The sequence below is a fragment of the Marmota flaviventris genome, chromosome 13, assembly GCF_047511675.1.
Source record: "Marmota flaviventris isolate mMarFla1 chromosome 13, mMarFla1.hap1, whole genome shotgun sequence".
Classification (NCBI taxonomy): Eukaryota; Metazoa; Chordata; class Mammalia; order Rodentia; family Sciuridae; genus Marmota; species Marmota flaviventris.
In genome coordinates, this window is record NC_092510.1 from 60,950,744 (window position 1) to 61,094,922 (window position 144,179).

The 144,179-nt window shown below is 38.9% G+C and overlaps 1 protein-coding gene and 2 pseudogenes across 2 annotated transcripts; 1 reads left to right on the forward strand and 2 right to left on the reverse strand.

The window, feature by feature from the left end:
• The first annotated feature begins 7,898 nt into the window (after positions 1–7,898).
• Positions 7,899–117,640, forward strand: Tek (TEK receptor tyrosine kinase). 2 transcript variants are annotated; one of them, XM_027930966.3, is made up of 23 exons: positions 7,899–8,321; positions 50,019–50,330; positions 57,980–58,090; positions 58,468–58,620; positions 63,024–63,155; positions 63,636–63,776; positions 67,203–67,331; positions 71,001–71,152; positions 82,098–82,242; positions 85,248–85,409; positions 87,154–87,288; positions 91,265–91,552; positions 96,390–96,689; positions 98,412–98,566; positions 100,038–100,248; positions 102,995–103,105; positions 106,175–106,365; positions 106,907–107,020; positions 111,496–111,566; positions 113,111–113,151; positions 113,853–113,949; positions 115,754–115,853; positions 116,635–117,640. In XM_027930966.3, exons 1-23 carry the CDS (start codon positions 8,270–8,272, stop codon positions 116,707–116,709), a joined length of 3,378 nt encoding a protein of 1,125 aa, XP_027786767.2. In that variant the 5' UTR covers positions 7,899–8,269; the 3' UTR covers positions 116,710–117,640. The 2 variants fall into 2 exon arrangements, with proteins under 2 accessions (XP_027786767.2, XP_027786768.2); XM_027930967.3 differs by having other exon boundaries at positions 98,412–98,563.
• LOC114089108 (cytochrome b-c1 complex subunit 7 pseudogene) lies at positions 113,962–115,385 on the reverse strand (annotated as a pseudogene).
• Positions 117,641–138,763: 21,123 nt separating the features above from the next.
• LOC114089142 (equatorin-like) overlaps positions 138,764–144,179 on the reverse strand; it is a 9,997-nt pseudogene continuing 4,581 nt past the window's right edge.

Sequence of the window (144,179 nt, forward strand, 5' to 3'; positions counted from 1 at the left end):
ATTAATGGACAAATGAGTAATCTTGAGAGCATATCCACTATTAAAGCCAGCTTATATAAGTTCTCTCGCATGCTCCCTATCTCTCACCATATGATACTCTGTGTGTCCTCAGGACTTTTCTGGAAAATGTCCATCATCAGATGTGGACTCTTGTCTTTGGATCAGAACTTTGATTCAAAATAGACCTCTTTTCTTTATAATTTACCCTGGCTGTGGAATCATATTATTAACAATAGAAAATTAACTAAGATACAAGTCATACATACAAATACGTAATTGTATCAAATGAATTTAACTAAATGAAGGGAAACAGATTCAAAACCTATATACTATATGCTGCTTTTACATGACATTACAGAAAAGTCAAAACTATGAGAGCACAAAACAGATCAGGAATTGCCTAGGGCTATTGTTAGGGAGAGATTTACTACACAGTGGGGCCCAGGGAAACTTTTGGGGTGGTGAAAATTGGAGTGATTAAAGATTTGATTTACTAAGGCATAAGTTTGCCAAAAGTAATAAAACTGTATGAAGAATCCTAGAGGTAAAATTTCACCTCATACCCACCATCAAAAAAACAAAAACGAAATCAGAAACTAACAAATGTTGAAGAGAATGTGGAGAAACTGGAATTCTTAGGCATTGTTAGAGAGAACATAAAATGTTGTATCACTCTGGAAAACAGTAAAGGAGTTCCTTCAAAAATTAAAAACAGAATTATTTTGTGATCCAACAATCACACTTTAGGGTAGATATCCAAAAGAATCTAAAGCAGGATGTTGAAGAAATGTTTGCACAGTATTATTTACAACTGTCAAGAGATGGAAGCAACTCAAACGTCCATGGACCAATGAGTGGATAAGGAAAATGTGGTATATAATAAATATCATGGCATATTATTCAGTCTTAAAAGGAAGGAAATCTTGTCACATGCTACAACTTGGGTGAACCATATGGACATTATGCTAAGAGAAATAAACCAAGTTGCAAAAAGACAAATACTGCATGACTCACTTCCATGAGGTATCTAAGGTAGTCAAACTAAGAGAACCACAAGTAGAATTGTGCTTGACAAAGTTTGAAGGGAAGGGAAAATGTGAATTAAGAGTTTCAGTTTTGCAAGATGAATCCCTTGTAGAGATCTGCTGCACAATAGTGCAAGCATGGTTAACACCGCTGACTTGTATACTTAAAATACTTATGATGGCAAATTTTAAGGTATACAGTTTTTTTTTTTAACCACAATCTCTTGAGGTATAATTTCTTTCTGTATCTAAATTAAATCCCAACAAACCTGACTTTTAAAAATGATCCACATTCTTTCTTTTATTCTTGCCTTTTGCATTATGACTTTATGACTCCATGAAAAGGTGGCACCTATTTTTCCACCCCGGACATAGTCTTAGCCTTGTGACTTGGTCAGTAGAATGTGTCAGAAATAATGATGTGCCAATTCTAAGCCGGGGCTTTGACAAAACTGGCATATTTCCATTCATTTTATTGGATTTTGGGGGCCTGCCATAGTACAAAGGCAGGTTAACTTATTAAAGGATGAGATTTGTGGCCTGTCAACCCAGGTGCCATATAGTCAGTCCACTCCTGAAGCTGAACTACCACGATGACAAGCATTTGAGTGGACACATGGGATCAGAATGGTCCAGGGGAACATGAGCGGTTGCCCAGAGTCATGAAACACATAATTGATTGTAGTGTTAAGCTCATAAGTAATAAGTGGTTTATTAGGTATTTAACAACTACCTACAGAGAGGTTTTGTGGAGGAGACAATATTTGAACTGTACTTTGAAAGATGAATAGGGATTTCTTTTTTTCTTATGATTTACAAAATGAGTTTATAAAGCTTATTTTATGTTTTTGTCCCGTAGTGATTGTAGAGGCATCCTCGCAAACAATGCAAGATCATCTGAAATAAAATCCAAGCTCTTGCCCTCAGAGGGGCTTACAGTTGATCTGGAGGGATGCTACCTGTGCCAAGGAAGTGCCAGGAGAAGGAAAAGAGGTATGGCCTGAAGGAGACCAAAGCCAAGAACCACTAAGACTTTTACTGCCTGCCCTACCCTTGGGTATTTGACCGCCCGATGCCTGATTTGGTTATTTAACTCTTCCTGTTTTGATGCATTGTTGCTCGGCTTGTGTAACTATAAGCTTCAAAAGCAGAAAACACATCTATTTTTGTGTTTCTTCCTCTGACAACTAGCACAGTGCTAGTTTTGATGCTAAAAGAGAAAGAAAGAAAACAGAGAAGGGGAGAGCAGGAAAGGAAAACTTCTGCAATAGCTTGGACTTTAGAGTAAATGGGGTTCAGAGAGGGTCAGGTATTTTCCACAACCATACTCCAGACCAGAGTGGGTGTTGCCACTTTAACTGTGGTGTCCTGGCTGCAGGCCAAGACTTAATTGTTGATGACCCTTCCTTTTCTGCTAGCCACTCTTAAGAACAACGGGTTCACAAAAACGTTCATCCAAGTCCTTAAGTCAGAGAGATGCGATAGTCTGGAGGCTCCGTGTCTACAGTCCAGCAAAAGGCAGGATGCCCAGGCCGGCCACACCTGATCTGTTTGATCAACTCCTGTAGGGGGAGGTGCTTTTGGATTTGGTTTCTTTTTTTGTCAGTGGGGGCTTTAAAGTACATACTGTTGACCTGGATCAACTGTTTCAAGGATTTCCTCTCTGTCTTCTTCATTTGTATGTATATGCTTATTATTTTGAAAAATGTTAGGTATATAGAAGACTATAAAGAAGAAAACAAAAATTTTAACAACTCAGAAGTAGTCACTTTGAATATTTTGATATATGTTGGCACAGACACTGGTGTATGTTTGAGTGTGTGTATCCTGTCCAAATTGTTTTTTCCCCTCCAATCAAGAGTATACCATAAGAAGATACCATACCATCTTCACATCTCCATGTTAATATGATACCATACCATACCATCTTCACATCTCCATGTTAATATGCTTTTACCACAATTTTTAATATTTGTATGGTACCTTATTATGTTCCAGGATTTATATAAAAATCCATATTTGTTGGCTATTCAGATTGTTTCCTGGTTTTGATTATTACCAACAATGCTTCTATAATATTTGTAAACATACATTTTGGAGCACCTCTTTGATTTTGGCTTTGTGTATATCATGAAAGTGAATTTCTGTGTGGAAGGATGTGACTATAAGGCTTTTGCTACAAATCTGTGATACTGCCCTCTAGACATACAGTGCCAGTTATAGTAGCATTGGTAAGTTATTTTCCATAGACTTTCACAAAAGTTGTTTTGTTATCTGTTTATATTTTTGCTGATCTATCTCTTTAAGACTTTTAATGTTGTCTATAGATGTTTTTAATCTGTTGAGTAAAAAAGGCAGAAAACGAAAATGAAAATATTAGCCCCAAGTACCTTGTTTGTTTGGATCAATTTGGTTTTCTTTCTTGTTCTGCTGTGTTTGGAAATTCCAAATTAAACTGATTTGGTATGGACTCATGAGGGAATACCCTTTGGCTTTCCTGGAGCAAGGCAGTGGGCACCCATAGATCCCAATGTTAGTTATTACTATTTGGAAGCATGCTGAGAACTGTGTTTTCAGTGTCACCAGACTTTTTCATTACTTGTCAGAGTTTCATTTCAAAAGCTTTCCTAAATTTATGAACTACTCTCTCAGTGATTTCTCTTGATCTTTTTTTTTTTTGCATATTGTGGTTTATGAAGTGAACTATGAAAAAAAATGCACATATACTAAACTTGCAAAAATCAGAGGCCAATAGATCAGAATTATGATACTGCTTCTTTACCAATAACCAAGCAAGCTACTTGGCCTGTGTGGGACTTCATTTCCTCATTGCAAATAGCTGTTTAACAGTCCAAGGGGGTGGTGATTGTGGGTAAAGCAGGAAGCCTCAAGTACTCTTATTCAGTATGTATTTGTGCCTGATGTTGTAGATCTTACTAATTTGTTATGATTATTATTATTTTGCGGGGGAGGTTACCAGGGATTGAACTCGGGGGCACTCAATCACAGAGCCACATCCCCAGCCCTATTTGTATTTTATTTAGAACTGAGTCTCACTGAATTGCTTGGTGCCTCACTGCTGCTGAGGCTGGGTTTGAACTCATGCTCTTCCTGTCTCAGCCTCCTGAGCGGCTGGGATTACAGGTATGTATTATGGTCCCTTGCCTAACTTGTTATTGTTTCCCCTCCATTTTAGTAATGAGAAACTTGAAGTTCAGAGATCTGACTTCACTTGCCGAGGTCACACAGAGAGTAAATTATAGATACAGCAGATGCAGCCTGATTCCAAAGCCCATTTCTTGACATGTGCATATGAGTAACAATGGAAGTATTTTCATTTTATTCATTCATTAAGCATTTGTTTAAGGTCTAACCGAACACAATGGCACAGACCTGTAATCCCAGCGACTGGGGAGGATGAGATAGGATTATATGGACAGTCTCAGCAATTTAGCAAAACCTTGTCTCAAAAATAAGAACTAAAAGGGGATGGGGGTATAGTCAGAGGTAAAGCACCCCTGGGTTCAATCCCCAGTACCAAACAAACAAATAACAAAAACCCCACTGTACTCAGATCAAGGAATTAATGGTGAATAATAAAGGTATAAAGGTATATATAGTCCCAGTCTCATGAGACTGCAGTCAAGTAGGGGGCAGTGGAAAACATTTAAAACACAAAATCTTGTCAGGCCTGGTGGCATGCACACGTAATTTCCAAACTCAGGAGGTTAAGGGAGGAGTCCAGGTTAGAGACCAGCCTGCCCAACATAGGGAGATGCTGTCTAAATAAATAAATAAAATAAAATAAAGGCACAAATGTGTAATTAACAATTATGATTAATACCCGAAAAGAACAGACTATAAGACAATAGGGGAGATCTTTCTGAGGCTGAGCTCTCAAAGAGATTTTCAACTTCTCTAGAGGGATGGAGCACCTGAGAAGTGAAGGTTGTCTCGCCTTCTCCTCAAGGGGACGCTTCAGAGAATGAAGATGCTCTAATGGCCACTACTGGTTTTCTGGAGAAGGGTTGTGACCATGTCCAGCTTATTTCCTTAATATGTTATGTATTGGGAAAAATCCTGTCCAGACATGGAAGTGGCCTCGCCCTTCCCTTGGAAATCCTGCCGTGCCATCCAGTTTTGCAACTTCCCAACCTGTTGCCAATCAGCTCTGCAAACTATTGGTCCCCAAATGTTTGGTGAAGCTCATACTGCCTCTTCATAAATTCTCCATGTTCTAAGATCCATGGGCAGAAATCTGGAGTTTCTGGAATGTTTATTTATTTTGTGGTACTGGGAATTGAACCTGAGGTACTCTACTCCTAAGATATATCCTCAGCTTTCTCTGTTTTTATTTTTTATTATATTTTTTATTTTGAGGCAGGGTCTTATATATTGCTGAGGCTGTCCTCAAACTTGGAATCCTCCCATCTTAGTCTCTGAAATCTGGGATTACAAGCATCTATCACCACACTTTGTTGTCCGTCAATTTTCATGCACAAGTTACCTTCACTTGACGCCTGGAAATTTTTCTCTATGCTGAAGATTCTGACATCCCAGAGAAAAGCTGCTTAGCTTTTTGCCTAGTTTATAGATGCATAGGCTTTGGAAACCTAGCAGCCTTTATTAAACTGAGCCACTCTTGTGGATAATAATGGAAAGAAATGGGATAATCTTTATGGATCCTGGAAGGTAAAATTAAACCACTTCACTCTTCTGGGTAAGAGGGAATTAAACTGAAACATCTGGAATGTAGAGAGAAGAATGAAGGTGGGTCAACCATTCTGGTTAATGGAGAGAGGAAGAACTTGAACAACATCTTTGGGTAACAGTGCATTTTCCTGGATAATGGGAAAAGGATGAAAATAAGCTGCTTTTCTGAATAACAGGAAGTCAGCCTAGAAAAGACAGCAAGGTAGCACCTTCAGCCCACAAGAAATAGACAACAGGTGAGGCTTTAGGCAATGATTACTTCCGGGCATAGTTTTCAAAAACAAACAGGAAGCTTGTGCCTGGGGAGGTAGGTGCCCAGGGGCTTGTTTCCAAGGCCCTTCATTACTGCCCCACAAAGTGGGCCAGTGGATCTCAGGAAATCGTAGCTGTTATGTTTTCAAAACAACACATGTGTGACCCTCCCAGGTTTTCACAGTGACACAGATACAAATCCAGCATCTTCTCACAACTGCTCAGATTAAAGGATCTAGGAGAGCAACCTGGGGTGCTGAGAGTAGAACCATTTACTAAGTCATTTTAGACTTCTGAGATGATTGAACCTGAAGAGAAATTGGTCACATCCAGTCTAAATATTTCATTTTGCAATTGAGGAATCAGGACTAGAGGTGGGAAACTTGCTTGAGGTCTCACAGGCAGATCATGGCAGAGGTGACATTAGAGCCCACAATGCCAGACTCCTGGTCCTTTACAATGCCAAACTTAAAAGCCATTTCACAGGAATAGAGAGTAGCTTTTTGGCAGAAGCTCTTCGGACCTAAATAAAAAACAGAATGGAGATATGAGAAGAAATAAACATATTAACATCTAATGAAAACCTTTGATGAACTAGGTATGGTACTTAGTATTTATACGTATTTTTAAACCTCACTTAATCTTCTCAAAAAACAACTCACAAAGGAGTTATTATTATCATTTTACATTTGCTGAAACTAAAACCCATGTTGTTAACTTGTCTCAAATACATGTGGCCGAGTCGGCATTGGATCCCAGGTGTGCTTGAAGACAGAGCATCAAGTTTGCCCTCCCCGCAGGCTGGAAATATCATTTGGTTCTTATGATCATCTCTAATGTGATAAAACCTGGATCAGGAACTACTCAAGATTGGTAGCATCTGCCTTTTCCCATAATGAGTGGGAAATGGGGTAGAAATTTTTTTTTTTACTAAGGAGGGAAGACAGTGAGGAGCGGAATGCCTACTCTATCCTAAAATTATAATTCATACTGTGAAGAAATGATCACTGGATAAGAATATGGTCTCTGAGCTTGTGTTAGATATCATTATTCCAATGGCACCTTTATTTTGGCCCATGGATTCTCACTGCCCTGAAGTATATTATTTCTCTCCTAGGTTAGAGGGAATTTGTTTTGATTTTTACTTTTTAAAAATATGTATATAACTTACTTCTGAAACACTGTTGGTTAATAACTGTGAAATTCTTCCCATTATAAAAATCTTTGTTTTGTTTTTGATACTGGGTATTGGACCCAGGGGTGCTTTATCACTGAGCTACACCCCCAGCCTTTTTTTTTTTTTTAAATTTCTAACAGGCTCTCACTAAATTGCCCAGGCTGGACTTGAACTTGTCATCTTCCTGCCTCAGCCTCTGGAGTAGCTGAGATTATTGGCATGCACCACTGTGCCTTACTCATTATTAAAATCGTACTATGCCAAGTGCTTCACGAAATTAGATCACCTTTTTAGATGAAATGTTAATAAAAATTAAAGCCATAGCTAGTAGCATGCCTGTGTTTGGGCTCCTGGCCAGCAAATAGGCCATCTGTGTGAAAGAAAACAGACTAACAATTTTGGACTCTGTTCTCTCTTGGTTACGCTGAGAACTGACCTCACCGGTGCTTTCTCAAATTAATCGCCTTCCAGGTTGTGTTTTCTCGCCACAGGAAACTTTTTTCCCCCCCAATGCAAACCATGTGGGTTAAACTGAGAATACAAAAGCAAAAGCTCCCCACGCCCACAAGACCCTTCTGGAGCTGGGAGAGCTGTTAGAGGTCCCCCCCCCCGCCAGGCCTGATCTTCATCACATACCATACATAGGTGGAGAGCTTGTTATTCCCAGGTCTCCGCCTATGAGAGGATACCCCCATTGTTTCTGAAAATGCTGACCAGGACTCATAACTTTCAACAAAAATTCCTCTACTCCTACAACAGCAGCACAGGCAGAAGCAGGAGCAACAGATAAGTGTTTTGATGAATTGCAAGATGGACAGGGCTTGCAGTGCCCCCAGCCCTGCTGATACCAAATGCCTTTAAGATACAGCCTTTCCCATCCTAATCTACAAAGGAAACAGGAAAAAGGAACTTAAAACTCCCTGTGCTCAGACAGAAATGAGACTGTTACAGCCTGCTTCTGTGCTGTTCCTTCTTGCCTCGAACTTGTAAACAAGAGCTAGCAGAACATGCAAGTGGAAAGTCACAAAGCTCTGGGTTTTTGAAAGGATCCTTGGGACCTCATGCACATCTGTGGACGCTGGATGGAGAGATTTGGGAAAGCATGGACTCTTTAGCCGGCCTCGTGCTCTATGGAGTCAGCCTGCTCCTTTCTGGTAAGGTTTGGCTTTATTTTATTTTTATTTCATGTTTTTAAAAATAGTGACTTTCTGGGCTCTCTCACCAAATCTTAGTGCTGGTTAACCAGGGGTGGCTGTAGCATCCGCACCGTTTCTCTAGGACTCTCCAGTTAATATATGTACTCAAAGCCCTTGTGGCAAAAGCTGATTTTTCTAGAGCTCTTTTGGGTGATTGCCTCCTCTGTTGCCATAAACTCTCTGTGGACTGATTAAGTCACCTGATTTAGAAAGCTCTGTTTATTACTGTGCACTGTTTTCTTACTCCTCATTCTGGAGTGCTTCCTTATTAATAAACCAGAATAAAACTTGGTTTTACCTGCTTCAAAGAAAACCTTCAAGTTTAAAAAAATAGTATTCATGTCAAGTATTATGGGGACCCACTTAAGACAATGTGCAGACTGTTATTGTCAAACAAGAACAAAAATATTTTTCTGTAAAGATTTCATATTCCCATCCTATTTTAATGAAAGCAGCCAACGTCTGGGCTTTGTAGTACATAATCTTTATTTCACTTTAAACAATATTTGGCATATAGCAATTCATAGTGCTTATTGGTCCAGTGAAGCTAAAGCTTAGACAGTTACCCAGATCACTGGGCACAGGAGAGTACCGAGACCTGGTGTGGCATTAAGAAGTGGTTGGCCAGAATGTGTTGGGACTTAGTGTACTTGTTGCACGGATTCTTTCAATAGTGGTGTGCCCCAGTAGCTTTCTCCACCTGTGTGACACAGGCTGAGCAGCATTGAGACCTGAGTGGCAGATCACACATACATTATCATTGCCATCAGTCTCTTACCTCTGGCTTGAAAATGTTGTAATTATTATAATGGAAATTAAATTGATATTGGAAATGAATTTGGGGAAATTTACTTAGCAGTGCAGTTTATATTCTTATTTTTCTTTGTTTGAAATATTAAGTATTTAAAAATTCAATAAGATAACCGAATCACATACAGTTTGTTCTATATCACTTTCAAAAATAAATGTATTGGAGGGGCTGGGGTTGTTGCTCAATGGTGGAGTGCTTGCCTAGAACATGTGAGGCACTGGGTTCGATTCTCAGAACCACATGGAAGTGGGTGAATAAAATAAAGGTATTATATCCATCTATAACTAAAAAAAAATCTTTAAATAAAAAAATGTATTGGAAATTTGATTTGATTTTTTTTTTTTTTTTTTTTTGTACTGGGGATTGAACCCAGGGCGCTTAACCCCAGCCCCTTTTTTATTTAGAAACAAGATCTTGCTGAGTTGCTTAGGGCCTTGCTAAATTGCTGAGGCTGGTTTTGAATTTGCAATCCTCTGTGGCCTCAGCCTCCCATGCCAGTGGGATTATAGGCATATGCCAGTGCACCTGGCAAAATTAAGTATTTTAAAGAGTTAGAATGTTTAAAACAAATTACGAAAAATGAAAGATTCTCTTAGATGGTTTCAGTATATAGATTGTTTTTATTAATGCAAAATGTTGATTTCTCTATAATCACCTTTAAATAATTATGAGTCCCAATTTTGGGTTTGCTTTCTTTCCTGGACTCAGGGTTTGCTTTCTTTCCAATTGTCATATTTATTAGTGATACAAAATCTGAAACCAGTTCTACATTAGGGATTAAAGGAATGCAAATTCCAGGTGCCTTCAGTTTTTCTTTTCTTTTAGGTTAAATAATACACAGAGCTGTTTTAATTCACTTTTCCCCATAAATGACCATGTTGTATCACTTCGCAATTAGAAGCTTAGAAACATTGTCACAAAATTAAACAAAAAAAAATTTATGTGGCCAAAAGAGTTACTATGTGTCTGACTTTAGTACCTTGAAGAAGGGGGTGGGGAGAAAGAGCCCCCCCGCCCCAGCACTGACTTCCAGAGAATAAGCAGAGGGCAGGGAGGAGGTCATGTTCTTGTGAGACAGAAAGGGGGACCCTCACAATGTTAATTTCTCGGGTAGGTCTGTTGTGTGGAGTCCTATCTTGTGTTCTCAGTTTTAGCTTCTGTGAACATGAATGCTCAAGGCTTGGCTGTTGAGCAAAAGCAATCTAGCTTGCTCGTGTCCATAGCTGTAGGAACCCATTCAAGCCAGACTCCACTGCAAGACTAGAGCAGTAGGGCAAGCGACGTACAGCTTATAGGTTTCTCTCTTGTCCAATGGGTAGTTTCATACTCCTTTTTTTCTTGAACCAAGAGAATTGGAAAAAATACAGTCCATTTGCCTCAATAAAAGTGACTCTGGTTGGTGAAGATGCTGACCCATAAGAGGTTGGAAGAGATACGTAGCTGTCAGAAACCTTCCCACAAATTCTTACATTCTTATATTTGCCTTTCCCAGTTAAGAATCATTGCCAACTTCAGCTTACAAACAAGTTCTAATAAACATATTACCTTTTCCTTACTCTCCCATCCTCAAACTAGGTAGTTCTCTCTGAAGAGTTGAATATATTTTCCCCTCCTGCACCAAAATTACTCTTTGTGCTTTATTATGGAATGTGCTATGTGATCAACGCTGATGCAAAGGGAAAGTCTCTGGTTGCATGTCTTCATATCTCTTTCCTGTCTCATTTGACATTTTAAACAGTGAATGAATTCAGAGATGGCAGAGATCTTCTCTGGGGTGGCAGAGGAAATGCAGTTATTGGGTAAGGAAAGTGGGCCCAGGTGGAGCCTCTTTCTTAGCAAAGATCTTGGGCGACTAGAGTCAAGGTGGAGTAGACAAGGGTGGAAGTCTAGAAGCTGGGATCAAAGACACACCTTGGGATTATTCTCAAAGGAGAGAGGTTTTACTTCCTTCACAGATGTCCCCTTTATGCATCCTCTTTGTAGGGAGGTCTTAGCACTCCCCTTTCAGCCCTGTCCTGGGAGAACCTCCTGGAAGAGTCTAGTCCTTTTAAGAATCTCTCCAGAAGGGAAGGAGCCTTCCAAGTCCATCTCAAAAGACTGTATGTGCTCTGAGGGATTTAGATTAATGAGCTCTCAATTCTTCTGAAATTATCAGTGTCTCCTAAGGCTGTACTCATTAAAAGATATGTATGTGTGTATGTGTGTGGTTGTGTGTGTGAGTGAGTGAGTGTGTGTGTGTGTGTGTGTGTGTGTGAGAGAGAGAGAGAGAGAGAGAGAGAGAGAGAGAGACAGAGAGAGAGAGACAGAGAGAGATTGTGTTATGTGCCTGTGCCTGTTTGTTGTGGAGGACTTACTTGTTAGCACACAGAATTGGGATTCAAATAGATTTCTCTAGGCTACAAGGGTTTACTAAAATCAAAAGATACCATTTCAAAATAGATAAATGCAAAATTGTGTTTGGATTTAGTATGTTCAATGTAGGATAGAACTGGCTTGTTGAAAGTTTCTTATGACACCCAGGATTTTGGTAATACATAACTTTCATGGGAGCTAACACATGCTCGACTTGCTAAAAGATAATGCAGAAAGTATATGTTGCATTAGCAGAAATAAAAGGCCCAAATCAGAAACAGTAATCGTTTCACTCCAATCCACAGCTTAGAACACAGCCATTAAACACTGATGACCCCAAGAAACTTGACAACAGACCTAGTGGGAAAGTCGAGGGATTGAAAGCATGAAGTCACAGATGTGAGATGATAATGTCAAAGCCCCAATGGGATATTATCCTCATCCTTTATGGATGAGACTATCCTTTTCTCAGGGTTGATAATAAAGATCGAAGGTGATACTGCATGTAAAGTGCTGAACCAGTAAGAATTCTCTTAATAAGTGAAGCCAATATAGTCAGAGGAGAAGTGTTGCTGTGAGGACCACCATGCTAGTCAATACTGATGTCATCTTTCCCAGGATGCAGGCAAGTCTCTCACTATTCAGTGTCCTCCTACAAGAGCTCAACAGTATCCAGTCCCTCAAATCATGCACTGGCCACTCCTCGCTCAATAAGCCAGCTCACTTCACCCACTATTCAATGTCTCCCCTACCCATTCATCCTGCTCATGGCCCTTCTGCTTCAACCAGGCCAATCTCCACAATCTACACATTTTCTTCTTGGCTCTTGTTCATGCTGTTCCATCCATTTGGAAGTAGCATTTTTCATCTTCATTCTCCAAACAGTTCAGCTCTGCCTGCCTGGGCCAAACCTGTCCCTTGCTGTTGTTCTTCCCTTAGTTCTGTACAGCCCTTGGAGGCTGTGTCTTTGAGCTCTGGGCACATGAATTTAGCCCAATAAGGCTCTAAAATATTTGAGAACAGATGTCATTTCTTTTCTATCCTCGTATTCCATGTATTTAATGTCTAATAATTTTTATTGAATAAAATTAAAGGTGGTAAACAACCGTTGATACTCCACGACAGATCTGAAAGAAAAAGGAAATGTTGTAGAAAAGGTTTCAGCCAGGAGGAAATAGTAGTAATAAATAGTTATAATCAGTTTTTGTATTTGTTGTAAGTAGTATTCACTCGTATCCTAAAAGTTTAGCTTATGTTAAATATTTCCTGTCAACAAAGTGAAAAGAAAACTTCCTTCTTCCCTTTGTTGATACATGATACATTCATAAAGGCATGTTTAAGCAGGTCTTTACTTGATATTTGATATTTCTTGATTTGGACCTTATAGTTCTGCAAGTAAACATAGTACAAATGCTAATAAAACATTTTTTAATTCTTGAAAATCTCAGATTTTGTAAATACCTCTATTTTGAATAATACCTCTAACATATTAACACAAAATTTATCTCATATGCCTACAATTCATCTTGAGCTTTTCAAGGACTACAAAAATTTTCTTTGATGCAATGAAGCCTCAACATCCAAATGAAGCATGAATATTTGTTTGCTTTTTACAGTGCTGAGGAGTGAACCCAAGGCCTCACACACAGTAGGCAAGCACTCTGCCACAGAACTATACCTTCAACCCTTAAACATAAATATTTAATTGAATGTCTAAAAACACAATGTCAACTTAATTAAACTTAATATAAAGAAAATGAATGATATTTGAAAACAATTTTAGCTTGAAATTTTCTCACTTTCCAAGAATTACTAAATAGACATGAATATTGCCAAAAAGCACAGCCAATATTAGTTATGAGTTATGAGTAGCCAAATAATTTTAAAATCAAGACAAAAAGGAAAAAAGAAAGAACTTCTCATCAGAGAGAGCAATCTATAAGGAGGTAGGTAGGGGTGTGAAATATCAGGGCAAACTTAAGGAAGGAAGTTGAGTAAATTTGGGGTATAAGATGGAAGTAGTTTTTAAAACTTTTAAAAATTCTTTTTAGTTATGCATGACAGTAGAATGTATTTTGACATCTACATGTGTGGAGTATAACTTCCCATTCTTCCTACTGTACATGTTGTGGAATTAAATTGGTCATATATTCGTATATGAACATAGGAAAGTAATGTCCGATTCATTCTACTATCTTTCTTATTCCCATTTCCCCTCCCTTACCTTCTTTCATTCCCCTTTGTCTTATTCAAAGTACTTCCATTCTTCCCTAACCGCCCCCACCCCAAGTAGGATAAGGTTGGGGTCAGATCAGAAAGGGCCTTAATAAACTTTGGGGTCATATCGGGAAGGGCCCTGTAGGTCATTGGAAATAGTTTGTGCCTCACTCTATATGTTGAAGTTTAGCAGAGTGCTTGTCCTATCATATCATATCTGATTTATGCCTTGGAAAATTCACTCCAATAATAGTGTGGAGGATGGATTAAGATGGCAGGGACTGTGGGCTAGGACCAATTTGGGTTTTCATCATTTCAGGAAGGAAGGTTATAGGAATGAACTGGGGTTTGAGTGGGCCTTAGGTTACGGTTGCCTGTGGGAGGTGGACTGAGGGAGGAGAGTCATCAAACTTCTGCATTCTTACTTGGATAATGTGGTACCATTCATTATGTTGGGAAACATGGCAGAAGGAACTGATTGGATTTGGAGCAAATAATGCTTTTGAGGTTACTACATGTAAAGGGAGATAATTAGCAAAAAGTTGGCTCTCTAGATCTGAAGCTCAAAAGAAGGGAACTGGGCAAGAAATTAAGACAAAGAAATCTGTAGTTTATGGTAAGTAGAGTCAGGGGCGTGGGTATAAACCAAGACTTGAGGGAAGAGAAAGAGAAGATGGCCAAGGATTTGATGAAGGAGCAGCAGTCAGGGAGTTGGTAGGAAAAGAAAAACCAATTAGATTTCTTTTCCTGGGATTTTAGAGAATTGGAATTTCAGTCACAACAGAAGGAGCATTTTAAGAAGGGGATCAGTAAGACAGGGACAGCAGGGTGACAGTCTCCATGCTTGGCACTGGGCATGGGTCTGCAAATGTGTTATTTTACAGGGAGCCAGCTGCATTGGCAGCAGTGCTGGAGCAGGGCTGGGAGGGGTGTCAGAAGATCAGCTGGCGTCTCTCCCGGCCTTCAGGAAAGGGAATGTCTAAAGTTGCCTCCCTTATTTCTGGAATTTTAACTGATAACCCAGTTCCCACCAGTCTGGCCAGACTATTCCTTAACTCTCCACATTACACGTGCAGAATGATTTTTTAGATGGAGCCAGGCCTGCTTCCTCCCACCCACACACCCCCACCCTCATCTCTTTCTGTCCCTTCAGGAATCTGACCATCTTTTTTCCCTAAGTGTCTGCCAAAAAGGAGGAGTACCTTCCCATTACTTCAGAGTTGTGTCTAACATAGTGTGGGGGTGACAAAGACAGGGAGAAAATATAAGGACTAGTCAGAGCTTGTGGCCGGGTGTTGTGGGTGGCTGCTGTTTTCTCCCTGCTTGTCACAGCCTCTGTGACAAGCAGGGAGCACTGGCCCGACCAGTGAGGTGTGTGTGGTGGCCACACCCATCTCGGCAGATCTGTCAGCTTTCCCGCTTTTGTTAGAGGGTGATATCATGCTTCCTGGGGGGAGCTCTGGAAGACAATGCTCAGCCACTTTCCTCTAGATACAATAGGCGGAGCCAGGAAGGCAGTATTGACATTGCTGGGGCCAGGAGGCACTCAACTGCTCTGTGGCAGTCTAACGGTGAACCAGCTTAACCTTGGCACACACAGCCTGGGTTGTGCAAGGCGTCAGGCTGCAGGGCCAAAGAGGACACCGCCCTGGGGCCAGGAGTGCTTTATGAGGATCTGGAGATCTGGGATGGACTTCAACTTCCCATCCCATGTCTAAACAATCACAAAACAATAACAGTACCAATAATAACAACAACAACAACAGAAAGACTACCATAAAGTGACTGCTTCTATGTGTCAAGTGTTTAATATGACTTTTAATATCTCACAACAACTTTGCACAACAGGTACTATTGTTTTTTTTTTTTTTTTTAATAGATGGAGTAACAAAGGCTTTCACAGGTTAAATGACTTGCCCGAAATTAAAATGTAGTAGGCATACATTATTTTGAACTGCTCAACATTCCTACTTTTCAAGAACTGCCTTACTTTCTCTCTGTGATTCTGATGGGACTACCAATCATTGATCACAGAATGTTCCATCTGTTTAACAACTGATTCAAATGAAGAATGCAGGACCCAATAGAGTTATTTAGACTCCTTCCCTGGGATTTATGAGGACTTTGAAAGCAAAGCTCTTTTTTCACTGAGGATACTATTTAGAGTTAGCTACTGCCCTGATCACCTGAAGGACGCTGGTCTTTCCTGGGAGCAAATGAGGCCCATAACACAGAACAGAACCAAGACAGGCATTATGATACCATTTGATCCCTGGGTCTATTGTTTGGAATCAGAGACCCATCCCTACGTCTTCTGGTTATGTAGACCAGTTTCTTTTAGTTGCTTGAGCTATTTTGAGTTGGTTTCTCTATCTTGAAAGTGAATCGTCCTGAATGACCTTGTCTCATCAGAAATGATGGAGACAAGAGTTAAATTGAATGACGTAAACCCAAGTTATGAGCTCTTTAAACTGCTTCACTGTGCTGTCTTCTAACTAGTGTTTCAGGGTCACCTCAGGCTGGTTCCTGGAAGATGAGGCTAATAGGGCCTATTCCTGTGGTTTCAGGGAAGATTATTTAAAAAAAAAAAAACTATTTAAAAGTACTTTTACAGTGTTGGTACATAGTAAGCCCTCAATAGAAACCAGATTTTCTTGATTGTTTGCTTATACACAAAGCTGCAGCCTCTCAAGCTTCCATTCTCTGGTGCATGCAATTCATCCTCTGGAGGAGACTCCCTGGCTTCTCTTCAGGCCTTAAGCCTGGTTTGCACCAGGGACGAGAAAGAGGTGCTTAGAGCTATGAGTTCTTGGGCTTTTGCTAAGTATCTGAATTGTCAGGTGGGGGATTTCCTTCTGTGGCTCAACCAGCTGACAAGATGGGGTTCTCCTCTTTTTCCCTGCTGGCCTACAATTTCCTCTCTTCTCTGGGTCTTGACGGAACAGAGGCTCTAGAATGATTTGTCATCTATAGATCCCCATCTTATTTATCCTGAACCTGTTACTTTCTAGTTATTGACAATTTACTGAATTCAAGTGGTCTCTGCCTTGCTTTGGATTAAACTTGTTATTGAATTTTTTGGAACCAGCTTGCAGAGAGAGTCTGTGAGTCTGTGTTTGCAGGTGGCGGGGCAGGCAGCTCTGCCTCACTTCACTGCATCTTCTAATTCTTCCTTCCCTTGCCCTCAAATCTTAGTGTCCATACCCCTGGCATCTTGAAAAACACTTGTCTTCTAGGGTTGATTTAAACATCCACCTATTTTGCTCTTCATGGCTCCTCTTTCAGAACCTAAGAAGAGGCTGGTGGTATTGGTTAGTTATTGCCAGTGACTTTTCAGGGCCAGCCTTTGCCTACTGTACCAACCTCTTGCGACTCTCCATCCCTCATGGTGTGTTACAGTTGTGTTCCTTTCATGCCGGGCTCTTTGCAGTTCCCAAATATTTCTTTTCAAGCCTTCATGTCGTTTTGTTTCTTCTGCCCAGAACACCTTCTTCACTTTCTCTTCACCCGCCCTACATACCCATGATTAAGAGGGTAGCTCAGGTGTCACCCCTTTAAAGACAGACCTCCTTACATGAATTAGGGCCCTGCTTTTGCCTGGGGCCAAAACTTGTGCCCTGAGGCAGGTCTACACCTATAGGCCGGTTACCTAGAAGGTCATTCCAGGGAAGAGAAGTGAGAGATTCCAGGTGAGAGACCAGGGTAATGGAACTGCATCAGGATGCAGTTCTGAGAAGTTTTTGAGAAGTTCTACAAGATGACATGCAGAATTAAGAATGAAATGGAGTGACATTTATCCATTGCTGTCCACCCCTTCTATTGAGGGTGATGTGGTAATTCAGTGGGCTGCTGCTAGTGAGAATGTGAGCTACAGTTAGATGGGCTCTGGGTGAACTACTTGGAGATTGCACCTGCTCAGAGCTCAGAAAGTGCCTCTGCAGGAGCAACTAGAACAAGAGCTGGGATGGGGGCTTACACTGGTGCCCAAGAAGGGTCAGACAGAGGTACCCTGTGTTTGCCTCTGTCATAGTACTTAGAACATTAAATTGCAGTTTACAATTTACTTGTTGTTTTTGTCCGCTGGACTTTGAGCTGTGCTTGATATTTCAATATTTTAGCACCAGGCATACATAGTACACTAGTGCCAGCAGAGAACTGATTCAATAAATAACTTTGCTTTAGATTCAATTTTCTGAACTAGTGCATCTCTAAATTGTCATATATACTATTGCTAGCTTGCTAGATGATTTTATGTGGTACTCAGAATAATATTTTAAGTTGTAATATTTCTTTGTGTGTGTGTATATATATATATATATATATATATATATATATATATATATATATAAATTTCTACCTATCTATAGATAGATGTGTATGTATCATAACCATGATGTGATTTTATGAAGATGGCGCAATATGAGGTTAATAAACTTGAATTAATTTTAAAAATGGTTATGGAATAAATTATAGAGGTAGCATGCAGACCCAGTAAGAACCACAAAAGCAATATGTGAATGAATGCAGGTTGGGAGATTTGCTCTAACCAATCTTGTCCTTTAATCTCATCCTTTTTAGAACTATGTATGTACATGTGAGTTCAAATAAACATATTAAAGCAACTTAAGTGACAGGAATAAAGTGAAAGGGTCTCATGGAAATCAGTATGTCTCAAAGGACTGCCTTGGGCTTTAATCTTGCTTCTCCCAGGAATCCTGGAGAGTTGGCATTCTTAGTCAAGACATACTTTATGCTTTGGATACAGGAAAGGTCAGGCAGTTAGGCAGAAAGCCTTTCCTATCAATGGAGAAAAGGGTAGGTCAGTTTTATTCATTCATTCATTCAAGCTAACATTTATTAAGTTCTTCCTTCGTCCTGGAAATCTGCTAGGCATTGGCCCAAACATAGTGAAGAGAAGAGCCCTAGCTCAATCAGCTTGCAATCTGGTGGGTGAGAAGCCCTACTCTAAGATAGGCAGACAGAAGCATGGCAGCTGGGGCAAATAATCCCAGGAGACAACTGGGGTCTCACCAAGAGGTGACATTTGAGAAGGATGGCTAGGATTAAGCCTCATGGATATTCAGTTATGGAAGTGAGTAAAATCATTCTAGGCAGAGGGAAAATCATGAAAAAATGCAGGATAAAACATTTAAGAACTTATGAAGTGGTTCTGTGTGGCTATACTGTCAGGTACATTGAAGGAGGTGGCAAGGAAGAAGTCGAGGAAAATGGGCTGAGAAGAAGGTAATTTGGCTTGAGATGGGCTGAATGGCAGGGACAAAGACATGTGGGAGCCTTCAGGATATAGCAGGAACTATGCAAAGGGGCGAGATGGCACGGGGCCTGTCCAGAGAAGAGGATAGCATGCAGGTTTGGGAATACTTACATCAAGGGGTAATGTGGAGAAAGGAAGAGGAAACACAGGGTCTTGAAAGGTTAAGCCAAGGGAGGAGGGAGTTTCAACTACGTCAAAAATTGTGGAATCCATCCCTAGCACTACAAAAGGAAAAATAATTATGGAGGCAGGAGCAGGGGACACAGACTGGAAATGTTGGCTACTTATTGCTGTTGCAAAGCCTTTTTAGTGACTGTGAGGGGCTTGGGTTTAGGAGTAAGTAGGAGGTGGGGAAATAGGGCAGGTAAGCAGAGATTGCTTTCTGAGAGATGGCTCATGACCTGACAGGTTCCATGCGCTTTACTGTAAGTTTGATTAGAGAGCAGGCTGGTAGAAAGGAGGTCAGCTCCTTCTCTCTGTCAGCATTAGCTCTAGATTTTAGGCAGGATATACAGGGGTTTGAAGAAGGAGGGAGAGAACTGTTCCTTTCCAGACACACTCAATTTCCCCTGAATGTCATCCCCAAATTACCTGAAGTAAGCAATTATTTTACATGGTATTTAGGAACCACCCAGGGGGTGGATGTTTTTGAGGAGCCACACAGTTACCTAGAATAACAGAATAATAGAACGGTCAGATTTAAAAGATTATCTGTCCCAGTACTTCTGCAGTATCTTTATAGAATACCAATTCCCAGAAGATCATAGAATCCTTTTAAAATTTTTGTTTAATTATGATTATTATTTTTTAGAGATGAGGTCTCATCATGTTGTCTAGGCTGGCCCCCAACCCCAGGGCTCAAGAGATCCTCCTGCCTCAGCCTCCCAAGTAGCTGGGACTACAGGTGTGCATGCACCTCCACACCCAACAAATCCATTTTTTTTTCTTCTACTAGTTATCATGTGGAGCTAATGTTCTGTGCCTGTGTAAATCAGATATACTGATCTACATTAACTGGCTCATTTTACAGGTTCTTTGCTCAAATTCACTCAGCTCATTAGAACCTAAGTTCCTTCACTTTCACCAAGTGTGGAAGGTGATACAAATTAGAGCTTAAAGAGGGTATTGTGTGGCACAATGCCTGAGCTTGCATCCAACTTTGTTATGGTTTAGTTATGAAGTGTTCCCCAAGAGATCATGTGTGAGAAAATGCAAGCAAATTTAGAGGTGAAATGATTGGGTTATGAGATTTTTAACCTAATAAATGCATTAATCCCATAATAGGGATTAACTATGTGGTAACTGTAGTGTATAGCTGGAGAAGGTGCATAATTTGGGATGTGCCTTTTGGGATATATATTTTGTTTGTAGTGAAGGGAGTTATCTCTCTCTGCTTCCTGATTGCCATGTCTTAAACTATTTTCCTCCTCCACACCCTTCTGCCATGATTTCTGCCTCATCTTGAGCCCAGAGCAATGGAGTTGGCTGTCTATAGATTGAGACCCCTGAAACTGTGAGCCCCCAAATAAAATTTTCTTCCTCTAAAATTGTTCTTGTCAGGTCTTTTGGTCACAGCAGTGAAAAACTGATTAAAACAAACTTTATTCTTGTATGGGTTAGTTTTTCTGGTGTAACAAACTACTTCCAAAACTTGATGACTAAACCAATACTTGATTGGTCATGTGCTTTGGGTTCTTTGAGGTTTGACTCATCTACGGGTGGCCTGGGATGAGTGTTTTTGCCTTAGGGTGAAGTGGCTGGGGCAGCTCTGCTTCTTGCTGCAGGTATGTGGGTTGTCTGGGTGGCTCTGCTACTATGTCCTCCCTCTTGGATCAGCAGGAACCCAGGCTAGTTGTTTTCTTGGTGATATTAGAAACACAAGAGGGCTTCATAGAAACAAGTGAGGTTTCTTAAGGCCTGGGCTTAGAACTAGCACACTATCACTCTCAAATTGATATACCAAGCCTACTCTCAAGGGCTGGAAAGTACACTTGGTCCCAGAGCAGGTATGCAGAAGGAGAGTTAAAAGAGTTGGAGCCAATAATTCAACCACCTACAACCACTACCAGCTTGTATCATGGTGCAAGTTACTTGGCTTTATCTGTAAAATATGCATCACAATAGTCCCAAACTTGAGGGGTTTTAGTGAAAGAATAAGTGAGTTAATTCATAAATCATTTTTAGAGCAATGCTTATATTTAGAAAACACAAAGTAAATATTAGTATTAGCACCAATTTTATCCATCTAATTATCACTATCCCTGCATGTGGAAGATTCACCCCTAGAGTGAATATGGAAAGGTTTCCTTCACAAATTGGCCTAGTGTTAGTGCATTCTGTATCAGCAAAAGGACTCAAAGGAGTGATCTTCTGAAGAGTCCCCAAATCATGCATTTATAATCTCCCTTTTTCTGTGTATAAGTGCTTCATAGCATAGACTTCAGGCTCCTGGCAGCATGAGCCTGCTTTGCACTGCCTGGCCTGCCCAGCCCCCTTCATCCTGTGCATCTCACACCCAGGGTCAGCAATGCTTTCCACACAAGCCACCTGCCAAGAGGTGTAGAACTGGAGCCAGAAACACATGACAGCTGCAGAAGCTCAGCCACATTCAGAGGCCTGTAGTAATCTCCAGGCCTAGACACAACCCTGACCACAGAGTGACTCTAAAGTACGTCAGCCATCAGTGAAGTATGATTCCACCGTGAGTAATACATGAGTCCTGCCAGCTGCTTCTGGAATCAAACAAAAGGCACTGTCATTGCCAGCTAGGGGGAAAAATCACTGTTGACTACATCATTGTTCACCCATTAATGCTGAGGAGAGCCAATGATGGGCTGGCTTCTATTAGGAGCCTTATTATTATTATTATTATTATATCTTGTGGGTCACTCTCTGATAAAACTCATAGATTGTGACTCCTACCAAGTTCATCTTTTTCTCCTTATGACCAGATGGTTTAGAGCACCTATTTATCTATGCATAGATAAATCTGGACAGGAGCCCATTCAACAATGTGATAGCTGGGTGACCTTGAATAAGTCATTCCTCCTTTGTGAAATGAAGATAATGATATTTCCCACTGGAAAGAGTTGTGAGAATAATACAATATGGAGCTTGTCAAATGCTTCATAAAATACAGGTTTATAACAAATGCTCAATGGACACTGACTGTCATTATTATTTTCTATGTCTCACTATACAGTGAGGATAATTGCTTCTAGGAGGACCCTGACTCCAAGAATCTGTACAGTAATCTCCCCATCTGTAGTCTAGCTTTTGACACTTTGTTATGTGTGGTTAACCTTAAGCCAAAAATATTACATGACAAAGTCAAGAAATAAATGTAAGGTTTTTTTTTTACTTTTTTCAAGTGATTTTATTATTATTATTATTATTATTATTATTATTATTATTATTATTATTATTTCAAACCCAGGGACCTCATGTGTTCTATCACTGATCTACACTCCCAAACCCCTACTAGTTGGAAATAGTTAATTCTGTTTATATATATAACTAGAAGTTGTTTAGTTTTTCTTTGTAAATTTTTTTCCCTCTTCCATTCTAGGGATTAAACCTAGGGTCTCACATATGTGAGGCAAATGCTCTTATCACTCAACTACATTTCCAGCGCTTTTGATTTATTTTTAAAATCAGTTAATTTGTTTTTGTACTGGGGATTAAACCCGGGGGTGCTTAACCACTGAACCACATCCCCATCCCTTTTTATTTTGAGATAGGGCCTTGCTAAGTTTCTTAGGACCTACTAAGTTGCTGATGCTGTTCTTGAACTCGTGATCCTACTGTCTTGGCTTATGGAGCCACTGGGATTACTGATGTGAGCCATCACGCCTGGCTTTACAATTCAAAGGTTTTTAATTGCTCACCATTCTGGCATGGCATGAAATCTGTTTCTACTCCACCACTTTGCCCTTTCTAAGACATGAATCATCCCTTTGTCCAGCATATCCATTGCTGTATATGCTACCTGCTCATTAGCTAGGGACCATCTTAGGTGCTAGATCGACTACCATGTAGTACAGTACTTATTATGTTTAAGTAACACTTAGCTTAATATTAGTTACAGTAGCAATGCTGGCAGTTTGTATAGGCCAAAGGGAACCCGAAAATGACAAAATGTAAGTTCTTAATAAGGAAGGAAAAAACATTGTATGCTTAGGTTGCTAAGATCTATGGTAAGAAGGAATCTTCTGTCTGTAAACCTGGAAGAAAAAAATATTATGCTAGTTTCGCTATTGTACCTCAAATGGCAAAAGTTATGGCTTCAATGTGTTATAAGTGCTTAGTTAAAATAGAAAAGGCATTACGTTTGTCAATGTATTTATGGAAAAAATACATCTCATAGGATTTGTTATATTCCACAGTTTCAGGCACCCACTGAGGAACTTCGAATCCTCCATGGTCGTAAAGGTTATTGCATTCCATCAGGTCCCTTCTCAACATAACTTACTGACTCTCAACCCTTCCTATTCTGTATTTTATAAGCCCCCAGTCTGCACGTTGTACCATCAGACACTTTTCAGGTAGAAATGTAAATAAATCACAGACCTGGCTGTTAAGGAGTTTGCTGCTGGGGTGTGAGTTGCAGCTAGACATTTGGAAGATTCTTGTCATTCATGGTAGTCATGTTTTGTCAACCATGAACGCAGGACTGGGTTTCTATAAGCCTCTGTTTACATTTTTGTCAACAGATTGTATATAACCCCGTTCAAGTATGTTTTAGTTTAAAGACAAATCATTTAAAATTTGTGGTTGATTCCTAAATGCTGAACTCATGGCCAATAGCACTCCTGTCTGGACAAAGCTTATCTAACACATATTTCTCCTATAGCACATCACTGGCTTCTTGAGCTCAGGAATGCTAGATAGCACTTCAGCCCTATGCTTGAGGACCACAGAAAATGGTGAAATTGCCAACAAAATGTACAAAAAATGCAAAAGTGACACTAAATCTATCATGAAGAGGACACTTGTTTATTGTAGGTGAGCTAAGAAGGAAGCCTGGTCCGCCTCAGCTGGGAACCTGTACATCAAGGACTAGGCACATGCCTTCAAATGCCTGGGAAACATTCACTGCCAGTATTCACTTTGAAGTTACAAATAAATTTTAGTTAGCAGGCAAATCCAAAGACTCAGAACCATAAATAATGAGGATAGACAGTGTATTGCAGTCTGAGTTATTTAGTTATCACGTTTTCACAAGGAGTACAGAGCAAGCGCAGAGCAAGGCAGCACAGGTGAGAGAAATCGATTCAGGCTCCACTGACTGAAATCATAGGATGTTTCTGATAGGACACACTAGCGACAAACATATGCAGGAATGAAAGCAGGTGGCTAGATGTAGACACATTACCCAGATTGAGGTTAGTGGGTGGAGGGGCTTCTGCCTCCACTACTGTACAGTGTAACCAGACGTGACTGCATCCCTTGAGATAGGCCCTTCTCACCCACAGTCATTATAAATGGGACTCAACCCCTTGAGATGTCAAACCAACATAAAACAGATCCAACTCCATAGGCTAGTATCTTGGAATTTTTGGTGGGTTGAAGATTTGTACAGTGTACAAAACTTAAGATTCACAAATAGACACATTTCCATTCTTATGACTAAACTCCTCTCCAACTCCCACTTGATCCTTTCTCTTTCTTCCACTGCCTCTACTACTATTCCAGACAATCTCCCCCACCCACCACCAACACACTGCAAATAAGAGCCAAGTAGTTATCCAACCTCATCTCCTTTGGAAATCTCAGCAGGAGCCCTGGACTGTTATGCAAACGGGGCTTTCAGTTTTCACTCCATCCTTCATTGAGTGACTTATCCAAATATCCACCCAATAAAATATTTGTTCCAGGTTTTGGCACAAGCAGTAAAGAAGTTCAAGGTCCCTGCTGAGTTACCACTCTCTATCACAGACCTCTGCCAGTTATTCCTGACAGATAAATATTTTCTCATCTTAGAAGAATGATCTCTGGTTTCTACAGTTTGAGGAGCCTCGCCTAAGCCCTAGCCACACTGGATATTCAGTAAATGATTATATTTCCACTAAACTGATGACTTTGGGGAAAGAGACATCTTTACAATATTTCCTTGCATAAACTCAGTGGTGCAGCATATGATTAGCATGCTCAAGGTCCTGGGTTCAGTTCCCAGTATGTGGACACACACGCACTCTCACACACAAACAAACTGATGTAATCTTAGATGTTGGTTTCCTATATATTCACACAAACTTTTATAATTTTCATCCTATATATCCTAAACATTGCTTGCTATTAATTCCCCAAAGATATGGTCTGAAAATTAAAAAAAAATTTTATCTGGAAAAATAAAGTTATAATCTTTAGTGAGAAAAATAACAGAAAATTCTGCAAAAGAAGAGTGATTTAAATATCTCTGCTAGGTCTTAAAGTGGAGTAAATTCTATGATGACAGTAGACAGATCAACAGAGTAGAAAGGCCAGAACCAGACCTGCATTTATATAACATTTTAATATCTTAATAAAGGACACAAGTCAGTGGAGAAAGAAATAATAGCTCTAGGAAAATTGGTTTTCTGTTAGTTTTTTAAAAACAACTTTTTTTCCCCCTATCTCTCACTATCACTAGGGCAGGAGTCCCAAGGAGGTCTTACAAAAGGGAGGTGGAACTCAACTGGGCCATGAGGGTTCTTGATGTCACCAGAAAGGAATTTAAGGATGGGTTAAAATGAGGCATAGGCCTTGCCAGGTGGTGCACTTCTGTAATTCCAGGAGCTTGGAGAATTGCAAGTTCAAAGCCAGCCTCAGCAATTTAACAAGACCCTGTCTCTAAATAAAATAAAGAGCTGGGGATGTGGCTCAGTGATTGAGAGCCCTGATACTTAAAAAAAAAAACAAAAAAAAAAAAGCACAGATGTATTTTATGTGTGTGTGTGTGTGTGTGTGTGTGTGTGAGATACACACACACACTTTTTTTTCTCTCTTTTTTTTGAGGGAGAAATAGAATAGAGCATGGGCTTTGGAGAGGAACACATAAGCTACGTCTTAGCTAGGCATATTTATACATGTTAAGATTAATAGCCCAGAGACTTGACCTTACAGGGTGTTTTTAGCCCTCCTTTGTGTTAATGCCTGGGCATGTTGACCATTACCTCCTAGAGGCCAAGTCTTTTTTTAATCTATTTAAAAATTTTTTTTTTTAGTTGTAGGTGGATACAATACCTCTATTTTATTTATTTATATGTGGTACTGAGGATCGAATCCAGTGCCTCACATGTGCTAAGCAAGCACTTTACCACTGAGCCACAACCCCAACCCTCTTTTCTATTTTTGATTAAAAAAAACTCTAATAATTTTCCCATCAGATGCTTTCCTGTTCTGCTTTGGGAACTTAAATAGTACTATGTTAATGTGACTTTGATGGAGAGTATGATGTATGGATGAAGTAATCAGGTCTTAAAAATATAAATCACAGAAATATCTTTTTGTTAAAAACAGGCATTCTCCGACCTGCTCTTTGGTCCAGGTCAGGAAAGAAGTTACTTTTAGATCTGTGGATAAAGTCTAATAACTGATTTAATAGTGCTCTTTCTGATTAAAGTATGCAAAAGTGATAATTAAATGTGGCCTTTAATCCATGCGAGAGTGGACTTTAACTATGGACTGCACATCATGGCCACTCTTGGCCTGCTTGTCTCCTTCCTACCTAATGCTATCTGTCCTGCCTCACTACCACACATTAAAATAAATTCCAAGTGCATTAAATGTCAAAAACCCTATCCAGGGGCTAGGGTTATGGCTCAGCAGCAGAGCGCTTGCCTCGCACATGTGATACACTGGGTTCGATCCTCAGCACCACATAAAACAAATAAATAAACAAAGGTATTTTAAGAAAGAAATATAATACATTAAAAAATAAACAAACAAACAAACAAAAAAACCCCACCAAAACCCTAGCCATCACAAGAAGACAGAAGTGAGTCTATGGTGAATTTCCATACAGAAAAAGACTTAAGTTTAAAAACAACGGAAGCAACCATAAAAATAAACAAATTGGCTACATAAATACCCAAACTGTTGCTCTAACAATAAGCAAATTTAAAGGCAAAAAATTTAGAAAAACAACAAATAGAGCAAATAAAAGATTAAACTTTTTATTAAAAGGCTCATCAAAATTGATAGACTAAAAATGTTTAAATTGATAGAGAAACAAATAATTCACAAAAGGAGAAAATACAAATGGCTAATGAGCCTGTGAAAAAATTCACAAGACAAAATCAAACCAAAACAAGATATCATTTTTCTACGTCCAACTAGGAAAGATTAAAAGCCAGTGAGATACTCAATAACACAGTGTAGGGCTGGTGAAATGTTCCTTCTCATACTATAGTTTTTAGAAAAAAACTTGGCAAAGTACAGCAAGAGCTTTTAAAATGTTATGATAAGATTAAATAAACATTCAGAATATGAAACTGTATTTGATTTCAACCTAGAAATAACTATATATGTTGATTTCTTCAGTTTCTCCCTGTATCTATTCTAGGAGAAAAAAAATGAAGGCTGTACATCAAAATGTATGCAAAAGGTAGAATGTTTCTCTCTAACAATTTCTCCTGTGTTTGGATAAACCCAATTTAATGTTTAAAAAAGGATTTACATTAAGGATATGTATTTTTTTAAAAATTGGAATGCTCTAAAATACCACTAAATACATTATTGTTTGTGATTTTACAAATTCAGATTATTTTTATTCCAAAATCAGTATCATCTAATAGGCTAAGAATAATTATAAAAGGACCTATATTTATCAGGATTGCTGTATATTTTGAGTCCATAAAATGTTCCTGACTTTCATGGAGTTCATTAATGCAGTGTTTTTTAGAGATTGAGATTTCAGAGGTGATCTCTTCCCTGCACATTTTTATTGGGATATTCAGATGACCAACTGAAATAAGACAAAAAGAGACAGAAATGTCTTTCATAGTTAGTTTTCAGTTGATTTAGAAGTTTAGGGGATAAAAGCTATGAAAACGGGAACTCCAGGTAGTTATTACAGACTATAGCATTTGTGTGTTTTAGATTCATTAAAATGGACACTGTTCTGATTAAAAATCCTGTTCATGTAGAAACATTTGGAGACGCAGAAAAACATTTTAAAAAATCTAGCTGCTAGAGTTAATCAGATGTTGTTGTTGTTCTTCTTCTACTTCTTCTTCTTTTATTTTTTTTTACAAAGTAGTTTGTTTTATTGTAATTTTTCCATATTTTTATTGATGCATATAATTATACAGAATGGTAGGATTTGTTGTTACATATTTATTCATGTACCCAATATAATAATGAAGTTTGGCCAATATCATTCCCCAGTATTTCCCCTTCCCCTCTAAGTAGTTTGTTATAAATTGATATATTACTTAAGAAAAGTTAAATCTCCTATCAATAATCCAGTTCAAACAGGCAGCAATATCCTTTCTTGCTCTTTCATCTGAAATATCCATGTAAATTTTCTTCTGATCTTGAATTTATTTCTTCATTACATCTTGCCTATAGAGATAAAAACTTAAAAAAGGCAATTAGAGTCGGTATAGTTGAAATTAATATGGAAACATATGTATGCCATCCAGGAAAATAAATCTGGTCCTTTTGAGATCTTGAAGACTATTCATGTAACACCTAATTTGAAAATATTGCAGGCAACAGGGTTAGCACACTTAGATTCAAAAATAAATATAATCTTAATAATAAATACTAACAATCAAAAACAAATCTTGAGTAACTGAAGACTTCTGTTTCTGGCAAGGATGGCATAACTGGGTAATGGGATCCAAATCCCCTAGAATTAGAGAAATTTATTTAAGAGAGTTTAAGTTTTGTTTTTGAGGTCTTTGAGAAAAATAATTCTAAAGTTCATCTGAAAAAGATAAAAAGGCTTGCAGGTATTGTCAAGTTAATGATAAAAGATTCCCTATAAAATAGAATGTATAAGCATGCCTCTAGCAACAGTATTTAAAATACAAAAGCACAAGCCTGTAATCTCAGTGACTCAGGAGGCTGAGGCAAGAGGATTGCAACTTCCAGCTCAGCCTGAGCAACTTAGTGAGAACCTGTTTCAAAATTAAACCAACAAACAAAAACAAAAACATGAACGATGGGAATGTAGCTCAGTAGTGAAGCATCCCTGGTTCAATCCCCAGTACCCACCCCCTCCCCCCCCCCCAAAAAAAAAAGAAAAGCAAAAGCAAAACAAAAAATAATGTGGCAGATAAATGTGGCAGAATAGAAAGCCTCCAAAGAGACTGTAATTATACATGAAAGCAACATTGGAAAAGGGAAGCATCATAAATCAATAGGTAAAAGGTGAACAGTTTTTTAAATGCTTTGACCAGATGTGCTTCTTAATGATACAAGAAGATACCTATGTCTATATAGAGGGAGGGAGAGAGTGAGAGATAGCTTTGATTGTTTAGGTTAAACATCAGTTAACTAAAACCTTTAAAGAGAAACACAGTCGTGTGTGCTCTGCTATATTGCAGGAGCCCAGAGAGAAAAACAGAGGTCTTAACTATAGGACCATAAACCAGAAGGGATCACATGGAGAGTGCAGTCACAGAGCTAATACAGGTTTTCTTTGCTGCATGTTATTGCTGAGTAAAGCCTGAAACAAATCCTGCCACCTAGATAAACCTGAAGTGGAGTGAGGAAGGGGGAAGTGTGAAAGTGAACACCAAAACTTGGATGAGAGGGTCACCTGTACATTATTAACTTAATGCTGTATAGGTTGTAGTTTATTAGATCATGAGGTAGCTGGTAATGTCCAGAAATTTCCACCATCAGAAAGGAATGTCATATGCTCTGTGTCTTTTGCTTTTCACCCTCTCATAAACTTTAGGAGGCACTGTCAGTTGACTTGGAGTAAGGTGAAGAATGTATCCCGCCACTGCCCTCCAGGATCTTCCCCTGGCTCCCTTTGTCATTACAATGCTATGTGGCACAAGTCCTCACTTTCTTTGTTCCCTACAACTCTCCCATTAGACAGCAGGCCTGTGGCTTCATTCTTGCTTAATAGAGCTCTAGTAGCTCCAAGGAAGGACCTAAGGGGCTAGCACAGCTGGCATGGGTGTGACCCAGGCCTGGTCCTGGGCCTCACCCTTTTATTTAACATAATATTTTACTTGGTAAAACAATGCCTCTACTTCAGTAAGAACACACTGGGGAATGACTGATATGAGCTGTGGGGATTTGCTCTGGCAACGACAGCTGGAGCTAGAATGACCGCTGAGTAGCCTGCGTGAATAGTTATAGACTATTGGACCAGGAGTTAGAAGTACAGTTTGAATCTGGACTGTGAAGCATGGAAAGTTGATTTGTATCTTCTCTTTGCTTTAAGCTGGAAATCAGATAAGCATACCTGTATGAAAAGGCTGGTAAGACTTGGGGCTTTTGACTGAATGTTCTGGCTGAGGGAATGTATTTAAAGTCATGAACATGATGAGTTTGATTCTTGTCAGTGGAGTAGCAAAACATGTTTGTTAAAAAGAAGAATTTGGGGTATATGAACTGTCATTATATTAGTATTGATATAGTGTATAATTGGATTAGAGAGCTAACATCATCTCATTTACTCTGAGATTCATTGCCCACAAACTTGAAGTCCTTTAGGACCTTGGGGACTCTATTGAATGTGTACAGTTACATCCTTCTCAGCAACATTTCAGTGTTTCTCCCTTTTAAACATTAAAATTTTGAAATTAGCCACACAGACCTCAGCCAAGCTTGAATTTTAATTGCACACAACAGAGAAAAATTCTGGCTTTCTTTGATTCTTTGATCACATTCTATATTCCACAATCTAAGCACTATAATCAATTTAACCTAGTTTTTAATGCCTTTAGGAACCCAAATTAGGAGAATCAGATTATATTTGATACCTAGGACTCTGGGCTGATTAGTCATATTTTAAAATTCTGAATCCAGGGATTTTAAATTTCATTCTTAGAACCCATGTAAATCTTGTTTTCCAGTTGTAATCCTCCACTGTAAATGTGTGTCATCCTTGGATGTCATTCTCAGATTTCACCACTGAATAGTCCACAAATTGAAACTTGTTTTCATAATCTCCTTCTAGAGCAAGATCCATCTAATGATTTGATAAATAGAGAATGGAAGTTTTAGCAATGCAGCTCAGGAGGCCAGGACTTGGAAGGAATACAGATCTGAGTTTTCAGAAGCATAAGTGCCAACTGTGGCTCATTTCTTGTATTGTTTCTTTGGGCTGTTATGACACGAGAAAAAAGGACAAAATGGGCATTAAGAAACGATTTTTGTCTTTATATATCATTATCAGCTTATTCTCTGTACCTTATTTTCTCTAGCTATAAGGTGAAAATGCTATCACAAACATTAACTTTTCCCCATGATAGACTCTGATGGCAGGATGTCAGCTCAATGGGGTCTGGTTTTGATGATTTTGCAGGGGACCAGACCCATTTTCTCTTCATTGGTCTTACAGCTTCTGTAATCACTGATTGCTATCACCTTTATCTTCATAATCATTATTGGAATTATTTATTGACTATTCTATGTGCCACAAACTTTTTAATTGACATATAGGCTGCATATATTTATGGAGTGCCATGTGATGTCTTGATATATTATATAATGTTCAAATCAGGGTAAATATAGCTATTGTTTAAATGTTTATCATTTTTATAGTACCAAATTCAAAATCCTTTTTCTAACTTTTTCAAAATATACAGAACATTGTGGTTATCAATAGTCACCCTCCTGTGAATAGAATATCCAAACTTTTTTCTCCGTAGTATCTGTTTATCAGCCTTTCCCTATCCCTCTCTTCCCCTACTCTCCCTATCCAGTCTTGCCGTACATTTACTATAGCTTCCATAAAATTTATAAAACATTTTATTACATCTGCATATGTTTATCCATCCACAGGGAAATGCTAGTGTATTACCTCCATTTTTATAGATGACCACTCTGAGGCATAGATGCTCAATAGCTTGCTTACGGTACTATGTGACCTATGCGAACAGTGGCAGATTTAGAATTCAAACTCGGGATGACTTGTTGCCTAGCCTCTGACCACATACTGGTGGCTCTCATGATCAGCAGTATTAATCTGGGCCCTGCACCTTTATACCACCTGCACTCTGAGACAGGCATGGCCCTGCACAGGCATCAGGAGGCAGAAGATAATGTAGGCATGCCACCATGGTGAAGGCACTGATATAAATCCAAGGCTTAGTGGGTTGACCACAAGTAGCTTGCTTGCTTTCTGATGAATTCAATTCTTAAAATATTTATCTTTTCATTTTCTATGTACAATACCACCATCCAGCGACACTATCAACATTTTCTAGATAAGATAAAATTTTATACCCCTCTCTGTGGAATTCCGATGCCTCTACAAGTTTTCCCTTGTGAATGCCCAGGGCTCTTACCTTTTCATGGGTTCCTCTAACACTGCCTGGGTTTCAGTTTTGATTTAGTTGAATTCATACACCCTCTTGTTTACTCCTGCCTGTGCTTCTCTGTTCAGCTGCATGTCCATCTAGATGTGCAACTCAGCCTTTCACCTCATTTAAAAATAAGAACAGCAACAATTTCTACACACACACACACACACACTGGGACAGAGACACACTCATAAACACAGACAATGCATTTGTGAGTGTAACTCACTGAACTGAATAATTGAAACAAAGAGGTAAATTATACTGGGACAGTAGAAGCAACTTCATATTAAGTACAAAACAACTGTATTTGTCAAATCCTTCAGCTACCCATTGTATTGCTTGGCATTTCTTTTTGTGTCCTCTTTCCTTTTGTGCCACCTGTTGGATTTTTGATTGGGATTACATTAAATTTATTTTTTAATTTAGAGTTTTTGTCTTTCCAAAATGCTGCCTTTCCACTTAACATAAAACATCTCCTTGTCTTTAAACCTTTTTTTTTTTTTATATTTTGGTAAAATCTCATATAGAACCTTTCATGTAATGTTATTAGGTCATATTTTAACATACTTGTGGTATATTAAAACATTCTTGCCTTTTGGGGATGAATCCATAGTACTATGGAAGACAGATCATTTAATAAATGTGTTGAACTCCTTTGCTAATATTAGGGATTTTTGCTTTTCAGTGAGAGATGTAGTATTTTTTTAAAATTATTTTTTAGCTTTATTTTAACAGCACTATATCAGCTTAAATGGATTGGTAGCCTTGCTTTCTACTTTCAAGAAATATTCTCATATTATATAAACTCATCAGCAATATTTTCATATTATATAAACTCACCAGCTGGCCCTGTGAATTTTGGGTGATATAGTTGAGGCTTTTACTTTTTTTTTTTTTTTTGTACCAGGGATTGAACCCAGGGGCACTTAAACACTGATCCACATTCCCCACCCCTTTTTTATATTTTATCTAGAGACAGGGTCTCACTAAGTTGCTTTAAGGCCTCACTAAATTGGTCAGACTGGCTTTGAACTTGTGATCTTCATGCCTTGGCCTCCTGAACAGCTGGGATTGCAAGCATAAACCAACATGCTCGGTGAGGTTTTTTCTTATTGAGTTTAACTTTACAAATTTGTATTTCCTAATAAATCATCTTATGTGTATTTTAAGATTTATTAGCTGAGAATTATACATGAGATTTTCTTGTGATTTAAAGTATTTTCTCAACATTTTACTCTCAATGTTTTACTTCAAAATAGATGTCTGAGGCTTGGTATTATGAATTGTATCCACATAAAGGATCATCTCAGAATTCTCATTTTCCCCCTTTTTAGTTTTTTTTTTCTCTCTCTGCCTTTTTTGAGTCTTAGTTGTTTTAAAATGGTTTCCTAAGTGGAGTTATTGTTTTGTTTACAATAGGCAAATATTTAAAACAATGTCTTTGAAAGCAATTTTGGACTTATAGCAATTTTGAAAGTAGAGTTCTTATTTTTCTAGAAAATCTATTTTTTTTTAACATTTGAACTTTTCTGAGAATCATTAGAAGACTGTTGTATGATTTTTAAGATGTTAGTTTGCTTCCATTTTCGTTCCCAAATTTATTGTTAAACTTGATTTATTGTGGTATAGGGTAATTTTGTTGTTTCAGGAATATTTCCTGGGCAATTTCCCTTTGTTAGACTTCATTAATTTGTGTATGTGTGGCATAATAGGAGTTAGAAAAGGGCTGAAGTTCCACTGTCATACACTGGTTCTCTGTACTAGCTCTAAGGAGTGAAATAGTTCTCTACCATTTGGTAAATAACTGCTGTTAGGTCTCCTGAGTTCCCCTGTCCTGCTACCTTGGCTTCCTGGGCACTCCTTTAGGATCTCTAGACTACCCATGACTCAGCAACAAAAAAGTTAATGTCTTGGCTCATCAGAATTTCTCAGGTTCCTTTTCTGATGCTCAAATGTGTGTCTATTTTCAATGGTTGGTCTGCGTCATTAGATTATTTTGAATACCACCTTCAAGATATATCAAGTTTATTAGGCAAATTCAAGCATATATTCTTGGTCTAAAAGATGTACAAAACAAATATAAATAATGCAAGTGATTTCCACATGCTCTTCACTTCAAGGGCATATACCCCAAACCAAGCTTAGTATCAATTATTTGGTTCCTGAAGTTCCCATTGTGACCACCATGTGTGAATGCTGCCTAGTTCTTGAACGCCAGCCAACTACTTATATCTGATTCTCACCAAGGAAATGTTGATCTACTCCAGTGCTGGAGGAAAGCCTGGTTGTTATATCCGTGAATAAATGATGTATGTCTACATTATCCTTCATGGCTTATTTAAAGAATTGTCAAGAGTACTTTTGTCTCTACATAATTTTTTACCCACTGATCTTGAGAACCCTGAATCCTGGGCTGGGGATGTAGTTTAGTGGTAGACTGCTTTCCTAGCAAGCATGAAGCCCTGGGTTTAACCCCCAGTACCTTAAAAACAAAAACAAAAACAAAAAAAAAACAAACTCTGTCTCTTAATAATATGTTGCTCTGTGGGGCACAATCACTTTGATAAGTATGGCATGAAGGTTTTCGGGGAAAAAATAAGGGGAATTTTCTGATTTAAGGTGTAGAGTTATAAATACCTGAAAAAATTACATACAATTATGAAATTATTTTATATCTTCAAGTTTTATCTTTGATTTTTAATCTACTTCACCTGCCAGAATTTGAGAGAATTAAGATATTATCTTCAAAAACTCCTGCGCTTTTCTTGCATTCTTTTTGCTTTTATCAGTTTTTTTTTTCTTTATATTGATTCTCTGATTCAAGGCACAAAGACATATAACCTCTACGCTTCCCTTATGGGCTTTACTTTTCCAACAACATAAAAAAGTTAGGCTTTGTTCTAGTTCATGCCTTCTACCTTAAATTCTACATTTTCTGAAATGCATATTACTACCTTTGCTTTATTTTCCTTTATTTTTTGGCCTTTTTCTTTTAATTTCTTGATAAATCCTTTGCCCATCTCTTTGATTTTAAGATTTTGTGATTTTTGTGCTAAGTGTGTCTCCTATTAGCATCATCTTGGAAGATTTAAATTTTTCCATAGTGTCAGAGTATTTGTCTTCCTATATGCTAACTTAAACATCTATCTTTAAATCATCGATACTACTTAATCTTAACTTCTGATGTACTGACTTAAGCTTTGTTTTGTTTTACACTTTCCTGCTGTTCCTTTTTGGTGTTTTTTCCCCTCTTTTTGCTTATTTGGCTTAGACTTTGTTTACATTGATCTTCCCTAGTCATTTGTGATGTATACATCCTGTTTGTAAAATTTTATTATTTGTTACCTTTAAGTTTTCAAAAGCACTCCTTAGTCCACACTTCTCTATTTCTAATAATAAATAAGGAAAACATATTTTGAGACTTACATATTAGTGAGGAACTGTGCACACGTTCATCCTTTTCCTTTCCAAGTCTTTCCTAACTTACTATGAAACTTGAGATTCAATTTGCTTTCTATAGTATATAATTTCAATTTTGAGGGGAATAATTGACATTAAAATAGTTCAATGATAAAAATACTCTTTTCAGTCTCATTCCATTGGTCTTTGTGGTTTCTAGATGTGACAGTAGGTTGACTGTAGGTGCCCTTCATTTTTCTCCTGTCTTTAGTGGGAAGCTGGGAGAGGCTATAGGTTGCCAGGCAAATGACATTTTAAATCTGAAAGTCAGACTTAAGTATGTGGATATATTTCCATTATATGAAATTAAGTAGATGCAATCTCAGATTTTTTAAATCTTCAAATCCTCTTTATTTTCTGTAATTCAAGAAACAGATGTGATAGGTTTGGATTTTCTGTTATGACAGTGTTTTAGTCAGCTTTTTTTTTTTTTTTTTTTTTTTTTGGTGCTGTGACTAAAGGATCTGACCAGAACAACTATAGAGGAGAAAAACTTTAGTCAGGGGCTCACAGTTTCAGAGGTCTTAGTCCACAGAAGGCTGGCTCCATGCCTCAGGGCTTGAGGTGAGGCTGAACATCATGGAGAGTGTGGCAGAGGGAAGCAGCTCACATCATGGTGACCAGGAAGCAGACAGAAAGACTTCACTCTCCAGATACAAATAAACACCCCAAAGCCATATCCCAATTTTCACCTCCTCCAGCCACACCTGACCAGTTCAGTTACCAAGTCAGTCCCTATAGGGGATTAAATCACTGATTGGGTTAAGACTCTTACAACCCAATCATTTCTCCTCTGAACCTTCTTGCATTGTCATACATTGTGAGCATTTGGGGGACACCTTCCATCCAAATCATAACAGACAATCTGTACATGAACTTTGTATTTTAAGTTGTGAAAAATATATGGAACACAAATCCCTATTACCAATGAGGTTTGAGTAGCACCTTGGAAGAGATTAGACCTCAGCAGATAAATATATATAAGGGAGGGTGTCTTTAGTAGAAGAAACAATGTCAGCAATGGCCAGGAAAGGGAAGGCTGGAGGGGGTCTAAAAGACCACTGATACTAAAATTTTGCAGTTGCTCATGTGAGAGAGAACAAGGGGTTGCATATGAGAGACTGTACTGAGCTAGAATGGACAGACCAGGGGACTGATGAGGGGCAGAGAATTGTTGACAAGAACTTGGAGTTTGCAAGCACTTGTGATTGAAAAGGTTAGACTTTTACAAATAAAGAAGTAAGAGAGGGAAAGTATATATATGCTGAGTTCATTCTGCACATACTGCACTTTAATTGACTATGTAGGATCCAGCAGGCGTTATTATAATGTATTTACAGTGGGGAAGAGGTTAGACTGAAATACCTAGATTTGGAACAGGTGGTAACTGAAACTCTGGGAGTTGATGAGCTCACTAAGAAAGCAGAAGTGGTGTCTTCCATAGTACTGATCAGGCCATAATCTCTGCACTAAGGCCAGAGCCAATTGCTGAGTTTGGGCAAGGAGAATGAAAGGGAAACAAGATCCAAGGGAAACCTGCTATTTTAGATTCAAAGTCTTACACAAGGTCTGCAGAGTGCTCATGTGGAATGAAGAAAGAACTGCGACAATGGATAATCAATGAAATAGTGCATATGGAGAACCCACCCTGCCAAGCTCTGTCAGAGCAAAGGTAGGGCTGTGAACACTAATCCCATGTTTTACATTTGAGGTCTCATTTAGTCATCACCGATCCTTATTTTGTCTAAGCCAGTTTCCTTTTCTGCACTATGAAGATGCAATGTCCAATTCACATGTTGTTGTAAGCATAAAGTAAACAATGCATTTAAAAAATCTGAAATGTGGTAGGTACTTAATAACTTATGGCTATTATGTTATTAAAATACTTCTAGCAGTCAGTCATGTATAATTGAAACAGTCCTTGAAAAACAGAACTAGCAAATACTTGATAGTGGGGATTTGCAAACTGTGTTTCTTAAAGAAATAGCAGCTCATGGGAGGTATCCAAGGGACTGCTTTGAGGCTGGGGGAATAGATACACGGATGGGCATCTATCTCCCTCCTGCCAGTCTAGAGAAAATTTGGTTTTATTTATTTGTGAGTGTTGCTTAGAATGAGTGTAGACCAAATGTGCAAAAGGAAGGAGCAGTTTTTGAACCTAGAGAGAGCAGACTGGCTGTCCATAAGAACTGTGGCTTCTGCAGAAGGCTTACTAGGGAGGGAGCTGGGAGAGTACTTACTCTGGCTAACTCTCCTTCTGTACTGGTGCTACCCATGAGCTTTACTCAATCTGAGACAGGCAGTTTCTGCAGCCCCAGAGGTGGGTGTAGAAGGCTAGAGAGCAGCTGGTGAGGTGAATTATAGCCTGGTCTTAGCAAATGAGACTCTTACAGGATGAAGTCCAAATGTGTATACTAGAACCAGCATGAAGGTACACACCTGTAGTCCCAGCTACTTGAGAGGCTGAGACAAGAGGATCCCTTGAGCCTGGGTAGCATAGTAAGACCCCATCTCAAGAAAAAAAGGGGTAGCATAGCAAGACCCCATCTCAAGAAAAAAGGGGGAAGGAGTAAATAAATCTTTATGCTAAATGGACCCAGCCATACCCAGAATATCCAACTGGAACAATGAATGAAATTGCCCTTTTGGCTTTTATATTTTTGGATGGTTTCATATTTTCATATTTTTGTGTGGTTTTCCCCCAAGAGACTGCACAGATAGATAGCCCTGTCTCCTTGCTGCCAGAGCTGCTTGATCTTATGTTGTCTACTTAGGAAGATAAAAGAAGAGTTCTCCTATGTCATTAGTGTGATGAGATGCATGGCAGGTGCTAATGTAAGATCAAGGCCTGTCACACTGCTGTGCCTGCTAGGTACCAAGTCAGCCTAGTTAGTAAGACAGAGCCTCCACTCTGTGGAATCTGTCAGGCTTTCCTGTGTAGGTGAGTGCATGAGACAAATCCGGGGAACCAAGCAGGAATCAGCCAGTTGACTGTGGATGGAGGAGGCTTTATTGGAGGAGGGCAATGCAGACAGGCAGTGTAGCTCATGTGAAGATTCCAGGTGTGATTCCTAAAGAGCTCCCAATTTGTTTGAAATTATTCTACTGTTGTTGGAAGAAATGTGGGGCTTGAATTAAGAATACAAGTAATAATAAAGGTTGGTGAGGATGTGGGGGGAAAGGTACACTCATGCATTGCTGGTGAGATTGCAAATTGGTGCTGGAAAACAGTATGGTGATTCCTTGGAAAATTTGGCATGGAACCACCATTTGACCCAATTATCCTACTCCTCAGCATATACCCAAAGGACTTAAAATCAAAATACTCAGTGACACAGCCATATCAATGTTTATAGCAGCTCAATTCACAGTTGGATATAAACTCTGGAACCAACCTAGGTGCCCTTATTATGGCATTTGCTGGTAAATGGATAGAACTGAAGATTATCATGCTAAGTGAAATGAGCCGATCCCCCCAAACCAAAGGCCAAATGTTCTCTCTGATATGTGGATGCTAACTCGTGCTAAGGAGGAGGGGGTGGGGAGAATAGAAATTCATTGGATTATACAAAGGAGAGTGAAGGGAAAGGAGGGGAGATGGGAATAGGAAAGACAGTAGAATAAATAGGACATAACTTTCCTATGTTCATTATGAATACAAGACCAGTGTAGCTCCACATCATGAGCAACCACATACCATACCTATACTCCATGTAGGTCTATGTATAATATGTTGGGCCTGATGGGGGCTCAAGAGGATTAGTGTAAATATGGCCATATCTAGGATGTTTTAAGAGCCCTCTCAATGAGGAACCTCCTCTTAATATTTCATGAGACATTTAGGCCTGAGTTTAAGAGGGGAATAGGTAATGTAGTATCCAGTTGGAATTCCATCTGGCAAAAGTGTCTGTAGTTTGGAAGTGTACAGAATTTTTTTTTTTTGGATGGAGGAAAGGGAACATGGTCAGACAGGCTGCTTTTCAAATAGATGGCAATCAGTCATAGAAATAATTCACATTAAGCCTGAAGAACAAGAGATTCCTGTAATAAAGGAATTCCTAAATCAAATGATATAAACCTAGAGGGCCCCTTTACCCTCTTCATGAGGTGAAGTTCATGACCCTGTTAGTGAGCCAGCAGAGTTGATGATTCAGAATCCAGAGCTAGTGTCCTGCTCCAGAGGGAAGAAAAGCAAAGTACCATAAACGGGAGGGAAGACCCACTGGGCAAAAGATGAGAAAATTACCTCTCATTGTCAGGTTCTCTATTTACTCATGAAATGATTTAGGACAAACATCAGGTTTTCTGTTGTTTTAGAATATCAAGCAAGTGACTTGGCCTTTTCCTAGGAAATAGTTTTGTGCTATACAGGCACTTCCCCATAAAAGATCTCTTTAGTCGCGGGGGCACAACATTCTTATTAGGATATTTTGACCACCACTTTAAAGCTAAAGCATGGGTTGAAAGACAGATTCAGTTGAATTTTAAAGCCAAAGAACATTCCACAAAAGTGTTGGTAGGAGCAGAATATTAACTGTTCACAGACTGATTTTTAAAGACAAAGAAGAAAATGTAAGGGAGTGTTTTCAGGCCCAGAGATACACAGGAGGACTTTGTGATAGGTCAGGTAAGCAGTCTCCTGAGGCTCAGTGCTAAGGCCCATGGGCAGCTGCTCAGATTCTTCAAGTAGCCTCCTTGCCCTATCCCTCCAGGCTGCCAAAACCTCTCAGCTGGATGCAAAACTGCTTTTCCGGAATTACTTGCCTGTGAAGAGAATTGGTCTCCTGTTTGAAAGCAAAGAGTAAGAATCAAAAGACTTTTGAAGGAAGCAGAGAGCACCTTCCTTGGCTCTTGTTTCCTGTCAGCATGGTTTTGAAGTATGAGGGAAGGTAGGCAGGACACAAAGCCATTTTCAGTCCTTTGTTGGGGGTCGACACAGACCACAGTTTTATACAGATTTACTTGATCAAACTGGCTTTGTACCATGCTGATAAAAATGTCCCTTTATGCAAGCATCAATGATTTCAAAGCTATGCTCCTATTTTACAAATGAGGAGACAGAATTTAAGACCAAAGCTCTTATAGCTACTTTACTGTCCCAGGAATAGTTGACTGTACCAGGCGATTAGCAATTCACAAAATAGTTACCTGGGTTTTAGGCATAGTACTTTCCCTTCCTGTTGGAATTCTTTTGATTCGACTCAAACATATTCAATAGAGGTACAATCTGTCAATTAGCGCATGGTGCTGGGGAGTTGAAGGTCAATAAAGTAGAATTCTGTGCTTCAGGGAGTCACTATCTAAAGCAGGAGAGAAACAATGTAATGACTAATTAGAATGCTGCCATTAAAGTGATTAATTATTGCATGTGCCTTTTTAAAATTTTTTATTTTTTATTTGATCTAATTAGTTATACATGACAGTATAATTGCATGTGCCTTTTTATAAATAAAATCTTTTAAAATTACAAAAGAAATATAATACTAAATATTCTAACTAGCTCTTGATTTTTTTTATTCAAATAAGTGTGTAGTGGCATGTTGTTATGGTTTTAATTAGCTTTGTGCTAATGGCTAATGATATTGAACATTTTTTTTGTGCTCATTGCTATCATGTATTGTTTTAGGTGAAATGTGTTAAATTTTTTGCTTATTTATTTACTTTTTAAAAATTGGATTGTTTGTTTTCTTACTGTTGAGTTTAGAGCTTCTTATACATTCTTATACAATCTTAGGCCAAGGAAGGTGCTCTCTGCTTCCTTCAAAAGTCTTTTGATTCTTACTCTTTTCTTTCAAGGTTGACCTTAACAGGAGACCAATTCTCTTCACTTGCAAGTAATTCTGGAAAAGCAGTTTTGCATCCAGCTGAGAGGTTTGGCAGCCTGGGGGGATAGGGCAAGGAGGCTACTTGAAGAACCTGAGCATGGGCCTTTGCACTGAACCTCAGGAGACTGCTTACCTGACCTAACACAAAGTCCTCCTGTGTATCTCTGGGCCTGAAAACACTCCCTTGCATTTTCTTCTTTGTCTTTAAAAATGTTTTCGGGTAGGTGATTTGCAAATAATTTGTCTTTATTTTCTTAACCATGTCTTTCATAGACTAAAGATTTAAATTTTGATAGAGTCTAATTGGTTGGTTTCTTTTTCTGTATCAAAATTTTGGTGTCATAGCTAATAATTCACTCTCTGCCTATCTCCAACATCATGAATATTTTTCTCCTATATCCCCCCTGAAAGTTTTTATTTTAACATTTTACACAATCAATTTTTAGTTAATTTTTGTATAAGAGAAAGGGGACCGGGGGAAAGAAGGGAGGGAGAGGGGAGGTTCTGGGGATTGAAATGGAGCAAATTATGTTATATTCATTTATGAATATGTCAAAATGAACACTATTATGAATAACTTTAATGAACTAAAAAAATCATTTGTAAAGTGAGAATTTAACTGGATAGTATTTGTAAAGTACCTAACACAGTGTTTCTTATATAGTATATAATAAAAAAGTTTTAGCATTCTTCCCTACATGGTAAAATCTTAGGCCTGCTCGGAGGGCTTCACTTCTTTTGTCAATCTTAATTTAGAACAATTATAATTCTGAATTGCTTTCCTTATAGACTCATTTCTTTGGCTTGCTCCTTTAACTGTTCTCAATGGAATGGATTGGCTTTCTTTCTTTCTTTCTTTTTAATCCTTGGTTACTCTCTTTTTGGTGCAGTCAAGTTAAATAACTTTCTCTTTGGGGAGCTGGAGAACAGGGCCCTGAGAAGCTAAAGAGTTTTGTTCAATGATGTCTTAGACAATAGAGGTATTTGATTCTGAGTATGTGCAATGTGGGTTTTATCCTAGGGCAGCATAGGGGAGAGGTAGATGATTGAATAAGAAGAGTACAGAAAGAGAAAGTGGCTTGGGTACAAAGACAGAATCCTTCCATACCAGATTTTTTGGTGCTGGATGGAAGTGGTCCAATTATAGAGCATCCCTTTCTCTTTCTCAGGGCAAAGTAAATAGGAAAGATGATTGTCAGGATTAGGGATGTCTGTGATATTCATTCCTTGGTACTTCTATTCCCTCTGTTCTGTACGGTTTCCAAATTTTTCACCACTTATCTCTAGTGTCTTTCCTCCTATCCTAATTACTACCAAGCTCCAGGATTCTCCAGGTGGCATCCTACCAGATTTGTAAATGTTCTAAAGTCTGTCTCACTAAAGATTTGGCCATTTACACTGCAACCCTGGGGTGACAGAAAGGGCCTTAGAAAATCACAATTCAAGAGTTGGCTTTACTACTCCTTTGTATGACAACCAACCGATGTCTTGTCTAGGCCCTTAGTCTCTTTCCTATTGCTCATTGTTATGGTTTAGATATGAGTTGTGCTCTAAATTCAAGTGTTAGATAAGGTGAGAAAGTTTAGAGGTGAAATCATGGAGTTATGATATCCTTAACCTAATCAGTGCCTTAATACAGTTGAATGGATTAACTGGGTGCTAACTATGGGCAGGCAGGATATGGCTGGAGGAGGCAGGTCACTGGGGATGTGCCTTTGGGGAATGTATTTTGTCCCTGGTAAGTGGAGGAGCCCCCTACCTCTTTCTGCTTCCTGGTGGTCATATCCTGAGCTGCTTTCCTCTACTACACACTTCCTCCATGATGTGTGGCCTCATCAAGAGCCCAGAGCAATGGAGCCAGCTGACTATGGACTGAGACCTCTGAAATCCTTAGTGCTAAACAAACTTTCCCTCCTCTGAACTTGTTCTTGACAGGGCCTTAGATCACAGCAGCAACAAAACTTTCTAAAACACCCCTTATAAAGCATAAGGCTTGCACTGGACAATCTCTAAAGTTTCTTTCCAGTTTAAAAATATCCTTGACCCTATTTCCTCCACCCTCGTACCTCCCAGAATGGATTTGCATGTAGATGTACACATGTACAAGACATTCAATAAAGTCTCACTCTGTGGATGCTGCCTATTTCTTGGAAATAAAAAGTTGACCACCAGTTGACTGATTCTAATTCTAATTAAAACCTGTGTTATTCAGTCTTGATGGAAATTTTCTGGCATTTGAAGGTGGGGAGAAGATACTACTCTCTCCAACAGACAGACAAGGTCCCCATTTGGCTGGGAAACAGAGACAGGAAGTGGGCATGCCCTTAGGGGAGGCTGGTTTGGCACAACTCCTAGGTGAAAATACTTTGTTTGAAAGACACAGCCCAGCCACATCCAGGATGCCTTGTCTAACTCTAAACTCCCAGGTATACAATAAAAAGTTAGTGACTTCCTTTAGTTATTTCCAGTCTTGTGCATTTCGGTATCATCTTGTTAATTGCCTAATGTTTTCTTGGAAGGAACCTTGAGGATGGAGTATGGCTCAGATTTACTAATACATAAAAGGATAATGGAGAACAACAACAGAAAAGATTAAAGTGTTGGAAGCATGCCTGGGAACTGTATTTCTTCAGGGGAGACAAGAAGTCAGAGAAGATACTAAAAATACTTTAACATAGTGTTGACACGGAGAAATGGCGCCAGTAGGTCTTAGAACCCCAAAACAGAAATTAATGCCAGTGTTAGGACAGATTTAAGAAGTGAATCCTATTAAATATTTATTCATTCTTTAAAACCCTGCCTAGTAGTTATCCTTTTGGGGAAGACTTTTCTATCTTCTCCTATCTGCCTTGCTCTGTCTCAGTAATTCCAATATTCTTTTAGACTAAATGTTGCCAAACCTTTCCTTCCCAAGTCAGGTCTGATTAAGTTCACCATTGTTCTGTCCATAGTATCTTGTTACTCCCTCTCATAGTTTCTAGCATGGTACCAACCTTGTATTTATTAGTGTAATTCATTTTCCATGTCTTTGTCCCCCATTTTCTTGTGAAAACCTATAGGGATGGGCTGAGAACATACCTGTTTTACTCTTTGTTGTGTCTCTAGGGCCTAGTGCAGTGAACACATCAAAGGTACTCAGTACATTTGTTTAGTAAATGAATAAATGGACACATAAATGACTTGAGTACATTTGAAGAGACTATTCCTTTACTAGATAGTTTAAACAATACCTAATATTCAAGCCATTCCACAAAGTACCCTGGATGGTTTTGGGATTGTCTTTGCTTCTTGGGCTCATTGCCAACGGGTCTTGATTCCAGAAATGCTTTGGGCTAAGGCCTTTTCAGTTCATTGCCAATCCCCTGATCTCTGAAGTGCTTTTGGCCAGAGTAGTCCTGACTGTCATTTCAAATATTCAGAAATATTTAAAATACCTATAAAATGACCACAAACAACTTCAAAAAATTGTAAACATAGCTAATATGTTTAAACTTTTAAGAACCATACAGAAGGTTGTTCTGAAGATGTGGTACATATTCCAAACACGTTAATGAAACTCCACCCCCCCAAAAATTCTGAGGTAATGCACAAGGGAATGGACTCACTGTGCAAACATTTAACCTGGTTTTTCCTTTTGGCCTGCCAATGCTTCCAGATCATTGAGCTAGGTTAATCAGCACTTGACTATGTGCAGCTGTGCTGAACTGGAATAGAGGAGGGTATGCTAATTGGAGCAAGCATGTGGTGCTGTAACAGAATGTTTTATTGACATTCATGTTTAAACATTCATTTTCTTCATCTGTTAAAAAGGAGTTAAAATGGGTGACCTCTGAGGTTTTATGATTTTAATTAAGCAGAATCATTTTTCCCCAAATGAAATCTGATGTGGATCCCAAATGTAAACAAAAAACATTGAGCAGCTTGCTGAGAGTGCATGTGTGTGGGTGTCTGGAATTCATTCTGTTGCTTTGACCTCTCCTACTCTCTGAAACTTCAGGAACACCTTTTTTGAAAATGAGAAGTAATTATTCCTTGAGATTTAGTTTGAAAAAACGTGGCACTGCCTCTAATTTCTCATTCAATTTAGTTCGATTACATGGGAGTTGTGATTCAAGTCCAAAATCACTTCTCTACTTCTTCTTTAAATTCTTTTTAGTTATACATGACAGTAGAATCTCTGGCTATTTTTGAAGAAAAATATTTTCATGTCTTAGTTAAGGGCTCATTTTTCAAAACAATATTGAATATAACAAAATCCAAATGCAAAACAAGAGTTAGACATTTGAATTCACCATGATGAGGTTTGGTGAGAAAATGCATCTGTGAAAGATCAGATGCTGCTGAGTAGAGTTCACAGCAAATTCAGTGAGCAAGACATTTGAGAGTAGGATTAGGTTTTCAGTGTGCTGATCAATGATTCACTTGGAAATTAACAATCGTCTTGCCACAAGGCAAGTTTTTTTTTTTTTTTTGCCAAGAACACAATTATGTAAACACTGTAAAGTGCTTAAGAAATCTTTGCTATGAAAAAATAGTATTGCACTCAAAAAGATAAGATGTGTGGATTTCAATGTACATTGTACTTATGGAAGATTCTTGGCCTTGTTGATAAAATATAAATGGAATTAATCAGTAAATTTGATCAGAGCCCCTCAGGCTGTAGGTATGATGAAAAAACTCAATATTAGTCCCCAATATTGAGTTAAAAAGGAGTTAAAATGGATGACTTGGAGAGGATTGCTGTAATGTAAGGAAAAGAGTTAGGCATGGGAACTGATATTGGCATGAGTCCATGTGGGATCTGTCTTTCCATAGTTATTCTCAGGACAGTGTCCCTAGTAACCAGTTCCTTGGGTGATGCCAGCTGTGCTGTTCAGTAATGCCTCTCAAGGTGTCAGCAGTAGAATCCTTTCAAGAAGCCACAGGCCAGAGTTGTACCAATTGTAGTGGGGTGGGCCTCTGCTCTATTCTCTTTGAAAGGCCCAGTGTAGCCACCTTTCTCCTTTTAAATTTTATTTTAACCCCATTTTTCAGCATTGTAGAGTGACATCACATTCCTTAATAGTCCAAAGAAGAGAGTGAGTGAAAATGCATTATTTGAATGCAATCCAAGATTAAGAGTGGCTATAGGGATAGGTGGTAAGAGACATGTATTTTTATGGCCATTGATTCCCTTCCAATAATCCATTTTATAAGGGAAGACCAATAACATTTACTTTTATTACATTTAATTTTTGTACATGGGTAATATTCAAATCATTTAAAAGCTATACATATGCATATGGCAAAAGTCCTTTCCCTGTTGTTTTTCACTGAATACTCAGTTCTCCCCTAATAGGTCACATGTGTTCTTAGTTCTGTATGTCACTTTCTAGAAATTCTTTAGACATATGCAAGTAAATAAAGATTCTTATTTTAATAAAACTAGGCAAATGATCCAGCTCAGGATAGGTTATCTCCTCTTATATATAAAACTCACATGTACAATCCTTCTGTTTTGATTGTAGTTGGTATTACAAAGGACAGAGCTCACCGATGGAAGAAAGCTTCCTGTAACTGTCATGTTAAATAAGGTGGCAAAATGTAATCAAGTCCGGACTCTCAGAGTACATACAATTTCCCTTTTCATTATTGAAAGAAGAGGGAGATAACTGGAAGAACAAGAGGAAAAAAGTCTCTAGATCCATACCTAGAAACTATTTACAGCTGAAGCTTGGTTGTCTTTTCAAATCATCTGCTTTTTCTATTATTTCCTACAGTCATTAAATAAACCTCAGCCAGTGCCAGTGGTGTTAATTTAGAGCAGAACCCATGGTTTTGGCAAATCACTCAACTGGCCCTAGAAATAGGGTTGGATCTAACTGGAGCTGAAAGAGTGACAGTTTCCTTCCTCTCGATGACCCCTTCTGGAACATGCCTGGAATGATGAGCGCAGGAGATATGGTGGTGTTCGCTTGGAAGCAGTGCTAGTTTGGGTGTGCACATAAAGAGGGAGGTGTGTACTGGTGCTATTTTGGGGGCTGTAATTCCACTGCTAGGGTTCCTCACTCATCCTCTTTTGCAACACTTTTAAAAAGTCCTAACCTTTGTCCCCTTTCCTGAGATTTTAAAAGTTATCCACAAGGTTCGATGTAAGATAGATCCTTCCATTTGTGGTCAGATTGGGAAACCCATTATAGGAGAGGGTTTTTTTTTTTTGTCCTTCAATCCCCTATATACGATGCTTATATTGACTTTGAAATTCTTCTTCCTAAATAACTAGATAAAGATTTAACTCCAAGTAAGGGAATTCTCGAAATCGAATTTCATACCAGGCACAATGCTTGGCCTAAGTAGATTATCAAATAATGTCTGATAAATGAATGCCAATTGACTGCAGATGCTCAGGAACTACTGATCACCTATCTATGGTATTTTGTAAAAACAATAACATTTGTTTTTGCCTCCTAAAAACTCAGTTATCAAACAATCTGTTGATGATGGAAAGGAGATCAGTTTAGATTCATGGGAGTGCTTTCATTTTTAAGTTAGTTATTATAAAATTAGGAGCATGGTAAGTGGATAGACTTGGATCAGACAGACCTGGAGTAGGAATAGGAATAGGAATAGACCTGGAATAGAGTTTTGGCATCACTCCACCCACCCAACAAACACTTAAGTTCTGTATGTGTCAAAATTAGGCAGAGTATTTCTATATAAATCAATTCCTAAGTTCCCATTCCTATGCAGAATAGCTCATGGAACTTACCATTGAGGGGAATAGAATAAATAAAGTAATCACAAATTATGGTGATATTTATGAAATAAACTGGAGGCTGAGGTAGAAGAAAATGGGATGAGAATGTGTAGGTAAACTCTATGAGAAAGTGGCGTTTAAGCTGAGACCCAACAAATGAACAGAAGTTAGTTCAATGGTGAAGAAGAGTCTTACAGGCAGAGTGTATGGCAAATAGATAGACTTTAAGTATGTAAAGGGTGTGGTGTATTTGAGGACTAACGGATGAGTGAGCATTTAAACCCCAGCTCTGCCTTACATAGCTCTGAAAGATCAAACAAGCTACTCAATCTTTTGAGCCTTCAGCTCTTCATATTTAAAATTGAGATAAAAAAAGCATGCTACAGAGGGTTGTTGGGAGAATTTAATGGATATTAAATTAAACAGAGTGTAACTTGCCTGAATAACTTTATATCTACATAGAGGTCTTTGAGTTTCCGGTTGGGTCCTCATCATCCAATGAATGTGCTTGATCTTTCTATTCTGCTGATCATGTTGTGTAAACTTGGGGTCAACCATCACCAGAGCTAGAAAATATTTTTCATCCCTGATATTTCCACATTTATAAAGGAGAGAATAGACAGATTCCATTTATTCAAGTTAGAAACTTTAGAAATCAATAGAGAAGAAGAATGTGGTAGATTTGGGGGGTTGTAGGTGGGTGGAGAGAGAAATAACAAGAAAGTAAAACAAAGTTTTTTTTTAAAGTGTGCTTTATCATTTATGGAATACATTTATAGAACGAATGTTAAAGGTCAGGCATGGTTTTGTTTTTATGCTTGGAAAGGGGGTGAGGTTTGTGACTAGGTGTTCTGAAAACAGAAGAAAGAGAAATGAAATATGGTCACTGGGCATTCAGAATATGACAGTGCTTGGCAGGTTATTTAATCTTCACAAAAATTCTGAATTTGTCACCATTTTAAAGAGGAAGCAAATGAGGTTCAGAGGAAAATGCAGACTTCACTTAGTCACTGTCCCTCTCATTGTGAAGAATTTAATGTAAAACTGGGGAAGTTTTAAAAAATGAGGCTCTATTTCATTGGCATGAGTGAATGCAGTTGATGCTTCTTTATAACACTTTATTTTGGCAATACTACATAGCATCAATAATAACTAATAATAATTACTAGTCATAATGAATAATGATAGTAATTCTAGTATAATTTATCTCAGCTCAACAAGAATTTACAGAGTGCCCAAGTAGGTCTCAGGCAATATAGTGCATAGAGATATATAGTGCATGGCTTGTTGTGGTGGTGGTGGGATTTACAGTGCATTGCCCCCAGGGTATTCAGAGGGGCAAGGGAATTAGCAGGGTCTGGGTGATAAAGGGTCTTGAAGCTTTGGTGACAAGTGGAATTTTAGAAAGACTATCTATTTTTAGACAATACTTTAGACAAGACTAGTTTACCCCACGAGCCATGTTAATGGCCTTCAGCATGCATTATTCTCCATTTTTCCTTTAGGAACAGTGGAAGGTGCCATGGACTTGATCTTGATTAATTCCCTACCTCTTGTATCTGATGCTGAAACATCCCTCACCTGCATCGCCTCTGGATGGCATCCCCATGAGCCCATCACCATAGGGAGAGACTTTGAAGCCTTAATGAACCAGCACCAAGATCCACTGGAAGTTACCCAAGATGTGACCAGAGAATGGGCTAAAAAAGTCGTGTGGAAGAGAGAAAAGGCTAGTAAAATCAATGGCGCCTATTTCTGTGAAGGGCGAGTTCGAGGACGGGCAATAAGGATACGGACCATGAAGATGCGTCAACAAGGTAATATGCCCCTAAATGTGGACAGGTGAGGTCCACTGGGAGCACATACCTTTTGTTTTGGCAGCTGCTCCCTCAGAGGCTGCATGAGCTGTCTGAGTGTAGAGCTCAAGGACCTTTTTGTTGTCTCGGGACCTAAGATTGCTGTCTCTGGTACCTAGAATAATAGACATAAAAGACCATCCAGCCCAACTCCCTCGGTAGACATGGTGTCTAGTTCATGATATGAAATATATCATAGGTTCACTTTATGACATTTATTGTATACATGTAACATAGTCATGTCTTCATATGAAAATTATGGCAAAAAAATCCATTGCCAAATTATTGGTTATTTTGAGATTTCTCATTAAGTTTTCATTTGATACTTTGTTTTGTTTTTTCCTAAATGCTCATACTAGAAGTTAATATTTTCATGAGAAAATTATGTAGAAATAAAATCTTCAAAAGGGAAATATCTATCAGTAAGTAGCTCAATTTAATTGGTTACTTGATGTATCAGTTACCTATTGCCACAACTATATTGTGTAATGTAATCACAATGGCATATGACATGGAGCATTTTAGTGTGAGGCTGTCAGCTGGGTTGATGAGTGACTCTGTTGGCCTTGGTGGGGCTTTCTTAATACATGGTGTTGGCTGGCTGCAGGCTTTTCACTCTAGCCTTGGCTGGGGCAACTTGGCTCGGTTCCATGTGGCTATTATCTTGCAGCAGGCCAACCTAGGTATGATCTCATGAATATGGTAGAAGTGCAAGAGAACAATGTAGGCACAGAATTACCCATGATTATGCCTCATTTTATTTCCCAAAGCAAGTAAAAGATTCAGAGTGAGGGCATTGCAAACTTAAGTGGCAGCAAGCATGGATTCCAGCTGTGTGTGATGCCCTCTCCTTGGAATGATCCAGCCTCTCATCCAGACATCTTCTCTGGGTTGCTGATACCTAAAATACAGAAGTCCTTTCCAAATTAATACTGTCTAGACACAAAGGCTCAGAATTTATTTTAAAAAATAATGGTATTGTGAGCTCTTTGGGGATTTAGTTTTATAATAATGATAATAATAATAACAACAACAACTATTATTATTATTATTATTATTATTATTATTATTATTATTATTATTAAGCTGACCCAGATAAGTAACACACCTCTGCACATTTCTCATTGTTAGTTTCTTATATAGGAATCTACAGGATTTGTAGGTCCATGTTTCTCAGTGTTGAACATATTTATTGATCAACTATGGGTCTTGCTAAAATGCAGATCGTGACTCAGTCATTAGGGAAGAGTCCTGAGACTCTTCTGGGTAGTAGGTTCTGGGTGATAAGAAAATGCTCTACCACAAACCATATTTTGAGGAGCAAGAGTTTAGTTAGCTAGTATCTGGGGTCCACCTGAAAACATTTCTTTGAATTTGCTAATGGTGGTAAGTAAAAAATTTGAGGGCAATAAGCTTATTTTAAGGTCAAAAGTGATAACATCGCTATTCATTACAAATGAAGGAAAGGATTTTCTTACCAAAACTGAAATGTTCACCTTTAAGTGACACCAGAGCAAGTGGGAAAAGCATACAACAGAAATTCCCAGGAATGCAGCCCTCCAGTGAGGGAAGAGAGGTTGAACAAAGGATGTGAGGTGTGCCAAAGCTATCACGGCTGAAAGTCAGCTCTATTATTTTTCATATGTCATTTTGGATTTGACTTGTGTAAAGAGTAATGTTCTGCTGAGTGTCCATGTCCTGAATGAAGATGATATGAGATTTTTACTCTACGGTTTCATGGAAGTGAAGTGAGGAGCACCACCCTGTTCTTCTTAGGCTCTCCCAAGATTACCCCTGACAATATATAAATAGTAAAATGTATTGATCCCCATTGGGAGTTAAAAATAAACTGCAATAATGTCTCCCAGTTGAGAGTCTAGATCACCACAGGTAAAGGATAAGGCAAGGCAGGCTTGGATAGTGAGCAATAGTGAAGAGAGATTGGCTTTTAGACCTATACTTACCTGAATTTGAATTCTCTACCACTTACCAACTGTGTTTCCTTAAGCAAGTCATTTAACTTCTGTTAGTCTCATTTATCACCATCTGTGAAATAGTTATAATACCTACATAATTCTGCTGTTTTAAATAAGGTGGTGTACATGTTAATTCCCATGCATACATCGATGTGCAGAATAGAGTTAATGATATGATTTCAGAGCCTATATTTGTAACCCTCACATTTATACCCTTGTATATTGGTCTCAATGATAACAATTGTCTTTCTTTGAGCACTTTTTCTTTAAATAAGAAAACAATTCTACAACCCTACAAAATGACCCAGGGCACAGAGTAGAAGTGTGGAAGTCAGCCAGACATGGGTTTGATCCTAGCTCTGCACTGAATGGTAGGACTTCAGGCACATCACTTAATTGGGGTTCTAGTTTTTCCTTATTTGAAAAAGAGTGGAAGATAAAGATTTTACCACAAGCAAATTTAAGAATCAAATAAAAATACCAACATTATCTGGTTCACAGAACATGTTCAACAACTCTTATTTTGGTGCCTTGGAGTAATAATTTAGTGGGACTGTTAATTTTCCTACTCAATTGTAGAATTTTTAAATATCACGTATTAACATAACTGCAGAGGTTTAATCAAAATGGAAAAATAGATGGCATGTTTTCTCCTGTAGTTGCAATAACAGCCTCTCAGATTGGGGAACTGGTTCTGCTTTTTTTAATTGACCACCCAGTAGGAGAGATATGGCACAGCGTAAGTGATATCCATCATGGTGAATCAAGAAAACCTCCCCAACTGTCCTCATGCTGCTATTCATTCCCTAGTAAAACATCCTGGGATCTCAGAAATGCCTGCTCAGGGACACAGCAGGAGAGGATAAACATCAGTATATTCCCACTTCTGCTGACATGTGCATCTGGGAGGAAGTGGAAAATCCATCTGAGATGTGCCAAAACACAGCTTATGTTGGCTCACACATCCCAAATAGCCAAATCATTTTTATCAATGGCCTCATCCAAAACAATCAACAGCAGTTTGTTCAAACCTCACAGGTGATTTCATTTGGGGGTAGGAAGTTATAAATACATTTTGATCCAAAGAACTATTTCAGAATAATCCATTAGAAAAGACACAGGGTTTATTTTTTTTTCTTCCTGTTTTCATTTGAGAAATAGCTTTACATTAAGAACATCAAACTACCCAAACATGACTTGTGAGTTTGATGGAGGGAAACCATCTGTATCCAAATAGCACAAATAAACACATTAAAAGCATAAAGGAGATGGGAAAACCTGAAATTAAATTCATTCTTTTTTTTTTTTTTCATCGTATAACTATTCTTGAGTCTGTCTTGTGCTGCAATGTTAATGGAGATGCAATGTTAATATTTCCTGAATACTTTTTCTGTGCCTGACATTTCCCCTGGCAACATTATATATGCTGCCATCTCATTTATGCTAATCAGAGGAGCACAACTAAGACTCATTAATAGATGAGGCTCATCATTGTTTCAACGCATTCACTAGTGAGCATTGGACCTGGAAGTCGAACTCAGGTCCCATCCTGAGGCCAGGCTCTAACCATCACTGTGCTGCCTTTCAAAACACTCTAGGTCCTGCCTCCACATACCCCTGGAACACAGTCTGGTAGGGGACATTCACCGTGAGCAGGAATGTGATGGGGGAAGGGTAGGGTATTTGGAGAGTAGCCATGAGACCACCTGACCTGGATTCTAGAAAGTGTGCAAGGTCCCCAGAGACATCTACATGGAGACCCATGAATGAGTAGGAGCTGGTGAGGTGTGGGGGAAAGAAGCGGAAGAGAAGGAAGGAAACTCAGCACTTGGACATGAGTGACGAGAGCTAAGGGTGCAGGCCGACAGAGCTGGTGCCAAGGAGTGAGTGTGGACCTCTTGTGTTCGTGTCTCAACTTCTTCACCTATTCAGTTAGGAGGCTTTCGGTACGGGACTGTGCTGTCCTTAACTGTCTCTGACATGAGTAAATTGAGGATGTGCTAGTTTCACAAAGCTGTTGTGACAAAATAATTGTGGATGTGGATGAAATACTGCATTATTGCCATCAGTATTGATCTAATATTAAATTTAAAGGAGACAGCTGAAATTTAGATCAATTATTTTTAATCCATGAAAAACATCTTTGTTTATAACTGACTACTGTGTACTTTTTCCTCCAGTTTTTCTTTATGGTACGGGGGAGTGAACCCAGGGCCCTGTGCATGCTAGATGAACACTCTACCAACTGATCTATATCCCCAGCCCTCTTTGGACTTGAAACCCTTCTGAGTGCTCATGTTATGTAATATATGAGAGCCCTTGGAGCCAGCTTCCCCGATTCAAATCCTTGGTCTCCCGAGCTCTCATGTGACTTTGAACAGGTTACTTAAACTCTCTGTAGCTTAGTTTCCTCTTTTGTAAAATTAACATAATGGTGGTACCCATCTTATAGGGATATTATGAAGATTTAGTTTGCTTAAAGGGCTTAGGACACAGTACCTAGTACATGGTAGGCACTATTATTTTTACGATCACCAAAGTCACACAACCTCAATATGTGTACTAAACCCAAGCCAGGCTCCTGTGCATCAGGAAGCTCAAAGTAGAACATGAAAGTTAGCCCTTCCTCATTAGTACCCAGCAGAGGACAGTCAGCCTGGACACATGAATGTAGGAGGCAAGGGACTAGACAGCAACAGAGCGCTGGTGTGAAAGCAGGGTGCTTTAAAAGGTACAAAGTCTGAAATAAAAAAAGGGCCAGAGTAGGAGGGAGAACTACATTGGAGTTGAGCCTACTGGAGAATCTCAGGTCCTTTTCAGAATACAGTGCTGAGTGAGAAGTCCCATGGTCAACTAAATAACCTTTGCACAAAGGGCCAGAAAATATAAACAAACCACATAGGAAGGAAAACTGGCATGGAATGGATGGGGGAAAAACTCTCTCAGGAGCCCAGAAACCTTTTGCAGAGAGCAAGAATTTCATGTGTTAGAATGGCTTCATGAAGCACTTAGTCACTGAGAAAAGGAGCCCCATAAAGCCAGTTTCCCCCTTCCCTGATCCCTGCTGCCTTCCCTGCAGTGAGTTTATTTTAGAACCATCAAGAAAGCTCCCACTCACATCTATAGTACAAATATCAGCTCAGCACTGTTGCTGTTTATTTGTTGAAAGGATTCTATTAGCAACTCAGGGGCTTGGCATCCATCATTTAATATTCTTTTTTTGGGGGAGGGGGTACAGAGGATTGGACTCAGGGGTACTTGACCTGAGCCACATCCCCAGCCCTATTTTGTATTTGATTTACAGACAGGGTCTCATTGAGTTGGTTAGTGCCTCACTTTTGCTGAGGTTAGTTTTGAACTCGTGATCCTCCTACCTCAGCCTCCCAAGGTGCTGGGATTATAGGCACGCACCACTATGCCCAACAATCATGTAATATTCTTAACAGCCTTTATAGTAGATATTACTACTTCCAAATTATGAGAAAACTGAGATTTGCAGAGGTGAAGTGACTCAAGAATGAGTAAGTGGCAGAGGGCAGAATCAAACCCAGGTCTTGCATCTCATACTATGGGAGGGCTACTCTATGCTCCCTCTGGGTTTGCCCCAGGTTGTCATCTGCATTAAAGATATTTACATACCTGGCCTCCCAGAGAAGTCCTGGCAGTATGCTATGCCCAACTTAGCAGGGTCAGCCCACAGCCAAGGACAATAGGAGAGAAACCAAGTCCTTCTGAGCATGGTTCAGAGGCATCTTCTGCCCTCACAGGATTGCTATCTAAACCAGAGGTGCGTCCAGCTCTTAATCAGTCTCTCTCAAGCCCCCTTCAGAAAGCCACAGATGAAACAAGAACTAAGGCACAATGACTGGCTGAGTAAGCACAAGGTCCTCAGCAGGAGTCTCTCTATTCTTCAAATCTTGGCCCTTGGCTGAAACTCTTGAATTCATATTTTGGGGTGTTTTGTTATTTTGCTGTTGACTTCTAGAAATTTGTTATTCATGGAGATGTGCTTTGTGCTTCATAGGGAGGTAAAACACTTATAAATAACATGTATTGAGATAGCTGGGTAAGGATCCCATGAATATTCAACACATTTTAATGGTGTTTTTCAAATCTTCTATGTTTTTGCATAGTGATTTTTCCATTTGACCAGTTTCTGAAAGTTTCCAGTATGCTTGTAGTTTCTTCCTTTAATAGTTTTTGTTTCATGAGTTTTGAAGCTGTATTGTTATGTATGTGTACAATTTCAGGATTATTGTATCTTCCTGAACAAGATATGAGAATGACATCTTGTAATGAGACTTATTAGAATGGTGGATTGTTTTTTTTTTTTTTTTCATGTAAAGACCATCTTTATCCCTAAAAGTTTTGGCCTTAGTAATTTTTTTTATATTAATGTTGCAAAGCTTAGCTTCTTTTAGTTAGTTCAGTACCTATTTTTCTATCCCCTTATTCTCAACCTGAGTTGTCTTTATGTATAGCTCATGAAAATAGTACATGGTTACATATTTATTTTAATTCATTCTGAGTTGTTCAATTTTTCAAACCATGTATTTTGCATGTCTTCTGCCATCTTTTTTCTGTCTTTTCTCCACCATGATTTTCTTTGGCTTTGTGTATTTTCATTTTATTCCTTTGTTTACTTACATTCTCTCTTGCCCTCCATGTTTAATAAAATTATATGTACTGTTTCCCTTCTTTTAGTGGTAATCCTTATATTTTACATTGTTTAATTTTACAAGTCTAAAGTTAATCGTTCCTCATTCCACTGAGTGTGGTTCTCTGCAGATTATGGTATAAATTAAAGGAATTCAGAAACTCTTGCAGCTGGGAGAATGTGACAAGATTATATTCACCATCTTTTCCAATAACCCAAAGGTCTCAGGCAATATTGTATTCCAGTGTTGGCATAGCAACAGAAGTTTTCAATGAATTGACTCTGAATTTATAAGTCAAAGATAGAATAATGTTCCATTTTCCCCCAGTACTGTCCAGTTCCATAACTATGTCAGTTCACACATATATAATTAAAGGATAGAAAAATAAGATATTAGGTTTCATCCTTTACTGTTCAATATTTCATTAGTCCAGCATTGTGCTCATTCCATTTTGGGAAATGCTTGGAGCATTCTAAAGGAATTAGAATTAGTTTGAGAAGCAACTACCATCACACCCAAGGACCAAGGGAAAAGCCATGTGGCAGATGTGCTCATTTCATTTTGAGGAAATTCATGTTCTATTCATGTTCTTTTCCACTTTGAGGAAACTCAGTAGGAATTGGAAGAGAATGGCAGATTTATGATTAGTATATAGTTTATAGTTAATGTCAGGACTTCGGTGGGTATTAGATGTTAACAGTCCTTGCCTCTCCAATCAATTGCATAGGATAATTATCTATATGTCTATTGTATATATATCTTTATTTTTACAGAAAAAATGACCATTTCTTTTGTCAGAATTTTCAAAAAGATCTTAAGAAAGATGGAAATCTAGTAGCCATCATTGTTTTCCATATCATAAAAACCAGCTGACTCCTAGCAAATGCCAGGTCTCATCTTTCGAAATTTGGTGTTCTACTGTTCCTTGGGGAAAATGTGTGATGTCATTTTTGGTATTTGTTGTCTCTTTCAAAAGCTTCCTTCCTACCAGCTACGTTGACTATGACTGTGGACAGGGGAGATAATGTGACTATATCTTTCAGAAAGGTGTTAATTAAGGAAGAAGATGCAGTGATTTACAAAAATGGTGAGTACATGTTTCACTTCCTTCCAGAACCAGGGTGCGGGGCATCAGATAACACAGATGATGTACTGGATCATTATCCTGTTGTGGTTTTCAGGGGCAGATGTTTGCCGTAAAGCTATGATGATGCAAGTTGATTCAGTTCTGGCTGATAGAAGCCTTCTTAGGTTCTCTGGTTACCTAAGTAAAGGGGGAGGGTGTTCAAATTCACACTGTACACTCATGAATGTGCATGACATTCTACACAATAAAAGACCATCATCATATGATAAGGCCCAAATTCATCCATGTAAAATGTGAGATGGTTTGATTGCAAGGATAGATGAGGAAATAGGAGTGTTTGAGTACAACCTATTGTTCCTGCTTTTCTCTCTCATCAGGTTCCTTTATCCACTCTGTGCCTCGGCACGAAGTACCTGATATTTTAGAAGTGAACCTGCATCGTGCTGAGCCCCAGGATGCTGGAGTGTACTCCGCCAGGTACATAGGAGGAAACCTCTTCACATCGGCCTTCACCAGGCTGATAGTCCGGAGTAAGTGATTGTAAGGCCACCCCCTGTGATGGTGTAGTGTTAGAGCTTTCAGTTATTTTATTTATTTATTTATTTATTTTTGTATCAGGGATTGAACTCAGGGGCACTTGACTACTGAGCCACATCCCCATCTCTATTTTGTATTTGATTTAGAGACAGGGTTTCTCTGAGTTGCTTAGCGCCTCAGAGAACTTGCGCTCCTTCTGTCTTAACCTCTTGAGCCACTGGGATTACAGGCATGTGCCACTGTGCCCGGCAGGACTTTCAGTTTTAAGGAAGGAAACCTATTCTTGTTACTTAACAAGAAAAACAGGGATTGGTTGGAAAGACAACAAAGACTCTTAGAGAATTGATGAAAAAAAAAAACAAGAAGCAAGTTCCAGGAAAGATGGAAGCTCAGTGGTGGGGGAATGGGGAGTGCTTTCTCTCTAGGATGCTGCCATTACTGTACCTTAGCTCCCACAATGTACTTTCCTTTCAGATCTTGAATTCCCAGGAGAAAAGATGGGATCATCCTAACATATATCTGATTTCTATCAGCCTAGATTAAGGGGTTATGGGCAAGAGAGAGGAGCCACATGCTATAGTTAGACATTAGGGGCTCACACATGAATAGCAGAATCATTCCTATTAAAAGGGGGATTGCAATGAGCAGGATAATCTCCCTGAAAAGTGTCTGCTGTGGGGTGGGGTGAACTGGGTTAACCTCTAGTTAAACATTGTTTTCTAAAAATCCCACATTTTCCAGGTCATTTAACTCTCAAATATCTTTTCTTTCTTTCTTTCTTTCTTTCTTTCTTTCTTTCTTTCTTTCTTTCTTTCTTTCTCTCCTTCCTTCCTTCCTTCCTTCCTTCCTTCCTTCCTTCCTTTCTTCCCTTCTTTCTTCCTTCCTTCGATTGAAGCAGGGATGCCTTACCATTGAGCTATATTCTCAGTTATTTACATTTTTTATTTTAAGATAGGGTCTCAGTAGCCAAGGCTGGTCTTGAACCTGAGATCCTTCTGCCTTAGCCTTTCAATTAACTGGAATTTCAGGAGTGTATACCACCACACTCAGCTAGTGAAAACATTTTTTACCTGTTATAACTATTGAAGTGGGACTTTCCATTAGCAATTTTTACATGAAATTTATCTACAGAAAGCAGAAGATTTGTCCTGGATTTTTTCCCAGCTCTTGGGGAAAAATTAGGTTAGTTGTGATATTAAATATTCAGGTCTTCAGGTCTAAGTACATGAGCTGCTATCATTCTTCCGAATACTATCTATGATTCATGAAGATAACATAACTTAATAAATAAGTTAATTCATTCAATAAATTAATTCATTCAGTACAATGTATTGATAATAACTCTAGACCAAGCATTGTATTAGTGTTGAGAAGAGTATAACAATATAAATCCCTGTCCCTTGGGTAATTACCAGTCAGAATTACATATGGAATTAGATAAACAAATGTGAATGGCAAGTAAATGATTTTCATTCATTACATTTAGATAGTTTTTAGTCTGATTCACTCCCATGTTCCCAAGGAACTTAGGGTCTGGGGTAATGGGGATCCTTGTCTAGGAACATCAGAAACTTCAGATTGATACATGGTTGTTTGACAATGGAATGGTTTTCCTATTCTCTGTTCTCACTAAACCTGTATGCCAAGCAATTCTCCAGTGAACATCAGCTGGGTATCGTACAATTTAACTCAGTTCTGACTCTGTCTACCTGGAGGTGGCATCAGATCCCACCTACTAAGGGCTGAGTTCCATGAGACTGCTCTCATCTGAAATGCCAATTGCCAGCCGCAGGTTATGGCTTGTGCTTCTGACTGGCTGGCTGTAAATCAAAGTTTCTCAAGATTTCTTCCTCATGTTTGATTAATTTGCTAGGACAGCTCAGAGAAATGTTCACATTTACTAGTTTATTATTGAGAATATTACAAAGGAAACAAATGAGCAACTGTGAGGAAGAGATACATAGGGCACAGATACCCTCTAGGAACCTTTCAATGTGAAGCTCTCTGAACCCTGTCCTTTTGGATCTCATAGAGGCTCCCTTAGGCAGGTGTGATTATTTGAATCAATGGCCATTGGTGCCTTTGTGCCTGAATGTTGATCTCACACTGATGAACTTGGACTTGGGCCTACAGCCCTTACCCCCTTTCTGAAGATTGGGGGCGGGGGGTGGTACTGAGTGTCCCAACTCTCACATGATGCTTTGGTCTTTCTGGTGATCAGCTCCTGTTGTGAAGCTGTTTAGGGCTTCCTGGCTGCCACTCACCTCATTAGCATACATAGGGAAGTCATTACTTTGGAGATTCCAAGGATTTTAGGAGCTGTGTGCTGGGAACCAGGGGCAGAGACCAGTTAAGTATTTTTTAGTATGTTACAACATCACAGTGGGATGAGCTTAAGTTGTTGATTTTTTTTTAATGTGAGAACAAATAAAATTTAGTGTAGACTAAAACTTGAAACCCACCTGAATTTTCAAGATAAAGCAAAAGACTTAAAACACATTTTTGATGTCCTGATTGCCTGGAGTGTGTGCTCTCTCCCCCTTATACTGTCAAGGAATTTTAATGAAACTATTTAAGAAGCACTGCTAATATCTGAAGTCAATCTAAGGAAGTTTGAATTGGGCCAAAATCATCCTATTTGAGAATATTTCCCCCAGTATGATTTCTTTGATATTAGTAAGAAATGAGGGAAGCTGAAGGCTTTTGTTCCCCTCATATAGCTGGAGAGTATCTTTCTGGGATGAACTGTAGCCTAGGAGCTTAAAAGATTTTGTATTAAAAATAACATTGGTGGGGCTGGGGTTATGGCTCAGCGGTAGAGCACTCGCCTCGCACGTGCAAGGTCCTGAGTTTGAACTTCAGCACCACATATAAATAAATAGTTATTGTGTCCAACTACAACTACAAAAATAAATATTTAAAAAAAATAACATTGGTTACATTTATTGCATTTCTTTTCAGTATAAATTTTCTCCCTGACAAAAAAATTTTCACAGTAGTTTTTTTTTTCTTTGTGCCAGGAATATTGTTATCTTAAAATACAGAATCACAAGGTTTTGAAGAAAATCACAGATGCCTAATTGCATACTTGTTGGTTATCAACAAAGTCCTGACTTCTCCATCCCTAAGAGATCACCCTATTGTCCCCTGAAGCTTTATTTTTTCCTCCTTTCTGGGATCAGGAGTGAGTCTGGGTTAGCTCCATGGGTAGGCACGGAGCTGGAGGACAGTTTCATCTACACTGTCTGCCATCATTTTAAACAGCCTGTGGTCTGGCTCTTGAGAAATCGTTAATTGTACAGACCCTTCCTCTCTTTATTGAGGAATATAAATATTGGATTTTCCACAATTTGTGGCTTTATTATGTGGAAGGCTGTAAGAAATGGTCTCTGTTGACAGGAGAGAATAATCTCTCTTGATTATTTTAGAATACCGATAGCCAGGCATCCTTGACATAAGAGATGGTCAGGTTGCATCCGCTATAGGCACAGGTCCAAGCTCACCTCTGTGAGATTAACATTCAGGGACAAAGACTAATTCCTTCTAAATGAGAAATGAAACCAAATTCCTGACCACAAAGCATCATCCCAGACCTGCTGGGTGTTTCTTATATAAGAAGGTATCCTCAGACCTCACGAACAACTTAAAATATCCAACTATTGGAGGGAAATAATCAGGAAAGATGATTCTTGAATTCCCCATCCTTGTGCTGTTGGCTTGTGTCTCTTGTTTCACTTGTTTGCTGTATACTTCCCAGCTCACAAAGGGGTGGATGCTCTTCCTTTTTAGCCTTATCCCTCCTTCATGTACTCAAGACCAGTGGTTCTCAAACTCTTGCATACGTGAGGAACACTGCAAAGGCTCGTTAGGCATAGACTACTAGGCAGACACCAGAGTTTCTCATTTAGTAGGTTGTGGGTAGAGGATCTGTCTGAAGTTTGCATTTCTATGAGATTCCCTGGTGATGGAGATGCTGCCTGTCAGGGATTACACTTTAAAAAATAAGGCTACAGTCTCTAATGGCACCTGCAGCTCCCTGAACATGCCAGACTCTTTTCCCATGCCTTGCCTTTGCCTGCCACACGTTTTCCAGTCCTGTGCTTTTTGCTGCTAAGGTGGTCCTACAAATTCCACTCCTATCCCATGTCCTCTGGGAAGCTTTCATTTGTGCCCTCTTGTACCTGCAAGATAAGAGTTAGTATTTCTTGTCTTTGTTTCTATCATTAGTTACTGTTTAGATATATCTCCTATGTTAGACTATTATGGTGAGGAGCAGAGGCTATTTTATCTTCATTTACCCATGTCCACTAAGATGATTGACACATAATGGGTGCTCAGTAAATGTTTGTTGAGTGATTGTACTTTGCTCACCACTACCTTGTTTCTCATAAAAAAGGATGCAAAGCTCAGAAGTGGGGACCTGAATGTCAGCGTGTCTGTACTGCTTGTATGAATAATGGTGTCTGCCATGAAGATACTGGGGAATGCATTTGCCCTCCTGGATTTATGGGAAGGACATGTGAGAAGGGTAAGTAGAGAGTCCTTGGTGAGTAAGCTGTGGATTTAAAAAGCAATCACTAATTGGATCTAGAATTCTAAATCTGGGCATCAAGAATGGAAGCTAAATGGCTTCTATTAGTCTATATGCTGCCTTTGCAAGAATTAAAAAATGATACCCTTTCCAAAAGATGCTTTATTACCAGCCACTCTAAAGCTATAACGAATACACAAATCCATGATGCCTATAATGTGAATGTTATCACCTTGGTTTGTGCAGTGTATAACTTGTGAAACCGAGTGGCAGCCTTGATATCCTGTCTGTGAGGCAGTATGACTGTGTGTAAAATGGGCCATAAATGTGTGCTCATCCTGCCCAAGCCTTGGCTGAGATCAGACTACCTTTTCTGTTCACCTGCCTGAGAGATTCCTTAAAAAAAAAAAAAAATCCTTCATTTCAAGTAGTTGTAATTGGACTCTCAATCAGCTTTTTTTTTTTTTTCCCCCAAAGCTTGTGAACTACACACATTCGGCAGAACTTGTCAAGAAAAGTGTAGTGGACCAGAGGGATGCAAGTCCTATGTGTTCTGTCTCCCAGACCCTTATGGCTGTTCCTGTGCCACAGGCTGGAAGGGTCTGCAGTGCAATGAAGGTATGCACTGGTCACTCCCTTAATGGTAAAACATTCTAGCTGGTGTGCAAAGGAGATGCATTTTGCTGGGAATCAAAGTAGGACCCACCTGGACAGCACAGTCAACCATCTGTTGCTAGGATACAGGGTTTTAAATCACAGATGTTTTCATTCAAGAGAAATGATGTTTTCATAACGAGACTGTGCATGTCATAGTGTATCTCAGACACATCACCTGGGGATTGTATTAAAACACAGGTTGTGATTTGGTAGGTTTGGAATGGGGCCTGAGGTTCTGCATTCTAACAAGCTCCCAGATGCTTCTATTTCTGTTGAATTTTAGATCACTCTTTGAATAAGAAGATCTTGGAAGATGTGTGTGTTTGTTGTATTTCAGTGAACCACAAAAATCAGTCTGGGGGTCAGATCCAAACCAAGGTTCAAAAATGAAAAAGTTATGATCTTATCGTCTATGGACCTTATTCAAGCATTTGGTGATTACAGTTATCAAGTTAACTAACATCTCTGTTCCCTCACATAATTATCTTTTTGTGTCTGTGATGACAATATTTAAGACCTATTTTCTTAGAAAATCTCAAATGCACAATATAGTGTTTATTAACTGCAGCTACTATGCTGTACATCTCCAGAACTATTCATCCTGCAAAACAAACTTTGCACCATTTGACCAACATCCTGCCCTCTCCTACCCCCAGTTGATGGTATCCACTATTGGACTTTGCTTCTATGAGTTTGACTTTTTTAGATTCCACTTATGAGAGATCATGTAGTCTCTGCCCTGCTGCGCCTGGCTTATTTCATTTACATCGTATCTTCCAGATTTAACCATGTTTTCAAAAATAACAGGATCTCCTACCATTTTTAGGGATGAATATTACTCCTGTGTGTGTGTGTGTGTGTGTGTGTGTGTGTGTGTGTGAAATGCTATAAGGAATATGGGAGAGCACATACCTTTTTGAGATATCAATTTCATTTCCAGAAAGTAAGATTACTGGATCACATGTGGTATGGTTTAGATATGAAGTGTTCTTCAAACGCTCATGTGTGAGACAGTTCAAGAAAGTTTAGAGGTGAAATGGTAGGGTGATGAGAATTTTAACCTAATTAGTGTGTTAATCCACTGATAGGGATTAACTGAGTGGTAACTATAGGCAGATAAGGTGTGACTGGAGGATTTAGGTCACTGGGGATGTGCCTTTGGGGTTTATATTTTGTCCCTGGTGAGCAAGAGCTGTCTCTCTGCTTCCTGATTGTCCTTCCCTAAGCTCTCGAGCTGTTTTCCTTCATTGTGTCCTTCTGCCCTGACATTGTGCCTCATCTTGGTCCCATAGCAAGGGAGCCAGCCATCTATGGACAGAAACCTCCGAAACCGTGAGCTCCAAAATAAACATTCTTCCTCTAAAATTCTTCTTGCCAAGTGTTTTCATCACAGCAGTGAAAAGGTTGACTAAAACAATATGGGAGTTCTATTTTTTATATTTAAAAGAAATTTCCACATTGTTTTTCATATTTACTTTCCTATCAACAATGTGCAAGGGCTTCCTTTTCTTTATATCTTCACCAACACTTATCTCTTGTCTTATTGATAATAGTTATTCTAACAGGTTGTGATAGTTCATTGTTGAAATGTGCTTCCCTGACAATCAGCGTTATCAAGCAGTTTTTCATATACATGTTGGCCATTTGTATGTTATCTTTTGAGAAATGTCTATTCAGATTCTTTGCCCATTTTGGGGGCATTTTTAAAGTTTGTTCTTATTAGTTATATATGACAGCAGAATGCATTTCAATCATTATACACAAATAGAGCACAACTATTCATTTCTCTGGTTGTACATGATGTAGAGTCACACCATATGAGCAATCATACATGTACCTAGGTAATGATGTCCTTCTCATTCCACCATCTTTCTTGCTCTCATGCCTCCTCCCATCCCCTCTATCCCCTTTGCCCAATCAAAGTTCCTCCATTCTCCCCATGCCCTCCCCGCCAATTATGGGTCAGCATCCACTTATCAGAGAGAACATTCGGCCTTTGGGTTTTGGGGATTGGCTTACTTTGCTTAGGATGATGTTCTCCAACTCCATTCATTAACCTGTTTTGCCCATGTTTAATCAGATTAATTTCTTGCTTTTGAGTTGAGTTCCTTATGTATTGGGGATATTAACCCCTTATCAGATGTATAGTTTGGAAATACATTCTCCTATTCTATTCATTGCTTCTTCACTCTGTTGTTTCCTTTGCTGTGTCAAAGATTTTTAATTTGATACAATCCTATTTGTCTATTTTTTGCATTTGTTTTCTGTACTTTGGGGATCATGTCAAAATAAAACAAAACAAAATTGCCCAGACTGGTGTCAAAAAGATTTTCAGAATGTTTTCTTCTAGTAGTTTTATAATTTCAGGTCTTATGCTTTAGTCTTTAATTTACCCTGAGTTGATTTTTGTTTATGTGGAGAGATGGAGATCTAATTTTTTTCTTGTGGTTATCTAGTTTCCCAGCATCTTTTGTTAAAGAGATTATCCTTTCCCCATTTTGTGTTCTTGGTACCTGTGTAGAATCATTAGATAGTAAATACGTGGATTTATTTATGGGCTCTCTGATCCACTGACCTACATGTTTATAGTACTAAGTACTGTAAACAGTGCTTCACCCCTGAGCTACACCCTTTGCCCCTTTTATTTTTAATTTTGAGACAAGGTCTCTCTAAGTTGCCCTGGTTGGACTTGACCTTGCTATCCTCCTGCGTCAGCCTCCAGAGTTGCTTTGATTCCTTTGAGGAATGTTGATTTTGTTTTACTTTCATAAGCAATTAACTAGGTAGAACTTGAGCTGCAAACTTTGACTCTTAGTCGTCAGGTCAAACTCAGGTCAGCTCTTTAATCTTTAGCTGGGCTACTTTGAATCGGTCCTGAATATGTGTGGTTCAAGGGTCAGCCAAAGATTTGAGTCTTCTCTCTGATTCTCCCTTTCTGAGGTTTTCCCTCTTACTTTCCAGTGGCTGTAGTTGTCCCAGCTCTGTCCTCTGATTTGTCAGGCCAGTAAGACTACAGGTTTTCTTCGGAATTTTAATCACCCTGTGTGGTGTCAGTTGTACCCAAGAATTAAGCAAAAAGCTGAAAAATGAGAAACATACCATTATGTCTTTCAAATTTCAGTTTCTCTGTTTTTCTTTCTTTTTTCTTTTTTTCTACGTTTCAGTGCTTTCAATTATTATTTTTTTTTTTCTGGTAGGAACTTATTCAACTCTTTGGAAGCAGAACTCTCCAACCTTTTAAGTTCCTGGTAATTCACATCAATCACATACTACCTTATATGAATCAGCACAGTTGATAGCTGGGAGGGAAAACTAGAACCAGTTACTCTCAGCCTCTGTTTCCTCCTTCCCCTGTGTTAACAGTGGTTGTGATGTCTTCGTTTACAGCATGCCTCCGTGGTTATTATGGGCCAGATTGTAAACTGAGGTGCAGCTGCACTAATGGGGAGACGTGCGACCGGTTCCAAGGGTGTCTCTGCTCTCCAGGATGGCAAGGGCTCCAGTGTGAGAGAGAAGGTAAAGCAAGGTAACACTGTAGACAGGGGCATGCTCACTGCGTCTCCACAGAGCTGTCCTGGTGGGGCTCTTGCCCCAGAATCCTCCCACTACTTCCATTTCCCTCCAGAAGTTAAGAAGAACTTATTGCAAAGCTTAAAAACTAGCATTCAAATTCTCTTCTCTGGTCCTTATTCTATCTTTAAATTCCTCTTCCCACCAGCAGGAAACCCTGTTCTCTTTGTCGCACAGCAAGTGAGGACAGGCCCTAGAGAGCTTGGTCGTCTCTTTTCCCTTCCCTGGAACCAGGCATTCCCCTGAACTGCATAACAGGGAAAGAGTTATTTGGAGGGATTTGGACAAAGCATACTTTCAAAAAGAGAAAAAAAAATGAAACAGATAATAAAAATTAGACTCAAAATGAGATTTTAAATAATCCTACTTCAGAAATTACCCTAGAGTAGAAGTCAGCATATTCAGATTCACAGGTCAAATTCAATCCACTGTTTTTAATAGCTTTCTTGAGATATAATTGTTATTCCATAATGCTCACTTTTTAAAATTAATTTTTATTTATATTTGACAGCAGAATGCATTACAATTCTTATTACACATATAGAGCACAATTTTTCATATCTCTGGTTGTATACAAAGTGTATTCACACCAATTTGTGTCTTCATACATGTACTTTGGATAATAATGTCCATCCAATTATAATCTACAGTTAATGTTTTTAAAGTATATTTAGAATTGTGCAATTATAACCATAATCTAATTTTAGGACATTTTCAACATGCAAAATCCAAATCCCTTGTATTCATTAGCAGTAACTTTTATTAACCCTTCCTAGTATCTGACAATCATTAATTTACTTTGTCTGTAAAGATTTTATGCCAATAAAAAAAAGAATCATATGATCTTTTGTAGCTAGCTTCTTTCATTTCCATTACCTTATTTTTTAAGTTTGTGTTATAGAATGTATCAGTATTTAATTCTTTTTCATTTTCTACTGTTATTGTAAATAAAAATTATATTGGAACACAGCTACACCTGTTAATTTACCATATACAGACACTGGCTGCTGTTATGCTACCAGGGCAGACTGTACAGTGGCTTGTAGAGCTAAAAATACTTGCTTTCCCTACAGAAAGTTTGCTAATCAATACCCACAAATATGCTTTTTTAAAAAAATTGAGAGGCATGCCTTTTATGTATTTTCAAGTTTTAAAAATATAAAAAATGTTACTTCTTCAATCATAATTTTTAAAAAAGATATACATTCAGTGAAATCTACACTCAGATTAAGACAGTCAGAGTCTTTTCTCTTGTTAGTTTTGAAATCAGAAATATAGGGAGGAGGATACCAAAAATTGGTTTTCCCAAAGGCTTTTAAACTCTTTAGCTTTATACATTTTCTATTTTCTAAGTCTGGACTTAGCAGCAGGGCAGAGATTAAGTGCTGAGAAGGGAAGGAAATGCCTTAGGTACCAGGGAATTGAATTGAAAACGGGTAATTCATAAGTTAAAGAATTTGGATTTTGTACTTTACTGCTTCCTTTCTGTTCCAAGGTTCATGCTGCAAAATGTATGCTTCTGCTTGGGCGACCCTAACACAAGTTTGCACTCTCCCTAAGTCCCTGCTTTCAAAGAGCAGCTCCCTTCCACTATTTCCCACTCCTCAAGCACATCCCCTTCACCTCTGATCAACTTCAAAAAATGCAAGAATAAAGGAATGGAATGCTTTTAAAGTGTCAAAGTACTTTTTAAAAAATTCCTCCTTGAATAGCTACTTAGATTCCAAAATTCTGTAGCTTTTCTAATCATCTATCCATGTCTATCCATATCAATTTAAGCCTGAGAAATGAGATATCAGGATGAAATATCAATATTGATGTATTTACTTTGACTTCACCTTTTCCCACCACCAATATGCAAGAGCACATAAATTACTGCTGCTCTTAGGGCACCTCTGTCTCCTGTTATATTTTACTAAGTGTTAGACAAGTTTTGCTTACAAGCAAAAATAATTAAAATGGTTTCAGCACCATAATGAAAGCACAAATAACCAGGATGAGAGCAGACTTCATGGATCAGCAAGGCCTTTTATTCAGCAGTGGAGTAAGGCATCAGAGGGGCTCATTTTCTGGGTAGAAAACAGCCACTGGTTATAAGAGGGGCCTGGGTTTTATAGATTACACTGAGGTGTGACTTAATTATTGACAGAACATGTCAGTTTGGGCACTTTGGAAATAGGTTGTGAGAATTTGAAATTTGTTTTTACTGGGCAGGAATGGAGGGTCTCAGTGCTTATCTTTTTTCCTCCAGGGGTTATTGTATAGTAAAGGATCAATGTTTATCCAGGGACTGCCATTTTTAGGATTGATGTGTGCTTCCTTCTTAGGATTGTCTTGTCACTGGGAAAGGATTTATTGGGAAAGGATCAATGTTTTGCCTTCTTCCTCCTTCCCTTCTCCACATTGTGTTGGGGCGATCAGTTCCCATATCCTTTACTGACCTATGCCAATCTGTTTTCTGTGCTATACCAAAATGCCTGAAACTGGGTACTTTATAAAATAGACTTCTTTAACTGAAATTTCAAGATCCGGTGGTCCCATCTGTTTGGGCTCTAGTGAGTTTCATGGCAGATGGCAGGAGTGTATACAGAAGAGATCACATGATATGGCAGGAAGGCAGAGAGATTCCGGGATCAGGCTGACTGTTTTTATATTAACCTACTCTTGAGGGAACTAAATGGGGTCCCAAAAGTACCGCATTAACACCTTCTGAGGATGGCACCCCTAATTTCCTAATTATCTTGCATTAGATCCCAACACTTAAAACCCAACACTGAGGATCGAGTTACCAGCAGAGGAACCTTTGGGGGGCACACTTAAGCCATATCCCATACATACTAACAATGGATCATTTAAATCACAAATGGCAAGTTTCCCTAAGACCCTGAAGTTCAGAATGATATAATTGCATTTCAGCATAATTCATTCTCTACTGTGCAGATATTAGGCAAAGAAGTCTGATCCCCTTACCTTTGTTAATACCAGAGACATTTTTTTCCCTTCATTATTGGCAGAACTACTTTGGAGTTGGCTGCTGACTAGAATTTGATTTTGAGAAGTTACATTTCACATCACTTCTTTGAACTGTTTATTATTTAAATCACATTTTCCTTCTAATTTATGTGTCACTTTTAGACTTCCCAATCAAATAGATAGTTTTCATTTACCCCAACTAAGAATAATGCTGTTGATCAGCAACATTGTGTGGTCATTTGCTAAGTGGAAGAAACTAGAATTTGCCTTTTGGTTTTGTAATAATACTCTTAATAAGCAAGACAGGGACTGAACTGCAAGATCAGGGGAAGATGTGGCCATGATGATCATTTTAATATTGAGACTCCTTCCCCTAGGTTCACTGAGGGAACATAGGCCTATGGTGAAGAGTGTAGACACTAGATTTATAAAGGGCTAGGCTTAATTCTGGCCTCGGAGCCTCTGTCTCCTCATCTATAAAATGGAGATCACAATAGCACCCACCTCACATGTTTATTATGTGATGATAAAATATTTGTAAATCTCTTGCACTGTGCATGACTTGCTGAACTAGCTATTATTATTATTATTATTGCTGCTGGGTTCAGGATCAGATTTCATGGCTCTCTTTTCTTCATTCAGGCATGCCAAGGATGACTCCAAAGATAGAGGATTTGCCAGATCATATAGAAGTAAACAGTGGTAAATTTAATCCCATTTGCAAAGCCTCTGGCCAGCCACTACCTGCCAATGAAGAAATGACCCTGGTGAAGCCAGATGGGACAGTGCTCCAAGTAAGAGCCACTTTTAATCTGCCTTCCTAATACCATGAGATGGTTTCAGTATGGTAATCACGCTCTCAAGGCTAGATTTTCACTCAGTGTTTACATCCTCCTTGGCCAGCATGCTTTTATAAAATGCCATATTCTGGTGGATGCAGAACAGACTCAGAGCAGCCTCACTAGTTTCTTCTGCATGGCCAGTTCTGCAGTGTGAGGTTGGGAATATGCCACCATTGCGGGGTCAATGGAGCTGAGTATCAAGAATGGAAGGTGTCCTACAGAACTGTCCAACTCTGTGTGGCGAGCTGGATATACATACCACACTGTGCATACATGCCACACTGCAAGACTCTGCCCTCACCATATCCCCACATCGGTAACTCCTCATATTCAGGAAATGTAAGGTGGCCCGTACATTCATGTACTACTAGGACATGGAGTTTTATTGACTGGTCTACTCCTATCATGCTTTTCAGAGCAGCAATTATGGGAGTATAGAAGAGGAAAGTTCAGCATGATCCATTTGACTCTACATGGAAAGGTCTTGAATCTCCTTTCCACATCTCCACTTCAGAAACCACGCTCCCCAGAACCCCTTAGATCTGAGTGCCTTTCTTAGGATTCCCTGTACATCTTCACTTTGCTCTCCTAGTTAGGGCTGTGCCACAGCACTTCTATTTTGCTGGATAGGACTGATCTAACTATCCAACATCTTCCTTTCTCTCTCCCAGCCATTCCAAATGTAGCAGAGAAAGGAGCCATTCTAAATTTTTTCATGTTATAAGCAATCCTTGGAAAGTTAATGGCTTAATTAATTAATAGAAAGTTATAGATTTTGAAGTAAAGATGACCGAAAAATCAACTTGACTAAAGATAGGTATGAGGGACCTCTTGGGAGCAGGGTATATAAAATTCTCCGTTACCATTGTCCACACATCAAATGTTCCTAATCTCAAACAATGCATTAGGTAGAAGAAACTAATGGACAGTTCCCAAAAATCTTGTTGGCTTTACCATGAGCTAGTAGAAGTAATGCCCACCTTCCAGTAACAGTGAATTATACTATTCTTCTTCTTTTTTTTAATCCTTTATTTTTATTTTAAAAATTTTAACTGATACATAAAATTATACATGTACATAGGTCACTGTATGATACTTTGATACATGTATACATTGTATAATGTTCAAATGAGGATAAGTGCATCCATATTATCATCAAACACTACCCAAAGTCAGCTTACTGGATAATAGAACCACAAATCTTTTTTCTATCTAATCATAGAATTGTGCGCGCATTCTTTCTTATTTGTTTATTTACTTATTTTTTGTGGTACTGGGATTGAACATAGAGCCTTGTTCATGCTAGGCAAGGGCTCTTTAGTACCTCTCTCTTTTTTTTTTCTTTTCTCATTTCCTTCCCTTCCCTTCTCTTTATTTTTGGTATTGGAGATTGAACCCAGGGGCACTTGATTACTGAACTGTATCCACAGAACTTTTTATTTTATTTTGGAACAGGTTCTCACTAAGTGGCTGAGACTGACTTCTTACTTGTGTGGCTCTTGCATCAGCTTTCAGGATAGCTGAGATTACAGGCCCTCTCCACCAGTCCCAGCTAATGTAGTACCTTTTACTCAACATTTTCACATCCTTCCTCCCCTCTACTCTTTCCAGCCTCTGGTAAACATTCTACTCTCAACTTCTGTGAAATGAACTTTTTTTAGACTTCCCATAGATGTTAGATCATGTAGTTCTTGCCTTTTTTGTGCATGAATTATTTCACTTAATATAATGGCCTCCAGTTCCGTCCAGGTTATCAAGAACGACAGGATTTCAACCATTTTATGGCTGAATAGTATTCCATTGTGTCTACTGCCATATTTTCTTCATTCATCCGTTGTTGGAGACAGGTTGTTTCCATTTATTGGCTATTGTAAATAGTACTGCAATAAACATGGGTGTGCAGATGTCTCTTTAACATAATGAGTTCATTTCCTTTGGATATGTACCCAATAGTGGAATTTATGGTATTTCTATTTTTAATTTTTTTGAGAAACTTCTATACTGATGTCTACAATGGCTGTACTGATTTTCATTCCCACCAAAAGTGTGCAAGCCTTTCCTTTTCTCCACATCCTTGCCAACACTTGGCAAGGTTATGCTTCTTTTTTTAACAGACATTCTAACGGGAATGAGGTTTTGAGACCTCGGTGGTGAGTATAAGCTAGAAGAACAAAGTGAAAAATATAGGGAGACTCACAGCACATCTCTAATGACCACTGAAGTTCAGTATTATTTCATGTACCTGTTGGCCATTTGTATGTTTTCCTTTGAGAACTGTCTACTCGAGTGTATCATCCACTAATAATCTCTTGTCAGATATATAGTTTACAAATGTTCCCTCTCATATATAGCTTGTCTTTTCACTTCAATGACTTTTGACCTCTGTTGAGGTCAAAAGCTATCTACTATGATGTAATTGCCTATGTCCAGTTTTGCTTCTGTCTCCTGGGCTTTGGATCTTCTCAAACCCTGCCCAGGCCTATGTCCTCAAGAACTTCCTTTGTGTAGTCTTCTAGTAGTTTCATAGATTTAATTATTACTTTATTTATTAATTATTATTCCATTTTAATTTGATTTTTCTATATTTTTGTATATGATGAGAGAGAGTAGTTTTGTACTTCTGCATTTGGATATCCAATTTCCTCAGCACCACTTAATGAAAAGACTGTCTTTTTTTCCAGTGCAAATTCTCAGCAATTAAGTCAAAATCAGTTGGCTGCTGATGTGTGGGCTTACTTCTAGGCTCTCTATATGGTTTCATTGGTCTATGTGTCTAATTTTGTGCCAATACTAATGCTGTTTTAAAATCTGTAGCTTTGTAGTCTAGTTTGAAGTCAAGTAGTGTAAAACCTCCTATTATATTCTTTTTGCTCAGTATTTCTTTGGCCATCTGCAGTATGTGTGTATGGTTTCTTAAAATTTTAGGATTTTTAAAAATTCTTTTAAGTTATACATGTCAGTAGAGTATATTTTGATATATTTTTACAAACAGCACATCTTATTCTAATTAGGATCACAGTCTTGTGGTTGTACATAATGTGGAGATTCATTGTGGTGTATTTATGTGTGTATTTAGGAACTTTAAGTCATATTCATTTCATTGTCTTTCCTATGGAATAACATTGGTCATGTAATCATATATGCACATAGGAAAGTAATGTCTGATTCATTCCACTGTCTTTCCTATTCCCATTTCCCCTCCCTTCTCTTCATTCCCCTTTGTATAATTCAAAGTACTTCTATTCTTCTCTACCACCAACCCTGCCTGCTTATTGTGAGTTAGCATCTACATATTAGGGAGAATATTCATCCTCTGGTTTTGGGGGATTGGCTTATTTTACTTAGCATGATAGTCTCCAGTTCCATGAATTTACTGGCTGAGTAGCATTCCCTTGTGTATGTATACCACATTTTCTTTATCCATTCATCTGTTGAAAGGTACCTATGCTGGTTCGTTGTTTAGCTCTTGTGAATTGACCTGCTGTAAACATTGATGTGGCTGTGTCACTGTAGCATACTGATTTTAAGTCCTTTGGATATATGCCAAGGAGTGGGATAACTGGGTCAAATGGTGGTTCCATTTCAAATTACCTGAGGAATCTCCATACTCTTTTCCAGATTGGTTGTCCCAATTTCCAGTCTCACTTAGTCATGTATGAGAGTCCCTTTTTCCCCACATCCTCATCAACATTTATTATTACTTGTATTCCTGATTGTTGCCATTCTGACTGCAGTGAGATGATATTGCAGTGTAGTTTCAATTTTCATTTCTCTGATTTCCAGAGATGTTGAACATTTTTTCATATATTTGTTGACCTCTCATATTTCTTCTTCTGTGAAATGTCTATTCAGTTCCTTTGCAAATTTATTAATTGGATTATTTTTATGTGTGTGTTAATTTTTTTAGTTCTTTATATATCCTGCATTGAGGTGCAGGTAGCAAAGATTTTTTTTTTGCACTTTAGGAGTCTTGTTGAGGAAGTTCCTAAGTCAACATGATTCAGTGTTGGACCTACACTTTGTTCTAGTACATGTAGGGTCTCTGGTCTAATGCTTAGGTCTTTGATACATTTTGAGTTGAGTTTTGTGCAGTGAGAGAGGGGTTAAATTTCATTCTGCTACATATGGATTTTCAGATTTTCCCACACCATTTGTTGAAGAGGCTATGTTTTCTCCAATGTATATTTATGGTGCCTATTGTCTGGTATGAGATACTGTATTAATATGGGTTTGTGCCTATGTCTTGTTTTCTGTACCATTGGTCTTCATGTCTGTTTTGGTACTAATACCATGCTGTTTTTGTTGTTATAGCTCTGTAGTATAGTTTAAGGTCTGGTGTTGTGATGCCTCCTGCTTCTCTTTTCTCTCTAAGGATTGCTTTGTCTATTTTGGGTCTCTTATTTTTTCCAAATGGATTTCATGATTGCTTTTCCTATTTCTATGAAGAATGTTGTTAGTATATTAATAGGAATTGCATTAAATCTATGTAATGATTTTGGTAGTATGGCCATTTTGACAATGTTAATTCTGCCCATCCAAGAGCAGGGAGATCTTTCTGTCTTCTAAGGTCTTCTTCAATTTCTTTCTTTAGTGTTCTGTAGTTTTCATTGTAGAGGTCTTTTACTTCTTTTGTTAGATTAATTCTCAAGGATTTTTTTTTTTTTTTGAGGCTATTGTGAATGAGATAGTTTCCCTAATTTCTCTTTCGGCTGATTCATCATTTGTGTATAGGAAAACAATTAATTTATGGATGTTAATTTTATATCATGTTTCTTTGTTGAATTCATTTATGAATTCTATAAGTTTTCTGGTAGAGTTTTTGGGTCTTCTAAGTATAGTATCATTTTGTCAGCAAATAGGGATAATTTCAGTTCTTTTCCTGTATACATCCCTTTAATTTCTTTAAAAAATTTTTTTAAATATTTATTATTTTTTAGTTGTAGTTGGACACATTATTTTCATTTCATTCTTATGTGGTGCTGAGGATTGAACCCAGGGCCTCACACGTGCTAGGTGAGCACTCTACGCTAAGCCACTACCCCAACCCCATGGGCACTCCCCTTTAATTTCTTTCTTTGGCTTAATTGCTCTGGCTAGAGTTTCCAGGACCATGTTAACTAGAAGAATTGAAAAAGGGCATCCCTGTCTTGTTCCAGTTTTTAGAGGGACTGCTCTTAATTGTTCTCCATTTAGAATGATGTTGGCCTTGGATTTAGCATATATAGCTTTTACAATGTTGAGGTATGTTCCTACTATCCCTAGTTTTTCTAGTGTTTTGAGCATGAATGGATGCTGTATTTTGTCAAATGCTTTTTTTTTTTTGCATCTATTGAGATAATCTTGTGATTCTTGTCTTTATATCTATTGATGTGGTGAAGTACATTTATTGATTTCCATATGTTGAAAAAACCTTGCATTCCTGGAATGAAACCCATTTGATCATGGTGCACTATCTTTTGAATGTGTTTTTGTATGTGATTTTCCAGTATTTCATTAACATTTTTGCATCTATGTTCATCAGGGATATTGGTGTGAAGTTTTCTTTCCTCGATGTCTTTGTCTGGTTTGGGAATCAGGATGATACTAGCTTTCATGAGATTGGAACATTCCCTCCTTTTCTATTTCATGGAATAGTTTGAGGAGGATTGGTGTAAATTCTTCTCTGAAGGTCTGGTAGAACTTGTTGAGATTTATCTGGTTCTGGGCTTTTCTTTCTTGGTAGACTTTTGATGGCATCTTCAATTTCATTGCTTGAAATGAATCTGTTTAAATTTCTGTCCTCCTGGTTCAATTTGGGTGGTTATATGTCTCTAGAAATTTGTTGATATCTTCAAGACTTTCTATTTTCTTGGAGTATTAAATTTTCAAAATAGTTGGATTATTCTCTGTATTTCAGTGGTGTCTATGGTGATATTTCTTTTTTCATCACAAATTTTAGAAATTTTTCCTTTCTCTTGGTTAGCATGGCTAAGGGCTTATCAATTTTATTGATTTTTTTTTCCAAAAAATCAACTTTTTGTTTTGTTGATCTCTTGAATTGTTTTTTCAATTTCAATTTTATTCATTTCAGCTCTGATTTCAATTATTTCTTTTCTTCTATGAGTTTTGATGTTGATTTGTTCTTCTTTTTCCAGGGCCTTGAGATGTAACATTAGGTTATTTAATTGTGACTTTCTATTCTTTTAATGAATGAACTCAGTGCTAAAAACTTTCTTTTTAGAGCCACCTTCATAGTGTCCCAGAGATTTTGATATGTTGTGTCGCTGTTCTCATTTACCTCTAAATATTTTTTAATTTCATCCCTGATTTTTTTCTGCTATCCATGGATCATTCAGTATTATATTATTTAGTCTCCAGGTATTAGAATAGCTTCTATTTTTTTGTTATGTCATTGATTTCTAATTTCATTCCATTATGATCTGTTAGAATGCAAGATATTATCTCGATTTTTTTTTTTTGTATTTGCTAAGCATCACTTTGTGGCCTAAAATGTAGTTTATTTTAGAGAAGGGTCTATGTGCTGTTGAGAAGAAAGTGTATTCAGTTATTGATGGATGAAATATTCTATATGTCTGTTAAGTCTAAATTATTAATTGTATTTTTTAGTCCTATAGCTTCTCTATTTAGTTTTTGTTGGAAGATTTATCCAGTGATGAGAGAGGCTTGTTAAAGTCACACAGTATTATTGTGTTGTGGTCTATTTGATTCTTGAAATTGATAAGGGTTTGTTTGAAGTACATAGATGCTCCATTGTTTGGGGCATAAATATTTATAATTGTTATATCTTGTTGATGTATAATTCCCTTAAGCAGTATTAAAAACCCTTCTGATTAACTTTGGTTTAAAGTCCACTTTATCTGATATGAGGGTAGAAACTCCTGCTTGTTTATGAAATTAATGCTTCAGATTTGATGATGCAATGAAAACTTCCACAATAAACAAAAATTAAAAGAATTCACAACTAGGAAGTCTTCACTACAAAATACACTCAATAAAATATTTCATGAAAAATAAAACTGAAAACCAGCAAAGAGAGAATAATCACCTGGTTTTCTACTTACACTCTGGGTCATGTGGTGAGCCTCTGCCAGGTCAGTTTTTCAGACCCAGCTAGAATTATACAGGTCTGGGTACCTGGGTTTGGACCCATACCCACTGGCCATGGAAACACAGTAGGAAAAGATGGTGGCTGTCCCTGTTCATTGTGGGCCACTGGGAGATGCGCCACATCCTTCTCACACAAAAACAAAGCACAGCTCACTGTGTGCTTGATAATGTCCCTGATCACTGTCCTCTCTGTTTTAAGACATGCCTTAGTGCCATCCAAAATGTGGGTTCTCTTAATCTCCCTCTCTGACTTGCCCATGGTAGATGGCATCAGCTGTTGGTGCCAGCAATAAAGACATCTGATCCTAGGATTTTTTGGATAGACTTTTGATGACTAATTCAATTATCTTATTTGTTATTAGTCTGTTCAGGTTTTCTAATTCTTTATAATTTAATCTTAGTAAGGTATATGTATCCAGGAATTTTTCCATTTTGTTGGTGTATAATAATGTCTGATGATTGTTGGCATTTATATGGTGTTGGTTGTCTCCTTTTTCATACCTGATTTTATCTGAGTCATCTTTTTTGTTCCTAGTCTGGCTAAGGGTTTGTTAATTTTTTAAATCTTTTCAAAGATCCAGTTCTTCATTCATTGATTTTTTTTTCTGCATTCTTCTTTTCAGTCCCTATTTCATTTATTTCTGCTCTGATCTTCATTATTTCTTTCCTTTTACTAATTATGGGTTTCTTTTGTTTTTGTTTTTCTAGTTCCTTGAGGTATAGTGATAATTTGTTCAAGACCTTTCTGTTTTGATTACTATGAACTTCCCTTTTGATACTGCTTTATCCCATAGGTTTTGGTATATTAGTTCCATTTTCATTTGTTTCAAGAAATTTTTAAATTTCCTTAATTTCTTCCTTGATTCATTGGTTTTTCAGGAGTAAGTTGGTGAATTTTTATGTGCTTATATAGTTTCCAAAGTCTTTCTTGTTATTAATTCAAGTTTAAAAGCATTGTGACTAAAAAGATATGATTTCAGTTTTTAAAAAATGTGCTGAGGCCAGGTATCATGGCCCATGTCTATAATCCCAGCAACTTGGGAGGCTGGTGCAGGAGGAATCGCAAGTTCAAGGTCAAACTTGGCAACATCGTAACACCCTAAACAAGTTAGTGAGACCCTGTCTCAAAATAAAAAATAAAAAGGGCTGGGGATGTGGCTCAGTGATTAAGTGCCCCTGGGTTCAATCCCTAGAGTAAAAAAGTAAAGTGTTGAGACTTTTTTGAGGCTTAACATAACATGATCTATCCTGGAAATGTTCCATGTTCTGTTCTGAAGGGGAAAAAGTGCACTGTGGCAACTGTCAGATGTAGAAACTGTTAGATGGAAAGTCTATTAGGTCTATTTGGTCTTAGTTTTTTGAATTTTTGGCCTGGATCATCTGTCCATTTCTGTAAGTCCCCTACTATTATTGTACTGAAATATATCTCTCCCATTAATATTTAATATAGTTTTCTACTATTAATATTTGCTTTATATATTTAAGTGCTCTACTATTGGATTGGGTGTTTGTCTTTACGTGTGTGTGTGTGTAAAATTTCCTCTTGCTAAACTGACTAAATTGATCATTATATCATTGACTTTATTTATTGCTTTTGATTTAAACTCTGTTTATCCAAAATCAATATGGTTACTCCTGCTTTCTTTTGGATTCTGTTTGCATTGCATCTCTTCATTTTTAGTCCTCACGTGTCCTTTAAGGTGGTGAGTTTCTTATAAGCAATATATATATGTATTTGGGTCTTTTTTTTCCTCATCCATTTTGCTGCTTTGTCTTTTAATTATAGAATTTAACCCATTTACATTGAAGGTAAGTTTTTGATAGGGAAGGTATAACTATTGCCATTTTGTTATTTGTTTCTTTCTCCTTCTTTTATGGTCTTCCTTTATGGCTAACTGATTTTCTCTAGCAGTCTGTTTTGATTCATTATTTTTGGTTTGTCTAATAAGGACTTTTGCTTTGTGGCTACCATGAGACTTACAAAAAATAGTTTTTAATTATAACCAGCTATTTGGAGTCATAGCAACTTGAAATTATTCAGAAATAGAGGAAAATAAACAAAGAAAAAAGATTAAAACACTAATAAAATTTTTTATATTTCTTTCCACATTTGAATTTTTGATGTCTTATACTTCTAAATTGCTTATCTCTTGATATATTAATATTTATTATTTTAACTGTTTTATATTTTAGTCTTCACACTGAAGATATGAGTGATTTAGGTACCATGTTTGCACTGTTAGGGTATTCTGGATTCATCTTTGAATTTAATAGTGAGTTTGTTTCTCTTTTGATATTTTCCCCTTACTGGTTGGTGTCTCTGTTTTATAATTTGACAACCCCCTTTTGCATTCCTTTTGGGATAAATTCTCTGATTGGTGGTGATAAATTCCCTCAGATTGTTTTAGAATGTCTTTTTCTCCTCCTTGACGTCTAAAGGATAACTTTGCTGAGTAAAGCATCCTTGGTTGACAGTTCTTTTTCCCTTCCCTAGTGTACAAATCTCATCCTACTAATTCCTGGCCTAGAAAGTTTCTGCTGAGAAGTCTTCTGTCAGAGATATTGGGACACCTGTATGCATTATGTGTTTCCTTTGTCTTCATGAGAATTCTTGTGCATGCTAGGCTAGTGCTTTACGACTGGGTTACATCCCTGGCCCTTTTATTTTGAGATAGGGTCTTGATAATAATTTTCCCAGGCTGGTCTCAAACTTGTGATCCTTCTGCTTCAACCTCCTGAGTATCTGGGATTCCAGGTATGTTCTCTGCATCTGGCTGAAAATTCTCTTTAACCCTTGAGAATTTCATTATAATACATCTTGTGGTAGATTTGGTCGAGTTAAATCAAACCAGTGATCTTTCATCTTCCTTACTTAGACATTTGTATCTTTCTCTGGGTTTGATAATTTTTCTGTTATCAGTATGAATAAATTTTGTACCCCTATGATATTCTCAAGTCTTTCTTGAACCCCAGTAACCTAAATATTTTCTCTCAATACTATCCCAAAATTCCCATAAGCTTTCTTTATTTCACTTTTTTTCCCCATTTTTTCTCCTCCATATCCACACAGCCTGTGTTCAAGCTTACTTATTCTTTTTCTGTTCGATTTATTCTGATACCTTCTTCAGTATGTCTTCATTTTTGTTCTAAGAGCAGGTACAATGATCTCGCTTTGGGTTTCCTTTAGCTCTTGTGACAGCAGTGTGAATAGCTCTTCAAATTGATTTCTCTGTGGGGAAACAATTGCTGGAACCTCCTACTCAGCTGCCATCTTGCCCTCCAATCATAGCTTCGTAGCCCTACCTGTCCCCCTTTCTACAAAAGTGGAGACTGGCAGGGTGAGGTTAAGTAGCTGAGGAATTTATCAAAAGTAAACCAAGGTCCATGTGTCTTCAGATCCCTGGCTTTTTCCATGATACCACACCCAGCAGCTCCTCAGACACTTAGGAAACCACTTATCCTCCCACCCAGCCATCTTGGTATAAGACCAGAAAGGAAAAAATGCTATCAGAAGCAGTTTAAAGGGAATTAGACTCCTCACTTGTGTTTACCTCACACTCCCAAACATAAATACAACAGCAGGATCTGAGAGGGCATCCATCCAATATAAACGTTCAGGGCTACTACAATAGCTTTGGAAATAAGCCATAATTATATTAGCATTACATTTAGCTACTTAATCTCTCCTAGAAAACTTATTAAACAATGAGATGGGGTCAGTGTTTTGGACCTTTGTGTTTATGACTCCCTAGAAGTTTTAATTAATTTTTTTTGTACGTGACTATTTCAGCCAAAAGACTTTAACCACACAGATCATTTCTCAGTGGCCATATTCACCATCCACCGGATTCTCCCCCCTGACTCAGGGGTGTGGGTCTGCAGTGTGAACACAGTGGCTGGGATGGTGGAAAAGCCCTTCAACATTTCTGTTAAAGGTAAGCTTCATTTTCCATGGGAAGATCTTACACCCTTGATGCGTGGTGTTTATGTATTGCTGGGGAACCAAAATACTTTTGAGGTATTTTTTAGGATACTGAGTCTTTTTTATTAAAATCATGTCCATGAAAGTAGAATAAAAAGATCAAGAGTATACTTTTTGAAGTCACATAGCCTTGGGTTTGAGTTTTGTCTCTAACAGCCGGTAATCTTGTATGTGGTCTTGAACAAATGAACTTAACCTCCATGAGCCATTCTTTATAAATGAAGCTTATTTTCTCAACCCCTGAGAGTTATTTTATCATCATTGTTGTGACATTTTTCAGTAAGTTTTCTCAATAAGTTTAGCTTCATCATTGTGACTTTCTACTCATCATGAAGAATGATTTGGAGAATCTGTTTGGAAGATCACTCACTTAGTATGAAGCTATTTTAAAAAATTAACATGAATGATTGTTCATGAATTCAGGTTTGTGGACATTCTTCCTGTTATAAATTGGTATTTCAAATTTTTTAATTAACCTGAGTGAATATGTATACATTTGTGGCTTGAAGGGAAACAATAAATTAGAGGTAAATACAAATTAACTTGGCTGGTCATTCATAGACATAACAAGGAATTTTAAATATGGAAGTGACATATGAACTCATTTAGACAAAAATACCTAATAGCTCTCCGGTATAAATTCTACAAACGGCACTGATATTACAATATCTAAATACTAAGTCATTGCATACTTCATCTTATTTAATCTTTGCAAGAGCCTTGGACAGCAGATATTTTTATCTCCTTTTCCAGTGAGGAAACAAATTCAGAGGATTTAAAGTGTACGAGGTAGCACAGCTGATAAGTGGCCAATCTTAGTTTTAAATCTGGGTCTCCTGACCTCAACACCAGAACTATCTTTTCTAGACCATTTTGCTTTTAAAGTCTCTTTTACAGATGAGGAAGCAGGATGGCCAAAGTTGTATAGCATCTAGTCCACCCCATTATTTAATTAGAAATCCTTTGGGAGATCCCAGATGTAACCTCCATAAATGAAGTGGTATAAGTACTCAGAACATAGTAGTGTTTTAAAAGGAGGTCAGTAATAGCAGAGACATAAACACAACTGCATAGACTTTAATTCTTTGCCCTGAGAATCCATGTACACCATCTTGGACTCATTATTTATTTATTTATTTTTTAATTATAGAAAAAAGCCCAAATCTCTTTTATTCAGTAGAAAATTCATATGATCAAAATAACTTCTTACACCTTGCTTATATTCCTATGGGGAAATAAATGGCAAATAAATAACCTGTAACATTGGTTAAAATGCTGAGTGCCATGGAAGAAACTAAAGCAGAAGTGGGGTAAGGAATGCTGGGGTAGGCTGGAGAGGTGACTACAATTTTAAGTGGGGTATCCTTGAAGGTCACTTCTAAGTCAAAGTGTTGAGACAAAGAAGAAAATTAAAATTACTGAATGTTGAATTATCCTCTGATATTTGAAGCTTCCGTATCATATAATACACATTCTTGAGGAGGGAAAGAAAACCCAGGTATGTATTTCTAAGAAAACCTTCCCCCGCTCCGCCACTTTTGAGGTGTTGGGGATGGAATCCAGGTCCTCACACATGCTAGGCAAGTGTTCCACCATGGGGCTACATCTCCAGCCCAAGAAGGTCTCTTTCTAATGGAGCTATTGAGCTCCTGGAAACTCACTGACACACACTTATTGAGCACCTGGTAGGTTCTGTACTGGTGAACAAACCTTCATGGTCTTTGCCCTATAGTAGTTTAGAGTCTAGTGTTTTACAACCTTCTTTTATTATCATTCGACTGAGGAGCTCTTTTAAAAATTTTATTCTAAAACTCCTAGCACCATAAAGTTTCAACATTACAGCTGTACTGTACATCCATTTATGGATTGTGACCTTTTGGAGGTCTACAATCTATTATAATATCTAAATTTTTTGATTCTTCCAAAAACCAGTTTTCAGCTTCTTGGAGTTGCTCTCACTTCCATTGAGAATGCATGGTTATTGAGATGGATAGATTGTTCTAGACTCTCCAGTGGATGCCCACTGGATAGACTTAAGGCAAGAATCTTTCCTGACCATAGCCAGAAAGAGAGGCATCATAGTGGAAGGAGGGTCACAGAGACCTGACCTTGTTGGCTTTTGAAGGTGAGGAAGAGACTTGGAGCCAAGGAAGGCAGGTAGTCTCTGGTAGATTCTGCTCTAGAACCTCCAGTAAGGAACACAGTCTTGCAGACACTTCCATGGTAGCCCAGTCAGACTCATGTCAGACTCCTGACCTCCACAACTGTAAAATAATAAATCTGTGTTTTGTTAAACAGAAAAAAGAGCATATATATGAGTGAGTGAATACATGACGTGGTAGGAAGACCAATAAAATAATCACAATAACTTAGAATAATTAACTCAGAAAATTACAAGGAAAAATAAGTAGAGGTTCTCTGAGAGCATATAACACAGGCATCTAATCGAGGTTCTGGGACAGCCTCCTGTGATGAAGCCATATCAGAGCTAAAAGGTGAATGTTCAGTAGGAGTTATCTGGGAGAATAATAGGAGGTGGATTCCTTGCAGCACATCAACAGAGAGGCTGAGAGGGAAAGGAGCTAGGTGCTTGTCGGTTGAGTGAACTAAAAGGTGAACGGGATTGGAGGGTACTGGATGAGGGAAGAGAAGGCTTGGAGTTAGAGTGAGCAATTATGCAAGGCCTGGCAGGTCATGGTACAGGTTTTGATTTTAATCCTATGTGCATAAGGAGAATCCACCGAAGGGGTGTGGGCTGAGGAGTATTTTAGGGAAGAATTTTTTGGATAATGGGTAGGAGGAACAAGATCAAAGCAAGAGAGCTCAGAGAGCATTGAATCTGAGCAGAGAACTCCAAGAGGACTTGGAAATGTAAGGCACTCTTCCTCTACCCCTATTAAGAACAACAACAAAACCCCAAAGCCTAAGGACTAATGTTATCGCTTTAACTTTATTTAGTTCTTCCAAAGCCCCTGAATGCACCGAATGTGATTGACACTGGACATAACTTTGCCATCATCAACATCAGCTCTGAGCCTTACTTTGGGGATGGGCCAATCAAATCCAAGAAACTTCTGTATAAACCTGTTAATCATTATGAGGCTTGGAGACACATTCAAGGTAAGGTTTGTACAGGAGGGGCCCCAGGGATATGACATCAGGAAAAATATTATTCCCCAAATATAGAAATCCCCTTCTCCCTGCCACTACCCTCTATTCCATTTCAGAATATTCAGGAGAGTGTGGGGGGCCCTCTAAGTTCTGGGACTGACTTTCTGGAAGTCTCTGTGTACTAGGGGCACAGGGCCCGTTTGCATTGTGAGTAACTATCTAGGTCAGTATTTCCTGTCTAGGCCTCTCTGGATCTCCAGTTCTGCCTTGAGCACTCTCTCTTGCCTGGTCATGGTGAAAACATGTGTTTACACCATGAATGTGGAAACAGGAAGCCCAGGGCTTGCTGGAAAGGCAGACTTAATTTGCCTAAATCCTAGGGGTGATTCTTTGTGCCTTGTTAAGTCATTTACTCTTTTCTCTTTTCATGTCTTGCCCTGTCCTGCAGACTCTTAACACACAGGTTCAGGATTTTGAACCTGAAAAGTTTGGGCAGTTGCAAACAGGACTAGGGTGGGGGAAGAGGGAGGTGTGGTTAAAGAGAGCTCTATCACGCTCCTCCAACTTCCTGAAAAAAGAAAAAAAATTAGCAAAATGTAACAAAATGTCAAAAGTTCACGATAACAGTTAAATTTATTTTGAAACACAAATTACAGTTCTGTTTGTATGATATAAAATCATAATTTAAAAATTAAAATAGAACAGCAATATCAATTGATGCTCTAATTGAGCCATCTCATGGACAGACCTGCCACTATGCAGCTTGTAGGAAACATGTATCCTTCCATATTTAATCTTACTTTGCCCAGGATTTCCTAAAAATGATTCTGTATCTACTGTATGTAGATAATTGAGAAAGTTATTAAAGAAGAAAAGTAGGGTTTGGATTCAATAATGCTGCTGACAACCTAGGTAGATTGGATGAAGTCAAAATATTGCTACTGAGTTCTTCTCGTTCTACTGTAGATTCAAATAAAATCTAGACTCAGAGATGTTGAGCTGATTTGCTGGACAGCTGTTTCCAACATCAGTGGCCAGGCCCGTTTTGTCATATGGCGGTAATAAGCCATCACCTTGTCTACCAGTGAATATCCATAGAGTACCTTTCTAAGAACTGTTAAACATAGTCTATTCCCCCCCCCCCCTTGCCAATTAGGAACTTATCTTAGGGTAAAGAAAAAATTTACCTTTGAAATGTCAATGGAAATACAGAGGCTGGCTAAAGCAAATAACTAAGGAGAAAATGCTATTTGAAAATAATCCTGTATTTTCCAGGGACTTCAGAACCCTTCCTTATAATGATGTGACTATTACAAATCGGTTGTCCAATCACATTAAGCAAACCCTTCAAGAGTCTTTTTGCTCAATAACTTGATTAAAATCAGTGTATGAACTTGAAAACGGTAAAAATAAAATTATTCTAATTGAGTTTTTCCTCCTAAGTATGATGTTTCATATAGTAAATTTGTAAGGTCTTATTTTGCAAACGGAAAGATAAAAGCACAAGGGCAGAAATGTGCAGGTGGCACAGAGATTATACGTAATGACACACTGTGACCTGGCAACATTTTTTCAAAAACTCTAATTTTTCTTATTCTGAAAAAGTGAGGCCTTAAAGATAGAATTGCTTGTTTCACCCAGATGTTATCTTTTTGAAAATTTAATTTTGTTTTACATTGCAATAATAACCTCCCAAGTTTAAACAATTTAACAAAATGCAAACTGAAGTTTCCTGGACTTTTCCTCTTCTCAGTGACAAATGAGATTGTTACACTCAACTATTTGGAACCTCGAACAGAGTACGAGCTCTGTGTGCAGCTGGTCCGTCGCGGAGAGGGCGGGGAAGGGCATCCTGGACCCGTGAGACGGTTCACAACAGCTTCTATCGGTCAGTTGAAGCCAACAGGCATTTATTCATGAGCAGGGTGGGAGGGGGAGGAAAGGGAAAGAGGAAGGAAGACCAGGAAGGGTGGTGGTGGGTGAGTGGGTGGGTGGGGATGGAGGTGGACGGAGTTTGCTTTTGAATGGGTGGGAAAGTGACAGGAAGGCTGGCAACTTCAGGCCAAACAGTGCCTTTATTTGGGCTGGACTCCTGGTCTGTCTCCCTGGGGGAGGGGGTCTGCAGCCATCCACGGGGACAGAAAAGGAAGCAGATGAATCTTCAGGAAGGCAGGGACATCCCTTAGGACTTGAGATTTACTTAGCAGCAACTGTGCTGAGCCTGGGCTCCTGTATTTCACCACCGGCTTCCTGTTTCCATCTTAAGGGTCCAGGCCAGGCTTCTGCCACAGACATACTTTAGAAATCTCAGTTTGTTTATTTTTTAAAACAATTTCTAACTTTTCAAAGTAGTTCATACACATGATTAAAACTTCAAATAGAATGAAAGGCTTTTATCTAAAGAACAGCACCCACTGCTTTACCCCTCCACTTCCCAGCTCTCCCTCCTATAGCCAGTTTTATCTCCTTAGACTGTTTCTTACAATCTTTGCCTCCCTGTTGCTAAATCAGTGGTTCTCAAACATCAGTGTCCAGCAGAATCACCTGGAGAGCTTGTTTTACTGGATTGCCGAGCCCATCACCAGAGTTTCTGATTCTGCAGGTTTGAAGTAGGGGTGGGGCTGGGGTTCAATAATTTGCATTTCTAGTAAATTCTCTGATTTGGGTCTACATATTATACATAATTTGTGTAGAGATATTTCTCAATTCACCAAAATCATCTGATACCTTTTGGCCTTCCACTGGTTTAATGGAGAAGCTCTTGATGTTATTTTGCAGCCTCTTTGACACTACCTGGGGTGCAGCTTTCTGCCACCAGGGGCCTCCTCTGAAACACCAAAGTGATTTTCTGTAAAGTTCTCTTTTATGGACCTTTGACTTATTCACTGTGTATAATCATTATCTCACTCTCTCCTGGTCATTTCTTTATAGTTTCAGGTTCATATATATTTAAATCATACTACCTTATAGGGTAAAAATGATCATCTTCCTCACTTTAAAGATGGAAAAGTAGAGTTTCAGAGTGGTTAATAATTTGCCTGTGATGACGAGTCTTATGAATCATGTACCGTACTAGATCATCAGAATCCATATCCTTGTTTCTTATTTTTACCTATGAGGCCAAAGTTGCCATTTCCTTATTTCATACATTGTTCTTTTTTTTTTTTTTTTTTAGTCCACTTACTAAAGGCAGGAGGATATGGAATGATTCAGTGAGAGAACTAGGAAGAACACCTAGATCCTCTGGGGGGATTGTGCACCCCAATAAAGACAGCTCTCCCCTCATTACCCACCAGTCTCATCTGATCAGCATCCTTAAAGAACCAAATGAGACACAAAAGCTACTCTGGGGCTTGTAGAGGTTAAGCACAAGTAAGAACTGGCTTCCTGGGAACCCATCAGGTTGTGAAAGCAAAATAAATAAATAAATAAATAAAACTAGAAGGTGTATATACATTAGAAAGGGATCTCTGTAACTGAAAATGAAGGGAACTCATATGTGTCAACAGGGTGTTGCCAAAAGGCAAATCGTTGTTCTCTCTTGATGAATCTGAAGAAGGAAGTCCTAATTTGATTCAGATGGGCAGTATTTATGGAACAGAATATAAATCCTTCACAGGCCCACACCATATAGTCCTCAGAATATGTTCCAACCAGGATGTATTCAGAAGTCTCTTGGAATACTTCAAAGTACTTCTCAAGGCTGGACGGGAAGGGAGTTCTTGAAGGTTCTCCTTTTCCCATCTGAATTTTGCTGATGCTGGTTTTTAATTCATCTGAAAGTTGCACTGTTTATGTGTGTTGATTGAGGTGGTGAAAGCCAGGGAGACCAACAGAAGAGGGAAGAAAACATATTCTGAACATGTTGGAGAAAGAGGGCAGTCAGGGCAGGGGGAAGGGCTGCCATGCTCCTCAAGGGAAAGGGAAGTGTCTGTATTTGTCCAGCGTCTCCTCTGTGAGACACAAACTTGGGAGGCTCCAATGTGTTCTCCAAAACATCATCTCTTCAGGCCACTTTGCCATTGTAAGCCTGCCTACCACTCTGGGTGGCTGACTTTGGAATTTAAACTTCAGAGATTAGCAAAAGGAGTGAACACCATCTCACCCAATTTGCCTAGATTTTAGAGAAAGAACCAAAGAACCATCTTTAGCATGATGCTAAAGTGCAAGAGCATGCCTGGTCGCTGGTTCTCACTAGTCTGAGAGCAGTCAGGATGGCTGGTGTGATTTCCAGCTCAATGAAAGCAGCCCCTTCCTCTCATCTCTAACCAAGAGTCAGAGCAGTGTTTCTTAACCTCATTTTTTAAAAAAATCACTCCATAAGTAGCTTTTTAAAAACACTTTTGTCCTAATAGGCTTCTCCTCTCCCCAAGACATTTTAATACCATGATAGTGTCCATCTGTGTATCATGACCCTTTATGAACCATTGTAATAATCTAATATTTTCTTATGCTGTTAAGAGCCAATTTTTGTCCCCTAGGGTTGGTAACATTGCCACTGAGAATGCACGAATGAGGGGATACCCATCTTGTTTTGAAAAGAATTTATATCTGGGATTTATACATTGATTACTATTATTAACTGAACCCGTAGTTTCCTCCTTTGTTCATTAACACAAGAGGAAAGAAGGAAGCAGGATGGGAGGGAAGAAATATAAACAGAGCCTCCAATACCTTCAAAGCATTTTCACATCCGTTATTTCATTCATTCCTCCTAAGTCTGGAAGAGAGTATTTTCGTGTTACTTTACATGTTAACTTGGAGGGGCTATGAATTTGCACCAGGTCATGAAACTAAAGTGGCATGCTCCTGCTCTCTGATTTTAAAATCCATATTGTTTCCATTCAGCCACCTCTTTGGTCACGGAGGTTCATGTGGGTAATTATGGCAGTGTGTAGTCATAGCTGATACTTTGTGTGTGTGTGTGTGTGGGGGGGGGGGGGGCTCTAGGATGCTTTGCCACTAAGCTACATCTCCAGCTATTTTTACTTTTTATTTTGAGGTAGGATCTCAATAAGTTAGTGAGGACCTCATTACATTGCTGAGGCTGGCCTCAAACTTGTGATAGATCCTTCTGCCTTCAGCCTCCCAAGTTGTAGGGACTACAGGTGTGAACCCTCAGAACTGGCATAGCTGATACCTGGATGTGAACTGAGCAGGGAAAGGGATGACCTTGCCATCACAGCTGCTATAATGTCTGAAATTCCCCTTGCTTAGGGGAAGTATCCCTGAAACAGCTTTAAAATGTATTTCTCAAAATGGTAACAAATGCTAAATACTCACAACCCTACAACCTAGGAAAACCCATTGTTTTCATTTTCAATAGTTTCCCTCCTATCTTTTACCAATTTTAGATGACTTTTACCAAGTTGCACTCAGTTTTTTTTTTCACTCATGCACTATATATATTTTTACTAGGTTTCCACACTCCTCTTAATTATCTATTTTAATGTATTGATGGCTATAGTATAATTCATTAAAAATTTCCCTGTTTTGACTATTTAGTTTTTTCCAATCGTTTGCTGTTATGAATAATGTTATAATGAACATCTCCATGCACATAGTTTTTCTTCTTCCTTCAGGATTTATTTCTTCAGTCATTTTTAAGGCTCTTAAAGAAATATCCCCCAAGTTCTCCAGTGGGGTTATACTCCTGTATTGAAGTTACTCAAACTACATATTATTTTAAAGATTTGCTATTTGGGCAGCAAAACAAGTGTCATATGACTGCTAGCTTGTGTTTCTTTGACGGCGTGTGAAGTTGTATATTGTTCTAGAAGCCAAAGTTATTCTTCCAAGATGTCCCTTGGGGACGTCATCACTTCTGACCTCTGTCAAATAATGATCTTTCTGGTTTCTCCTAGGACTCCCTCCCCCACGAGGTCTCAGTCTTCTACCAAAAAGTCAGACGACGCTAAATTTGACCTGGCAACCAATATTTCCAAGCTCAGAAGATGACTTCTATGTGGAAGTAGAGAGGAGGTCGGTGCAAATAAAAAGTGATCAGCAGAATATTAAAGTGCCAGGCAACTTGACCTCAGTGCTGCTCAACAACTTACACCCCAGAGAGCAGTACATAGTCCGAGCCAGAGTCAACACCAAGGCCCAGGGGGAATGGAGTGAAGATCTCATCGCGTGGACCCTCAGCGACAGTAAGTCATTCATGCTTCTCTAGTCACACTTGAACAGCACTCAGCTACTGACATTGGGGCTTAGCTTCTGCCACTTCAAGACTGTTCTCAGCCTCCTTATATCAAAGAAAACATTTGACATTTGTTTTTTTGGGATTGGCTAACTTCACTTAGCATCATCTTCTCTAACTGCATCCATTTACCTGCAAATGCCATGATTTTATTCTCTTTTATTGCTGAGTAATATTCCATTGTCACATTTTTTTTTATCCATTCATCTATTGAAGGGCATCTAGGTTGGTTCCACAGTTTAGCTATTGTGAATTGTGCTGCTATAAACATTGATGTGGCTGTGTCCCTGTAGTATGCTGTTTTTAAGTCTTTTGGGTATAGACCAAGGAGAGGGATAGCTGGGTCAAATAGGCTGATTCATAATGGGTAGGGAGGGGGAGCATGGGAGGAATAGACAAACTCTAGATAGGCAGAGGGGTTGGAGGGAAAGGGAGAGGGCATGGGGTTATTAATGATGGTGGAATGTGTTGATCATTATTATCCAAAGTACAGGTATAAAGACAAAAATTGGTGTGAATATACTTTTTATACAACCAGAGATATGAAAATTGTGCCCTCTATGTGAATAAGAATTGTAATGCATTCCACTGTCATATATAAATTTAAAAAAAGACTATTTTTAGAAATAATAAAAGGTAATTTTTTAGTTAAGGCCAATTAATGTTCACCTAGTCATTTTACTAACCTGCAATACAGAACAAAGCCCATTAGGATTTTCAGTGATTCAGGCAGGAGTGCTAAATTCACCTCTCCTTGTTATGCTTTATTAAGTAGACTAGTAACACGAATAAGGTTTTGTAAGGTTTGTGAGTACATGGATACCCAGTAATGAGGGATGAGTCTTTCTTAATCTTAAAAGCTAAACAACTTACTTGAAAACTTTTTAAAACACAGTTCCTAGAGTTAAAATATATGTATCTGAGAGCATTAAAACCATTTTTTTCTTTCAAAATAGTCTACAGTTCAGGCTTTTCAATATTTCAGATTGGTTATTTAGAATTTGTTACAACTTTGGGTTTCTTTTAGGATTGAAAGTTTTTATGTCATTAAACAGCAAGTGCTGTTTTGCTTCAATGAATTATAACTGTGTCATTACATTTTGGAGGCCTAGGAAAGACGAGGTTCTTCTTGGGCATAACACTACTATAAGTCAGTGTGATGTGGCCCCTTGTCAATCCCCAAAGTCTGAGGCTCTCTTCTTCAGCTGGTTCTCTGCCTCCTCATTAACAGTGTGCAAGCTGGCTCGGTGTTTCTCCAGTCACTCTCTCATGTCGGTGACTCTTGAAAGTCTGACCTGTGTTGCTAGTATTTAGGGTTGTTTTTTGTTTGTTTGTATGTATGTGTGTGTGTGGTGTGTGCACTCGCATTATGTAAAATTTAGAAGTTACAGAATAGTGCAGAGACTAACACAACACACATTCACCATCCAGGTTAACAATAGTTAGCACTTGGTCATGTTTGCTTTTAGCATTTTTTTTTGTTGATCTGAAGTCATAAAACAATACAGATATGTTAAAATCCTCTTTGACTGTCATTCCTGTTTCTACTCCCCTCTCTCCAGAGACAACCAAAAGTATGAAATTTTGTCTTTCCTTTCATTGTTATATAATAATATATAGAGATCTATGAGTGTAAATATGCATACAGACCACTCATCTGTTTCTTAATAAACAAGATTCTTATCTGTTAATTTATTTGGATCTGATGTATTCCTTATACACGTCTGTTATATACGACATGTTATATCATTTATATCTTTCTTTTTAGATGGACATTTAGGTTGTTTTCATTGTTTTACTGTCACAAAAATGCAACTGCCACCTTATTCATGTCTCCATGTGCAGAGGAGGAGCTTTGCTAGGGAACATGTCCGGAAGTGATACTCATGGGCACCACTCAATGTGTACTGTGTCGTGGAGTTTGAGGGCACTGGATTCACATCTCTGTATCTATACTGTTCCCCTGTGTTTATATCACTTAATACTGGCAGCCCTTTTTAGTTTTTCCAATCTTAAAAGCAAAAAAGAAATCCCATTATTAATTTCAAGCTTCATCTCCTTGATGACTAACAAGGTCAAGCACATTTTCTTATGTACATGGGTCATTTGTGTGTTTTTTAAAAAATATACTTGTGGATGTAATTTGTCCATTTGCTATAGATTATATATTTTTACTAATCAGGAAAGATAATCTGTATTCCATCTTGTTTTATGCATTGCTAATATACTCTTCTAATAATTTATTTTAACCTTATGTGTTTATATCTTTTACCCTGTATATCCTTCACATTTTGATGCACTCAGGCCTGTTAATATTTTCCTGTACAGTTGTACATTTTGGATTTTTGATTGTCTGTTTTTTGTATTTTGGAATCATTCCCTGCTACAAGCCATAAGTATATTCCTTGTATTTTTCTAGTAGTTCTTGTGTTGTGTTTTACATATTTAGGTCTTTAACATATAGGAATATTATTTGAGTATACAGTATATTTTAATATTTTTTTAAAATCTTATTGATTCACATGTGTCCCAATGCCATATATATTGAATAGTCCCCCTAGTGACTTGTGATACTTTCTGTATCATATCCCTAATTTTCATATTGATTTTGATTCTACTTCTAGGCTCTCTGTTCTCTTCCATTGACCTATATTGGTTACTATATCATTTCCAGCCTGTTTAAATTAACTATATATTTGTAAAGTGTCTTGATAACTGTATGGTGAATTACTATATTCTTTTATAAAATTATCTTATGCTAATTTACTATTCTGTATAAATTTTACCCTCATTAGGATTATGGACTATTGATCATAGGATCAGCATCATATTTATTGAATTAAACAAAAATTATACTCACTGAAAGTAGTATCCTAAGTCATACTTCAGTTTTCTTTTCCTACTCTCCCTTTTTATCCTTTCTTTCTTCCTCCCTTTCTGTCCTTTCTCCCTCCTTTCCTATCATCCTTTTTCCTTTCAAACCATGCTACCGATTTGTCTCTGAATTGGCAATCAACAGCTTCAAAGCAAGTCTGGGTCTTGAAGGTTTCTTTAGGGGTTATGTCACATTTCAAAATTACTTAAAGTCTAATTAATGTTTCCTAAAGTATTTTATAATCCATTTTTTACTCATTTGGGGAACCTAGTAACATGGAGATACTAGTCCCAGGTTCACTGACTCTAAATCAGAGGTTCATTGAGTTATCTCAGAGGATAACTCCTTTCAGGCCCAAAACACATAAACTGTCTGATGTAAATTCATGATTTTTAGTTGGTATCAATATTCATAATTCTTCTAGCAGATGTCAACAGGGCACTGATTACATTTGTGCTCAGAAGACAACTTGTTTATGAATTTGAATTTTTTGAGGTACAACTACACAAATATTAAACGTGTGTTCATAGAAATCTGGAAATGTTCACATTTCTATTACTCTGTAATCTTCTTGTGGAAAGGAAGGTTATTTTATATTTTTGTAAAAAAAATCCAAAAAGCTCACTACTAGATATAAGGGAGTTCTGACAGACTGTTGATTAATTGTGCTTTGGGTAATTTATCACCTGCTAGACAAAGAGAATAACAATTGGAATGAAAGGCCCAAAATCCAATATCTAATTCTCATAAATTGCCACAGTTACCTAAAGAGCATGACATGGGGAATCGATATGGTAGAAACAGGAAATTTAGAATGAAGAATCTCTGAGGGTTTAGGATAGAAATAGCATGGCTTAGGACACTTCTAAAAGGTTCTTATTTACTTATAACCTTCATATGGGAAGACAATGGTATATGGAATCAAACAGCCTGAGTCTACTAATTGCCAATTAAGGGACCAGTACAAGTTCCTTAAGTTATTGAAGTCAGTTTTCTCATTTCTAAAATTTGAATAAAAATATCAGCACCACCTCTGTACCTGCTGATGTGTTTCTGAAGGTCTAAATGTGGAGGCACATTCTAAACAGTCTAACTTCCCCTGTAGCCTGTGCCCTTTAGGAAGGAGTTACAGTGAGGTTCAGGACTGATTCTGTGCATGTCAAATTCAAACCTAGAAACCTCAAATCTTCTCTCTCTTCTCCCGCCTGTGGTCCTGAATGGAATGTGATCTTACTTTTCCCAGAATCCCTGTAGCACTTTGTCTACTAAGAGCTTAACACATTTTCTTATGTATACACAGACTTGCCTTCTATTCCATAAATGAATTTATGGCAAAGACTCATCTGAAGAACCTTCTAAAATGCAGATGTTGGTCCCAGACCCACTGAATCTGAATCCGAGGCCATGTGACACATTGGATAAGACTACAGACAACAGAGCCATATTAACAGAATTGAATCCTACTTCTACTTAATAGCAGTATGACCTTGGCTGAGTCACTTAATCTCTCTGTGACTGAGTATTTAACAGTAAGATAGTAAATGAGTTAATACATAGAAAGATCTAGATGATGTCTGGTACTTTGTAAACACTATGTAAACATTGGCTCATCTATTCTTTTCATTCTTCCCCACATCGAGAAAACATTGTCATAGATTGTAGAGTAACAGAATTTCTGAGGTCTTCATCTAGTATAAGGAGACAAGTAGGTGATAGGTGTGTTGCCATTTCTCTGTCTGTGCCAGTCTTCCCAGTCTGCACAGAGTCCGGTGCCACTACCAGTGGGTTGGAATTACCATCTGAGAAAACACACATTTGCCATTCATGGTGTGTGAGGTGATATGAACTGCTTCTCAAAAGCATGATAATCTAAGAGATGGTGGTATATCTTAATTCTTTTTTACATTTCCAGTTCTCCCGCCTCAACCAGAAAACATCAAGATCTCCAACATCACAGATTCCTCGGCTGTGGTTTCTTGGACAATACTGGATGGCTATTCTATTTCTTCCATTATCATCCGTTACAAGGTTCAGGGCAAGAATGAAGACCAGCACATCGATGTGAAGATCAAGAATGCCACCATCACTCAGTATCAGCTCAAGGGCCTGGAGCCTGAAACGGCATACCAGGTGGACATCTTTGCTGAGAACAACATTGGGTCAAGCAACCCGTCCTTTTCCCATGAGCTGATGACCCTCCCAGAGTCTCAAGGTAGGTAGAGTGGATCGCATTAGGAAAAAATCCTCAATGGGTTTACCCCATACATGTGTCACAATTCATTTGTCCTAATAGGTTTTATTATCTCTAGATAGGTCCTTAAGATCAAAGTGCACAAGTGAAGGACCCCGTCAGTCCATATTCTATTAAACCTTGAAACAGATTAGCCTAGTGCCATACCCAATCTGACATTCTAAGAATACTCTGAGGAAAAAGAATTTTGATTCTGTGGTGAAAGAAGAGTGAGGAACCTGCTTATGGAAGACAGGCTGATTTGGGCACCTCAGTAGGATCCAAGAACTACTTTCCGTTCTTTTTCAAAATGAATTCTCCTTTTGGCTTGGATGATACTATGCTATTCTGAGTTTTCTTCTACTCTTCTAATCCAGGTTATTAGATCTTCATGTCTAACTCCAACCTCACCCCTGCCTTGGGGAGGGTAAGCTCTTCAAGATTGAGAGAGATCCTCCCAGGGTGCCTAGCACATTGTGCCACTGCTTGTGATCATTGAATGTCATCACATGTAGCAGTGTCCCAACGTGGTCCAGCCTGCCACTGAGGGTCTCCTCCAGGTCTGCACATGGCGCCTCCTAGCCCTCTGCAGTGTACAATGTGTGTAAGGGAGCTAGATAATAGGATTTCAGAAGGAAAGATGAATTTTACAAATTTATAATTTGGATTTTAATCTGTTTTTTACAGGAAGTCTTAGAGAACTAAAAATTTCCTGGTTCTCTTAAAGGTTTGCTTATGGCTTAAGATATAAATGAAGCTGTGTTTTCATTTCTGATTCTGGAACAATTTTGAAATGTCCAAGGAATGGTGCATCTGCCAATTGCAGAGAATTATAGTTTTCAGATCACATTCTTAATAAATGTATCATTTTTATAATTACTATGTTTTGGTAAAATGTCTATTGGTACTAAACCCAAGCTATATATAAAGTACAAAGAAAAAATATTTAAAAACAAGAACACAATAAAAAATATCCTCACCTTTCTAGATGTCTTTTCAGGCAGAGTACATAGAAATAGAGGAAGATGAGCACAGATAAATACTTCAATTGGGATCATGATCTATGTGTTGTTATTAATAAAATATATTGAGTTAATTGCATTTAAATTTAAATAAGGGAAAGAAGTAGAAAGATTAGATCAGTCTTTAATAGCTTATTTTGACCCGAGCCTTAAATTAAATTTTTCCCCTCCTATCTTATCCCTCTCTCCCTTCTACCATCTTTCCCTCCTTCCCACCCATGGATATCATCCAGTGTTCTCTCTCAGGTCTTTAAAACAAGGAAAGAAGAAAACTAAACAACTTATACACTCAGCTCTTAGCATCACAGAACATTAAAGCATCCTGGGTGGGGAGATTGAGGCACTCTCTTGAGATCATCCGTCTGGTCAGTCATTCTCACTATTATTCAATATTGTTCATCTACTTGTGACCCTGTTTGGAATTAAAAGTTGAACAAATAGATAATGATTAGCATATTGCTATTTTAGAAGCACACTTTAAATAAAAGGTAACAACCTTGGGGGTCAGACTTATCTTCACTAAATTCCAGAAAATAAAATGATCAGCCCAAGATCACAGTGGTTCAGTGGCAGGACTAGGGCTTGCTTCACTCCTATTACATGGTGTCTTCTCCCACAGACAGTCTTGGCCCATCTGTCTACCTATCTGACCCATCTGCTTCGCTTCTCTTCTCCTGCACAGCCCCAGCAGACTTGGGCGGAGGGAAGATGCTGCTGATAGCCATCCTTGGCTCCGCTGGAATGACCTGCCTGACGGTGCTGTTGGCCTTTCTGATCATGTTGCAGCTGAAGAAGGCAAATGTTCAAAGGAGAATGGCCCAAGCCTTCCAAAACGTGGTAGTGTCTCATCTTCTTCTTAGCTAATAGGTGCAATTCCACATGTAGACAGGACCTTCACTTTAACGATGTGGAACAGGAGACCTTACTTGCAAAGTAAACAATTCCCATAGGCAAGTCTTATGTTCTCTTTGGCTTCCATTATCAAATGGATATATGTAGCATGACTATTTCTTGTTCAAACCAGAATAATTTTGAGAGTAAAGCAGGCACTCTTAATTATGCAGGAAGCTAGGCCTGAAACAGAGCTGCTCTCCATTCCTTCCCAAAATGAGAGGACTGGTTGTCCTAGTGAAAAGTTACTTGAGGGAACAATTTTGCAGTAGGATGAGTTGAACATTCTGGGTAAGGAAGGACATGAGCGTAACCAGACCTTACTCAGTGTGACAGGAAATGATGTACTGTCCTAGACAGGTCTCCCCACATGTTCCTATTCTTAGTTCCCATTCCCTCTTCTAACATATCCCTCAATCCCATCATCCCTCACATTTATAAGAATCATACACGTATGCATGCCTCCCATTCCTGTGAACACTCAGCCTGCACTCGGTTTGTAGCACCTGGTGCTGCCTTGTTATTTATCTAGGAATTTTGACCTATAGCAAAGATCTGCCAGGTCATGCTTTACCAATAGCCATTCCACGTGAGTCTTTTATTTATTTATTGGTATATTAAAACCTAGACATTTCTCTAGTTTATGATTTCAAGCTGGGTAAAATTACTTGGTATCTGACTTTATCAGTTCTGTACATAAAACAAGTATAATGCCATGTTTGAAATGAGGTATTCCTTTATGAGCCAGAGTCCCCAAGGTTCCCCTCCATGGAGGTCAGGGGAACTGCACTGTCTGACTGCATGCCAGAGCTGGCTCAACTCTGGCTGTCACTGGAAAGAAAAGACCAAGGGGGTTGGAGTTCTGCAGCTTGTCATGATATCAGTGCTTTGTTAGGATACTGTCAGGAGCCATTTGGATTCAAGAGAATAAGAGACCATGCTGGGTTTTGCTGTAACCATTATCTGTCCTGAGGCTTAAGAGATTCTAAACTTTTGGATAAGAGAGAATGAGAGTGCCAAGAATAGATCAGGACCAAGATGATGCTAGGAGGGCTCTCATATTCAGTGCCTGTTCCATATAAGATTCCCAGGTTATTTTCCACACCAGAACTGAACACTCATGGCAGAGTAGAAAATTCAAGTGTGACCAAATTGGGAATGACCAACCCATGGCATGCATAGCTATTCTGTCCTTTCTTGGCTTTTGAGGGCATGGCTAATTGACATGCTTTTCCACTGAGGCCCAGACTTAAACCCACGTAGTGGCTTCTTCAGAGTGGCCTGTGAGATGAAACCAGTTTCCACTTCCATTCTAGAACTAGATATACTGTTTCTTTTTTCACATGGTGTGGATACAAATCAGAAGGCATTCACCTTAGAATAGTACAAAAACAATTTAAAAAAATTATTTTTCCAGCGGGAAGAACCAGCTGTGCAGTTCAACTCAGGAACTCTGGCCCTGAACAGGAAGGCCAAAAACAACCCGGATCCCACAATTTATCCAGTGCTTGACTGGAATGACATCAAATTTCAAGACGTGATTGGGGAGGGCAACTTTGGCCAGGTCCTTAAGGCGCGCATCAAGAAGGATGGGTTACGGATGGACGCTGCCATCAAGAGAATGAAAGGTCAGTGGTTACACAGATAGTCAGCATTTCAGCAGGGTGGGGAGACAACTTGATTTCCTGTTGAAGTTTTTCCGCTATGCCCTTACATATTTTTGAACCAAAAATTGGCCTGTCAGCTGTGCCTGCAGTGTGCAGCTGAAGATGATGCTTCCTTTGAGATGCAGCCTGTGATAGTATCAGGAGGCAGATGTGAAGGTGGGAGTCATTCAACACCAGTGTCATGATTCCTGGGAATTTGGAAACACTGATTCTCTGTCATATTCTGCTAAATTTTGGGGCACGTCATTATTTATCATAATGGATTGGTTTCAAAATTGAGCATGCATCAGAATCACCTAGAAGGTTTATTTAAAATCACTCTGATGAGCCAATTGAAGTGGCACATGGCTATCATTTTAGCAACTCAGGAGACAAGGGCAGGAGGATTCCAAGTTCAAGTCTAGCCTTAGCAACTTAGCAACACCCTAATCTCAAAATAAAAAATAAAAAAGGTTGAAGATGCAGCTCAGTAGTAACGTGCCCCTGGGTTCAATCCCAACTACTGCAAAAACAAAGAAAAATACAAACAAAACAAAACAAAACCCCCCAAAATTGTTGGGCTGCATCTGGGGCAGGGACAAAGAATTTGGATCTCATAATTCCTAAATGATGCTTCTCCTGTTTGGTGACTATACTTTTTTTTTTTTTTATTTCTTACATACATGACAATAGTGGAGTGCATTACATTTGGAAACTATACTTTTTTGAATAACAATCTCCATGGGTTTTCTGTACCAAAATGTCTGGAGACATTGTTAGAAATGCATCCACTTGACCTTCCCATACCCAATTCATTCAAGTTTTTTGAATGAATATGAGACTCTGTTCTAAACAGGCTTACTCAGTAGTTCTTACAGCAAGGCATGGTGGTACATGCTAGTAATCTCAGTGATTTAGGAGGCTGAAGCAGGAGGATTGCAAGGTGGAAGCCAATCTGGGAAACTGTGTCAAAGTAAAAAACAAAAAGGGTTGGGGATGCAGCTCAGAAGTAGAAAGGGCCCCTGGATTCAATCTCCAGTAACCACCCCTTCACTTCCACCAAGTTCTTCTGCATACTCAAGTGTAAAAAGCACTGATATAAAGCCATAAGAACTAAATCCTTTCTAACAGCATCCATCTCAAGACTGTTTGTACCTACCTGTTTAATAAGATGGGATAATAAGTATTGAGGAAGCAGAATGTCTGGCTTACTGGCAGCACAGCTGCCTTCTGTGTGAAGTGGCAGTTTCTGCAGGACTTAACTGTGGAGCTGCCTATTGATTTTACAGCCTGTGTGTCCAAAAAAATGGTCCCTTAGAGCAGAAAATGTGATTAACTGTGGTGTTGTGCAGTTCTATGTTGGGGACTCTCTAAGGTCACTGAGGGCTTTCCTTCTTTTAGACTGCAATATAGAACCCAAGATGAGAATTAATTCTAGAGCTTCTTAAATTATCTGCTTTCTGCATTGTTAAGAAGACCACATCAAGAAACAAAACATTACCTATGCTTAGAGATAGTAATGTATTTCTTTTAAAAACACAAACACACCAAAAAAAAAAAAAAAAAAAAAAAACAACCTTAATAGCCAGAAATTTTTCTTCTGTTCTGTTACTTTAGTCATGGAGAATTTGTGTAAATGGTGAGAGGAGACAGGGTGCAGAATCACATGAAGTCAGTTTGTACTGGGATATGACCCAAGCCTGATTTTCCATCTTATACCCATATGAAGAGGTAAAATAGCTTAATGAGGCAGCAGGAGCAATGCATCCAAGGGTGGTTACTGAAGCAAGAGCAAAATTTTCCTAAGACATTGACTCTCTGGGCCAGAGCCATGGTGAGGCTCCTGTGGCTATGAACAGGGCACTGGACTTGAAATTTCTTGTCAGTTTTATAGGTATCACTAGCCCACCTAAAATGTCACTGCAATTTCTCAGCACATTCAACCATACAGACAGCCACCTGCAGTCTCCCCATCCCCTACCATGTAATTTTTCCAAAATCAGTAATAATAGCACCCTGTCCTACACTCAAGTCTGATGGGTCAGTTCATACACCAACTATGCTGGTGGTTTTCCCTCTGGCCAACGTGTGTTGAAAAGACAGGGCAAAAAGAATAGAAAAAAAAATGCAGCTCAGTTTCGTGACTACAGGAATGCCTATAAAATGTCATTGGGATTTGATTTGTTTAGCAAGACTGGTTTGTTAAAAAGTTAAAATTATTAAAGTGAAGCAAGTGCATTGTTGGTGATGTTTCACCAAAAATTTGGTTCTCTTCCTTAGCTTTTTGTCTCTAGATGGCAGATTTAGCTGGAAGAGCTAAAATCTAAACATTGGGTCAGCTCTACCTCTACTGAGTTATTTCATTGAGTATTTGAGAGTTAATCAAGAAAACTTTATAGAGTAGTGGTTCTTATTCAGGTGCAATTTTTTCCCCTGAGTGCCATTTGGCAATGTCTTGTACATTTTTGGTTGGGCTACTGGAATTTAGGGGGTGGAGGTCTGGGTGCTGATAAACATCCTGCAATGCACAGGACAGCCCCTAATGGCAGAAAATTGTCAGCCCTCGGCTGAGGCTGAGAAGCTCTACTTTAGAGCATCTCTTTGTGGGTACAGTTTTCCAGACCTGATGGTGACTGAGCTCACCTGAAGGTCCTGGGGAGCAAGAGGAGACAGTTACATCTGAAAAGGTTCAGTGAAGAAGGATCACAACCCTTGACTTCCTTCCCAGAATATGCCTCCAAAGATGACCACAGGGACTTTGCGGGAGAACTAGAGGTGCTTTGTAAACTTGGACATCATCCAAACATCATCAATCTCTTGGGAGCATGTGAACATCGAGGTAAGGTGCTTTTTTCTTGTTTTTCCTGCCAGGCTATTTTTTTTTTTTTTTTTGTAAATAGGCACATTCCACACTGAAACTAAGAAAAATAATAATCTTAAGAAGGTTACCTATTAAGTTGCAGTTTCAATTGAATTCTAGTCCTATTAATGGATTGAGCCATGGTTTGCCATCTTTTTTTTTTTAATTGTAAAGCTTTATTAAGAAAATTTGACAAGTCAAATTTTCGATACAACAACAACATGTAGGACTTCAGCTTGTCTTCTTTTTGACTTATGATTGTACATCATCTGTTTCCAGAAATTTAACACTCTCTAGGAGAGGTGGAATCTTCTCTTTCACATCAGGGGTCATTTCTACCCTCACCTACAGTCCTTTTCCAGGCAACCAACATCAAGTTCAAGTTCTTCTTCAATTTCAACCACAACTGTTTCTTTTTCTTCTCCTTCTCCTTCTGACTCTTAAATTGGTGGTGGTTCCTCTTGAGGTGTATATATTTTTAATCATTGTGCTTTAGAGCAATCACAGGTTTAATTGGGCTGGAAGATTCTTGACCATCCAGATTCTTGACCATCTCCTCTTCTTATGGATCTGGATCTTACTCATATACTGAGTTCACACTGAAACTAGAAATTGTACACTGAAGACTTCCAGGTTGCTAGGTGATAACAGACAATCAGACACAAGGTCAAGAAGGGAATTCATGTGGTGGCTATAGCTGAAAAACATAGAATGTGAGGTTAACTGCACCTGCCAATCCCAATTCTAGGCTAGTTTGCCATCTTTTGTGGAGAGGTGCTGAGGCTGGATCATTTGGCCTCTGCAGTGGTCTATTACTGCCCAAAGTTTTCCACAGCTCCTACCAGCCCCATCCTCACAAACCTAGGGGTGTTCTCAACTACTATTACTACTAGGGGGGAGTAGGGTACCGTCACCAGCTGAAAGAGTGCCATGCACAGGTTCTTCTTGTCTGTTTTTTCATTGTTCTTAGAACCCAAGAAAATTGGTAATCTGAATGTTAACACCATGAATACCAATAATGTAGTGTAATATGAAAGCATTGGTGATACTTAGATTAAATAATGACAATAATAATGATAATAAGCAGCTTATATATGATATTCTTTGTATCCAAAGGGTGTTCATGTTCAATTAGATTGGAGCTTTACAACTATTCTGCATAACACTTTCAAACTTACATTGTGAACTCAAATATTTATTGAGTACTTGCTATTGTGATGTGTGATGAGCTATGGATGAGTAGATTACAATAAAAATCTGAGTTCACCCCTGCATGCTGCATAGGTTTGTAATTCTGAATTTATGCTTAAACTGATTTCCTCATGGAAAAGTTTACTTCCACAGAAAAGCTCCATGCAGTGATTTATAAACTTGACAACCTCTTGTTGGCTTTGCAGCACAAACACCAACAATAGAAAAGTGACTACTTCTATTTCCTCAATTTATTAAACTAAAAATATTAGTACTTTCAACAGTATATCATTTTATGATCTAATAAGGGTGTAATTCTGGAAGCCAGATCATGTCCCTTAGTTACATAATGAAGTAATAACATTTATTTTTGAGTGACTTCCTGAAAACAATAATCAGTGTGGGATTGCAGTGAGTTAAAAAGAAAATCACATCAACAACTGAGAAGAAAATATGTGTCTTAAAATTTTGCTCTATCATCATATTAGCACATAATTCTTTGGCTCCTAAAATTTATAATTCACTAAAGATGTGAGAAAGCATATTCATACCAGAATTTAATTCTATCTTTCCTGATAATACAACAGAATTCAAATTTAGAAGATTTCTTTTTTTGTCAGAATTTTGATTTCTTAGAATAGTTTTGAAGTTCATATTCATTTGACATTTAAAATTGTTTATCAAAATAAAACCTCCTTATAAAAAATACACCAGCAAAATTGCTTTAGATTTCACTGGCTTTAAAGAGCAAAAATTTTATCAAAGCAAAAAAAGGAGGGGGAGATGGGAAACCCTTGGAATTAAAATTTAGATTATGGACCATAATTTTTTCTAGGAACTATTGTTTTATTTTTCCTAGTTGGGTTTTCTGGTTTCTTTATGCAACATACAAATTTTGAAACAATATTCTGCTGGCCAGTGGCCTAAATCAGCAAAATGGTGACTTAGGGTTTTGAATGAGTAGAAGGCAGGGGAGAATGCGTGGGTCCTTCCACTGTGAGTATCTAATCGTTTTTAATAACCTTAAGGAAAGCTAGAGACAGGCTGGAATAACATACCTGACACATAATAAGTTCTTTACGAATAATTAAAGGTGACTTGAAGAGAATATTCTTGATGTGGAAAAGGATGCTTTGAGTTCATTCTACTCATATTCCCCAGTGGGTGAAAGCACTTCTGGGTGGTACATTAGTTCACATTGGTGGGAATGGAGAGGAGAGTCGGGGAGAGAAATGCCATGAGTTCTGGCTGCCGGCTTAGAGTACTGTAGGAGGAAGCCACTTATAGTCCCTCATGTCCCCAGCATTAGTAGCTTGGTAGCACTGGATGTGTTTCTTTTGTGTGTTTGTTTGTTTAACCCTTTATTTTACATTTGTTCCAATTAGTTATACGTGACAGTAGAATGCATTTTGACACATCATACATAAATGGGGTATAAGTTCTCATTCTTCTGGTTGTTCATGATGTAGAATCACACCAGTCATGTGGTCATATATGCACATGTCTGATTCATTCTATTATCCTATGTACTGTCTACTATCCTCCTGACCCCCTTACCCCACCACTCCCTTCTGCCTAATCCAAAGTAACTCTATTCTCTCTAGCCGCGCCCCCCCCCCACCCCCAATGTGAATTAGCATCCGCCTATCAGAGGAAACATTCTGCCTTTGGTGTTGGGGATGGCTGATTTCGCTGAGCAAGACATTCTCAAGCTCTATCCATTTGGGGGGAAATGCCATCGTGTTTCCATTAGACAGAAGGGAGTTTGTAAGCAGTTGCCAAGGCCCATAGTACATCTCCCAAATTTCACAACTGTTCAGCTGATGATGCAGCAATGCCCTGGTCCTTTCCCCACAGGCTACTTGTACCTGGCCATCGAGTACGCCCCCCACGGAAACCTCCTGGACTTTCTGCGCAAGAGCCGCGTGCTGGAGACAGACCCTGCATTCGCCATCGCCAACAGCACCGCTTCCACGCTGTCTTCCCAGCAGCTGCTTCATTTTGCTGCAGACGTGGCCCGGGGCATGGACTACTTGAGCCAAAAGCAGGTTTGCTCTGAGGACCCTGCTCTGGGCATCTTTCCTCTGGAGTCAGGGCTTTCGTGTTTTGCATGATTTTTCTGTCAACCTTTCAATCCCTTCTTACAGTCTCCCTAATTTTATTTTGTTAATATCCCATCTGTTAGTATATAATTCAATGCCCAATAATGACAGTTATTTATCTAGTACATTTCATAATATGTATTTGGTGAGAATCCTTAAATCTTATTTTGGTTTGCCTCTAAATAATGCACAATAGCAAAGGGCACTACATTGTAACTAGAACTTTCAATGACCTGTACTTTTTTTTTTTTTTTTCTGAAATGCTTCTCCCAGGCTGTGGTAGGGTCATTTGGCACAATATACTATCTGAGACTTTTGGAGAGGTACTTTAAGGGAACTGTATTCTGGTGACTTTTTAAAAATCTCTTTTCATATTATTATTTCTTCTCTGTTTCTTAAACTGGCCCCCAGAGCTTTGTGTTAACATAAATTAGTGGAAAAGCAAGTATTATGCTGAAAATACATGCTTTTTGTTTGTTTGTTTCAGTTTATCCACAGAGATCTGGCTGCCAGGAACATTTTAGTAGGTGAAAACTACGTAGCCAAAATAGCAGATTTTGGATTGTCCCGAGGTCAAGAAGTATATGTGAAAAAGACGATGGTGAGTTCAGGATAGACGCTGATAACCAACATACTTCCCAAGGACCCTCCTTCTCCTCATGGCACTTCTCTTAGAACTCCAGTGCTCTGTGGTGACTGAAATAGGACTGTATCTTGGCAAATGTTGCCTGGCCCAGCAAGCAATCTCTCAAGTTTTGGTTCCTAAGATGATATGGTCTCCATATGGTCAATGATGGACACACTGTCTCATGTGACTATGTAATTGAACATTCAGACCTTATGATTCAGGCAGAGTGTCTTGTCTGTATTCAGTCTAGAACCTTCAATGTCTTTGTCTCAACTCTCTGAGGAGCTCTGACAATCTCTTCATGAACAGCAAATATCTCAGAGAAACAAAAACTAACTTCTCCCAAATCAAGGAAATATATTTAATGGGTTCCTAAATCATAAAGAGACCCTGTAGGAAATTTGTAATTTTTTTGTGTGTGTGATACTGGAGATTGAACCCAGGGGTGCTCTACCACTGAGCTACATTCCAGCCCTTTTTATTCTTTATGGCTGTCTATTTTCTAGGTCAGAAAAATTACTTAGGCTCAGTTTCCCTGATATTGCTCCAGTCGTCAAGTGAAATAGAAGGTCTTTTTGCTTGGTAGGCACCAAATTACCTCTTAGCCAGGCTTGAGTCCTGCATTTATCCTCAAATCCAGGTTTCCTTTTTTCTTAATGTATTTATTTTGGGTACTAACAAGATAAACAAGAAACAATACTTGAAGCATTTTTTTTAAAGGAAGGCACCCATAATTCACTACCTTGACAGCTTTTTATTTTGGGGTTATTCTTTCCACAGTATACCTATTTTTATATAGTCGAAAGCTAGTGAACATAATCATTTTGGATCTTTTTTTTTTTTTTTGATGAGGGCTTGAAATGGGGTCCCGCTGGCCCTACCCATGGCCCTGCAGTCTTATTACCAGCACTTTCAGAAGCCACAGACACCCCACTGAGGGCTGACTTCCAGACAGTCCTTTCTTTCCAGGGCTATGCAGACTGACCCACTCAATGCAGGTGTTCCTCTGTAAAGAAAGCAGGCCCCATCACTGGACAGTCTAGCCCTCCCAACTCCTATCTCCTTCACAGAATTACTTGCTGCTTCACTCTGGCATTTGGGGGTTGTGGCATCCCAAATGAGGGAATGGAGGGGTTTATACAAGTCCAGTGATGGTTGCTCCATAGACTACATGTTTGGATGCTCTCAGATTCCTAAGACTAACCCTTGTTTGCTTGGAGTTTCATAAAGGACAAGGATTTCTTGGAGAGCTTAGGGATGCTGAGAGGGGCAGAGAATGATCAGGGCCCAACTCTGTTTCATAAGAGAAGAGTATTGTGTTCAGTGGCAGCATGGGACTGGGCAAGGGGAAAAGAAAGGAGAAAAGAGTAGAGAGGTATAAGCTCTTTGCAAGGATGGTGCAGTGCAGCAAGGCACCACTAGAGGGCAGACTGCCTATCTTCTCTGGTCTAATTTTTCTTTGTAATTTTTTTATTTGTATATGACAGCTGAATGGATTACAATTCTTATTACACATATAGAGCATAATTTTTCATAGCTCTGGTAATATACAAAGTATATGCACACCAATTCGTGTCTTCATAGATGTTCTGTGGATAATAATGTCCATCATATTCCACAATCATTTCTAACCCCATGCCCCCTCCATTCTCCTCTCATCCCTCTGCCCTATCTAGAGTTCATCTATTCCTCCCATGCTCCCCCTCCCTACCCCACCATGAATCAGCCTCCTATATCAGAGAAAACATTTGGCATTTGGTTTTTTGGGATTGGCTGACTTAACTTAGCATTATCTTCTCTAACTTCATCCATTTACCTACAAATTTCATGATTTTATTCTCTTTTATTTCTGAGTAATATTCCATTGTGTATATATGCCACATTTTTATCCATTCATATACAGTCAATCAATAAATATATAAAAATGTTCATCATCACTAGCAATTAGAGAAATGCAAATCAAAACTACTCTAAGATTTCATCTCACTCCAGTCAGAATGGCAGCTATAATGAAGACAAACATCAATAAGTGTTGGGGAAGATGTGGGGGGAAAGGCACACTCATACACTGCTGGTGGGACTGCAAATTGGTGCAGCCAATATGGAAAGCAGTGTGGAGATTTCTTGGAAAATTGGGAATGGAACCACCATTTGACCCAGCTATCCCTCTCCTTGGTCTATACCCAAAGGACTTAAAAACAGCATACTACAGGGATACAGTCGTATCAATGTTTATAGCAGTGTAATTCACAATAGCTAAACTCTGGTCCAATTTTTAAATTGGGGTTCCAACTTTCACTGCACCTTGGAATTATCTGAGGAGCTTTAAAAAAGTACAGATGTTGAGTCCTACCATCTAGATACTTTTGATACCAGTGGTCCTGCATTAGTTTGGGCTTTTGTTAAATCCTCTTAGAGTATTCTACTATAAAAAGTGTTGCCACAAACTCCTGTACTAAGTGATTTAAAATTTTACCATCATCCCTCATCATTGATTTATTTAGTACCATGATGTCTCATGCTTTATGCTAGGTTTGGGGGTAACATATATTAGAGACAGACTCCACTTTTGGAGAGCTCACACATAGACACACAACTAGCAATTTTAGTAGTCGATGAATGCTAAGGGTGAGGAAATCACACATGCCGTGGGGGCCGGAGAGGTGCACTGAACCAAGACTGAGGGCAGTCAGAGAGGGCTTCCTGGAGGAGGTCAAAACCTGAGTTTAACAGTAAATGTCGAATAGATACTGGATATGAAAATGAGTCAGCTGAGCTGGAGGTACACATATACAAAAAGTACAGAGTGAAAGGAGAGCCCAAGAGACCTTTAGAAATCCAGTAATTCAACAAAGCTGGAGAGTACTGCTGAAACAGGAGCAGGGTTACAGGGTCTCTGAATTCCAGCTAAGCATTTGGGAACTTGGGACAGGGATATTAAGAAATTTTAAGGAAAAGAACCATGTGGTTAGAGTTGCTGTTTAAATGTCCTGTGTGGAGGACAGACTATTAGAGTGAGGTCAGTTAGGCACAGAGGTCAGTGAACAAGCGGCTGTCATGAGGTGGTGGATGATGGTGGCCTGAACCAAGGTGGTAACTATAGGGACAGATCCAACTGGAGTAAAAAGAAAAACAAAAAGTGCACATGGAACTTGGTAACTGGGAGTTGTGAGGTTAGAAGAGTCAGCAGGCTGGAAGTTAGTGAGTCCTAAGACACAGTCAGAGTGGGCTTCACCTTCCATCCTTAGCCATGTCAGGGAAGAGAGCTGGAGTAACAGGTGGGAGACAGGGTGAGGTGGATGCAGAGTGAATGAGGGTGTGAGTATGAGAATATTAAAGGTGTAGATGTGGGAAAGGACACTTTGATGTTTGAATATAAAAGTACAGAAGTACCTTTTGGGATTTATAATCATATATGTATGCTTCTGAAAATTGTCACTCCACGTGGAACTGGGAGAAGACGGCACATTGAGGAATCATCCTTGGGATGGGGGTGAGGTGGTTGCATGGATGAGTGGCCTGGGAGCATGCCTGCTGGGCAGTGCTGAGAAACATGCTCTAGTACTCCTGGGTTTGCCCTGCTACCGGCTAATGTAGCTGAAGTGCAGCTGATAAAGTTTGGACAAAACTCTGGAAGTGAGAGATGATCTGTCAGTGGCAAATCATATGATTCCTGGGGTGGGTGGATGGGAAAAGAGCTACAAATCATATAGAATTTGAGGAAATGGAAAAAAAAAGTCTGAAACCAAGCTTCACAATGTCTAGTGCACATCTCATTTTGCCTATGGAGACTCAATGAGCCAAAAAAATGGGAGTAACTGGAGTGAGGGCCAGGCACCCAAAGGGTGAGTGTGTGTCTTTGTCTCATTTCCAAACACAATGTAAATTGCACTGGCTAGAAATTATCTCAGCCTCTGTTGATACATATGCATCCTGTTCCCCGAGACCTGAAATGCTCTTTCCTCCTCATATATTGGATGATGCCTATACATCTTAAAGAATAGGGCTCAGGTGTCTCCTCCTCTGGAAAATGCAATCCTTCATGGCCTCCAAGCATGGTCTTCCACCCCACCCCAGTGTTCCCTTTACCCTTTCCCACATTCCAATTCTCAGTTTCTACACCTGTTGCCTCTTCAAGTCACTGGATGGTCTTGAAAACCACAAGGTAAATGGTCAAATATGTGTCAATGTGCATATCCACAAATTCATGTACAGTTGTTACAGGGGCCCTCTGAGGTAAGTGAAGCACTATTTGCACATTTTTGAATTTGAAAACATGCTTGTGGCTGGGATATTCATAAAGCAAAGATTCCTGAGTCTGCCGTGCCTTAGGTCTGCTGAGCACCACACAGGGTTCTCTATGGGCCTTGAGTAAGACACAGGCCCAGCACAGAACTTCTGAAGGGTCCCTGCCCTGTCTGAGTGACCTCTCCCTTTCTTCTGTACAGGGAAGGCTCCCAGTGCGCTGGATGGCAATCGAGTCCCTAAATTACAGCGTGTACACAACCAACAGTGATGTGTGAGTAATCTTCTTATTGCTAAGGGATTTTTTCCCCCCAAGAAAAAATCAACATCTAACAGGCTTAAAAGAGAAGCAGGAATATCCTATACTTCTGTGGAGAAAATATAGAATAAATGAAGCCACAGAACAGTTTCCAGAGTGTAAAATCACTGACAGCAGGTTTGGGGGCTCCTTTGCTTCAAGTTGTGTCCTTGTGATCTCTAGAGGAAGGGCATATGATCCTGCCTCTGACGCCCCTTCCTGGACCTAGCTCTGAGGACACAGCCCAGAATAGTTGCTGGTGAGCACAGGTGGTGGCATAGTAGGGCCATGTCTGCCTGCAGTGACAAGTCTTAGGCTGGCAGTGGTCAAAAGGATTGGGATTGAAACTGGACCATCTTGTCTTGCACCCCATTTTCAGAAGAAAAAGCTGAGGCCCAGAGGGTGACTTGTTTCAGAGGTTTTGCTTATGCCTACGTTGGGGACTGGCAGCTACTGTATCCTCACTTGCAAGGTCCCTTTCATATATTATCTCTGCATAATTCTGAAGCAGTGATTGGTCTCCCCACTTTCATAAAAATATGCTAAGATATTCTGATCCGCACAATTGCAGAGACAGAATTCTCTCACTGCTGGTCATCTAACTCTGGAAAGTGTACCTCTTACACCTTGAAGAAGTGAGCAAAGACATGGCCACATTTCCCAGGAGCTGAGGTGGTCTTTATCCTTTCCTCAGAGGGCAATTGGCTCCTTTAAAAAAAAATCCTTTCTATCTGTTGGGTACAACAATTAGTAATAGTTGTGAACTAATGGCAAAAATAAATAAACAAATAAATTAAATGAAATATTCATTTACCAGCCCTCAGTTGTGTTTGCACGAGGGGCCTTTGAGATAAAGGACTGGGTTTCACTTGGTCAATTCGCCCCGAGTGCTGAGTCTTGAGTGACTGTTGGGTGACTGTTTTCCATCTCTGTTGTAGATCTGCCCCCTCAGCATTGTTATATATATTTTTTCTCCTCCAGCCACACAGTAATGCAGTTTCTAGACAATCTGCAATAACAAAAGGGTAAAAATCTGTATTTCATAGTTGTATAGAATAAAACTTTAGTTAAAATATTTCATATATATATACACATACATACATATATACACACACATACATATATACACACACACACATATATACACACACACACACACACTCACTAAGAGGCTACCAAATGTTCAGTAGTTTGGCCTGGGTCATAGGAGTATTAGGTGGCAGAGAGGGGATTTGACTCAGACCCAACTGGCTTAGAATTTTCCTCGTTTTTCACAGTACTACTTTGCATTTCCTACTTAAAGTAATTTAAGGGTTTTGGCAAAGTGAGCCCATTTCCCTGTTATACCCTTCCATTGGCCTACAAGGAGCCCACACTGTGTGCAGGGCCACATTCCAGGAAGCAGACATTTTACATTTCTCTGTTTGAGAAAGGATGGATCACCCTGACCTTTGGGGGCAGGAAGTGGAGTGGCCAAACTATTTGCTGATTAAAGGTTTTTGCATTCTTCCCTCCTGCAGATGGTCCTATGGTGTGTTGCTATGGGAGATCGTGAGCTTAGGTGAGTATGTTTCCCTACCAAGTGATACTGGGCAAAGGGAGGGGACCCTCCAGCACTGCCTAATAATTCCACAGGTCACTGTTTGTGTGTGGTGCTAGGATGTAACTGGGAAATACAACCTTACAGGTTTCCACAAAGTATAGTTATTCTCATGCTTCTCTTTTTGAAAGCCATACACCTAACATATGGAATACTATTGACATAGTGGCCAGGAACTTCATAGGTTGTTTCTGCTTGTGCAAGGGTATCAGAATTGTTTACTTCTACAATTTTATACTTAACTGTTCAAGAAAACTAAGGCATTACACAGAAAAAATAATAAGAACCATTATGATTTTTCCCTTATTTTTGTATCCCAAGTTTTTCTATATTAATCTTATAATTAAAAATGTACAATAGCTATTATTGATAAAATAGGAATTCCATAACTACTGACTTTCCAGTTAGAAAAATCCTGTGGGCACAGCAGCTGTTCTTCATATAGGCAGACTTAGGGAAGAAAAATAGCTCAGTCAGTAATAGGGCTTCCCCTGAAGGAATGGTCGCACCTCGGTGCACTCTTGCCTTGCAAGTCCAGCCTGGTGCAGAGCAGGTGTTCACCTCGCTGATAGCCTGTCTCCCTCCTCACCTCTTGGCTTTGGGTCAGGATGCACTGCCTGCTATGCCTGAGGGACTCAAAGCTACACCACTTTATCTTTCAGGTGGCACCCCCTACTGTGGGATGACTTGTGCAGAACTCTATGAGAAGCTGCCCCAGGGTTACAGGCTGGAGAAGCCCCTGAACTGTGACGACGAGGTGTAAGTCAGGCCTCACCCTGAGGGCTGCTCTATCTCAACCTTCCTCCTGTGCAGCTTGGACAGGTCCACCCTAATGAAGAAGTCACTGATACCTACACACCCATCAACACACACTGCATAGAGACCCCAGAGAGCTGAAGAAAAGGAGTACTTCTATACTAAGACCTTTACATAATGGAGAGGCAGGAGTAGTTTTCCAAGCATAGAAATCTAGGAGGATTTTAAGGTATGAATCTTGCCAAGACTGAAATGAGGAAGGACAACATCTGAAATAAATGCATAGAATTTTTTAATGTTGCATGGAGATTTCAGAGGCTCTAGATTGAACAAGTAATTTATTGTCCAGACTATGCCACTTTGTGAGAATGAAAACTATTAATAATAGCATACATGTAAGCCATAGGGGCAAACCTGGATGTACTTGGACCATTAGTAGACAAAGTTCCTCAGATATCACTTTGTGAGAGTCATTCCATAGGAGATTAACTCCCATCATTAAGAAATGAGTTACAAAAAAAAAAAGAAAAAAGAAATGTGTTACAGTAAAATCATTCTAGTATCTGTAACTGACTGATAGTTGATAGCCTTTTGTGTACCTAAGATTTCCTCAAGGCATTTATTCAGTATGTGGGGTCTTGGGCCCACTCCTAGACATGCTGCTTCTGTACGTCTAGGGCATGTCCCAGAGAGCTGCATAACACAAGAGGTTCTGACCACAGAGAGCACATCTTCTAGTGTCTTGCAAGAAATAAATAATACAAGGGGAAGGGAGCTCTGTGGTCAGGCAAGCTGAGAGGGCTTCATGTTAAGCCTGGTGTCAGTTCAGGCTGCTATAGCAAAGTACCATAAACTGCATGGTTTATAAGCCAAAACATATTTCTTACCATTCTGAAGGCTGGGATCCAAGATCAAGGTGCCAGTGGATTTGGTGTCTGGTGTCTGTGAACCGTTTCCTGGTTCTGAGGTGACTGCCCAACATTTAGTCCATCACACCTAATTAAACAGGCCTTTATTATTGTGATAGACATTTATTTAAACTAATATACATGCAGACCAAATGATTTTTAAATTGTGTGCTTCAGGCTTAACCAATTTTGTAAAAATACTACGAGGACTGTTATGTCCACAGATTTCAACCACACGATTACTGCTTTTTTCCAGTCTTCTTTCCTGAATGACCTCTTTGATATTATCCTCTTCCTATTTTTGTTCCCTGCTCTTTAGGCAAGATCTGATGCCTCATGGTCTGGTCCAGGGCTCTCTTGATGCAAAACACCCTGTCATTCTAAAGGTCCTCAGGAAGCCTTCTATGGCTTCTTTTACATTGTATCATCTCGCATTAACCCCAGCTCATTAAATCCTGTAGCATTATAATACCATTTGTGAATACCATCCAGCCACCATCCTGATGCTGCCACAGTAGGCCTGCTTGCCATTTTGACCCTGGAGCCTTTTGTTTTTAATGACAGGGCTTCTGAGAGTCTTGCCTCTAAGAGGAAGATGCCAGGGTAGCATTTTACAAGACACACTCCCATTCTGAGAGGTAGTATTCTAAGAGAAATGCTGCTCCACACATAGAACAGTTCATTCTGGATGATCCGAATAGTGGAAACCAAGATCCTGCAGGAATAGCACTCAGGGTGGAGGAGAAGGGATGTGGATAGAGAGCCAGGAAGCCTAGTGGAAACTTCCGGGTGCTGTGCTCTCATCTTCTGCTAATTCTCTTTCCTCTCTTCCTGCCCCACACTAAGACACACCCAGGACTGAAGCACAGAGTTAACCCTTAAACTTCTTGTTCTCAAAGGTATGATCTAATGAGACAATGCTGGCGGGAGAAGCCCTACGAGAGGCCTTCATTTGCCCAGATATTGGTGTCCTTAAACAGAATGTTAGAAGAACGAAAGGTGAGTGGACACTTTGAAGCAGGAACTCTTTAATTGGAGTTCCTGAAGCACTGAGGGCGATTCATCAAAAATCACGGATACGATTTTAACGAGTTCTTAGATAATATAGGGATATAAAGGATGTGCCCCCCAATTCCAAGGAAGTTACAATTAGAGGGAAATAAATTTGTGTACAAGATAAAGTCATATACAGGCTAGAACAACACAGACTTACCCTATTGGGGCTAGAAAGAATCTTGGGCCTATATGCTGACCCTTTAATTTTGTAGGCGAAAAAACACACTCAGGTAAAAGTAACTTGCTGAATGACACTCAGCAAGTAGATAATCAAGTCTAGATTACAGGTTACTAAAGGGAGGATCAGGAATCCTATCAATATTTTTAAAAGGTAGTTGTCTGTTGAGCCCCAGATTGATACAGCTAAGTAAATCTAGGAAACAGATTTTGGCTTCACCAAAGCCCGAGTGGTAATTTAACCAGTAATATGGGTAAGATCACTCCTGGGACACATGAACAGAGCAAGAAGCCCCAGAGAACTTATTTCAGGGGGAGCATTGAGAAATCATGAGAAACAGAAGCTCAAAGACTAAGGACAGGAAGCATATGACATCCACTTTCAGGAAAAAAGTCAAATACAATAGAGAGATTGAGGACAGGAAAGTGTCCCTAAAGATCTAGGATGTGAATTGAAACAAGCAAAGAAAACTAGAGTATCATCGTTACTGCCCCTGCAGAGGCAGAGCTGAGGCTGCCTGTGTCTGAACCAATCTTGCTCTTCCAGACCTACGTGAACACCACGCTTTATGAGAAGTTTACCTATGCGGGCATCGACTGCTCTGCTGAGGAAGCAGCCTAGGACAGAACATTTTCACCTGCGTGTCCTGTGTTCCCCTTCACTGGCATGAGAGATCCTTGATGCAAGCTGAGAAAACAAGCAAGCCTCTGCCAAGAGATGTGATATAGGAGTGTGTACATATATTGCTGTACGTCTGGGACCTTCAACCCCAACCCCCCGAGTGGATCTGTAGTATACTCTGACTCCAGTAGGACTGTATATACTGTTTTAAGTAAGAATGTGCTGAAATCTGAGTGCCTGTGGTTATGCAATAATATATTTTTCTAAAAACATGGACTTCATAGGAAGGTATGAGACTACAATTACTGTAATACATAATTTGTTTATTGTCCTAGATATTTTTTGATATTTGCCTTTATAATTGAATGCTATAAAATATTTAGCTGTGTAGAAGCAAAATATGGTTAATAAACCTAGCAGTTACCCTGAGAGCACAGGTAAGAAAAGCGAGGAAGATATATGAATTCTAACAGGATATGGGTTAATATTTAAGAATATCTGTTACATTCAAATGATGTGGAAGATCTTTCTATCAATTTCACCCCTTACCTGAAGAAGCCAGTCCAATTTCATTTGATCATATGACAGCTTTGTCTTCTGTTTCTACAGCCCCTAAGTCAGCATTCTGAACTGACACCTAAAAAATTTCTTAGACACCTAAGAACCTTCAGAAAAGTATAAACAAGGTTAATAGATGAATTAGTGGAATTTACCTTTTGGTTTCTATGGTAATATTGACTTGTGTATTCCAATAAATAAAATAGCCAGGAGAGAGATTTGGGAGATGTGTGACATGTATCATATTGAATTAACATTCCTACATGTATTGCACATTGTAAAAAGTTTGTTTAGATCAGTTGTGAGTTTACCATTTAAGCTGTAAAAACATGTTGCACCGAGATCATATAAGTGAATAAATGTCTTGCCTATCCATGGTTTGTCCAGGATTATGTCTCCTAGGAATTGCCAAATCTTTGTTATATTTTAAGAAAATTTTCTTTGATTATTAACTTCTGTCAGTAACAAATATGTAGAGTGGCTGCTGGTGAGTATACGCTATCAGACAACAAAATTCAAAGCTCACAAAGTCGGAAAGGTCTCCTAGAAGCCTTCTATCTAGTTCATTTTCTTGTCTCAGGGCAGCATATCTTTGGTATTTTCCAATGTGAACCCAGGGCTTAGAATTTTTTGTGTTACAATGTTCAATAGCAGTTCAACATGCTACATAAAGTTTGAGATTCTAGCCTTCCTAAACAATCTCATGTATTCAGAAATAAGGAAACTGAATTTATCCCAAGTGCTCTTTTTTCTCAGTAGCATATTAAAGAGGAGATACAGAGCAAGAGCAAGCTGCCAGCCTATCATAATGAACTAAATGGAAACTCAAATGAAGAGCCATTGAAATATCCAGTGACATAAGCAAGATGGGACAGAAGGAGATATCAACCCTCATCCTCCCACAGGATATAGAATATAATACATATAGAAAGCTATTCACAAATCGAAAGTAGCCAGACTGGGCTCAAGGACCCACTAAGGAATATGCAGTCACAAAACAGGGCAAAAACCGAGAGGATCCACAAGGAGAGCATTATTGGCAATACTGGCGTCTCAAGATGCCAAAGAGACAGGTGCAAAGAAAGGCAGAGGCTACTGATACCCACCACGATGGGTGGGAACCACTTTGGTCCCCAGCAACCTGCTTGGCAGAAAACACTGGCATCTCTTGCCACTGAGCTAACCAACAGCTCTTTCTGCTGGGGGATCTCAGAGATGCACAGCTGCACACCCCCACTCGCTCCAACGTCAAGCAGCGGTTGCTCTTGAGACGAGTTGCAGGTGCTCTACAGGCCCACACTGGGCCTGTCCACATCTCAGATACCATAGCAAGCTAATTCAGACTCCAGGCCCTAAAGTTAAGCCCTCATATACACCTCTCCTGTCACCAGCTCAGCTACCATAGAGAATAGGCCCTATCCTGACCCCTGAGCCACTTGAACAAGCACATGCCTATGTACTCTTTTGTGCCTCCCCAGCTTACTTCACAAGCACCCTTACCTCAAAAACAATGTGGCAGTGGGAATGCCTGCGCCCCAGGTACCAGCGCTATTGACCCCCAGACCCCAGAGTTCTATAGTCCCTCCAAATGTTCCTTTGCTCAGGCTTCAGCTCCATGGCTATTCCATGGGCCCTACTCATCAGACCCCAGTACCACTGCAAAATAGTGCACAAGCCAGACCTTGTGCCAAGAGGGATCTTCTAAGTTACAACCTCACTAGAAGAAGAAAAATATCAGCAGGATCTCAGCAACCATTCAAATATAGCTAGTCCAACCCAGAAGCCAAAATTTAAACTTTAATTAAGTAGCCACATGTGACTAGTATCTACTTCACCAGACAATATAGTGCCAGGTTCCCAGTTGAATGAAAAAAACAGCTTCAACAAGAGAATCTTTACTATAACCATATAAACATGGAATCCTAGAGAGAGTATGACAATGATATCTGCTTTGTAAGCTAGAAGCAGCATGTTATTTCCAGAAAGTTCTAAGATTGAAATGGTAACACTGTCCTTCTACCATTATTATAAGTAAACTCCACACATTTGCTTTCTAAATATATTATAGGGAATAAAACCCTAATTATGTTTTGTTATAGATGACTACTCACATGATGTTTGACATGTACAAAGCATGGCCCCGTATTTTAGCATCTGTTTCTTGCATTCATTGAGAAGTTGTCATTAATCCCATAATTGATAGCTTAGAGTACCTGGGAGACTTGCTCAGTGGTCACAGCTGGTAAATGGTGAGGTACCCCTGGTTTTGTGATTTCCAATTCTGTTTTCTTCTTCACTTTTTACTATTATTTTTTATATGAAGGAAGGAAGATCTCTACCAAGATTTCTCTGTTTCTATAAACAATGATGTTTTTAAAAGTATTTAAAGATTTATGCCAATTTGGGAATATAACAAGTATCATAATCCTTTTTCACTCATATAATCTCAATAATTTTATAATTATAATTGCCACTGATTACATACAAAGAAAAATTAGCAAATAAAAAGAGGATCAAGAGCCAATTCCTGGCTCCATTACTTACTAGGCATATGAACTTGGCTAACTAAGTCTACTAATTCTTTTAAGTTTCAGATGCTTCATCTGAAAATGTGTGAACAAACATTTCAAAAGCTAAAGGTGATTGAGAAATAAGGCCCTGGAAATTAGAATGCTATTCAATCATTTGGCTGTAACTACAGTAATAAAACATAAAATCAATGCACCACCTCCCAAACACACTGATCACCATCAGCAGCCAGGACTTCGACAAAAACCTTCACAAAGCCTTCCGGGATTCCTTCTTGATTGTGAGCATTGGACAAGCATTGCCAAATATATTATTCTATTTTTTGTAGAGGCAAGTCATGAAAATTTCATCAATGGAAACATTTTTCAAATTGTTATTGATCATTAAGGTCTGTGCTGATGTGGTAACTGAAACAAGCAGCATCCTGTTTGAAAAGTCTTACCTTGGCAGCCTGACACCAGGGTATCTAAGTTCACAACAGTGGTATTAAGATTCTATGCCACAAGAACTGCAAACCTACCAAAAATAAAATAAAAACAAATAAGCTTTTACAAGGCAAAATGGTTAAGAACCACAAATGTGTGTCTTATCTTACTGTAAAAGACTCTTAAGGACTCTACTGTGCAAATATTTTAATGTTACCACTATCAACAGTTATTTTTTTTTAGATATTACAGTGAGCAGGAAACATTTACCAAAATTTACCATAAGAACTCTCAGGGGCTGTGCTTTGAAGGTGAATTATAATGTCCAAAGTCATGAACACGTTTCATCCCCTCGCCTCATCATCTGCCCTGGTCCACCAGCTCCCCTAGATCCTCACTTCATTATCCTGTCTTGACTCCACAAACTACTTCAAATATCCTCTCCACATCTACTCCTACTCCCCGACCTTTTCTTTCTACTGAACTCTTTCAATGATTGGCTCCAACCACCTTCTCCTTTCACTTATCCAAGGTTTTCTTATAATCCAAGAAGATCACCCAGTTACATAGACTGAAGCCACAATACAGACATTGGCTCCAACCTTGGCACTGTAGATGCACCCTTTGTTTTGTGTAATTGGCCAGGTACTGAGCCCCTCCTCTAGCCCAAGACAATGTTCTGTCAACTGCTCCCTGACAAATCCTCTGCCTCTGTATTAGTTTATACATAAAGTGTGTTAGGGTTGATCTTCCTAAAGCTTATTTTCATTATATCCCTCTCCTTAAGTACTGTACTTGAAGTTCATTTGCACATTACTGATCGAATGCAAATTTCCCTGGCTGGCTGGCATTGAAGGCTCTTGCTTAACCAACCCAGACATTACTCATCCAATCTTGGCAGCCCACGGCTTCCTCTTCTCCTCTGCTGAGAAAGGAAGCAGAGAACCACTGTTAACAGAACATTCATTATGTGTCCAGGATTTGACACATCAGCTCATTGAATTTCCATATAAAACCCTTTCTATAGATGTGGTAATAAAAGTTCTGAGAGCATAAGTAACCGGGCCAGAGAAAGCAGGTGGGAAAACAGCCCAAAGCTCAAGTCTGCTCATCATAAAGTCCTCATTCTGCTCACTGCCCTGTGTGGTTCTGTCAACCCAATCACCTTGTCCGCTACACTTGTTATTCCTCAGTGTCTTCTCTCCTTGCTGTTCTTTGGGAGATTCATAGCTCCCACCCCCACACCCTGAAACTGAGTTCTCCATGCTTTAAAGACAAGTAAAACTTGTCTGACTTACTTTACTACATTATCTATTCCTTATTTAATCGCCCACAGTTTCCATTTCTTTTCCTCTGTGTTGTTTTCTTCATAGAACTTACTACAATATCATCCATACTTATGTTTACAGCCACATAAATAATTCACATGTCCACTATCTATCCAAATGCTTACTGATGGCCTGTCTGTGTCAGGTACTATGCTAAGTTCTGGAGAGAAACAAACAAACAAACAAACATGATTCCTCTAAAAACTTAGTCTTTTAAAGATGGCAGACAACAAATTATTAAGTCATTACAAAGTTCAGTTAAGTGGTATGAAGGGAAGGAATGGGGTACAGCCCTAGGAGAGGGAACCCTATTTTAGACACCAAAATCAATAAAGGACTCTGAGAGGCAACATTTGGAGACATAAAGAAGGTCATAAACCAGCCACTTGAAAAGTGGAAATGATGCTAGGTAAGAAGGCTCCAGAAAGGTGCCCAGTGGGCATGAAGATAGTGAGGGGGAGTGTAGGAGGGGAATGGGCACCAAAGAGAGCAGGCAAAGTCACTAGTGGGGTTTAATTAAAGCAGGGCATGATATACACAGAAATATAATGGTTAAAAAATTATTCTGGTGGTTACTGGGTAGAAAATAGGTTAGTGGGGAGCTGAACAAAGGGAAGAGCACAGAAAGAAGCAGTGAAACTTGGAAGGAAGCCACTGTGGCAGTCAAGGACAGATGAGGGGACATGGATTCAGGTAGTAGAGAGGAAGCAATTCTGGTAAATTTCTGAGGTAGGACAAATGGAACTTGTATATTCACTGGATGAAAGGGAACACAATGAAGAAGGTGATGAGGGTGGAACTGGGTTCTGGGCTTAAACAGGAAAAAAAATTACACCTGAGTGGACCACAAGAGTCCATTGTGCTGGAGAAGACCCAGGGCTAGGAATAAGGACGAGAAATTCATCTTCCCTCAAGTTATGCTTGAGTGGCCTGTGAGAGATGGACAGCTGGATATTCAGCAAAGCCTGGAGTCTAGTGGAAAAGTATCCTTAGAGGAGCACATTTAGGAGCTGACAGCAGTTAGACCATAATAAAGTTTAAAACCATAGGAAACCATAGGAAAGAATGAGTTTGTCTAGGGAGAAGGGGTGGAAGAAGAGATGAGGGTCGCAACTAGAAGGTATGAGGAGTATTCAGCAAAGAAGGTTGAAAAGAAGTAGTTAGAAAGCAAAGAAGAAAGGCACAAGTGTGGGTTGTTATGGAATCTGAGAAGGAGAAGAATAAGGTGGGACAATGCTGAAAAGAAGAGTAAAGTGTATAAGAAAACTGCCCGCCTAAAGGTCACTGGTGTGAGTTTCAGTGGGAGTGGAGCCAGCTGGAGAAGACAAGTAGACAGAAAAATGAGAGTAGTTATATAGCAGGAGACTTGGGATCATTAAGGTTTTGTTTGTTTAAACCAAGGGAAGATACCAGAATGGTGTGCTGAGAAATGAGCTGATCTTAGAGAGGAGAGTCTGATGAGCCCCTGAGTAAGTGCTAGAGGACAGGATGCACACGCAGGGGAGGAGCTTTGGCAGAAACAAGGATGCTTCCTCCAGGGTCACCCAGGGAAAATGTTAGTTAAGGTCATCTGCAGAGAATAGCTTGAGTCTGGGGAAGCCTGAAAAAAGGAGATATGTAATAGCCAAGGTGGAAGGGGAAAACTGAGCAAAACAGTTACACACTGCTTACTTAGGTTTTATAAAAGGAAGTATAAGGAGAAAGGCAACCCTAAACTCACAGGGGATGAGGTTCTGTCAGAGAGCAGTGGAGGGGAGATCAGAAGGGACGCTCTTAACAAAGACATTGTCACAATGTTGACCCTATGGCTAGGAGGTGAGATCCTGAGGCAGCAGACTTGAAGTCTTAAAAGACAGAAAAACTGTCACAGCCTGAGGTGAACAGGGGAGGCCCTGAGGGTTCTAGAGACAAATGCCTTCAAGAAAAAATGTAAAAGTGGTGGTCAGCAGTAGATGTTTGCCATTGAAACATTGGAGTTGATGCCGTTTCTCTTTCCAGGAATGTATTTAACAAACATTGAACTGAACCCTTCATTCTACTTTCCTCTGAACAACAGTGGCACAGGTTTGTCAAACAAATAAAACAGAACTACCAAATACTTGCCTTTATGACTTACCACTGGGCCAAAGTGATGATTACAGTCTTCTACCCGACTGGGTTTGCCTGCAGGAGTCATAGCATGTGTTTTTCCACATCCACAATAGATCTTCTTAGAAGCTAAAACAAACACAAAGTAGAATTATTCATGACTAGATGGGGTGGGAGGGGAAGAAAAACAGACCCATATGCAGAAACCTGCCTTTGCATTCTTGATCCTGTAGCAGGCACATAGCTAGTGTGATCACAAAGTGACAGGATTACTCAAAGGAGAACCACTGGTGAGCTCCTATGGCACCAGAGCTGCTGCTGCTCACAGGGCCTCCCCTGTCCACCTCTGGAGTCAGCACAATGCCAGGCAATTGTAGTTTTAGCACAAGTTGACCACAGCCAACTTGATCAGTCACCCACTTTAACATGTAACAGTCCCTGAAATAGGAGTTAGGGCTTCTTTATTATCTTTCCACTGTCTCCCACAATGATCTCTGTTTTTGTTGAGAGTGCATTGGCCTTTTCACTAGACCCTTGTATGAATATTTGTTTTCTATTAATGATCCTTGAACTGCTTCTGGTGATGATGATGAGGGCATCTCCTATTTGAGTATCTATTGTGAGATCAGGCTATGAGGCAGGCATTGTGCTCAGCACTTCACCTTATGACTTTAACTGATTGTCATAGCAACCTGATGGGATGATTACCATCACCCCATTATTCACAATGAGGAAACCAAGCATGAGAGAGGTGAATGACAGTTGACATCCAACCCTGGGTTTGCTTAATGTCCTCCTCCTCCTTCTTGTTCTTCTTCTTTTTTTTTTTTTTTAGGGTTAGGATGGCACCAGGGATTAAACTCAGGGGTACTTGACCACTGAGGCAAATCCTTTAGCCCTATTTAGTATTTTATTTAGAGACAGGGTCTCACTGAGTGGCTTAGCACCCTGCTTTTGCTGAGGCTGGCTTTGAACTCACAATCCTCCTGCCTCAGCCTCCCAAGCCACTTGGATTACAGGTATGTGCCACTGCCCGGCTCTCATCTTTGTTCTTAACCACAAAATACACTGCCCTCCACCAAAGGGATTTCAAGAAACAAAGCCAAATGAGACAAATAAAAACAGTAAATGGGGAAGATGATTCCAATGATTAGTTTTAAAGTTTCAAAAGATGAAGATTAATATTTTCTAGTTACTGAAAAACATTTCCATGACTGCATTTCAAACTCTGATCATTGATGGATGGTATGCATTCTGTTTCCCTCTTTTTCTCTTTTATAGGGATGTACACACTAAAAATACCTAGTATTTGGAGGAAAATACAAGTAAGAAAAAATAATATTTTCTTAAGAATTCATAATGACAGGGTATGCAGGGTTCAAAGCATGGTACTGGGTATCTATGCAAATAGTGGCTCAGAGTAGGAGCTCTGGCTTTGCACTCTGTGGGCTTAAACCCAGGCTTATTTGGTCAGTGCCCTTTAACTGTCAGATTCTCATTTGTTAACAGTACCAGCCTAAAATGGTTGCTGTGAGGACTTAACAAGATAGGTTACTTAAATAAAATAAGCACTCAGATAATGAAAATGGGGTGAAAAGGAAAAGGAAATAATAGGCTTTTATCAATAGCCTAATTATGCTGGTCACAAATCTCAATTCCACTAAGAAATAGCAGAACAGTTGGCCTCCTATGTTCCAGTTTTAGCATGTAGAAAGGGTGACTTAAGTTCAAATCTATTTACCGTGATTTACAAAAGTTTTTGTCATGCCTGGGTTTAAAACAATGCTTCCTGATTTGTCAAGGTTTGGCATGTAACTGTTCTTCAGTTAGAAGGTAGTAGTCTTTGAGATGTCTTTAGAGAATAATTCCTGTGAGCACTCAGAAAAAAAAAGATGAGTTGTTCAATGAAATTTAAATAGCACTTTCTCCCCTTTTAACATAAAAGGGAAAGTAATGTTGGAGTCTGTTAACCCTTTTAGATATGATTAATATTAAGTAAGGCAATGGCCCAAAAGAATTCCAGGTCTGTATACCCATCATTCAATCAAAAATCAAAAAATAAAAATAAAAAATACAGTATATTTCCCTGTACCACCTGACATTATATGCTCTGTGTAAGGGAGGAGTAAGAATTATATCAGTAATACGTGGTTCATAATGAATTTAGGACTTTGATTTAAACTTTACATTATCTTAGCAAGATAAGCATATTGACCTCATTTTTAGATGAGGCTCAGAAAAGTAAAAACATGTGGGCAAGTTTAGATAGCACAGAGGATACATAATCCAGGTCTTCACGCTTAGTGATTCTTAATACTGTCCAGTTAGGGATACCACAGAACCCTACAAGCATGAACCATAAAGGATACATCATGATTCTCATATGGCAGAAAAATTCAAGTTCAAGGATCTGCTTCCAACCACAGAACCACACCCACATTCCCTCATTCTAATAGATTGCTTTTAAGTTTTCTCTAATTTCTTATTAAAATCTCTAGCAGAATTTGCTAGGCACTCTTTGGCAAATCCTTTTGTAGAAGAAAAATTCTGTGTGAGAAGTTATTAGGTGATTCTAAAATGTCTAGATTGCTTTAGTTTTGATACATAAGATTTATTGGAGTTTGAGAAGCACAACCATTTGGTTTTACTCAAAATACAACCAAATTCAAACAACTCCTTTTCTCTAGCTTCTTGCCCTGGGAGCTGGTTATAGATTCAGGACTGAGGCTCTTTCCTGACCTAATGGACCAGAATCTGCCTTTTAACAATATTCCCATGTACCTGAAATGCACACCAAGTTTGTTCATGAAGTACTGCTCTTGATGACTAGATATGTTAGTTATCAAAAAAAGAGAAATAGTTGAGAATCCTACCTACTTCCCTCCCCGCCCCCACCACAAACAAGGGGAATGGAGAAGGCAAGAGGGGACCTCTTCCTGGAAAGTGCACATCTAGCCCTGCTCACCCTTTGTGACTCAGGCAAGGGTGTCCACTGGCTTGCTCTACATAGTGTGGCAACAAAGGAGCTCTGGCCCTGAACAAAGGAAGCCAGATTCACCAGGCCCCCAACCACTGACTCTGGGAAGAGGCACCTTAGGAAGACCAGGGACAGACCTGAGGATCCAGATTGCAGGACTGGGATCACAGAGCACAAGAAGAGAGGTATATATATAGACTTTCTATAAAGACACATTTTAGATTTGAAGACACAGTAGACTCCAAGTAAAAGGACAAGAAGTAAGCAGTATTAAAAAGATCATTGGAATAACTATGCAGACAAAACACATTTTAAAACAAAGATAAGAAAACATATTTTCCAATGATAAAAGGGTCAACCAATTAGGTTGATGCAACAAATATAAATAAATATTCATTTCACAACAGAGAACCAGAACACATAAAGCGAAAATCAACAGACTTGAAGGGAGAAATAACAATGAAGAGTTGACGATTACAACACTCATTTTTAATAACAGACACAAGTCAGAAGACCAAGAAAAAATCTGAGACATCAACAACACTATGAAGAAACTAGATGTGATGGACTCTATTGAACATGCCACAAGAATAGAATAACATGATTCTTAAGCACAGGGAATGTTTTCCAGTACAGACCTTAGGTTAGGGCACAAAATCACTCTCACTAGACATAAAAGCCTCAAAATTACACAAAGCATGTTCTTTGAGCTTAATGATATTAGAAACCAATAATAGAAAACTTGGGAAAATAAGTTTGTGAGAATTAAATTTACAGTCTCCTAAATAATCAATGCATCAAAGAAGAGATCACATGAGACATTAGAAAAATTTTTGGAATGGATAAAAATGGAAATATAAAAAACGAAAACTTTCGAGATGCAGCTAAATGGGTGCCTAGAGGGAAAATTTGTACCTATAAATGGCTTTATTAAAAAGAAAAGGTTTGGGGCTGGGGTTGTGGTTCAGTGTTAGTGCACTTGCCTAGCATTTGTGAGGCATTGGGTTCGATCCTCAGCACCACATTAAAAAATAAATTAAAAAAAACCAAAATAAAGGTATTGTGTCCATTTACAACTAAAAAAGAAATCTTAAAAGAAAAGGTTCAAACCTGTAGCTTAACCTTTCATTTTAGAAACTAGAATTTTAAGGGCAAACTAAATCCCAAGAGAGAGGAGGAATGAAATAATAAAGACCAGAATGGAATTAATTAGATAAAAAGTAGAAAAATAATAAAGGCAATCAATGGGACTAAAACTTGCTTGGTTCATTGAAAAGATCTGTAAGATTGACAAAACTTCAGCTAGATTGACAGAGAAAATATTCAAATTATTGGTAGTGAAAGAGAGGACAACATAAAACTTACAGAAATAAAAAAGAATTATAATGAAATATATTATCATTATAATAGTCCCTTTACCTATTTCTCACATATTTCATCTTTTTTTGCTGACTTATCTTAATGAGCTGTGTATAAAAAATAGTAATTTCTTACTGATTTTAGGAGAGTATCTTTCATAAGACATAAATAGAGGCAGAAAGTAGTTTAGTTGCCTAGAATGATAAGGTCTGAGTGGGGTTGACAGATAAAGGATACAGGGTAATTTGGGGGGGTGATAGAGCGTTTTAAAATTGCAGTTGTCAATATACAAAAAAAAAATCACTAAACTGTACACATTAAATGGGTAAATTGTACAGTACCTAAATTTACCTATTAATGAAAAGAATTCTTAAATCAGTCTTTTCTCAGTGCAGGAATTCCTTGTTGTGATGACAACTTAACACTGCATTCCTAAAATGTCTAGCTATTGGCAGCTTGCTGCTTTGTGAAGCAGCTGTTTGATGGACACACATCATTTATAAAGACTTCCTCGTGGTGATCTGAAATCTGTCTCTTGTTACATGTACCAATGGTTCTTTTTACAACTCTTAGAACCTCAGTCAGAGAAATGGCATCTTAAAGCCCAAATCTAATGTTCAGACATGTGTTTGCTTAATTGTATTTTAGATAAAGATTTTAATAAACAAACAAACAAAAAGAACTCTTAATAGATTAGGAATCTGTAATTATTGAAGTTGAATTTCCAAACTGCAAAAGTCAGAGCTGAGTAGTGTCTAATACACCTTAAATGGGACTCCTTCAACCTAGTGAGACTTAGTCTACTAGTTAGGACTCCTTTAACCTAGTCCACTACTCCCTTCTACTCACACAGTTCATATGGGGTCTTGAAGATATGCATAAAAGTAGGGGACATATCTATTGCTACCAATTTCAAAGGTTTTAATTTGGACAAAAAGCTTTTGACTAGAGATTGCAAACATAGGTGCTTCCAAGACACCAGGCATGGCCCATAGATGAACATAAGCAGGTGTAAGTTATAGGGAGTGGTAGGGACTATGGTTCATTAGGCACAAATGTCACTTAAAGGGGAAAAGAGAAATCAGGCATTATGGTACATGCTTGCGTTCCCAGTTGCTTGGGAGGATGAAGTTTATGAGCCCATGAGTTCAAGACCAGCCTGGCCAATCTAGCAAGAACTTGTGTCAAAAATAAATAGATAAATAAGAGGGGGAAGATAACTGCACTGATTAGTGTACTATTGCTTTGATATGAAAATAATGGAACTAATGAGGGACATCACCTGCCAGGTTGTGTTTGCGACTAAAACACTCAGGGGCCACTCCAGAGGAACTGGGCTAACTAGGCTGCGCAAAATAATCACACAAGAAACAGAAATACCTTTTTCTTTGGGGTTGCTGTGAGGGTTCCTCTGACCTTAAGGGTCTCCAGAAAGAGACAGAGGGAGAGAGCCCGCACGTGCTGACCCATTTTATTGAGGAGAAGCTATTCAAATGAGGCAAGGGGTCAGGTTTCAGGGGCCTGAGTCTAGCTTCATGATGTCTGCTATCAGCAGGTTGACTGACACCTGGGTAGGCCACACCCAAGGACACAGTAAGATAAGGGGACACACAAAAGGTATTTCCATGGAATATTCTATCCCAAACAGGACAAGGGGTAATATTACAAAGGAATAAGTGAGCATAGCTCCACCCATGGGGCTGTAGGAAGGCACGCCCATGCACAAAAACACTGTCCCTCCAACCCAAGAAGGGCGGGGCAGTCTAGCAGCCACCTGACACCTCATCTCCCAGCCAGGGAGTAGTTTAGTCATGTGCAAGGTTGGTCTCCCACAATCACCTGTAAATTATTTGAGCTTATTTGAGCATCTTCACTTGGCCTTGAGCCAGGAAGACTTAGATTTGGCATTGCAAACTATTTTGTGGCCCCTCCCACTCAACGGATTGTGCAATGCACGTGACCATAGCTCCATAGTGGGGCATAACCCATTAGAAACTGTACTGCAGTTTAGAAACTGTAAATTAGAAACTGTACAGTGGTCCTACCTTATTTGGCAAAAGAATATTCCATGAAAAACTTTTGATGCTTCCCCCATATAAATAAAGCAAACACGAGCTCTCCCTCGCTCTTTCAGTGTGAAAGCTTGATCCCTAATATGGGACAGCTGTCCTGTGCCCCACTTTCTAAAATTATTTCCTGTGTCCTATGGTTTCTTCACTGTTTTCTCTTTCTTAGCTTTATTTTGCAGCCAGCCCGTTACATGCAGAGGAAACCCAAATTCAACCACCTGCAAGGTACTGGGTGAGAAACTAAGCCAGTTCTTATCACTAGAAGTAACCAGGGGACTTTTTATAACTTAAAAAAAAATTGAAAAAGTCATTCAAGCAGGAAGAAAGAATTGGTCCCACAGCCTGGCTTCAAAGAAGTAGTGAAGAGAAATTGAATCAAGTTATTTGCTAATTGTACCCCATGACTTTGTATTCCACCTTTTAGTTACCAGATTTGTGTGACTGTATCTTCAGATATATCACATGATACAATCTTGACCTCATTAAGGGCTTTGTTCTATCTTTTATAAACTTTCAAATATTCCTCAAGAAAAGGGCTGACAGAGTACGGTCTTACTCATGAGGTATGATGGGCCAGGGTTCTGACATTAAGAAAGTCTGTTTCTGATGAGCTACCTTCTGTTCGGCATCTGGTTAAATATAGAATAATGGACTATAGAAAAGAAGAACACACTTTGTGTGTGTGTGTGTGTGTGTGTGTGTGTGTGTGTGTGTGAGTGTGGTGCTGGGAAATGAACCCAGGGCATTGTGCATGCAAGACAAGCACTCTACCAACTGAGCTGTATCCCCAGCACCACCCCCATCTTTTAAAAAAGTTATTTCTCTTTTCTTGCTGGTGCTAGATGTAGAACCCAGGACCTCATGCATGCTAGGAAAGAGCTCTCCCACTGAGCCACATCCTTGGCCCAAGAAAATATGTTTCTATTTAGTATTCCTACTTTGTATATAAAAAAGAAATAAAACTCCCCATTAAGTTTTATAGTAAAATTAAATTGAAAGTAATTTCACTCATAACAAAATAACGTATGAGGCATGAAATGATCAATTCTCACAAAAGACAGAGGTGAGGATGTTGTCCCCTGTGTGCCCACCACATGGTAGTCACTGGTCTTATGCATTGCTTTTGCCACGGCTGTATTCCTAAAGCTGAGATTTGGTCCTCTGATCAGTGTACGGCAAAGTACATAGTTTACTTTCCTTATAACAAACTGAAGTATGTCCCATCTTTCACGTACCACATCATTCAGAAAAATGCTAGGTGTGTACAACCGGAGAAATGAAAAGTTGTGCTGCAATTGTGTACAATGAATCAAAATGCATTCTGCTGTCATATATACCTAATTAGAATAAATAATTAATTAATTAAAAATAAAATAAATGCTAGCTAGGTATGAAATAAAATTTATGGAATATGTATATTCACTATTTTAAAAAGCCAATTATAAAATTTTTAGCATTTCTTTTGAAGGACTTAGAAGAACTGTGAGAATTCTGCAATGATTTAATCTATCTCACTTTTTAGGGGGAAAAAAGCCAATGTCACACTTCTCAGGAGCTATAATCTAAGGCTAAGGATATAATGTATTTAAGGAAAACTCCCTTAGATGAAGGAAAAGGATGATAGGGGGAAAAAATTCACCAACCTGCTTAGCATTCTTTCCCTTCTGAGCTTCATTTTCTGTGGATTCACTGAAACTTCCAAGCCCTTCCTACAATGTGTCATCAGAACTAGAGCACATGTCACCTTCAGGAAGACCCTAAGCAGACACGACTGGAGGTAATTCTATTATAAGATCATCTTCATCAGCTTCATGTTACTTTAATTCTTATTGGTGAAACAAAGTCTTTGGGTCTCCAGTGCTATCTTACAATTTCTACCCACAGAGTTTTGCAAGGGTCATAGTGCTGTTGATGGGTCTCAGCCCCTTTGCTTTTTTTTTTTTCTTCTCCTGTACTGGAAAATGAACTGAGGGGCACTCGACAACTAAGCCACATCCCTAGCCTTATTTTTAATTTAAAGGCAGGGTCTTACTGAGTTGCTTAGGAGCTATTTTTTATTTTTTATTTAAAGACAGGGTTTCACTGAGTTGCTTAGCTCCTTGCTTTTACTGATGCTGGCTTTGATCTGCAATCCTCCTGCCTTTGCCTCCCAAGCCACTGGGAGTATAGGCGTGCCCCACCACTCCTGGCTTTCCTTTGCTTTTTTCTTTTAATAAATTTATTTATTTATTTTACTTAGGTATATATAAATGCATTTTGATTCATTGTTACATAAAGGCAACACAACTTTTCATTTCTCTGATTGTACACAATGTAGTATTGCACCATATGTGCAGTTATACATGTACTTAGGGTAATAATGTTTACTGCATTCCACCATCTTTCCTGTCCCCATACCCCTTCCCTTCCCCTTCCTCCCCTTTGCCCAATCAAAGTTCCTCTGTTTTTCCTATGCCTCCTATTCCTAGCCATTATGGATCAGCATCCACTTATCAGAGAGAACTTCAGCCTTTGGTTGTTTAGGATTGGCTTACTTCGCATAGCATAATATTCTCCAATCCATTTACCCTCAAGGGCCATAATTTTATTCTCTTCTAATGCTGAATAATATTCCATTGTGTATATCTACCACTATTTCTTTATCCATTCATCTATTGAAGGGCATCTAGGTTGGTTCCATAGTTTAGCTATTGTGAATTGAGTTGCTATAAACATTGATGTGGCTGTGTTACTATAGTATGCTGATTTTAAGTCCTTTGGGTATAGACCAAGGAGTGGGGTAGCTAGCTCAAATGGTGGTTCCATTCCAAGTTTTCTAAGGAATCTCCATACTGCTTTCCAGATTGGTTGCACCAATTTGCAGTGCCATAAGCAACATATCAGTGTGCCTTTTCCCCCACATCCTTGCCAACACTTGTTTGCAATTTCTTGATAACTGCCATTCTGACTGAAGTAAGATGAAATCTTAGAGTAGTTTTGATTTGCATTTCTCTAATTGCTAAAGATGTTGAACATTTTTTCATATATTTGTTGACCGGTTGTATATCTTTTTCTGAGAAGTGTCTGTTCAGCTCCTTAGCCCATTTATTGATTGGGTTTTTGTGTGTGTGTGTGTGTGTGTGTGTGTGAAGTTTTTTTTTTTTTTTTTTGAGTTCTCTATATATCCTGGAGATTACTGCTCTGACGTGTGTATGGCAAAAATTTACTCCCAAAGTGTAGGCTCTCTCTTTACTTCATTGATTGTTTCTTTTGCTGAGAAGAAGCTTTTTAGTTTGAATCCACCCCACTCATTGATTTTATTTCTTGTGTTTTAGGAGTCTTGTGAAGGAAGCTGGGCCCTAATCTAACTTGATGAAGATTTCCCCCTTTGCTCTTGTTGCCCCAGGTAGCTTGGCAGAATAATTGAGCCAGAGTCACTGTCAAGATCATGTGCTGGACATTTGGAGGCTACTTAAAGTAGGTACTTTCTAGGTGGACTGTCTCCATTATTGTATGGTTATGCCCATTTTTCCTTTGGGAATAGGTTGTCCTCAGGAACATTTTTCCTCACCTTTGTTACTTGGGGAGGCCAGAAGACTCTGAATGTGTTCAATGCCAGTGTACACCTGAACAAACACTTCTCCTTTTCCTCTAACTCAGTCTTGATAGACTCAGTAATTTTTTTGCATCTTTCCCATTTGTCCATACTTGGAACCCCTGCTGTCAATGGAAAATGAACTTTATCTTTAAAAGTTACTTGAGATGAAATGCAGATCCTAGAATATCCTGGGCAAGTAACTTCCTTCCATGATAGCAGTTCTTCTAACACAAATCTTAAATGCAAGGGGTAATTTGCTAAGTAAGCAGTTCTGAGAAGGTAAAGGAGAGGTCATTATCACTGTAGTAAGTTCTCAAATGTCTAGCTCATTCTCATACTCAATAAAGGATGCTCATGAATTATTACTATAGTAATTATGTTAGAGGACACATCAAGTTAAATATAACCATTAAACTGTCGAATAACACAGTTTTGGATATAAAATATTTACCTTATTATTACAAAACAGTGATAATTTGGAATGGTTCAAATAGATGAAAGCTAAATGGCAGCACCTAAACATCTCCTCTGATCATGAGAAACAGCAATTTAAAGTGTTAGTCTTTCCTTCATTTAGTGTGGGTCTCAACATTCTTACTAAGCCCCCGACGTCCACAAAATGCTTCAAACACCAAACACCACTCCCAACAATCACAAAAACCTAAGAATCAACAAAGAGCAAAACTTCAGCACTAGCTGGATTCACACTCCTGAGAAAATCCAGGAGAGGGCCAAAGGAGACACAAGGCTTGAAGGAGCATCTGTCCCCAACACCCTGGCAGGCCTTCCTGAATTGGTATTATGAGAAATCAGATCCTCTTCCCTCTTTACAAAATCACTTTCCTATATCAATTTTGGGATAATTTAAACACTTTTCTTTCTCCCAAACAAGAGATTGCAGAATCTGAGATGTGGTCCAAATATGTTTCTTAAAATTCAGTTTAATGTATTAAATATGTTTAATGTATTAAATATTTCTAATGTATGAAATATGATATGTCAAGAGCTTTGTAATGTTTTGAACAACCAATTAAAAAAATTCAGTTTATTTTACAAAACACACAAATGCATCCTCCTTGGGCAACAAAGATTCTCCTGGTTGAGATCCTTTCAACTTACCATTCCTTTTCTATGAAGAAATTAACTCCATTGAAATCCCAAACAATGCACCTGGGAAGGTTACCTTTGCATGGAGGAGGGAGGAGAGGACCAAGGAGGAGAATGAGACTGATCCCAGGATCCAAACATAAATGCTTGGGTTTAACTTCTCTTTAATAAATTGGAATGGGTGGATACCTCTGGATAAACAGCCAGAGATACACTTGTATGCTGAAGCCAGATTCTACTAAGACCTAGCGATTCAGAAGGGCTGGTAAGCAGTGCTGTAGGGTACTGTTAGGGTAGCTGGCACTAATATCCATGAGAGATACAGCACTGAGCCAAGCAAAGGTTTATTGTCAGAGAATATCTGCCAGGCTGCCCTTCTGCAAGGCACAGCAGCCTGCTGGAAAACCTTCTTAACTGTATGATCATGGGCAAGGAAGTGGTTAAAAAATAACCTATCTAGTCCTGTGATTATTACTTGGCTCTTTGTTGTGGTTTCTATAGTTAGGAACTCTTTGGGGTGCACTTAAGGAGAAGGTCATGCCTGGGTAGGCTTCTTAAGATGGCGATGGCGGGTGCTGATTTTCAAACTGGAGTTACTTTGGCTTAAGAACTTAATAGGGACTACCAAAAAAAAAGTGTGTGTGGGGGGGTTATACAATATATAAGTTTATTTCCTAAACTTAAAAACATTTTAAGATTTCCTACTCCACTGGCAGCTGGATTTGGAGGATTAATTTTGAAGCTTGAAGGCACACTTAGAATCTTTGCCCAGGCACAGGTTGGAAACAGCTGGCTATGGAAGGTAATGACTCTATGCTCCTGCCACATTTAGCAGAGGCTGAGCTGCCTGTTCCTCCCCCTTCATCAGGGGTGTCCTACTCTCCACCATGGGTCCCCCTTACCCGTTTCTCAGAGCACAGGACAATAATCCCACATTGGAGACGGTGAAGAGAAAAAGGATAAACCATGCAAGACCACTCACGTGCACAGGACAACCTGCAAATACCTCACATGACATTTGGAGTTCTTCTGGGGTCTGGTGCTCCCAGCAGTGGATGTGTGCCTGTCTTGTAGGGAGACCCAAACCTCAACGTGACCAACCCTTGCTGTTCTTCCTAGACTCTGACCTCCTCCCTGACTTGGATATGAGCTGCAGGGGTCTGGCCCTTGACCTTTGAGTAGAGGCAGGTGTCCTGCAGTTTTTCATTGTTTCTCATTATAAGAGTGTGTGGGGGGAGGGAGGGTGGTGCCAGGTCCTCCCAGAAGGAGGGAAAGATTCGCTTTTCCTAGCATCCTCTGGACCACTTCTTGCCAACCCAGGCTTTTAGAACTGTATGATCACACAGAAAGCCTACAGTAAACATCTAGAATAGATAGCCTCCCATCCCCCCACCCCTCACCCCTCACCCCCCCTCCCCGCACCCCCACTGTTCAGCATATGGGCATAAGGAACAAAAGAAAATAAGAGCTCACACTTAAGGCTGCTGATCAGGGTGTGTAGCGCTAGGAAAGCTGACTCTTGGGGATTCTGGGAGATCTTGATTCCTACTTCTAAGGCAAGTGCTTGCGTTTCCTCACCCACCCCAGCCAATCTAGAGGAAATAACCCCCAAGTGCCATAGAGGGAAACACAGAGCAGCAAAATACAACTCTAGGAATAGAGGGACAGAACTGAAATCCTCTGTGAGGGAAGAGGCAGATCAGGGCATCAGGGAAGGAAATAAGGGGGCTTCTAGAATGGGGAGAAACCCACAGACTGAGGAGGGACTACTTTGCTTTGCCCTCTCTGGTGAAGCAGCTCAGAGGTCCAGAAAACCCGTCCAGGAAATGCAGGCATAGGAGTGACCTGGAGGGCCTGCATGACAAATGCAAGACACCTCCCCACCAGCCTGGGCTGAGCCACCCTCTCCTGGCTTGCAAAAGAAGGGACAAGAGACCAATAGGGACCCCCTGACATCCTTCCTGTACCCCACCCAGCTCCCTCAGATAGCTTGTTTGCATTTTTACAATGATACCTCAAGCTGTGTCAAGGAGTCTGAGGGTGAGAAACCAATTTTTTGAAATAAGGTTAACATGTCTCTTTCAACTGACTTAGACTGAGTCGTGCTATTCTCATTAACTATCTTTCTCTACAGTGCTTTACTGTGGAAATAGAGACCGATTCTATGATTCAAAATGGATCCTTACACCTATTTCCAACCTTAAAAAGTTCTTAGTGCCTCTCCAGGATGGTGGACAGATGGTTAGAGGGAAAAGATGGGAATAGCTGGCAGTCAACCCCTGCCCAAGCCCACCTGACATTCTTCCCACAAGCCCTTTCCCACCTGTGGACTCAACAGGGCTGCTTTGCATCTGGAGCACCTCCAAGCAGCTGCATCCACCTGCCACACTGGGTCTCCATCACAGCTCCTGGTGCCTGAACTGGCAGTATAGACCCTGGCACCCAACCTGGGCTGTCCAAAGGGCATAGAAAATGGCAAAAGTAACCAGCAGAGGGTAGCATGGGCTGCTGCTGAAGGCCACCCCGCTGCCTCAGACACTGCCAACTGTTAATTGGCAGAGATCAGGCAAAAGCCAGCCCCTGTCCTTGTCCCTCTTTTTCTTCTAGAATTGGGTCTTAAATAGTCCATGTCTACTTGGGGTGGAGCTTCATCATCTTCTCAACCAATGGTAAGTGAGACTGAGGAGAAAATGGAAATGGAAGGGCTCCAGGGTAGAAAGTAGAACAGTCAGGCGAGGGTAGTGTCTGTTCTGCATGGGGAAGGAGGATCAAAGAGACCTAGTAAGCCAAAGATAGGGAAGCAACTTCCTGGAGGGTGGGGTTGAAAGAACACTTACGTTAAGGAACCCCAGTCCTCTGGGCTAGAGGGCTTACATGCTTCCCAACATCCTTTGACTTGTGTTCTAATTTTGAATATTCACTTTCTGAATTATGGAGAGAAACTTAGTTGGGAAGCAGATTGTAGCTTTTCCTCTCTTAAGCACAAGGCCTCCAGTAAGATATCTAGCTTACCCAAGTTTTCATTTCTTAATTTGTAAAATAAACTCACCTTTCACAGGGTAGTAGAATTCAATGTGATATAATGTACTAAATGGCCTAGTATCAAGGAGGTACTTAGTAAGTGGAAGGTATTGCTGTGGGGAGAATTGATGGCAGCAATGAACTTGCCCTATTCCTACTCTTTCTCCACATCCACACATATCCATAAGATACCTGATGCATGCCTTAATATCCTGTTTGCAACCAATTTCTACAAAAAAAATAATAATAATAATACCAACCCTATTCCATTTTTTTTTTTTGTAAATTCAAATATTCTTGGCATGGATACCCTTAAAAATCATGAGTAAGCTTGAATTAATTTTTGAGATGCTTTGCTTTTCTTGAAATGGAGAACAATGATCCTGGATACTTGAGAGGGGAGAGAGAGTAGGGCACTTCAGCTCTAAAAGATTAGTCTCTGAATCTTCATCTACAGATTTCTGGAATCCATTCTTTTTTTGTCTTCTGAAACAATAATTTATCCCAAAGGATTATGGGCACTTACAAATGGAAAAAAAAAAATCTTTTTCTTTTTGTCTTTGAGAGGAGCTTCTTGATTTTGAAACTTTTGAAGTATGCCAATTTTGGTTTCATGTGCTAATGGAAAAACTCTTTGGCCAATGAAAACTGAGCTAAGTGTGTTGTTTCCCTTGATGGTGACGTTAGTGTTGAGGTATAGGCAGTCATGAGTCTCCTAAAAAATCTCAAAATGCTCCCATAAGGTAAATATATCAGAATCTTTATTTAGAAATGAATGCACTCACACTGAATACATTTTGTAAATCACTGTCCAGGACTGTTTTAGTTGATGGTTTTTCCACACCTTAAATTATTTCCTTCAACGTTTCCCTTTAATTTACATAATCGGGATAATTTTTATTGCATACAGCCTTCTCTTAAGACACCAGAAAGTGGAATGTCACCAGTTCCAAATGATGACAGCAACGTGAGACCGAAAGGTCTTTTTGTGTGTGTGATAAAAGAATTAAAGTTATCTAGTCATCACTAGGTTCCTCGCTCATGGGAATATCTGACTCATTTAAGAATGTCTCATCTGAGCCTGTGGAAGTCCAATCTGTCATGTTTCTATATTTTGACATTCTTGAGCCTGATCTTCTTGCATCTGAGGATGTGGTAGGCCAATATGTGCTGCTGCCCCCAGAATAAGATGTATCTGATATATCATCTGATGGTGGTGAGTAAGATGTGTTTGTCATCTGTTGGTTGGTGGAGTATTGATTGTACTGATTATTGTAGCTGAAAAAGAATAAAAGCATATTTTCAATAGGGTGACTTTCTACGTCAACTTTAAAAAGTATTTGGAATTGCTAAAATATAATTTTTCCAATGTACTAGTTATTTAATAACATTATATAAATGATATAGTTTTTCTTAAATGGTAATTGTGTTATAGCTAATGCTTGTGTGAATGAAAAGCATATTCAAACCTCAAGACTAGAATTTAAAAACCAATTTACTAAAACAGTAAAGATTACTATAATGAAAGTTTAACTTTCATTAAATATATAAATGAGATGGAATTAGGAAGAATAAATGACTCGGATACAAATTTTAATGAAACAGAGAAATACACCATTCATAAAAAATATCATGATCAAAATAATTATTAATAACTTTGAACATTAAGCAATTGTTAGGATTTCTACAATTAATATGTTATATTTTGTGAAAAATTTAAATAAGCAATCCTCTTATTCAGGTTTGAGTTGAATTTAATATTTCCATAAGAACAAATGCATAAATCTGAATATAGAAATGAAACAAATTTGCAGGTTTTTTATTGTCTTGCTTGAATGAAAAATGTAAGACCCTAAGCAAATGTGGTAGTTAGAAGCACAGTATTTTTTGTTCCAAGGTTTTATCAACATATAAAGCATTGTCAACATACTCTGTTTATTTTCCAATTGACTAAGATTATTTCTATATGTAGATTACTATTTAAAATATTGGAAAAAAAGATCATGGAAGGATACTGCCTGAGATGGCCCCATTCTACTTGGGAATAGAAGAAATGGAGTCACACTGAAAGACTGACAGCTCCATTATTCAGGCATTACATTATGCTAACAGTTTACACAAGACAGGAGGGACTGAGCTTGACAGCATGCATCAGTTATAAACACTGCAGAGGTTGGTGGGCTTACCTTAGCTGCTTCAGTTTGTACAGTGTGGCACTACAGAATGCCAAGAGAGTGACAAAAAGGATAAGGGTCATCAATGAGATGCCCAGCATTAATTTGAGCTTGAGATCATCTAGCAGTGATTGTTTGTCTTCCTCTGTAGTGTTGACATCAACACCTGACAGGAAAGAAAGAAAATGCAATGGAGAACAGTGGATTCTTGATGTTTTTCTGGAGATTGAGGATGGTAGAAGATGCAGAGAAGCCCCATGCCACCCTCAGTGTCCACTGCTCATTCTCCTACCACAGGCAATTCAGAGAGAAGGCTACTTCCCACGCCAAGCACTCCTTCCTCTTTACCCTTCACAGCACTCTTGGAGGAGCTGTCCTTAGCTCCATTTTGCAGGATCTCAGCAGTTCATGAATTTTCCCCTTGCACACAGCTAGTAAGTGGCAGAGTCTGACTTTAAACCCAGGTTACCAGATGTCAAAATGTGTATGTAGCAGACTTTCTCCCTGACTTTCCTAGAAACCAGTTAAAGTAATTGATCATCTCTGTAGAGATGACTATTCATATGATCAATATACACACAAGGCACCAGTGTTTCAGAAGAGAAGGGTGATGTTCTGTTGTTGCAACATATACTGGTTGTTTTTTGAAATGAAAGGATGGTGTGTGTAGGCTCTCTCCATGAGGTTTAAGGGCTAAGCTTGCCTTTAATTACTGAGACGACTAAATCTAGTGTACTTGACATTGCATCGAGAAATGCAAACATTTTTTAACTTTCTAAAATAAGTTAAATCAAAAAGTGATGCCTGGATCCAGAGACATGAATAAAGTTATTAAAACTAGTAATAAAAATGCCTCTTTACTACTAGATCTGACCTTATCCTGAATATTCATCTGACTTAATAAAGTTTATTGAACAATGACTTTAGATGACCAGGTTGTCACTTCTTCCCTTTTTCACAGTTCCTCCCACCTCCATTCCAAATGGTCCAAAGATCTTCCTTGTATGTAATAGTTATAAGAAATTCTCATGTCTAAGCTCTCTGATTTTAAAACTTAAAATGGTCAAAGTGTAATCTTCTTCGCTGTGGAAGGAGATATATAGAGCAGTCAATGGTTGTTAGCTGACTCTGAGACCAACTGTTTGAAGAATAATCCAACAAATTGTTAAAATGGACAAATCTCCTAAGTTGTTTTTCTGCCTCCTTAAAGAGTCATTCTAAAGAGGCTTGTTCATAGTGCATTTATCAAGGTCATGGTCAGAACCAGAGAAGAGTTTGGAATTCCTAATCACTGAAATAGCCAGTTATAGGTGTGGGCAGTTTTTGCTCTAAGCCTCAGTTTCTTTCTCTATAAAATGGAGATAAATCCAACTTCATGGAGTTGCTGTGAGGACTGACATAGTAATGCAGCTAAAGCACCAGAATACCCTTTGTGTGCTCAGAAAATGACAGAAAATCAATCAAGCCACATTTAATCACTTCAGTTAAAGAAACAATAAAGCATTTCTAAAATGACCCAGCATTAGTGATCCCTATGTATAACATTTCTAAACATAAAAGACTCACTCCATTTTCTTGAAGCACCACAAGGTAAACGGTGACAGTCTTCAAATAATTCAGTAGAGAATTGAGGTGACAGATCTTGGATATATCACCAGATAATTTCTTTTTCCAACATTTTTTTTTGTAGGACAGGCATTTGGGGGAAAATTAACACAATGTTTTTTCATAAAAACTGTCCATCTGAACTAGCAATTGTTTTAAAAATGCAATTACTCCATTAATATAAAGTTCACTCAGCAACAGAAACTCACATTCATTACTGGTGAGAATATGCCGTAGTACAGCCACTTTGGAGAACAGTTTCGTAGTTTCTTAGGAAGTTAAACATAGTATTACTACATGCTCCAGCAATTGTGCTCTTAGGTATTTACTCAAATAGTTGAAAACTTACATCTGCACCAAAACCTGCACACAAATGTTATAGTAACTTTATTCATAATTGCCTAAATTGGAATCAAAGACAATGTCTTTCAATGGGAGTATAAAGTGGATACATCTATATGATGGATATTAATGATAAAAGAAATGAGTCACAAAAATATATGGAAAATTTAAAATGCATGCTGCTGGGTGAACATGAACCCTCTGAAAAAGACTATATGCTGTATAATTTCAACTATATGACAATCTGGGGAAAAAAAGAATACTAAAGAAGCAGGGAAAAGATCAGTGGTTGCCAAGGTTCAGAGGATATGAATGGGGTGGATGAATTGTTGTGGAGAGCAGAGAGGACTCTGGGATAGTGAAACTTGTATAATATACTGTGATTGTAGGCACATGACATTACACATTTATTAAAACCCAAAGAACTGTACAGTACAAGTGTAAACCCTAATGTAAACTATGGACTTTATTTAATCATACTGTATTAATCATAAATTTTAACAAATGTAACATGACCATGCAGGATGTTAATAATAGGGAAAAGTAAAGGGGGTAGGATGTGGGACCCCTATGTACTTTAAGCTAATTTTTTCCTTAAGCCTAAAATTCCTCTGCAATTAAAACTTCTTAAAAAAAAAAAAAAGACTGCCTTCTCTGTATTTCCACTCACCTACTACTCTATTTTGTTTCTCTGGGTCAGGAATAGAAGCTATGAAGCACTCATCTGCAAATTGGTAACTGAAGAAGAATATTCAGGAACTGTAACTCTCCTAAAACAGGAAATGTCCTATTTTTTTGTGATTTTGGCCACCAGGACACCCTCCTGCATTCACTACACTTTACCAGGAAAATGGTATCACCAAGGGACAATAAAACATGTGAGTATTTATGTATCTATTAACTGAAGTACTCTTCTTACCTGGAATTGGTTGAAATAATTGATCTCTATCATCCATGACCTCTGTTGTTCCATTTATAGCTGTTAAAACAATACATTGGTGGTTATGGAAAATAACAGTCTCTAGGTAAAATTAATATATGTGTATGGTCATGTATTTACAGGGGATGTAGGGCCTGTTCTCAGTATTCATGGTAGTTATATTCTGCACAGTAAACAAACAGATATTTGAAGAAAGCTTACCTAACACATATAGTTTCTCCATGAGGCACATCACCACCTTCTTGCATTTGGGAAAATTAACCAGCTAGTTTAACACTACATGTGGGGGTCAGCTGAAGGGATGATTGAGTGTACTTGTCAGAACATTAAAAATATTTGAAGTTCTGCTGTTGTCCAAATGGCCTCTAAGATGCTGAAAGCATTGATTTTGAGTGACAAAGGTATCATGGTGAGTAGATGATACAGAGTATAAATACAGAATGTGCAAACAGTAAGGATTGACTGCATATGGTATATATTTTACATTTAGCATGCATCTATCTATGCAGTACATCATGCTCATTCACTCATTCATACGTAAGTACATCTAAATGCATATACATTTACTTATATATGCATGCATAGGCTGATTTGTACAGTGTGCCTATATATTTATGATACATATTACTTTTGTGCATGCATATATCTTGATAGATACTTTGTATGTACATATGCATCTCTGTTTAAGGGCACCCTGTTGCAAACACAGAAGGACTATATTGTGCAAGAACCTTATTTAATAACTTTAATCATGAATTAAATTGAATTATTCAATTTTAACCTCTTCAGGAGAATAAAACATTTTGCATAGTAGAATAAGAAACTGTGTGACTTTATCACCTCTCTGGGTTTGTATGGCATTTGCTATTACATATGGCAACAAAACATTGACTTATTAGTTCTTAGCACTGTAAGTATTTAGATTGATCTTGGCTTTTGAATACAAAATTTTAGAAACCCAAAACATCTCCCCAGCTACTTTACTATATGAATTTACCTTTAGCTAACATTGTCCAAAACGCAGGCACATTTGGGGTCGTTTCTGTTTTTTTTTTTTTAAAAAAAGAATAACATAATAAGGTAATTTGGATTTAATAACATTTATTTGTTTAGTAATTTAGCATTCATATCTAATACTTCTACCATAAATCACACCCTGTGGTTTCAACTAAAGGTACAGGAGTGAACATGGCCTGGGTTTTATGCTCAAGGTACCCATACCTAACTTTGGAGGCAGAGAAGAATAATTTTTGGTTTGTTGCAGGATAATTATACAAATGGACATGTACTATACACAGGGCCTAATTCATCATCACCTGCGAGGTCTAGAAACACCCCAAAAGGCATGTGATGCCCCAGTTTTGATGTAAA

Excerpts from the sequence above, each read along its gene's own strand:
- Tek (XM_027930966.3), top strand. The coding sequence starts at position 8,270 with ATGGACTCTTTAGCCGGCCTCGTGCTCTATGGAGTCAGCCTGCTCCTT. Across the intron at positions 50,331-57,979 it reads CATGAAGATGCGTCAACAAG|CTTCCTTCCTACCAGCTACG; the intron begins GTAATATGCCCC and ends CTCTTTCAAAAG. Across the intron at positions 63,777-67,202 it reads GGGTCTGCAGTGCAATGAAG|CATGCCTCCGTGGTTATTAT; the intron begins GTATGCACTGGT and ends CTTCGTTTACAG.